Source organism: Micromys minutus (genome assembly GCF_963924665.1).
Source record: "Micromys minutus genome assembly, chromosome: 1".
Classification (NCBI taxonomy): Eukaryota; Metazoa; Chordata; class Mammalia; order Rodentia; family Muridae; genus Micromys; species Micromys minutus.
The window spans coordinates 212930841-213075019 of record NC_137969.1 but is presented as its reverse complement, the minus strand read 5'-3'; positions in this window follow the sequence as shown (position 1 = coordinate 213075019).

Sequence of the window (144179 nt, the reverse complement as noted above, 5' to 3'; positions counted from 1 at the left end):
TTTGAATAAATAATACAATCATAAAACACACATTTCTTATAAGAGGTTAGAAAAAATTTTAATATCTATATTTATAGGCATTTGACATGTTAAATGCAATTACATATAATTAATTTAGAAGAAAATAAATACCAAGCAAAAATATTTGTTCAATTATTAATTAGTACATTTACTCTGTCTAAAGCAGGTATTTTAATTTAAATCTGTAATTATCTAGCTGTGGAAATTGTTGTTTCTTATAAATATATAAGTAAATTAATTAAAATGTTACATCTCATAGTGTATAACAGAAATTAATTTCTCATTCTTTCACACAGCTTAAATTTTTTGTGTAGCTCAATACATTTTTATTAAATATGAATCTTTATATCCAACTTAATTAATGTGCTCTAACCCAATCCCAGGAACCTGACAGTAAGGCAGTACTGATGTAGACCAGTCCTATTTTGTTTAAATGTAATTCCCATCTGCATTCTTGCTTCAGGTTTATTCTGACCCAAAATGTTCCCTGCACTGACCCTCCTAGCCTAAGCCTATACTGCCCTCTGGTCACGTGACTGAGAATTGGATAGGCAGCAGACAGAGCCAGTTTGAACAGCTAATGTGAGAGCATGAAGAATAAATCTTGTAACTATTTAAAATAGCAAAGGACCAGAGGACAAATCTTCTGAACATTTGGGGGTAGAAAGTTGTTTGTATGCTAATTTACATAATTCTACATAGCTTACCTTAAAAATAGAAACAAGTGCCTTAATATTTTGAAGTATGTGAAACCTAAGCTGAAGTTCTCTGTATTTTTAAAGTTCTCTGTGAATTTTTAAACCTGAATATCCACATACAGCCTACATGATCATATCTTGATTTTATTACAAGATGCTCTACAAAAATAGAATACTTCTTTACTTGGGGTGAAACATGCAATAAAGTTATTTATTACTCACATTTTTCTCCCCCTGCAGTCAGGCTGAAAGGTATTGGCTTAGTGACACCCAAGAAAAAGCTACACATCAGCTGTTGGAGCATACGAGATTTGAAGTTGATATTTATCCCTTCTCAATGAAGAATTTAAGCAAGCAAAATTGTGCGTTTATTTACCCAAAGAGGTGTACAGTGTTGCCTTGGTGTTAACTCAAATTGGTTAAGAAATGTCAATATGTAGGATATTCAAAACTCTATGCTGTGGAAAGAATCAATGGATGATATTGTGATCCTGTGAATGCCAACTTCACAATACTGGCACATGCAGATGAGCTCATCATATCAAATGTTCTTATACAATATATGAAAATATATTATATTCATATACATATATACAATATACATATATATCATAAACTTACATACACCCCAACATATGATCATAATCCTGGATAAAACTTAAAATTACAGTCACCACACTAACTAAGAGTAGAATTTGCCCATTTAATAATCATTAATATGGTGAGACTTTTACCCTGTGATTTAACAACAATTTAGCTTCCTAAAATTCATGGATATTTTCATAAATTTGGGATTTTGGGGAGGGTTATAATATATTTCCTTTTCTTTTTTAAATAAGTAAAATTTAATTTTCAATCTACTTAGCTATGATATAAATATTATCAAATGTCCACTTTTATGCAACAGTTCATAAACTTTAATTTTTTTTTCATTTTTAAAATTTGTTTCATAATTTTGTTTACAAGATGTGGAGCTTCTGCATGCCCTGGAATGTGTTTTAGTTGGAGGACAATCTTTCAGAGTTTCTGTTCTTTCTAACTTCTACATGGTAAAAACTACTCAATAGCCATCAACAGGAGGCAGTTAACCTACTAAGCTGTGTCAATAGCTCTAAACATATTTTCTTTGCCACAAGAATATTTAAAATCTATTCTTCAGTTGTACAGGACATAATTCTCTGTTACCAACAGTCACCATAATGTATGCTAGGTCATGCGAACTTATTTCTTGTCTCTTACTGAAACTGTGTGAGTTTTGCGGTTTCAGACGAGCTCAAGTCCAGTCACATAAAGAGATTGATAGGCTCCGATCGAGGTTGCACCATTTCCTCAAAAAGAAACATACCCCTGATATTTCTGGAGAACAGTTATGAACTTAGAACTAGTGGAGCTGTTAATTTGAAAAACATAGTCTTATTACTTGAACTCTAATTTCAGTTGTCAAATGGCATGGAGAGATGAACCGTCTTGGAGATGGTCTCCTGAACACGTTATTTGGTGTACTTACAGTAATAGAAATGTTCACATTTGGAAATATATTCCTAATTACTAGATATTTGGAATATAATTTTTAGTTAAGACGGTTAAAATATATTATCTGATGCAGAATTGGAGATACCTACTGGTGGGTTGCAGACGCCAGAGAATCGAGTGGACCCAAGGAGGATGACTTGAGCTGAAATGCCCAGAGAAGATGTGAGAGAACCTGTAGAGGACACCTTCAGTAGAAAGGCACAGACTCCGGTCGAATGATGGGGCCAGCTACTCATCTCAAAATTTTTAACCCAAAAACGTTCCTGTCCAAAGGAAGAACAGGGACAAAAAATGGAGCAGAGACTGAAGGAAGGGCCATCTAGGACCGCCCCACCTGGGGACCCATCCTGTCAGAAGACACTGAACCAGACACAGTTGCCTTTGTCAAGAGGAACTTTCTGACAGGAACCTGAGGTGTCTGTTCCCTAGGAGATCCAGCCAGCAACTGACCAGTGCAGATATGGATGCTTGGAGCCAACTATCACACTGAGCTCAGGGACCCAGGAGGCAGTCTGCAGAAGGACTGGAGGAGCAGAAAGAAATTTCAACCCCATAGGAAGAACAACATTGGCTGGCTGAACTACCCAATGCTTCCAGGGACTTGACCACCAACCAAGCAGTGTACAGAGAGGGAACCCATGGATCTGTATATAGATGTAGCAGTGGATGGCTTTGTCTGACATGGATAGAAGGAGAGGCCCTTGGTTATGTGGAAGTTTGATACAGCTTCTCAGGAGGATTATGAAGCAGTGGGGTAGGACAGGTGGGGGAGCACCCTCATAAAAGCAAAGGGGAAAGAGAGGAGGGCAGATGTGGGATGTAGGGTTTGTGGAGGAGTAACCTGGAAGTAGGATATTATTTGAGATGTAAACAAATCGAATGATTAATAAAACATATCATTGGTTATTTCAATATAATTTTTTTGTGTGTCATCATTTTATTTTTTAAACTTTTATTCTTCTCTTAATATTATATTCTTCCTGTAGTTTACCATCCCTCCCTTCCTCAAAGTCCCTTCCTCCACCTTCCTTATTTACAAGATCAATTCCTCTTGTTTTCCTTCAAAAATGAATGAAAAATAGCAGACATTCCTGGGATATCCATTGAATATGGTTTAATAAGATGCAATAAGACTGGGCGCAGACTCTCACTTATATCAAATCAGGACTAGGCAGCCCTGTATAAGGAAAAAGGTCTCAACTGAAAGCAAATGACTCTGGGATATCTCATACTCCCATTGCTGGGAATCCCCCAAAACCTCCTAAGCTACACAAGCACATGATGTATGTAGGGAACTTAGCTCCGACCCACACAGGATCCACGTTTGTTGTTTCAGCTCCCGAGAGGTCCTCTGAGCCCTGCTTAGTTGATTATGCTGACTATGTTCCTGTGGTGTACTCAAGTCCTTGGAGTCCTAAATTATTTTCCTTTATTGCTTTTTGGGATTTAGGATTGTAGGTACTTTCTCATGAGAAATGCATGCCCAAAATAATTTGCATTAATTTCTTCATTTTCTATTAGACACTATGTGTAAGCCAATATTCACATTTTGCATTCAAAAGTAATAAAAATTAGTCTAAATTCTACTTAGTAAGGATCTGATACTTCAGCTGGTTTCAGTGAAATTTATTTGTAGATTGAATTTTTTCATAATAGTGATTCATACATTCTGGGTAAGTATTGTGCATTATTTTTGTACTATATAGTATAGAATTCAAATAACCAGTTGACTGCAGAATATGCTGAAAAATAATTTATAGAAACTTTCATTTTAACACTTTATTGATTGTTTGGGAGTTTTACATCATAATCTCTGATCACATTCACTTTTTGGTCCTTCTAAGTTTGCCCTGGCAGAAATTGGTACCAGGGACTTGGGTGTTACTGTGATAGGCCTGAACATACTTATTTTGGGACTTCAGATTTGGAAGGCCATGGCATACTTTAAATTGGGATTAATGGGACATCCTTGTAGGAATCTGGAAGACTTTGCTACTCAGAGTGATGTGAATTGTGTAGACCTGGCCCAGGAGATTTCAATATGTGTTCTAGAGACTGTTTGTGGTATTTTGGTGAAGAATGTGATTGCTTTTTGCCCTTGCCTGAAAAGTCTGCCTGAGGCTAAGGAGAAGAGTCCTAGATTAATTGCATTGACAAAGGAAGTCATGCAATGACTCACAAATGCTCATCATACACTTTGTTCCTTGGTTAAGTCTTATGAAATGTATTTTAAACAAGCATAGCAAGCTGAGAAAAAACAAAATAAGTTAAATACATGGTTCAATTATTAAAGGGGCACTAAGAAGTGAAATGAAGCTGAATCCTGTGTTCAAGTATATTAGATTGAATTATGGGAGTAGTGAATTTGCTAAATTTATGTGCAGGCATGGCAGTAAAAGCCTTTAATCCCAGGAGGTAAAGACAGGGAAATCTCTGAGTTTAAGGCCAGCCTAGGATAGAGTACATTCTAAGTGAAAAAAAAAAAACATAAATCCAGGCTCGGTGGGACACACCATTATTCCCAGTGCTTAGAAGACAGGCATGCAGATCTCTGAATTCACTGTCAGTCTATGGACCAAGTTCCAGGACAGTCAAGCTTATGCAGTGAAGGAGTGTGAAAACAGAAAGCTGGTGATAATGTAATAGAACAGGAGGCCATGTTCCAGCCACAGCAAGCAGCAGAACTTGGAAGCTCTGGCCACATGATTTTGACTTTAGAGTGCATAACAGAAGGGACTACTGGAACAATTGATGCTGGTTAGCTGGAGCTAAAAAATTAGTGGTGATTAAGAAGAGACTAGAATCACTGAGGTGAAATCTTCTTGAAAGTATTTTATGAGAGCATGAAAAGGTGTTCCAGAAATAACCAAGGTTGCATTTCATGCTGCAGTTGTATTTGGCCATGTGTAAGAGTCACCCAAGTGATCCTGGTTTTGAAGGCATGAAGGGGTCATGAAGAGTTGCTGAGGCACTGTGATAGGCCATGAAAGGCCATTTGGTGAAGATGCAGCTTCAATTGCAGTTGACAACCTAGGACTGAAGGGGTCATGCTAAGGCTTTGAGGCTTGGCACCATGAAGAGAGCCTATAAGAGCATATTGATGAAGCCTTGTTTCAGCAGAAGACTACAGTGTATTAGAAATGGCAGTAACATGGGATGATCACTAAGAAGATCAGCAGCAGTGAGGTAGAGCAACCTGAGCTTAGAGTACACAGAAGGCAGATCTGGAGAAGAGAAGGAGCCCAGTTGATCATGTGTGAATCCCAGACCTTGAAACAAGAAATTCTAACACTGAACCTGCCTTGGAGATACTAAGAGTTTTAAAATGTCAGAGGTATAGTTTATCTTCTAGAAATGCTTCTAAGAGGGAGTGAGAGGAACCAGCCTTGAAAAAGAAGTTTGTTTCAGTATACAAAGATTAAAAAGGAGTTGGAGATCTGAAAACTGCTGTGATATCAGACACAGATATGCAAAGTTTCATGTTTTTTTTCCAGCTAGTTCCTGTCTTGATTTGGGGATTGTAGTTAAGTGATTGAATGGATCTCAGAGAGACTTTGAACTTGGAACTTTTAACATTGTTGAGACTACTATAGGCTATGGAGACTTTGGAAGTTGGACTAGATGTACTTTTTTTATTATGCTATGGCTAGATATAGCCCTCACTGACTCATGTGTTTGAACAAGCCTTTGGGGACCAGAAAGAATGGAGTACCATGGTTTTTATATACTTAGCCCAAGGAGTAGGACTATTTGGAGGTGAAGCATTGCTGGAATAGGTGTGTTACTGTGGACATGAGCTTTAAGACCTGCATCCTGGATGTCTGGAAGTCAGTCTTCCTCCAGCAGCGTTCACATGATGGAGAACTCTCGGCAATTCTTTTTCAATGTCTGCCTGGATGCTGCCATATTCCTGCTTTGATGATAATGGACTAAATTTCTAAACCTGTAATCCAGCCCCAAATAAATGTTGTCATTTAAAAGACTTACCTTGGTCATGGTTTCTGCTCACAGTAGTAAAACCCTGAGACAATGTCCCTCTTTCTCTTTCAGCAGACTGTGTTCACAGTCCTTAATATTACTTCAAAGTAGCTTTCTCACTTTTTAAGTCAATGAGAGTATACATCATGGGTTTCCATGTAATTTCTGGTGACAATACTGACCAGTAAGAAGGCTCCAGCTATGGTATGTCCACAGACCCAGGCAAGGTACTTGGAGGCAGCCTGGACCAGGGCCACTACCTTCATTCACCTCTGGTAGAAGTTAAGGACACTCACATTAATATGTATCCCAGCAACATTCAGTCAACAGACTTCAAAATGTGGCTAAAGACTGTACTAAAAATGGTCATGGGGATGTCTTCTGCAGTGCTGCAGCCTCAAGCCATGTTAATGTCCATGGGTTTTGCTGCTGCCAGGAGCCATATTGACCTGAGTGGCCTATGCTGCCACATGAGGCCATGGTGATATCCAGGCTCCCGGCTACCACCAAGGAACATATTTGGCTTTAGGGCTGTACTGTAGGCAGGGTCTGCTAATATCCTTGGCTCATGTAACTAAAGAAACTCAAGCAGATTTTTTTGGCTGTGCTGCTGCCCAAAGTTATAAAAAAAAATCTAAAATTTTCTATCTATGTTTATTCATGAGTAACTGAACACTGTAAATATATGTTGTCTGAATATCCATATTTAAATATGATTATATTTGTACACATGCTTATGCATTAACAATGTTAATATTTGAATTAATGATCACCTCGTGCATATTAAACTAAAAGTGGTGAATTTTATCCTCAAGTTTCTTGCCAGCAACCTCAAAATGATTCTTTTGAAGATTACTAGCTATCGTTTATCCTTTCCTCTTCCTTTCATTCTCACCAGAATTGCTTGCGTATTTTCCTATTTCATCTTTTAAAAAATTAATTAATTAATTTACTTTCCAGTCATTGCCCCTCTTCTGCTCATCTGTCACACAGTTTCTCATCCTATTCCTCCTCCCCATTGCCTCTGAAAGCATGTCCCCCCCTACCGCACCAGCATGGCCTCCCTCTTCTCTTCACGTCTCTCCAGATTAGGTACATTTTCTCTCACTGATGCCAGTCTAGGCAGACTTCTGCTCTGTATGTACCAGGGGTCTGAGACAGTCCTGTAAGTGCTCTGGGTTGGTGTGTCAGTCTCCGGGAGCTCCAGGGGACCCAGGGTAGTTGTGACTGCTACTCGTTCTATGGTATTGTACTCCCGTTCAGTTTCTTCAATATTTCCCCTAATTCAACCATAGGGGTCCCAGACTTCAGTCTAATGGTTGGGTGTAAGCATCTCTATCTGTCTCAGTCATCTGCTGGTAGGGCTTCTCAGAGGACAGCCATGTCAGGCTCCCTTCTGTAAGCACATCATAGCATCAGCACTAGTTTCAGGCCTTGGTGCTCACTGCTTGAGTGGGATCCCATGTTGGGCTGGTCATTTATTTAAATGTTTGCTTATACATGTTTTATTCCATCTCATTTTTCTCAGGAGAACAGTAAGTTACAACACTACAACTTAAAAGAACTTTTATAAGATGGTAAAAAATAGTGTATTAACATAAAGTAGTTGATTTTGGGTAAGTGTAATGAGAGAATATCTGTTCATATAAATTAAATAACACCAGAACATTCCAGACAATCATCAAAGAGGGTTTATATAAACTTATCATTGAGAATTTTAGGGTTGAGCTTAAATAAACAGAAGTTGTACTTACAGGTAGACTGTAGTAGCAACCTTAACTATTGTTGCCCTTCTAATATATATTGAAACTAACTGTGTACTTCTGAAGTCTTCTTGATTGGTAATGGCAGTAAGACTTTGGAAGCAATGCTGTAAAGCTTCCTAGAGTTTGACCAAAATTTTGAAATTTTCATTCCTATAGTATGCCTTTCCATCTTTCTATAGACTTTTGCTTCAAACCATTTTACAGTCTCCTGCTTCTATCTTTCTGTAACTGTGAGCTTTGAAAATATTTCCTTCCCCCACTGAATCCCAGTCAGAACTTCTTTGATATGTCTCAGAGGTGTATATACTTACTTGAAAGAAATTTAAGAAGTTACCCCAGTTTTTCCTGTGTGATTGTACAATTTTGAGTCCTGGACAGAAGCCACTATCTTTTTTTAATTTTTTTCACTTTTATTAACTCCTTCATTTGCAGTTATTTTCTTGACCTCCCTTTTGAATTCTGGGAACAAAAATGAGAACGACTAGCAATACCAGTAAAATCAAAATGATGGTCCAGCACCAAGAACTCTCTGCAAAAAGCACAGCAGTTTTTGAAAATATATTTCTGAACATATACAAACACACTCATACTCACATATATACAGGCTTTAGGCACAAAACTAAAACCTGCGGTAAAATATTATCAGTTTGTTCCAAGATGCTATTTACTATAGTTATCTTCTAAGAAAGGAAACAAGAAAGGAACTCCTTGTATATTCTTTATCCTTTTTAAGTCAGTTCAAAAATGACAAGACCTGTCATCCTTGATCAACTAATCTAGTCAGGAGACATGACACTTTTTTTCTGTTTCACCTATTTTGTCTAATGGGGCTGGCTCCTTTGTTCTCTGACAAACTACCTTTTCTGTCTGCTTCCACTGTCTTAATTACTGCCCTATTGCTGTGAAGAGACAATATAACCAAGAATAATTCTATCAAAAAGCATTTAACTGGGAGCTAGCACACAGTTTTAGTGGGTCATCATTGCAAGTTGCATGACTGAAGAAAGGTAAGCAGGCATGGCATCGGAACATTAGCTTAGAAATTAATATCCTGATTCAAATTCAGAAGATAGAGAGAAATGAGACTAGGCCTGCCAAGGCCTTCTGGAGCCTCAAAGCCTACCTATAGCATCACACCATTTCCAACAAGGCAAAACTTCTAAACCTTCTTTCAAAGTCTATGAAACCGGAACAAAACATGTAAATATTTGTAAGAGACTTTGGAAGACATTGTCATTCAAACCATCACATGCACCAAATATAATGATATTTAAGCTTCTCTTTATCTTCAAAAGAAAAAAATAGAGTAGAATCAAGTCAACAGAAACTTAGGACATGGAAGGCTTAGTCCACTAGAACAGGTGTGTATGGTGGTCAGGATGTGTAAGCCAGAAGTGGGCAAACTTTCTTATTTCTGGAAAGTAACAGAGAGAAATACTGGAAAGTAATTGAGCACCAAAGTTACCTTGATAAAGTTATAAGTATGTCGTATTTTCACTGATAAAACTGTAATGTTTCTCAGGTTATCAGAGAAGTAAATTTGAAATGCAATATATTCTTGTAGCTGTTGATACTAGAAGAATATGGATTAGCTTTCAAGGTGAAAATCATTATAGTTTAGATATCAGCCTTCCTATGTGAATGGCAGAACCATTAATACTCACAGATTCGCAAAGGAAATTATTAATTCTTTTCTTTGCAAAACAGAACAAGGCCCCTAAGGTTAGAAGTGTGTTTTAATGGAACCTCATCAATCTAAGTTTAGGGGTATGTGGACAGTGTCCTGAACTCTAGCATATTGTTTCCCAATCTTGTCTATTGGGATAAATATTCTTAAAGATTGTTATAATCCTTCATTATTTGTGTACTCTCAGGTAAAATTTTTACTTCTTTTCTTAAATTCTAAAGCAATATAAAAAATGTCTTACCAATTAGATAAGCAGTTAAAATAAAAAATTAATGAGGAAACACATGTAACATATTTGAATCTTATAATTTTTATTTTGTTTTTATATGCACATATTTTTAAAGTATATATCACTAAAGGCTAATATAATTATGCATGATTTAGTTACTTTATATAATAGAAACAGGTGGTTTAATTTTTCCTTGTAACAGAAACCTGAGCAAGGCAGTCACAGTAGGAAGTGTATGTACTTAAGCAGATTATGTGATTTAACATAATAATATTTTATGTATAAGTAAAGCAACATATATTTTATGTATATGGAAGTAAAACAAACTGCAGTTTGCTACAGTAATTTGAGTATAAATATGAAATGAAATGTGAATAATTTTATCTATTCATATGCATATATATTTGATCTCTAAATTCAGCAAATATGGCTTATGTTTGACTTTTGGATATGCTATAGAGGGGATATTAATTACACTATATCATGCTCATCCAAGTGGTAAAATAGTTATTCTTAGATTTCCTGTGAACGTTTAAGAACACACCAATACAAAAATTAAAAATACTTAGCTAACTTGGAATCTAGGTCAAAAGAATTTAAATTAAATGTTAAATGTCAGCATAAAAACTAATTTTTTATAATACAATTCAATTATATCTGCTGCCGTCATACTGATCTTTTTAAAGAGAATGTGTAAATTAAACATTACTTCACATTTACTAAATCCTGGTGAAATCATTTCGGCTAAGAAAATAATGAAAGTTAACTTAGAAAGTCAAAACACATAAAGGAACACACAAAATACCATACATAATATAAACATATAATATGCTAATTAACCAACATATGTTGTCATTTTAAATATGTATTTATATTTATCAACACATACCATTTCTCTATATGTAAAGATTGTGTGATGACTCTCCAACACATATATATGCATAATAAAGCGATCAGGGCAATTAGTATATCTACACCTCAGGTATATGTCAGTTTTGATGTTTATTAGAAGTATTTAAGATGTTCTATACTTGTTATTTGAGATAATGACATAGTTTTTATAAACCACATCTATCTTCTTATGGTATAGAGATTAGAAGTTATTGTTTTCAGCTAGACATAGTGGTAGATGTTTATAATCCTGGGACAAAATCTGAGGCAGACAGATCATCAGTTTATGGACAACCAGAATTTTTAGCATATTTTCAACAAAACTAAACAACAAACAAGCTAACAAACAAAAGCAAGAGAACAACAAAAAATGATCTTGCTTTTGTGCAGCTGCAGTCCTCAACTAACTAGCCATCTTCCACTTTTTCATCTTTCCTCAACATCTGTCCCAGGATTCACCAAGCACTGTTCTGTAAGCTATTTCTTTGGTAACAGTTTTAGCTTCTATTAGTATACAGTAATATATTATGGTTTCTGTCCTTGACTCATTCCACTTCATATAATGCCCTCCAGGTTAAATCATGTTACCTCAAGCAACAGTACTTGATTTTTTTTTTTCTGATGAAAGAACATTCTGGTAACATTTCACTTTGTGTGTGTGTGTGTGTGTGTGTGTGTGTGTGTGTGTGTGTGTGTGTGTGTGTGTTCACTTTATTTTATTTATCCACCAATGGATGTCTAGCTTAATGCTATAGATAGCATTTTATAATGGATCATGAGGTAAATATGGGGACTCAGATGTCAATTTAATTTCAATTTTCTTTACATTACTTCATTATATTCAGTATAGACTGTTTTTGTTTTGTTTTGTTTTGTTTTCTTTATTTCTTGGACTTCATATAGTCTGTGTTGTTTCTGGGGCAGTGCGAGCCTCTGGGGTTAGCATCCCATTATCAGTGACTGCATATTATGTCTGTTCTTTTGTGACTGGGTTATCTCACTCAGAATGATATTCTCTAGATGCAGCCATTTTCTTAAGAATTTGGTCAAGTCATTGTTTCTGGTGGCTGAGTAGTATTCCATTGTGTAAATGTACCAAAATTTTTGTATCCATTCATCTACTGAAGGACATCTGGGTTCTTTCAAGCTTATGGCTATTATAAATAGAGCTGCTATGAACATTGTGGTGCATATATCTTTGTTGTGTACTAAGGTGAGTCTGGGATATATGCCCAGAAGTGGAATAGCTGGGTCTTCAGGTAGTATTCTGTCTAATTTTCTGAGGTATCGCCAGACTGATTTCCAGAGTGGTTGTATAATTTGAAAATTATTCTTTCTAACTCTATGAAGAATTGAGTTGGAATTTTGATCGAGATTGCATTGAATTTGTAGATTGGCCTAGGCAAGATGGCCATTTTTACTACATTGTTTCTCCCAATCCATGAGCATGAAAGACCTTTCCATCTTCTGAGGTCTTCTTCAATTTGTTTCCTCAGAAACTTGAATTTCTTGTATTACAAATCGTTTACTTGCTTCCTTCGGGTCACAACATGGTATTTTATATTCTTTTTTACTATTATGAAGTGTGTCAATTCTCTTATTTCTTTCTCAACCTCTTTATCTTTTGAATAATATAAGAAGGTTACTGATTTGTTTGAAATAGTTTTATATCCTGCCACGTGCTGAAAGTGTTTGAAAAGTTGTTGTAGAAGTTCTCTGCTGAAATTTTGGAGCCACTTAAGTATACTATCATATCATCTTCAAATAGTAATATTTTGATTCTTCCTTTCTAATTTGTATACCTTTGATCTCTTTTTTGTCATCTTATTGTTCTGGCTAGAACATTCAGTAATATATTGAGTACATAGAAAGAGAGTGGGTAGCCTTCTCTAGTCCCTAATTTTAGTGGAATTTCTTCAAGTATTTAACCATTTAGTTTGATGTTGGCTACTGGTTTGCTGTATATTGCTTTCACTATGTTTAAGTACGAGCCTTGAATAACTACTTGACCTTTCCAAGACTTTTAATGTCAAGGGGTGTTGATTTTTGTCAAATGTTTTCTCAACATCTGGAGAGATAGTCATGTGATTCTTTTTCTTTGAGTTTGTTTTTATACTAGATGGCATTGATAGATTTCCATATATTGAACCATCCTTGCATCCCTGGGATAAAGCCTACTTGATAATGGTGAATGAAAAGTCTGGTGTAATTCTGATCAGTCTGCCTTTATATGTTACCTGTCTTTTTTTCTATTACTTTTAGTATTCTTTATTTGTTTGAGTATTTGTTGTTTTGGCTGTTATGTATCGGGAAGAATTTCTTTTCTGGTCAAGACTATTTGGGATTCTTTAGGCTTTCTGTGTGCTTGCTTTATGTTCATGTCATATCTTTCTTTAGGTTAGGGAAGTTTTCTTCTAAAGTTTTATTGAAGATATTTACTCAGCCTTTCAGTTGTGAGACTTTGTTCTCTTCTACACCTATTATTCTTAGGTTTGCTCTTCTCATTGTGTCTTGGATTTCCTGGATTTTGGGGTTCAAATCAATTTTATTTTAGCATTTTCTCTATTGTGTCAACAATTTCTATGATATCGTCTATTCCTGAGATTCTTTCCTCCATCACTTGTATTCTCTTGGTGTTGTAACCATCTATGACTCCTGATGTCTTTCTTAGGTTTTCCAACTTCAGGGTTGTCTCCTTTTGTGATTTCTTCATTGTTTCTATTTTTGTTTTCAGTTCCACAACCTGTTTGTATTGCAATATACTTCTCAACCCAATTGTCAATTTGTTGCATTTTCCTCTTCAACCCAAATAAACTCATTCAACAAAAACACAACTCAGTAATTAGGAAATCAAACTGGGGTCTATTTTGGGCAGATTTACCACTACACTCTATTCCCCTCCTAAGAAATCCCTCTCACTTGCCCTGAGAAGTAGTCTTGTTCCTGTTCTGTTTCTCCTCCTTCTCCTCTGATTCCTCCTCTTCTGTTTTCTTTCCTGACTCTTCTCCTTTGGTTTTCTCTCCTTTGACCCACCTCCTCTACCTGTCTAATTATGTATTGCCTTAACATAAATCTACATGTTTGTATGTGCTTCTCTGTAGCTCTTTCCTGTAGTGGTTTTTGAGGGTTTTTTTTTTTTTTTTGTGTGTGTGTGTTTCATTTTTGAGGGCTTCAAGTTCTTTGTGTATGTAATTTTCTAAAAGATTGCCATCATTATCATGAAGTATAATTTTAAGTCTAAATCTTGTTTTTCTGGTGAGTTGGGAAATCTGCTATTTGCAGTGGTGGGAGAACTGTGTTCTGTTGTTGCCAGGTTGTCTTGGTTTCTTATAAAGGTGTGCTTGCCTTTTGCCATCTTGTTATAGTTGATACTAGGTGATCTTGTTGTATCTTACTGGAGTTTGTCTTTCTTCTGTATCTGTGAAACCTTGGTCTCCAGAGGAAGATTGTTCCTGGGTGTTTCTCTATCTGCGTAGGCTTTGAATGACAGTGGCAGTATCCTGTCCTAATACAGCTTGGACGGGTAGGGTCTTGGGCCGGAAGTGTGCACTCCCAGGCAGCATTGCCACCTGTGCTGTGAGAGTTTTGGGTGGCCTCTCCCAGGGTGGACAATAGGGAGTAGACGTTGACTTACCCCTCTGCCTTTAATTGAGAGCTATCTTACAGCTCTTCTGAGCACCAGCAACCTGTGGGCAGGCTACCTGTCCTGATGAAACTGGGTACTGTCAAGTTCTAAAAGGTAACTGGTTACATTATCAGTAGCCTTTAGCATTTGGGAGTATATGGACCTCTGCTAACTAACAACAGTAAATGAGGCTACTTGTTTCTTGCACTCAACATTTTATCACACTGTGTCATTGTCACCCTTTTATAGGGTAGGTCCAGTTTAACTGTTCTTTCATGTATGTTTCATATATGTATGTACATATTTTGGAAAGCATGAAAGTAGTATTAAGTTTTTATACAATCTATTCAAAAATTGTTAATGTTATTTATTTATCCTGACCTGCATTTCATCCCTAGTGCTGCCCTTTGCTCTGAAACCTAATTTAAGCCTTCCTGTTCCATAATTCCTAATTTAACCATTCATAACATTGTGCTTTATCGTCTTTTCTCTTGAAAACTCACCCTCACAGCCCCTTACTGATTTTCTTCCTGTATGGGTATTCTAAATAATATGAACATATCTAAAGATTCAGAGTTAGCGTTTATTAATTAGAGAAAACATACAATGTTTATTCTTTTTGAATCTCAGTCTCCTCACTAAGAACTATTATTTCTAGCTTCATCCATTTACATAAAATTGCAATGTTTTATTTTTAACAGCTGAATAATATTGCATTGTGTAAATATATAATTATAATGTTTGTGTATTTGTTCACCATTTGATGAACATATAAAATATTTCTATGCTTTGGAATTAAAAATAGAACATCAATGGAAATGGACAAGCAGTGTCTTTGAAATAGCTTTGATTATGTGCTTAAGAGTGATGTAACAAGGTCACATTTTCAAGAGCTTCCCCATTTATTTCTTAGTACTGGATCAAAGTGCAAGTCCAGCTGCCCTAAATAAATGTTTCACTTTTATGATATCAATGCAAGCTTTTGTTGTATTTTCCTGCATCAAGGATGGTATAAATAGTTTTAACTTTCATTACCCTAATTTCTAGAGATGCTTAACGAGTTAGAAAACATTTTTCAATAACCTTTTTTTTTTTTTTTTTGCTTTCTATTGGTATTATAAAACACTTTGACCCCCAAAGCTTCAAAGGGTTTAATTTAGCATACAGTTTACAGTTCATCCTGAAGGGAAATTTATAGTAATTCAGACAGAAATCTGGAGGTAGCAACAGAGGCCATGGTGGAGCATAGCATATTGACTAGAATATTAGGTATATACTCACTCATTTCTTATTTCTTCCAACACCACCTACCGAGGCTTACACCACTGTCCAAAGTAGGCCGAGTCTATCTCTGAAATAATCAAATAAATATTTCACCATAATGTTGACTAAACTGATGGAGACATTCTCTTGACTGAGATTTTTGCTTCCCTGACAGCAATAGTTTGTGTCAAGTTGACCAAAACAACAACAACAAAAACAACAACAAAATCCCCCAAAACAAATACAAATGTCAAACACAAAAAGAAAAAAATCAATAATTAATACCCATTTTTATCATCCATTTGTATTTAATCTTTCCAGAACTTCCTGTTTAGTTAGATACATAATTTTAAGTAGACTTTTTCTTATTTTTTAGATGCTTCTTCATTTTAATCACTATGTCTTTTTCACTACAGAAGTACAAAAGACACATTTATTAATTATTGCTCTTGATGAATCTTTTTCATCTTTTGGTATTTCTTTTGTTGCTGAGTTTAAATTAACTCCTTGTTTTTATGTATATCAGATGCAGAGCCTAAGGATGATCTTTATTTGAGATGCGTTATTGGTTTGGAGTTGACTTTATAGTAGGTGAGAAATAAGAATTCAGTATGTTTCATTCTTTTATGTGTAGCTTTACATTTTGACCAGTACCATTTACTGAAGTTGCTGTCATTTCTCCAGTGTGTATTATTCAACCTTTTCTGAAAATATGCAAGAGTATGACTAGGAGATTATATATGAGACCTCAATTTGACTGTAGTGATCAAAGTCAACACTTGTGTGTTAGTACCATGAATTTTTAAATTACTATATCTTTGTAACATAACTTGAAATTTAGGTTGATGATACCACCAAACATTTTTATTTTTTAATTACATTTGATATTTTGTGGTTTGGTCTTTTGTGTTTACATATTAAAAAGATTTTTCTTCTCAATATCTATTAAGGATTTAATTAGAATTTTGATGGGGATTGCACTGAGCTGTCCATTGTTTTAAATAGAATGCCTATTCTTACACTATTGATGCTTACCACTCACAAATATAGAAAGACTTCACTTTCTTAAGTTTCTTAAAATTTGCCATATACAGGACTACTACTTCCTTAGTTGTGTCTATTTCCAAGCTATTTGGGAGAGTTTGTGAAGGATTTTTCCCCTCCTTTCTTTCTCATTATATTTGTCCCTTGTACACCAGAAGTCTACTAACTTTTCATGTTAATTTTGTTCATGTTAATTTTCTAATTATGTTTGTCAGCTGCAGGAAATATTTGGCAGAGTCATCGGGGTCTAATATGTATAGAATAGTATCACATGGAAATCAAAGTACTTTGACCTCTCCCTTCCCTATTTGTATCTCCTTCATCTGTTCTACTTAACTTGCTGTTCCAGCTAAATTTCCCATATATGTTAAAAATAAGAGGAGCAGTGAAAATCTTTGACTTGTCTTGTTTCTGATTTAAGTTAAACTATTTTGATGTTTCCATTCATTTAGGTCATTGGTTTCTTCTCTAGATTTTGCAGTATATTATCTCTATTATGTGGAGATATATCCCTTACATTTCTCAGCTCTCCAGATATTTTAAATTATTATTTACATGCAACAAACACAGTGTACATAAATAGAAGAGTTCATTGAGTGTTGCTCCTGTATATATATATATATATATATATATATATATATATGTCTATACATATATATGAAGACTGGTTCTCTCAGCAGTCATTACTTGCCTGTTGTTCTTCACGTAGGAATTTGTTCTTATGAGATTTTCTACAGATACACTGTTATCTCAACTGGTGCCATCATTGTAACCATCTTGTTGAGATTTTTATGAAAGGAGCTTTAATGTTATATAGAAATGACCCTTTCTCAAAGCCAACATCCTGGTTCTTTGGCCCTTAAAAATTTTAACTTATCCCCTCTTCCACAATATTCCCCATGTCTTCTGTATGCAGTGGTGTTGTAGATGTATCAACGGAGGCTGAGCACCCTATAGGCAGTCGGTCTTTTCATTATTAACAGTTGAGTCTTGCATTTGTTAGTATTGACTTTGTAAAAGAATTTAGAGATGCTCCTTCTATTTATATTTTGTGAAATATTTGGAGAAAATTTGCAGTTATATATATTTTGACAATATGGTAGAATTCTGCTCCAATTTTATCTGGGCATGAGCATTTTATGTAATTGGAAGTTTAAGTACTTTTGTTATTCTTTTAAAGTAAACAGAAAAGTCAAACCAATCTCAGTCATCTCAGACTGACTCTTTCTAGTGATTTTGAATGTTTATACTGTTTATTTTTTGGATGTTTAAGAAGATTCACACTCAAAATCACAGATATTTTTGAAGTTTTGGAATCCTTCCTATAGAATGAAATAAGAAAATTCTATTGTAGTTCTACAGATTTTCCAAATATATAATTAACAAATACATATAAAATCATTTAGTTTTTTTCTTTATTTGTATCTATAGAATTCATTATGTGTTTATGACAAACTGAATTGTCAAATAGGCCCAATTTATACCAATTTCTGCACACATGCCTATATTTCATGAGAAAAATTTGGCTATGAATTTCCCTGACTCTCTTGACAACAGGACTTTAGCTTAGTTTTTGACAGGTACAAGGGAGTCTTGAACTGGTATTGCAAAAGTGTGGATGTCAGAGAAAAACCAGGAGTTTGTTCCCTCTTTACCAATGCCTACTTCTTGAGAATCAAAATCAAGTTGACAAGTTTGTGCTCCTCTTACCCACTGATGACCTTGGAAACCCTCTCCTTATGTTCCTTGTAAATTACATGGTTTGGTCACTCTTCTTACCATTTATTGATAGAGTATTTCTAAGTATCAAATCAAACACAATATTAGAAGCTATTTCCAGTCTCTGGGCTTTTTTAGCAGAATTTGGTATAATCCTTGAGAAACAACCATTAATTAATGTATATTGTAATTGCTTAAGATAAAACAATTATCACAAATCTTTAGAAACTACAACAGATTTAAGAATATGCAAAATAAATACAAAATATATAACAGAGAAAAATAAATTGTTTTAAATGATAGATATTATGGCTTAAAATAATGAAACTGAGTTTTCCAGAAAAAACTCAAAATTTAGTCTCTTCTACTAAATGTTTAGTGTGGCGTGCATACTAAATAACCTAGCACTGTGTTTATTGTGAATGGATTATGCCATTTGACTCATATCTTCTAAATGAAATACCGTTTTAAGTAGTATACAATTTTAAAGCCACCATTTATTCTCTTTTATAACTCTATTATTTACCATTGTTTATGATTTTGACACATTGAATCATTTTTAAATCTGCAAGTGTAATTATGTTATGTCACCATTGAACTCTATAAAATCAAATATTGTGCTATGGCAAAATATTCATTACATGAGTGTGCTTTGTAGGTTTTTTTATTCTTTAACATCCTACCAAACCATCAAACACGAGAAACACTACCTCTTCTATTTTACTTCTACACCCATATATAACATCTGTACTTATAATCCCCAGAACAAAGGAAGATATGCCCAGAAAAACTTGAGAGTTTGATTACATAAAAGAACACGTAATAGATTAAACCTCTCTCTCCTTTTCCCTCTCCCTCTCCCTCTCCCTCTCCCTCTCCCTCTCCCTCTCCCTCTCCCTCTCCCTCTCCCTCTCCCTCTCCCTCTCCCTCTCCCTCTCCCTCTCTCCTCTCTCTCTCTCTCTCTCTCTCTCTCTCTCTCTCTCTCTCTCTCTCTCTCCCTCTCTCCCTCTCTCTCCCTCTCCCTCTCCCTCTGTCTCTCCTTCTCCCTCTCCCTCTTTCTCTCCCTCTCCCTCTCACTCTCACTCTCCCTCTTCCTCTCCCCTTCTTTCCTCCCCTTCCTCTCCCTCCCTCTTTCTCTCTCACTCTGTGTATCTGTACGTCTGTTGTGTGTGTGTGTGTGTGTGTGTGTGTGTGTGTGTGTGTGTGTTGGGTGTCTGTCTTTCTGTCTGGTGGTCTCTCTTGTACAAAAAAAACACACGCTATATTACTTTAGAAGAAATGAAGAAAAGATACTCTAAAAAGAAACTTAAAAGGAATATATCAATACAATCTGTCTATGACTTCTGGCAGGATACATGGCTGTAACTGCAGAAACAAGATATTTAAAATCACCTTTTCTTGTATCCTCTATATAATATTTATGTCACTCTGCAAAGCCTGCAATGAAGCTTACAATTATAGTCAATTGATGCTGATTAAGATGGCAAATCAATTTAATACTTGGACAACTAGTTCTTAACTGAGTGCTGATAGAACAATTGCAAAGCTGCATACACAGCGAAGTTGGCCAGCTGTTTTTTTTTTTAATTACATAAAAGGATCATCTGAAAATGATCCACTGTCCTATAACGTTAACATACCAGTTATATGCACCTTGGACTTATCAAGTGATTATTTCTGGGAAATACTGAACTGTACTGTACTGCAGAAGGATATCCATCAAATAAAATCACTACATTGGACTTGAATTTTGAAATTACTGGCAATCTGCTAGTCCAAGAAAGCTGGAAGATTCCTAAAATTCTAGAGTTAAAGGAAAGAAAAGCTTCATAGATCAAGAAGTAGGATAGAACTGGATCATACTTAATAACAATTTTTTTCTATAATTGGAAGTAAATTTGGATCAGCCTTCTAGCATGCATGAAGATCACTTTAAAATGTTCTTTCTAGAAGTCATATTTTACATACACATCTGATTTTTGATATCCACTTTATTATTACTCTTTATTCTTTTGTGACCCCCAATATTTGATAAAATCAAGAAAACTACTGGCAATGAAAGTTGGGGAAGGTAGACAGGAATTAGGACCCTTATTCACTGTTAATGACAGTTCTAAATTGATAGAACCATTATGAAGTTAGTGTGAAGAATTCTCAAAAGCTAAAAGAAAAACTAGAAAAATTCTATATGGCACTACTTGTTAGCATATACAAAAATGATTTGACATGGAAGTCAGGAATATCCAAGGCTTTCCCCGAAATCCTGACATATGGGAAAACATGTTGTATAGTGTTTTTTATCTAAAACAAAGACAATAAAACAAGATTTTTTAACCAGCCCTTTACAAGTTGTAGCTTGCTATCAGAAACAAAGCATAAGTTTTCCAGCAGAGCTTCCAAGATTAATATTAGGGAGTGGTGCCGTGCTAACACGTTACCAAGTTCCACAGTAGTCATTGTGAGGTATTGGATAACTTGTCCTGTCAGTCAAACTACCATGGTACTCATGCATGATGCATCATTCATTTCATCAATAAATGTTTTAATCTCAATAAAATCAACTTATACAATTTTGGGTATAGAATTACAGAACTGTGAGCTAATATAGCTAAGAAATGAATAGTTTTTCAATTATGTATTATCTTGGTTGGGATTGTTAAAGCAAGTCAATAAATTATATGGCATACATAGTTAAATGTCACTACAACTGTTTGTTCATAGCTAATTAAATATCTATGTGGCTTTATATTAATTCACCTATTCTTTAAAAACGTATTTTGTTTAAGGAATTTGACATAAAAAGCCACCCTACCTCCAAAATGATGAATTATATTACATTTAAGAATAACCAAATAATTCACTGTATATTTCAGGTTACTCCTAAAGTCTATAATTGTTTCCCAATATTTTACATTGACCCTTAAAATTTCATATACTCCCCATTGAAGGCAAATGCACACTCAGGTTTATAACCCGTGGTATTATAACTTTACTAGCAGAGATTTTACACATTCCTTGCTTGGTAACTGCTCCTCATCATTCAGGCCATGGGTCAAATCCTGTACCTTACAATCAAACTTCTCTTCAGACAGCCTTTATCTGATTAGGAAAAGGCTGTCACATCAAATTTCAGTAGATGAAGTCTCCTAAAACTTTTGAGGAGTGATACAAATATTAAGATGACTTGTAAAGAGTACAAATTGAAAATTAGAATACAAGGCCTCATTTAAAATTGTCTTTAGAAAAGAGTCATACATTCATCATAATATATATTATTGAATATTATCATGGATGTAAATTATTTACTTTCCCTGTATATATTAATCTGTTAAGGCAGATTAAATGACAGTCTGGGAAAAAATTCATTTCTATTTCTCTAGAGTCAAGGTGGCTAGGGATTTCTTTTGTTTTATTTGCTGCAACATTATTATAATGTTCATTGACCAAAGAAATATCAGGAATTAAGATGACATTTTTTTCAGACTTTCAAAAGTGACCAGTCACCAATCCTTTGGTTTAACATTTTCACTTGTCAATATTAATTATTAATTAATTCAAGAAATGCTGATTTTCTTTGTGTATAGAGTACTAGTATTTATTAAATAAATATCAAACTCTTTGACTAGGCAATATTAATTATTATTCTAGACTTAATGTTTTGTAAAGGACAAACTGCCAACATAAGAGAGGAGTTCTCTGCTTCCATAAAATATATTCTATGGTAGAAGACAATAAAATTAGAAGAGCCTATATCATCTCTTTATAAGTCTTATGTAAACAGGAATATGAAGACAGTGATTTTCAAATGTTTCATTGAAGGCATCTATGAGAAAAGATTTCTGGTAAGAATATTGCCAAAAGGAAGCAGTTGTGAATAGTCTGATTTGGAAATTACTTATATATGATTATATGCAAAGGATTTGAAAGAAGGAAATGTGATCAGAAAAGATTTAGAGGAGCTTTTAAAAAAAAATTTATCAGACACTGAAGAGAACAAATAGTTCTACATTTATTCTGGAGCACAAGATGTTGGGAGGTCTTTAAATAATTCTGATTATGAACATGATCAAAATCATGACAAATGATAATGATAATATATTTACTACCTTTACTTTTAAAGAAAAAAATCTGTAGAAGCTTTCAATTACTCCCAAAAGCCCATCATCTTGATCTATTATTGGTGTCCTCACAAATTTGTTATAATTCACAAGTCTGTAGGGTTAATCAATTTTACAGTTTTTGTTATAAATCAGTCATTATAATAAACATTATACTAATGTGAGTAATGTTGTCCCCTATCTACCATCACAGGATAATGAACTGTTTATTTTTGACTCTTAGAAGACTTTATTCAGACTATTATAATCATCAATTAATTCTTTATTAATAATAATTAATTATTTCCAAACTTAACTTTTATTTTAATTGGCAATATATATTTGAGGTTCCTCTCCATATTTTGCAACTGGAGTATAAATTGCTTTTATTGTTGAATAATGTTAAATTTCTGGAAGCATTCCATTATTATTATTTATTAACTTATTGAAGGATATCTAGACTGCTTCCAAGTTTGTCAATGTCAATTAAAGGTGTCATAAACAACAGGTGTCTCTTGTGGAATTACATATACACATATTTTGAAACCATTTGTCAAGAACTCAAGAAATAATGTCTTCTTTCCTTCCTTCTTCTCTCCCTTCCTCTCCCTCCCTCCTTCTCTCCCTCCCTTTCTCCTTTTCTCTTCCTCCCTTCCTTCCTTCCTTCCTTCCTTCCTTTCTTCCTTCCTTCCTTCCTTTCATTCTTTCTTCTTGCCACTTTTGAGTTTAGTTCATGAGCAGCTGCTACACTCTACCAAAGTTATATTTCTTTTCACTCACACTAGAAAAGAAAAGGGAGAACATGAAAAGTCATAGATTACATGTCATTCTTCCATTCCCCAGCATTTGGCGGGGTTGGTGTTTGGATTTTTGTTTGTTTCTTTGGAGTTTTTATTCCTGTTTTTATATCATTCAGCACCTAATTGTAGTCACTGATGTTCTTAATATTTAATGACATATTAGGCTGAACACACTTTCATAGCTATAGGGCACTTGTATTTTGTTTCTCATGAAAGTTATATTCAAATATAATGTAAGATTTCCTCTTTTTAATGACTTAGGAAGTTTGGGTCAGTCATTACTATATAGGATAGTGAGTAGTTTATTGAAATACATACTTTGAAATTTGTTTATCCCAGTCAGGGATATACATATTTTCCTATGAATTGTCTTCTGAAGAATGGTGGAAGTTTTAAACATTAATAGAGCATAATCTATCAATGTTTTACTTGCTAGACTGAGATTTTGATTTGTAAACCTGACAGTAATTATCTAGTACAAGCTTCTATTAATTTTCAAAGGATTACATAACTTTATATTTTATATTTAAATGTTCAATCAACGTTGTTTTAGCTGTCAGTCTGTCCTGTCTCTGTACACCATGCTGTTCTGTATTCATGCTTGTGTGTGTGTGTGTGTGTGTGTGTGTGTGTGTGTGTGTGTGTGTGTGTGTAATGTAAGCAATTTGTGTTAATGCCCATCATTTAGGTAAGTATTGAGTTACTCCTTATCTATTTTTGGAAAAAAGGTTATAGGTTGTCAATTAAATTTCTAAATTTCTCCTACTTTGCTTTCTGAATGTTCAGCTCTACATTGGAAAATATTTCTGACAAAATAAAATAAAACAAAATGAAACAAAAACTATAATATCAGAGGTGGACGTAGCAAGTCAACAAGAGGAAAATAGTTCCATGAGCAGACACAAGAGTCAGAGCCACACAGTCAGGAGTCCCATTAAAATAGTTAGTTAATAAATATATGTACAGAGAATTTGGTGTAGACCCATGTACACACTTTGCTTAGTGCTTCAGTCTCTTTGATTCAGAGGACATTGCTCTACTGATCTCTTCTATCTTCTCTGGCTCCTACAATCTTTCTACCTCATCTTCCTTGGGATTCCCTGAGTTCTGATTGGAGGAGTTTTATGAAGATCTCTAATTTAGATTATTTCTAGCTCTTTATCTCTATGTGCATAATGGTAGCTGTGGGTGTATACATGCCTTCTGCTACTGGCAAAAGCCTTTCTGATGATGACCACACAAGGCACTGTTTTTTAAGTATAACAGAATACCATTAGCAATAATTTAATCTATCTAATTAGTGTCTGGTCTGTAGATCTCCGCACTATGTAGTGTCTGGTTCTGTTGGGGGTAGCAAGGTGGCTCAGCAAGTAAAGTTACTTGCTTACCAAGCCTGACCATCAGACAAATCCTATCACAAGGAATTGGAAGTACATGTCCCACTGCTAACCAAGAAGTTACAAACACAGAGGTTTGATGAATTTTGTCTGTCTGTCTCTTTTATTTCTGTTCTTTTCATGTTTTATGTGTGCTTTTGTACTTCCCAGATTAGATTATTTTGATCCTTCTTCCAAGTATGACTAAAGCATATACTATTTGGTCTTCTTATCTTGAGCTTCATATGGTTTGAGTTGTATTGTGGGAATTCTGAGCTTTTGGCTAATGTGCACTTATCAGTGAGTACATATCATATATGTACTTTTGTGCTTGGGTGGTGCTGCTACCTATGAGATCTCACCTAGAGCTGAATGTCAATGGTTCACTTTCAATATCTTTCTCACTGAAAATACTTCAAATGACTTAATTAAGCTCACTGGTTATTTCTTTAATATCCCAGTTTGTCACATGTGAATTCCTCTAATTCTCTATATACAAACACTAGTGCTCGTCAAAGTTTAATAAATTCCAAATGTATCTAAATTATTCTTTAAAGTATGCTAATAAAAAAAATACATGAAATTCAGGGATATTTTATATTTTGTTACATTTGGTTATATTAATTGTATAGATTTTAAAATTCATTTTATCATTTTTAATGCCAAATATTTCTTGTGAAAGTATAGTAGTAGATTGTCAAACTACCTATAAACTAAAATGTGTGCAATTTTTCTTTATTGAAAACAAACTAATAGATGATATGTCACATATATTCTGACAATACATTTTTGCTTAGTGTACATACATTTACTATTCTTTTATCAGTTATAAAACCTGAAAAAAGTCATGGGGGAGTTTTTTTTTTTTTCTTTTTTTTTAAAACGACTTTATTTTACAAAACAAAGATAAATGTACAAATTTTAAACATTTTTTGCTTAAAATTATACATTTTGTCAGTACTGTTTTTTCTGACATTGAAATAATTTTTACCTAAAACCATGTGAATATATTTTTTTAGTCAGTACTTGATTTTTTTCAAGGGCTTGACAGTATGCATTGAAAACCAAATAGTTACAATAAGCATAGAGTACATGCAAAACAAAACGCAACATGGAAATAGTCAAAGTCTTCTTGTTTTGTAAATATATGTAAATTTTTTTGTTTTCTTTATTTCTTGGACTTCATACAGTCTGTGAGTTGTTTCTGGGGGAGTGCAAGCCTCTGGGGTTAGCATCCCACTATCAGTGACTGTATATTATGTCTGTTCTTTTGTGACTGGGTTATCTCACTCAGGATGATATTCTCTAGATGCAGCCATTTTCTTAAGAATTTGGTTAAGTCATTGTTTCTGGTGGCTGAGTAGTATTCCATTGTGTATATGTACCACAATTTTTGTATCCATTCATCTTCTGAAGGACATCTGGGTTCCTTCCAGCTTCTGGCTATTATCAATAGAGCCGCTATGAACATTGTGGTGCATATATCTTTGTTGTGTATTAAAGTGTCTCTGGGGTATATGCCCAGAAGTGGAATAGCTGGGTCTTCAGGTAGTATTATATGCAATTTTCTGAGGTATCGCCAGACTGATATCCAGAGTGGTTGTATTAGCTTGCAACCCCACCAACAGTGGAGAAGTGTTCCTCTTTCTACTCAGCCTCGCCAGCATCTGCTGTCATCTGAGTTTTGGATCTTGGCCAATCTGACTGGTGTGAGGTGGAATCTCAGGGTTGTTTTGATTTGCATTTCCCTGATGGCTAAGGATGTGGAGCACTTCCTCAGGTGTTTCTTGGCCATTCGGTGTTCCTCAACTGAAAACGTTTTGTTTAGCTCTGTACCCCATTTTTTAATAGGGTTATTTGATTCTCTGGTGTCTAGCTTTTTGAGTTCCTTGTACACCTTGGATATTAGGCCTCTATCTGATGTGGTGTTTGTAAAGATCTTTTCCCATTCTGTTGGTTGCCGTTTTGTTTTCTTGACGATGTCTTTAGCCTTACAGAAACTTTACAATCTCATTAAGTCCCATTTGTTAATCTTTGACCTTAGAGCTTGAGCCATTGGTGTTTTGTTCAGGAAATTTTCTCCTGTACCTATGTGTTCTAAGGTTTTCCCTACTTTCTCATCTAATAGTTTCAGTGTATCTCGTTTAATGTGGAGATCTTTGATCCACATACACTTGAGCTTTGTACAAGGAGATAAGAACGGTTGTATTTTCATTCTTTTGCATGCTGAGTGCCAGTTGGACCAGCACCATTTGTTGAATAGGCTGTCCTTTTTTCATTGAATGTTTACTGCTCCTTTGTCAAAAATCAGGTGACCATATACATGAGGGCTCATTTCTGGATCTTCTATTCTATTCCATTGATCCACATGCCTATTTCTGTACCAGTACCATGCAGTTTTCAGCACAATTGCCTTGTAATATAGCTTGAGGTCAGGGATAGTGATTCCAGCAGATGTTTTTTTTTTTTTTTTTTTTTTTTTTTTTTGTTGAGGATGGATTTCGCTATTCTAGGTCTTTTGTTGTTCCATATGAAATTGCACATTGATCTTTCCAATTCCATGAAGAACTGGGTTGGAATTTTGATGGGGATTGCATTGAATCTGTAGATTGCTTTTGGTAGGATGGCCATTTTTAAGATGTTGATTTTTCCAATCCATGAGCATGGGAGATCTTTCCATTTTCTGAGATCCTCCTCAATTTCTTTCTTTAGAGGTTTGATGATCTTGTCATACAGGTCCTTCACTTGCTTAGTTAGAATCACACCAAGGTATTTCATAGTTTTTGTAACGATTGTGAAGGGTACGTTTTCCCTAATTTCTTTCTCCACATGTTTGTCCTTTGAGTACAGGAAGGCTACTGATTTGTTTGAGTTAATTTTGTATCCAGCCACTTTGCTGAACTGTTTATCAGCTGTAGGAGTTCTCTGGTGGATTTTTTGGGGTCACTCAAGTACACTATCATGTCATTGGCAAAGAGTGATGTTTTTATCTCTTCCTTTCCAATTTGTATCCCCTTGATCTCCTTTTGCTGTCTAATTGCTCCAGCCAGGACTTCCAGTACTATGTTGAATAGGTAGGGGGAGAGTGGGCAGCCTTGTCGAGTCCCTGATTTTAGTGGGATTGCTTCAAGTTTCTTGCCATTAAGTTTGATGTTGGCTGTTGGTTTGCTGTATAGTGCTTTTATTATGTTTAAGTATGGGCCTTGGATTCCTGTTCTTTCTATGACTTTTAACATGAAGGGGTGTTAACATAAGGAAATCCATCAATGTAATCCACCATATAAACAAACTCAAAGACCAAAATCACATGGTCATCTCACTAGACACTGAGAAAGCATTCGACAAAATCCAACACCCCATCAGGTTTTTTTTTTTTTTTTTTTTTTTTCAAATTTAGCAAAAGAGCCATGGCATCTCTTAGAATAATTGTATCCTATCTAAAGTAATACAAGAGTCTAAAAATAAAGAAGAAAATGCACCCTTTAACTTGACTCCAGTATGAGAACCTAGAACTTACTAAGTTTTTTGTCTTTCTTTCTCAGTGGTGCTTGGGATTAAACCTCAGGCCTTGTATATGCCAGACAAGCTTCTATCTCTGAAATGCTTCCCCAACACAGGGTATAGGGAAATCTGGCTCCTTGAGATGGAAACAAAAGCTAGGTATATAATTGTTCAAGTGAGTGGAGGAAACATTGCTCCTGCTACAGGAAAATCAGAAGAATAAGTGGTCTTTGAGGTACCATGGTATGCTTGGCCCAGGGAGTCACACTATTAGAAGGAGTGACCTTGTTGGAGGAAGTGTGTCACTCTGGGGCTGAGCTTGGAGACACTTCTCTTAGCTGCCTGAGGATGCTTAGTCTTTTCCTGGCTTCCTTTGGATGAAGATGAAGAACTCTCAGCTTCTGCTGCACCATGCCTGCCTTGATGCTGCCTTGCTCTTAACTTGTTGATAGTGGACTGCACCTCTGAACCTGTAAGCTACCCCCAAATAAATGTTGTTCTTTATAAAACTTGCATTGGTCATTGTGTCTGTTCACAGCAATAACACCCTAACTAAGACATTGGTTACAGAGGACAGGCAGCAGGATCACTTTTAACTATGGCCTTCATGTAACAAAATACCAACCACAAATTTAATATCATTTTTTGGAAGTCATTGCATTGTTCTCTATGGAAGACACAGTTTTATTATACTTAACTGAGCCTATACAAATATTGCTACAAGCAAGGAAACATTATTCCACTAACTATATTATTTATTAAACATCATTGTAAGATCCTAGCAGCAGCAGACATAAAAAACAGACAATTTCAAACACAGACAGACAAGCAGCAGGTTTAGACAACTTAATGATTATTAAATGCTGGACACACATGATGATAAAATTACTACAGTGCCAATAGGAAAATGAATTGCATTTCTCTGTGCAACTGTGAACTATCAGAAGCACTGAACGAGTGACATTTTTAAAGAAAAACAAACCAAACTTTAGAAATATAAAAATAAAAGGTATTACACTAAAATTTTAAATGTCTAATAGAAGTTGGAAAATTCTACACATAAATTGACTGATGAAAATAAATTATTCAGAAAACATTCCGAAAAGAGAAATAAAAAGAGCTCTCTAGAGAAATGATGTGGCAGGAGGAACCTGAATATATGGCATGCTCAACAGGACTTCCAGGAAACGATAAGCAAAGATTTTGTTTGGATTGTTACACTGTCACAGACTCATGACATCCACTGGGTCTCAGGGGACACTAAGAATTTGATACCTAGAAACAAATCATGGGAGTTCAGAAATTTAGGATACCTTCAAAAATCTCTAAGAGTATCTAGAATAAGCAAACAGAAGAGAAAATATACATTTAAAGAGAAAGGGCTGTTTGTCTTCTAAAATATCCAAATGAAAAGGAAATCAGAAGCCTGCACAAGCAGGGTTGCCCCACGGCACCATGCATCTTGCTTAGCTGCACAAACAGGCTTAAGTGGTTTACATTAGCACTGGAACTAATTTATTGATCTTAGAGATAAGATTAGTAGACCTACCCTCCCAGATAGGCGTAGGCATTCTATCACAGAAATGTTACAGACATATTCAGTCAAGATAGGACATTTCTGTAGTAGAGCAGAAGCCGTATGACCAGCATCCTCAAGAAGGCTGTTTGAAGATGCTGAAACTGTAAGAAAAGAGTAATGACAAGGGTAGTGAGTGCTCTGTAATACCAGAAACACAGATTAATGCCAGTATATTCCTGAAGCTGGGGAGAAGCAAAGGCTAATTTCTATACAGTTTCCAAACAAGGATGGATTACTAACCCTTCATTCAAAACACCAAGAAAATAAATGTATATTGTCCACTGCCCAGTTATTGGTATTCTGTTATGGCATTTCTAGGAAACTAAGAATTCAGCTGGAGAGATGTCAAATATCTCTACTTCATCATTTTTGTTTTAATTCAATAGATTTGCTATTAGACCATTAATGACAAAAATAAGAGAAAATCTTGCTAAAGCTTCAACCTATAGAGCGAATATCAATGTAATGGACCTTCAAGAAAGAACAAGATTTAGTTAGTAGCAGCCACATTAATCAGGAGATTATATTTGTATTCCAATTTTCAAAAATCAATAAATGAATTAGAATATATCAAAAAGGTTTGGTATTATTTCCTTTATATATGTAATTTACTTGTTTTTTCACTGTGTTCCTTGAGTCTATATAATATATGCATATTTATATATGCATAAGGTAATCAGAGTAGTGAATTGTCAATTCTTATTATTGAGTTTAATATGTCAATGTATGCTGTATGTGTTGTGGTAAATCTTAAAAGGATGGCTTAACCTTTTATTTTCTCCTGCGGTCTCACTCTGAGGACACCACTCTAGGGTGAGCTGAGCAAGCACATGCAGTCCCCACACCACTTGGTGCTCCAGGCCACCTCTAAGAACTCTGGAGCAGTTCACTGCATCCTCCCCTGCTTCATTCCCAGGTGGATGTGACCGCCCTGACATGTTGTTCTCACACAGTTCCCATTGACATGTTGTTTCCAGGCCTTACACACACACCAACTCCTCTGTGGCAGTCTTTATGTGTTCAGCCAGTACATCCTTTGAACTTAATTAAGTGGCCACACCAAAGAACACCAAAACACACTGATCCAATTGGTAAAATATAATTTGCCCACCTAGATAAATCAAATGATCTTGTACAATTTCATCTCTTATTAAACATTCCTAATAACCTTGTTTATGAAGAGATGTGACAAGAAACATGAATGTCTGCCTCCATCTCCCCAGGAATCTGCTTCTCTCCCTGCTTCCACCATTGCTCCTCGACCTTTCTCTCTCTCTCTCTCTCTCTCTCTCTCTCTCTCTCTCTCTCTCTCTCTCTCATGTCCTGTAACATATCACCTCTACATGTATAAAATCATTTACGGTTGTAATCATGTACTTGAACAACTGAGCCATTTGACATCCATATGCTTTTATACTGTTTTACTTGTCTGTGTATTTAAAAATAAAATACTAAATATTGAATGACAAGCCTGGACCCTGCTCAGCTATCCTCTCTTAAAACGCAATATGGACATTTCTTAAAAAGGAATACCTAATAATTTCATCTAGTCTCCAAGCAGGTATACATGTACACACTATTGTGGGAATATTATAGATACATAAAATGCACATAAATATAAAAAATGAAATCAGGGATCTCTAGGAGAAGTCAAATTGTAGGCAGCTGAATTTAATGTAATTCTCAGATGATAAGTTATTCAAGATTTAAAGAAATTCTAGATAAATACAAAATTGACTCTTGAGCCTACTAAGCTGTTGTAATGGGAAGGCGAAAGCAGCCCAACCACTGAGAAGCAGTTATTGGAAAAACAAAGTTTGGAAAGCATTAGCTAGCATAATCTAATGACAAAAGGAAGTGACATGTGTCTTGTCCAGTTTGTCCTCGCTGAAATACGTGTTTGGTTGAATATGAGAAATGTAATTAAAATAATTCGACAGACATTTACAAATATATCACAATATTTACAATGATATGAGGAAAATTCCTGAAATAGAATGAGCATACAGAAGAATGTACTTATGGAAACACTATCCTTTCTACATAGGGACTTGTGAATTTATGAAATTGAATATCCAAACATACTCTCTGTGTATAAATCTATACTTCATTTTTCTGGAGACTTCATATTTAATTCTAACCATTAGATTTTGTTGGGGTAAAAAAAAATGAATTGCTGATTTGGCTACAGCTTTTGACAAGTCATCATAAGTCATAGTAAATTCATGCTTTATAGAGAATATATAAACATTTTTAATTAGACAACTTTATTTTAAAAGACAGAGATGTGAGGAAGAGCAGAGACCTAGACACACCTGTCTGGCAGGAACTGGGTGAAAATGGATTCTGACTAGCCAGGAGTCAGAGAGATCTCAGTGGAGCACGCAAAAAGTGTGTACCTGCTCGGCTGGATCCAGGGAACCAGGAACCCGGAGGCATTGAACGCTCTGTTCCCAGCCAGCAGCTTCTGGGGTGCACAACAGGCACTCAGAACATGTGCCACAAGGAGAGAGGAGATCAGACACACAAGACTGGCTAGAACTTGGTGAGAACTGATTCCAATAGCGAGGGGGCAGAGGGATCTTAGCAGAGCACTCTGAAAGTATGTGCCTGCCTGGCATGGTCCAGGGTAATCAAAAACACGGTGGCATTGGGCCCTCTGTTCCCAGCCAGCGGCTTTTGGGGTGCACAACAGGCGCTAGGACCATTCACCACCAGGAAAAGCAGAGATCCAAGGACACAGGCCAGGTGCAAGGGAAAGGTGAGAACCAATCACTGACAACAAGATGGCAAGAGGAAAGCAAAAGAACTTACTGAAGGGAAACCAAGACAACCTGGCAAAACTACAACCCAGCTCTCCCATCACAACAAACAGCAGAATACCAAACACTCCAGAAAAAGAAGACTCAGACAGAAAATTCTACCTCAAGATGATGATAGAGATCCTTAAACAAAAACGGAGGAAAAGCATAAAGAATTACAATCTTTTAAAGAAGAAACAAGAAAAACACTCAAAGAACTCAAAGAACTAGAAGAAAACAGAACCAAAAAGATGAAGGAATGGAAGAAGGAATTTAAAACGGAAATGGACACAATAAAGAAAACACTAAAAGAGACAATCCTAGAGGTAGAAATCCTAAAAAGAAATCAGGAGTCACAGATGCAAGCATTTCCAAGAGACTACAAGAGATGGAAGAGGGAATCACAAGGGCAGAAGACAACATTGAAAACATAAACAAAACAGTCAGAGAAGATGCAAAAACCAAAAAGCTCCTAATGTCCAGGAGATCCAGGACACAATGAGAAGACCAAACCTAAGGATAATAGGAATAGAAGAGGGCAAAGAATATCAACTAAGAGGTACAGTAAATATCTTCAACAAAATCCTGGAAGAAAACTTACATAGCCTTTAAAATGAGATGACCAGGAGCATAAAAGAAGCCTATAGAACTCCAAATAGGCTGGACCAGAAAAGAAATTCCTCCCGACACATAATAATCAAAACACCAGGTACCCAAAGCAAAGAAAGAATACTAAAAGCAGTAAGAAAAAAAAGTCATGTAACATATAAAGGCCGACCAATCAGAATCACACCCAATTTCTCAACAGAGACTATGAAAGCTAGAAGAGCCGGGACAGAGATCATGCAGACCCTAGGGAGCACAAGTGCCAGCCCAAGCTGCTATACCCAGCAAAACTATCAATCACCATAGATGGCAAGATGAAGATATTCCAAAACAAAACTAAATTCACACAATATATGACCACACCACACGCTACAACAAATTATAGGTGAAAAACCCAATAGAATGAGGGCAATCACCTCATTGTAAAAAAAAGAAAACTTCTAAGCAAGAAAACCAAAAGAAGAAAGGCACAATCAGGCACGATTCAACTTACAAAAGCAACAATAGTGGGAAACAGCAACCACTATTCTTTGATATCTATTAACATAAATGGACTCAACTTCCCAATAAAAAGATATAAGCTATCAGACTGGATACATAAACAAAACACAGCATTTTGCTGCATACAGGAAACTCATCTCAGAGACAAAGACAGACACTATCTCAGAATAAAAGGTTGGGGAAAAAAAAACTATTAAGGAAATGGCACCAAGAAGCAAGCTGAAATGGCCATTCTAATATCGAATAAAGTGGATCTTCAACCCAAAGTTATCAAAAAAGTTAAGGAAGGACACTTTTTACTCATTAAAGGGGAAATCTGTCAGGAGGAAATCTCAATCTTTAACATATATTTTCCAAATACAGAAGCACAGACATTCATAAAAGAAACTCTACTAAAGCTCAAAAAATACATTTTACCCCACACAACAATAGTGGGAGACTTTAATACACAACTCTCCCAATGGGCAGATCATGGAAACAAAACTGAACAAGGACACTGGAAAACTAGCAGAGACTATGAACTAACAGAATTAATAGATATCTATAGATCATATAATCCTAAAACAAAGGAATATACCTTCTTCTCAGCACCTCAAGGCACCTTCTCGAAATTGACCAAATAATTAAACAAAGAAAGAGCCTCAATCAATACAAAAAGATTGAAATACTCCCATGCATCCTTTAAGATTATCATGGTCTAAGACTGGAGTTTAATAACAACAAAGACAACAAAAAGCACATATACACATGGAAACTAAACAATGCTCGATTAAACGATAGCAAGGTCAAGGAAGAAATAAAGAAAGAAATTAAGGATTTTCTAGAATTCAATGAAAATGAAAACACGACGTTCCCAAATCTATGGGATGCAATGAAAGAAGTACTGAGAGGAAAACTCATAGGTCTGAGTGCTTCCAAAAAGAAACTGGAGAGAGTATACACTGGCAACCTGACAGCACAGTTGAAAGCTCTAGAACAAAGATACACCCAAGAGTAGACAGCAAGAAATAATCAAATTTAGGGCAGAAAAAAACCAAATAGAAACAAAAAGAACCATTGAAAGAATCAAGAACAAAAAGAGCTGGTTCTTTTAGACAATTTACAAAATTGATAAACCATTAACCAGACTAACTAGAGGGCAAAGAGAGAGTATCCAAATTAACAAAATCATAAAGGAAAATGGAGAAATAATGACTGAAACTGAGGAAATTCAAGAAATCATCATATCCTACTACAAAAGCCTATACTCAACAAAGCTGGAAGATCTGGAGGAAATGGATGAATTCCAAGACAGATAAAAGATACCATAGTTAATCCACGACCAGGTAAACCATCTAAATAATCCCATAACACCTAAAGAAATAGAAGCAGTCATCAAAAGCCTCCCAACCAAAAAAAGCCCAGGTCCAGATGGGTTCAGTGCAGAGTATTATCAGATATTTATTGACAACATAAAGCCAATAGTCTCCAAACTATTCCACAAAATAGAATCTTATGGAACACTACCTAACTCATTTTTTGAAGCTACAATAACCCTCGTTCCTAAACCACACAAAGACCCTACAAGGAAAGAGAACTTCAGACCAATCTCACTTAATGAACATTGATGCAAAAATACTCAACAAAATTCTTGCAAAACAAATCCAAGAACACATTGAAAAGATCATTCACCATGATCAAGTAGGCTTCATCCCTGGGATGCAGGGATGCTTTAATATAAGAAAATCCCTCAATGTAATTCACCATATAAACAAACTCAAAGAAAAAAAACCACATGGTTATCTCACTAGATGCTGAGAAAGCATTTGACAAAATCCAACACCACTTCATGTTAAAAGTCTTGGAAAGTACAGGAATCCAAGGCCCATACCTAAACATAATAAAATAAAAACATAATACAGCAAAACAACAGCCAACATCAAACTTAATGGTGGGAAACTTGAAGAAATCCCACTAAAATCAAGGAGTCGACAAGACTGCCCTATCTCAAACAACCTACTCAACATAGTACTAGAAGTCCTGGCTGGAGCAATTAAACAGCAAAGGGAAATCAAAAGGATAAAAATTGGAAAGGAAGAAGTAAAAACATCACTATTTGCAGATGACATGATAGTGTATTTAACCGACCCCACAACTTCAATTAGAGAACTCCTACACCTGATAAACAAGTTCAGCAAAGTTGCTGGATACAAAATTAACTCAAATAAATCAGTACCTTTCTATATTTAAAGGACAAACATATGGAGAAAGAAATAATGGAAAATATACCCTTCACAATAGTCACAAAAACTATAAAATACCTTGGTGTGACTCTAACTAAGTAAGTAAGGACCTGTATGACAAGAAATTCAAACTTCTAAAGAAGGAAATCAAGGAAGTTCTCAGAAAATGGAAAGATCTCCCATTTTCATGTATTGGAAGGATCAACATTTTAAAAATGGCCATCTTACCAAAAGCAATCTACAGATTCAATGCAATCCCCATCAAAATTCCAACCGAGTTCTTCATTGAGTTGCGAAGAGCAATGTACAATTTCTTCTGGAATAGCAATAGACCTAGAATAGTGAAATCCATCCTCAACAACAAGAAAACATCTGCGAAAATCACTGTCCTTACTTCAAGCTATATTATAAGGCAATTGGGCTGAAAACTGCATGATACTGGTACAGAAACAGGCAGATCAGTGGAATAGAATAGAAGATCCAGAAATGAGTCCTCACTTATAAGGACACCTGATTTTTGACAACGTATGTGTAAACATTCAATGGAAAAAGGGCAGCCTATTCAACAAATGGTGTTGGTCCAACCTGTTCTCAGCATGCTGAAGAATGAAAATAGACCCTTTCTTATTTCCTTGTACAAAGCTCAAGTGTAAGTGGGTCAAAGATCTCCACATTAAACCAGGTACACTGAAACTGTTAGATGAGAAAGTAGGGAAAACCTTAGAACTCATAAGCACAGGAGAAAATTTCCAGAACAGAACACCAATAGCTTGAGTTCTAAGGTTAAAGATCAACAAATGGGACTTAATGAGATTACAAATTTTCTGTAAGGCAAAAGACACTGTCAAGAAAACAAAATGGCAGCCAACAGAGTGGGAAAAGATCTTTACCAACCCCACATCAGATAGAGGCCTAATATCCAAGGTATACAAAGAACTCAAAAATCTAGACACCAGAAAATTAAACAACTCTATTAAAAAATGGGGTACAGACTTAAACAAAAACTTCTAATCGAGGAATATCGAATGGCTGAAAACCATCTAAGGAAGTGCTCAATGTCCTTAGCCATCAGGGAAATGCAAATCAAAACAACACTAAGATTCCACCTCACACCAGTCAGATTGGCCTAGATCCAAAACTCCAATGACAACAGATGCTGGCGAGGATGTGGAGAAAGAGGAACACTTCTTCACTGCTGGTAGGGCTGTAAACCGATACAATCACTCTGGAAATTAGTTTTGCGGTTCCTCAAAAGAATACACATTGTACTACCTGAGGACCCAGTTATTCCACTTCTGGGCATTTACCCCAAAGATGCTCCAACATACAACAAATATACATGCACCACAATGTTCATTGCAGCTCTATTTATAATAGCCAGAAGCTGAAAAAACCCAGATGTTCTTCAGTAAATGAGTAGATACAAAATTGTGGTACATTTACACAATGGAGTACTACTCAGATATCAGAAACAATGACTTAACAAAATTCTTAAGAAAATGGATGCATCTAGAGAATATTATCATGAGTGAGATAACCCAGTCACAAAAGAACAGACATAATATTCAGTCAGTGATAATGGGATATTAACCCCAGAAAGCTCTGAACACCCCAGAAACAACTCAGAGACTGTGTGAAGTTCAACAACAAAAAATATACATTTTAATTAAAATAGAACTGTATCACATACCCCTTTCCTCCTTTCAGCCACTCCTAGTCTCTCTTTTATTCCCTCTAATTAATAGCCTCTTTCCCTATATTATTGTTACATACATACATATGTGTATGTATATGTATCCACAAATACTTAATTACAATCTTTAAAAAATGTATTCGCATACTTTTATCCAAAATTGCTGAAAATTTGAACATTTATCTTTGTTTTTTAAAATAAAGTTCAAAAAACAGAGATAAATGTACAGATTTTAAAAGCATTATTTGCATATTTTTTCTTACAACTTTAATAAAAACAGAGATACATATACAGATTATTAAAAGCATATTAGCATAAATATATATGAATATATTTTTGTCAGTAATTGATTTTTTAAAGGTTTGATAGTATGCATTGAAACCTTACTGTTTACAAAGACCATAATATATATGTAAAACAAAACATAACATGGAAATTGTAAAAGTTTCCTTGGTGTCTAAAGATTAAACAAAATGATTTTTAACTACCAAAAATTGCCACAGGGCCATCATCCTAGTTCTCGAGTTATTAATGATTTAAAGTCCAGGTGTACCCCACTCTGAGAGAGTGCTATACACTTATTGTTTTGTTTTGTTTTTTCTAAGAAGGACTGAGGCTTCCACTCTTTCTTTTTTAACCTTCATATGATCTGTGAATTGGCTCTTGGATATTCAAAGCTTTCTGAGGCTAGTGTCCAATTATCAGTGACTGCATATTATGTCTGTTCTTTTGTGACTGAGTTACCTCACTCAGGATGATATTCTCTAGATACATTCATTTTCCTATGAATTTCATATAGTCATTGTTTCTAATAGCCAAGTAGTACTCTATTGTGTTAATATACACTTTGTGTATCCATTCATCGCTTGAAGGACATCTGTGTTCTTTCTAACTTCTGGCTATTATAAATAAGATTGCTATGAACATGGTGGGGCATAGGTCCTTATTGTATGTTGGAGCATCTTTGAGGTATATGCGCAGAAGTTGAATAACTGGTCTTCAGGTAGTAAAATGTCCAATTTTTTTGAGGAACTGCCAGAATGATTTCCAGAGTGGTTGTACCAGCTTACAACCCCACCAACAGTGGAGGAGTGTTCCTCTTTCTCCGTAATTTTGGGGTCAATACTTGATTTTTTATAGGTTTGATCATATGCATTAGAATTAAACTAGTTACAATAAGCTTAAAATCTATGTAAGACAGTACGCAACATAAAAATAGTCAAAGTTTTTTTGGTGTGTAAAGATTAAACAATGATATTTTAATGTAGCGTTTGACAAGCAAACACAGGTAGTAAATAAACTAGGCCATGTGTAGAACATTTTCATATTAACTTCAAAGTTCTAAGTTCTTTTCTTTTAGCTGTTTGGCTTACTGTTAAAGCAAGATAGAAAATCTAATGCTAATATTATTCACATTTCTAACCAAGAAAGTTTAATATTAATTATGGACTCAATAGGTTTTAATAAGTTCCATGCTGGTCTTTTTCTCTAACAATCTGATAGATATGGAGTCAGGAAGCTGAGAAAATTAGTAATTCTGTGTATAGCTTCCAATATTTCACATTGTGTGTTCCTGGATCTGTTCTCAGAGCCTGGCCTGGTCTCTTAAGCACTAGAGTTCCTTTAGATAGTTTCTTTTTTAACCCCTTACTCTCCCTGCTTCAGAGTCCTATACACACTATTCTATGAAGAAAATCCATACTCTGATAGTCATCTGCATGTTCCCCCATATTTTTCCACTTCCCTCAAACCTTCTGTAAAGCCCGAAGTCTTTTCTACCCCTTCATTCAGCTTCCCTTGGCTATAATTTAAGGTTAACTCACTAAAATGCATAGAATTAAAAGACTGTGTTAGGTACAGGGATTGAAGAAAAGATCACTCAGAAGCTTCTGTGGGAGATCCACCTCATATGCAGTTACCAAATCCAAGCACTATAGCTGGTCCTAATAATTACTTACTCGCAGGAACCAGACAAAGATGCTGCCTCAGGGACTAGGCTAGAGACATATAGATACAGGTCACCATGTTTGCAGCTAACCATCAGTCTGAACTTGGGAATCCCAATGAGGTTACCAGAGAAAGGACTTAAGGAGCTGAAATGGGTTGCAACCTCATGGGAAGATCACAACATTATCAACCAACTGCACAACTCCCATGAAGTAAAACACCAACCTCTGTGTGCACTTTGAGAGACCTATTGATCCAGTTGCATATATAGCTGAAGATAGCAGTGTCTGGCCTCAATGTGAGAAGAGGCTTTTGTTCCAAAGAGGACAAGTTGTTCCAATGCAGGGGAATGACAAGGCATGGGGTGGAGAAGCAGACCAGAAGGGAGAGCATTTTTATGAATGCAACTGGAGGGGGAAGGAGGATAGGGGCAGGTCGGGGTTAAGGGACAACAACTCAAATATAAGTACAGAGTTTCTAATAAAAAAATAGAAAAAAAACCTGTGTTAATCTCTCACTTACACCCCCACCCACACACACACCAGTAAACATTTCTCTTTGAATCCGTTCGTAGAATTTCTTATATAATGTCACAATAGTGATTTGAAAGATCATTTATAATAGTGCTTATTTTTGTTTGTGTTTTTTTAGGTGAGGCAGAGGGTAGATGCAAAGAAAGGAGAGATGTGTGAGATTGGGATACATAATGTCACAAAGAATCAATAAATAGTTAAAGAGGTCATAATGATGGTGGAATGAAGTTGAAAAAATGGCACAGAATTTTTAATTTTGGTTAATTCTAACTCTTTGTTTCTGGAGTGATGTATTTTGAAAAATGTTCTAAAATACATTTAAAGTAAATTATGTTTAATAACTTTTAGACAGTAAGAAACATTACAGCATTGATCAAATATAGGTCAGTAAGATTCGGACCTGAGAAGCAATGCCCAACTTATCTAGAAAAATACATGATTTCTCCCTTAAGTACTTAAAATTGTGCTGGGTTTAGGTTATATTACATAACTGTATGCAGGATTTCTTCAACTATTGATGAAACAATTTGAATTTATAATAGTGATTTCTAAACTGAAATGCACAAAAGGCATTTTATAATATAGACCCCCAGGCTCAAACTCAGAAAAATTATTGCCAATTATCAGTAGAAAGGACCAAGACTAAGCATTTTCAGGGCTTTGTGGATTCTGATTCATTTTTGGCATTTTACTATGTCGATCTGTTTATAACTGAAATGTCTTAATGAAATAGAATAAAATGGGGAGTGTAGTCAAGAAATAACACTTAATGTTCCACTACTCCGATGGGGCTCTCTCCTCTTCATCTCTCTGCTGTTAAAGGCCATCAGACCATTTTTTAAATTTTTTTGGAGACTTCCCATCGCTGCTCATTATGATTTTTATGGTTAGTGATTGCAAAAGAACTATTGATCTTTATTTGTTTGAATTATATTAAACTGTATCGGAAGTCCCTTATTCAAACAGTTAAGTATTACATAAGGCTGGAGAGATGGGTTAGAGGCTAAGAATACCTGCTCTTGGTGAGGATCCAGGTTCATTTTCCCCTATCCATATTGGTTGGTACGTAAGAACCTATAAATCTACCTCTAAGCTATCTGACCTCTCTTTTGGCCTTCACCAATATTTGCATATATGCACTACAGAAATAAATGGTTAGGCCTATATAGGTATACATAAAATAATAAAGCAAAATATTTTTAAATGCTTAAAATATTAAAAGAAAAGACTCTTACATGAAATGTGATATATACCATATAGTTATTTAAACACATTATGATTTAAGTATATTTTTAGATATCTGTCAAAGGATATTCTTTAAAAAGAGAACAGTCTACATTTCAATCAGTAAATTAGGCATATAAAAGGCAATATGTGGTTTTGTATTGAAATGTTAAGTAATATATTTTCATTATTTTTATATTAATAGCTGAGGTTTTTGAGTTTTTACTTATTTTTCAAAATAATAAGCTTCATTATGACATTTTAATACATATATCATTATTCTTTACTCATATATGTTCCTTTTTTATTTTTTTCTTTGTTCCTTTCACATGTTCCCCAGATAGCGTCTCCAAATATTTTCTTTCAATCACCATTTCATACATGAGTAGAAATTTCTGGTTTCATAGGGAAGCCAGTGTGTCATGTGATACTTATCTGGAAACTGTCATATGAGAGGATGTTTTGCTGAGAACAGATGCATGATAATATTTTTGGAAGCTGCCTGATGGAAGGTTATACAATATTTTGCTGGAATGGAAGCTTAAGAGGACACAAGATGTTTGGGAAGAGTGTAACCCAACAGACAGTGGATGAGCTCTTGCAGTGATCCATCTGCTGGTCTTCACTGAGCTTCACTGACACTGGTCTTTGCTTGCAGTTCTATTGCACAGGTTTGTATAATATAAAATATTTAAAGAGCACAGTGTGGGACTTCTTTCCTGTTTATACCATTATGTACCTAGATGAAAGACACACAGAGACTTTATATTTACACCACAAAAACTACTTCTATACAGACCCACACCCACTTGCCCTGTTCGATATTTCCTCCCCTTCCTTTGGTCAGTAGGCTATAAGGGAGGTTGTTGCATTTAAGAACATGTATTAAAATAGGGTTTGAAAAATATAAGCCTACTCATAATATATAAATGACACACATGCAAAGACACAGATACACACACAAACACCTACACATACAGAGAGAGAGAGAGAGAGAGAGAGAGAGAGAGAGACAGAGACAGAGACAGAGACAGAGACAGTGAGAGATATATTTCTTACAAAAACTCATAATATATGAACTTGGTGTAATATGCTCTAAGATTCCTGCAAGAAAAATATTTCATTCTCAATATATAGAAATATAATTTAATAAATCTAAAAGACCTGTCAGAAATTAAACATATCTATCTTGAAAAATTGAAGCAGCAGTAGTCTTTAAAAGGAAAAATGCCCACGACTAGAGATTCACTGTTAAGTATTACCAGATCATTAAAGAATATCTAACATAAATGGATCTCAAATATTTAAATATTCACTCACAACTCTGCTAGTTCTCAGTGATGCTCTTCATGGCCTACTCAAATTTGTAGATTCCAGAACTGCTCCATTTATTTATTCTCTTTTGTTTCCATGAAGTACAATTTTGGGATATAATTTTTTTCTGTATTCTCCATCATCTTCATTTCTTTCACTGAACTTTAGTGACAAATAACTTTTCTTTTTTTTTAAATTTCTCTTACTCTGGGAATCAATCTGGAAAATTTTCAGAAAATTGGAAGTAGATATACCTGAAGGCCCAGCTATACTGCTCTTGGGTGTATACAAAAGATGCCCTAACATGCCACAGGGTCACATGCTGCACTATATTCATCGTGGCATTATATGTGATAGCCAGATGCTGGAAACAACCCAGATGTCCCACAACAGAAGAATGGATACGGAAAGTCTGGTTCATTTACATAATGGAATACTACCCAACTATTAAGAATGAGGACATCTCGAGTTTTGCAGGCAAATGGATGGAACTAGAAAATATCATCTTGAGTGAGACAACTCAGACCCAAAGTGACATGCATGGTATGTACTCACTAATAAGTGGATAATAGCAGAAAAAGTACAGAAATCTCAGAATACAATCCACAGAAGTTAAAGTTAACAAGCAGAAGGGCACAAGTGAAGATGCCTCAATCCCACTTGGGAGGGAGAAGAAAGCAATCACAGGACAGGGAGGGAGGGAATGGGCTGGGATTGACAGTGGACAAAGTAGCAAGAGGGGAACATGATCAGATATTGAGTTGGGGGAACAGGACCAAAGCCCTGAGAGCCAGCAGAAAGAATGAAATCAGGCCACCTCCAGAGGTAAGAGGTGGGGAGGACCCTCCAGAATGTATCAGAAACCCAGGAAGTGAGAGACTTTCAGGAATCATTGCTAGGGACCTTAGATGAAATGCCCTACAATAGGGAGGGAGAACTTGTATAATCCACCTAAGTAGAAAGAGGGCATCAAGTGGAGGGTCTGGGTTGTCATCCCATAGTCAAGACTCTGACCCAGAATTGTTCTTTTCTGAGAGAACTTCAGGGACAAAAATAAAGAAGAGCCTGAGAAAAAGGAGGTCCAGCAACATACCCAAATTAGGATCCAGCGTAAGGGAAGGCTCCAAGGCCTGACACTATTACTGATGCTATGGTGTGCTCACAAAAAGGGGCCTATCATGACTGCCCCCGAAAAACCTGACACACAGCTGAAACAGATGCTGATATTTATACCCAACCAGTAGACAGATGACTGGTGAGCTCTGTTGTTTAATTAGGGAAAAGCTGGAGTAAGCTGAGGAAGAGGCTGACCCTATATGAAGACCAGAAGTCTTAACTAACCTAGACCCCTGATATTTCTCAGACACTGAGCCACCAACCAGACAGCATACACCAGCTGATATGAGGGTCCCAACACACATACAAGAGAGAAGTGACTTAGTCAGAGAAGATGCACATAACTCCAAGAGACTGAAGACCCAAGGGGCTGGGGAGGTCTGATAGTGTGGGAGAATGAGGTATGGGATGTAGAACAGTCAGAGGAGAGTGTGAATAGGGAAGGAGATAAAATCTGGAGTGTAAAGAAAAGATTAAATAATGAAATTCTCATATGACACTCTGTTGGAGTGATGTTTCATGATCCATTAGATGTAGTTGAAAATCCCGTTTGCGGTGATCTGGTTTTCCAGCACCTCCTTTATTCTCTACAGTGCTAACGTTTATATTAAGTGCTACATCACGTGACCAGGGACTCCCATTTGATTTGGCTATTGCTGAATCTTCAGTATTTGGTGAAGTGCCTGGAAAAATAATGGACACTTGATGAATGTTTGCTAGATCAATGTTAAATTCAGCAACTGCTCGACACTCTCTTTCTGAACTGTAAAATTTCTGCTTCACTGTTTCCAGTACTCCTATTTTTAAAGACATGCATCATGTATATTACTGCTTTTTGACACATTAATATTCGGTTCCACATTAGTCTCTCCTAACAAATGCTTTTCAGGCTTCAGCTCACTAAAAATAAGTCTTATGCCTCACTGCAATGAGCAATTACCCAAAGAACACTGGTCTAGCTTGCTGTTTTCTTATGGGCTTTTGGCCATCATTAAAAGGGCTTTATTCCATTTATGACTAGGAACACGATTAAATGAACAGATGTCTGCATGGATTTAACTTAATTTTTATTATTTTCAGAATGCATTAGGAATTATAGTACTCATCTTGGAATCATATCCATTTAAGGACTTGAAATACTCTGAGAAGATAAATGCAATCTAACCTGCTATATTAACTATGTAATCCTAGGCATGCTATCCTGAAATATCAGCCCTAACACAATTAATTGTGTTCATGCTGAAGCTTCCTTGGGGGAGATTTTGTCACTGGTGTTAATTTATATATGTATAAAAGAGCCTATGAAACATCCTTGTAGGAGTGTAACATAGAAAGCAGTGGGAACATCTATAACCACAGAAGGCAAAACGGTTGTTTCCCTGGATTCTGGTCTATGCTTTTGCTACCATGTCTATGTGATCACTGATTATAACTATCCAGAAAACAATGGCAAACTAAACCTAATTCTTTTTATTGTGATGTCTTATGCTTTTGTACGCACGATTTGCATACATTTTTTTCTATTCTAGATTATACATATTATCAGATCATAGTTTTCTAGTAGTTCTAAATCTATCTCCCTGTGTGAGTCTCTAGGTGTTACAGCAGATTCCTTTGCTATGTTAATTACTTGATTTTGTAGGAGAAAGTGTAAGCTAGCACTTGTTCTAACTTTAATTTCACTAAAAGCCTTTAATGTCCTAACTCAAAAACTCAATTTGAGTATTAATAAATAGAAAATTTTACCTGCCAAGACTAACCGAATTTATTAAAAGTGTATAAAACTGTCTAGCTTAGAGATTTACATTTCTTTGTTGGTGGATATCTGCCCTTTGTCTATACTGATCTTCCATATTCTTGCAGCTATGCAATTATTCAGAGACAGTTTCTTACCTCAAAGCTTGATCAGAATTAAAATGGATTCTTAAATGCCCATTCGAAAATTTAAGTCATTACATTTGAAAAATTACAACTTTTGTAATAAATTGAAAGCAATAAAAATTAACATGAAGGAGTAATGCTAAAATAAGAAGTAGTTCCCCAAGTTACATATTCTTTGAGTAGTCTTCAAGTAGGATAAACACACTGCTGGCAGTCATCATAAATGCACAATGTATAAGACATACATAAGAGTGTTAGCTATACTCCCAACACATTCTGAACTCAGTAAGAGCAAATAAAGTAGCTTTTTGCTGCACTGCAAAGGTCATTTTCCAAAATGAATAGACAATATAGACACATTTAGAAAATGTCAGTGAAGATAACTCAAATAATTTTAATAATTAAGTAATGAATTTTAAATTAATAGAAGTGTTCATGTTTTTGTAGTAGACATAATGTATACAAATATTCACTTGAGACATAAATTCCTATAGTAAGAACCAATGGGAGTAGGGGACTCCTGATTGATACATGTTATTTCTTGTGCATTCATGTCTGTCTGTCTGTCTGTCTGTCTGTCTCCCAATCCCATGTGTGTGTGTATGTGTGTGTGTGTTTGTGTGTGTGTGTATGTGTACTGCTACTTTTTTATCACTTAGTGGGCAAAAAACATTAAATTATGGGGGAAACCTGTATAATATGTACTGCAAGAAATAGTTATTAAATTTCAGGAAGTAAAGTAAGGTCAATACCAAAGGAGCCCAATTTAGCATTCATATTTTCAATGCACCACACCAAAGGACAACCTATCATCCTGCACAGTGTAGCTCAGGCGTAGGAAAACAAGGTTTTAGCTCCTGTAGCATGAGTAAACGCATTGTGCTACATTTCAACAGAAAATTTAAGGATGCAAATGTGCTTGGTTAATGTGCTCTTCTCTTCCTCTGAGAACTCTGTTTTCTTTAGGAAAGAGCTACTCCATTATTCTAGACTATTTGTAGCAGACAATCACTGTGGGGAAGAGACACACTTATGAGTTTAAAGTTCATGAGAGTTAGCCTACTTTTCATAACAGTGTAACACTATGGCAGGTTGTCAGATTTTAGCATGACTAATATAGTCAATGAAAGATTCACTGATAAACACAGAAACATTTCAAAACATTTTGTCTTCATAATTTTTGATATTTCAAGAAAAACAGTTGATATGATAAATTTACACAACAGGAATAATCCTTTTTCACTTTTCTTAAAATAAATGCAATTACCTATGCTTGTTCTCAAACTATTTAAAAGAAAAATTTCACATTATCCATAATATGTGGCAAGGACAATATTATATTTATAAAATATGTGTGCAATCATAGGTTATGTATTTACCTCAAATTATACAGATAGTTTGTACTGATATAAACCTTTTTTCTGTCTTTCAGAGCCTGTGTGTGGCTCTTTTATGAGGTTCTAAATTGTTCATAGGAAGTCATTTACTAATGTAGGTTTTAGTATTGGGTCTCTTCATCAAGTAAATCAGTCATTCTCTACAGACTAAAGGTCTTTAGGAAATCATATCCACAGATGCTTATATTTCAATGCCCTATGGTCATTAGCAGGCATTTCAAACAAGTTCATATATCTTGCTGCCTCTAAGTTTCAAAATGCTTTATGTTTGCTAAAAGGTCATCTATGGACCTTGTGATCCTATAGTAAGCTTCTCCTTTGGAGTCTTAACTTTATCTTCTGTAAAGTCAGTGCTAGGGAAGCAGAGAATATAAGACATAGGCACTTTCAATGCATTGTTCTAATATTATGCACAAAGCATTACATTTTGAAATATGTTGCACTTAAGAGATTAGAGAGAGAAAGCATAGAATTACCCATGTTCTTTGTGAATTGTATCATTTATGTAGCAAAAATTTTAGTGGAGGCTTTCATATAAAGACTAATTTGCCAACAATGTACTTTTAACAACAGCTTCTAGTTCTTCTTTGGGAAGAGGGGGAGGGGAGGATTTATAAAAACAAGTTTGTTGTGAAAAGCACATTAGGACTGCTCTTGCAAAAAATTGCTATTTCTTCCTAATGTACTTAATCTCTACCTATAATGTATACATATTTGTGTTCCAGTATCGTGCCAAGCCCAGGTGCTCATTACATCTAGAACAGCTCCAGAGAAGCAGCCTACAGATGCTTCAGCCTTCTCTCGCAGATGCAGATGCTTCTACTGGATCTGTTCCTTCTGACCTATCCTTCTGACCCATTACTGTTCCTGTCTGAAAGAACAAAACTGGAGAAGAGATTGAGGGAAAGGAGGTTGAGTGACAGACCCAACTTGGGAACCATCTCAAGGGGAGGCTCCAAGGCCTGACACTATTACTGAATCTGTGGTACCCTTACAGACAAGAGCCTATCACAGCTGTCATCTGAATGGCAAAAAAAAAAAAAAAAAAAAAAAAAAAAAAGCAGCTGACTGAGACAGACTCAGATACTTACACCTAATCGATGGGCTAAAGTCTGGGACCCCTGAGGTTGAGTTAGGGAAAGGCTGGAAGAAGCTGAGGAGAAGCTGGCCCCTTGGTAAGACCAACAATAACTAACTATAAGCCTGAGATCTCTCTGACAGTAAGTAACCAACCAGGTAGCATATGCTAGCATGTCTGAAACCCTGAGTCCTGCTGTGGCCTCAGGTAGAAACTACCTAGCCTGGTTCAGTGATAGAAGTTGGGCCTAATCATAGAGAGATTTGAGGCCCCAGGGAGTGGAGAGACCTGCTGGGGTGTGTGTTGTGGAGTTGGAGACATCCCCTTTGAGACAAAGAGGAGGAAGAATAGGATGAGGAACTATGGGAGGATGAATCAGGAGGTTAACAACAAGACTGTAAAAATAATAATAATAATAATAATAATAATAATAATAATAATAATAATAATAAAATTAGAATTTAAACAAAAACAAAGAAACAAAAATCACAACTGTAGCTTTTTTGTTCTTCATCAGGTTTGTTGAAATCTGATGGGAGACATGATTGTATCTAGTACTGTGTCTCCTGAAAGATTTACTTTGCATTTATTTTTACTGTGATTTTGGTTTTTATTTAGACTATTACCTGATGAAGGATCAAAATATCACATTCCTTGATATATTCATGAACTTCCTATCTTTTATCCACTTTCTCTTGTAGAAACTTTAGTCTATTGTAGCTGCCTTCTATAATTCTCTTAAATATATTTAATGACTTTGTAATCACATTTGTTATTTTAATTGTTGGAAATTTCTATGAGTTGAATATGCTTAACAGTACAAAAATTCCACATTCACTGGGAAAAGGGAGAGTTGGAACCTGTAGCTTTCATTCTAGGTAATATATTCTCAGAACTTCTCTCTGTAGAATTTGAATCATGTTTTTATAAATAAAATATGTGTCTACTGTCTCATTGAGTAAAAACACCTTTGTAGATAAAGATAACATTTTCTCACTGTAGACGTTTATTATATAATGCTAAACTCAATTATTTCAAAGATGAATTACTTTATAATAAAATATTATTATTTAAATATATTAGCAAACTAAGGTTAAAAATCACTAAGATATTTTGTTTCAAGATTTTGTTCTTACATGCCCTACATGTCAAGACTTCTGAAATAGATTTGAACACAGTATACCTAAGGCCAAAGCTCTACAGTATGCTAGCAAAAGCTTTGCCCACAGTCTAAGGAAGAGTTGCTTAGAGCTTGTCTGGGTGTATCTAACTCTTAGATTTATATTTTATCACTGTCCCTTAGGCCTTACTTTAATCTTCAGGTTTAATATGTTACACCAATATTAATTTAGTAGCAATTGACACTTTCTAATATGTAGTTGATCTCCATAATTTTATTTATTTATATTATAATGAAATTCACATGACTAGCTTGTTTATTCCAAACCAATTATACCCTTCAGTCAATAATGTAAGTGCACTGCATTTTAAGGTAAGACATATAAAACAGTTGATTTCTGTGAGTCAAAACATAAGGGGTGGTTCACAGAAAATAGAATGGCATATTTGTCTTAGAAACACAATCTTTAAAACTTATGATAGGTTTAAAAACATATTTATTGTCTTGAGAGAGTGAAATTCTACCTACATAGATAACATTAATGGGAAAGTAACTGATAAAAAAATACACATGAGAGCTGAGGTTAATATTGTATGTCACAGGCTGAAAAAATATGGCAGGGTCATAGTCACATTAATACTGACATTTTCCATCAAAGATTATTTAGTGTTGCTTTTAGTTTTCCTTATTTGCTACCTTTCTTTCTCAGAAATTAGCAAGCAGCTGTACAACCCTGCAGCCAGAGTCAAACAGAAAAGCCGGCAAAATGGCAGAGATTTGGAGCAAGTACAGAAAAAGACCAATTTATATAATTAAAGAGACAGATATGTATTCGTGAAGAAACAGTAAAAAAAATTGTTTTAACGCTAGAAGCTAGATGTGATGGACAGAAATAGTGAATTTTAAAATCTGAAATACCTTTCAACCTATCCTATGATCACAGTCACTGATATGACAGTCTCATCCAAAATCAATTAGACAATGAGAGATGCGAGGAAATGCTTTGAATAAGCATAATTTACAAAGATGGGGGAAACATTCATAAATGAACCTATAAAACTATAAAATAATCATCTAAGCAAATACTTAAAATTCATATATTTTATATGTAATATACAAATCAGAACTTGTACATGTAAAACTGTATTTTCTTTATTAACTGCAGTAGCATATATTTATTATTGTGTAGAGTTTATGAATAGCTCTCTTTAGTGGATGGTTTGTGGGCCCAGCACTCAACTCAGTGGTTTTTGCTTCAAAAAATTCTGAGCTTAATTCAGTCTTCAATTAACAGATATTCAACCAACATTTTACAGAGAAAATTAACTTATGTAATTTAAGAAGGCAAAATAAATAATATGCATTAGAATATATAATTAGGAAGTTGCCAAATTTACATCTATCTATGTGTATGTGTATATGTGTGTGCTTATAGATGGATATCAATTAACAATGAGAACATATCCATAATTTGAGAACTTTTAGATACAATTTTAAAAATCAAACTAGAATCATCCAACCAGCCACGTATTTTCAAATAAATTCATTACATATATATAAAATGAGTCTAGTTAAAGTATAATGAAGCTTGGAAAACTTTCATTGTCTTAGAAACAGAAATTTTAGAAGTAGTATGCTTTTGCGAATTGAATAGGAAATTCTTTAAGTCATAAACTCCACATAACACAGCCAACATCATCATAACACTGTAGTCTGCTCCTCTATTTAGAAGTGTATACCTTAAGTGATATGCATTTAATCTTTAAAACTTCAGTTTCTATAGCATCCTTCTTATATGGATAATTAAAATCAATAGACTATATTCTAGACAATATGTGGACTTTGAATGGAAACTTTGCTTTTCTACTTTACACGTTTGAAAAAAAAAACAAAATATATGAAACTGCATTTTTATGACCCAGAAAGCTCTGAATACCCAAGAAAAAACTTACAGACAATATGAAGCTCAATTAAAAAAAAAAAAAAAAGGGCAAAAAGTGGAAGCCTCAGTCCTTCTTAGAAAATAAAGTATATAGCACCCTGTCAGAGTGAAGTACACCTAGATCTTAAATTATTAATAATTTAATAAGAAAAACTAAGAAGATAGCCTTGTGGCAATTTTTGGTATGTAAAAATCATTATGTTTTATCTTTACACAGCAAGGAAACTTTGACTATTTCCGTGTTACATTTTGTTTTACATATACTTTATGATCTTTGTAAATAGTAAGATTTCAATGCATACTATCAAACCTTTAAAAAATTAACGTACTGACAAAAACATATTCATATAGTTTTATACTAAAATGCTTTTAATAGTCTTTACATGTATCTCTGTTGTTTTTTAAGTAAAGTTTTAAGGAAAAAACAAAAAAAATGTCCCCCACAATGTATAAAATATTCACTAACTTAAAAGTCAACAGCTAATAGACAGAGTGTCCCTCCAGTCTCAGACATTCCTCTGGTACTATACAACATTGTTACTATTCTTTAATATTTGCCTCCCTGGCCTTGCTTTTACTTTTATTCCATGATCATGACGGGCCAAATTTCTGAACTACTGAGCTATCCTGTGTCACATCCCATCTGTGTGACAGCTCCATACTGCTTGTTCATCTGCTCCTTTGTCTTGGGTCATTTCCCATCTAAGACACAACCCACTTAGCACATGGAATTCACCTGAACAGTAATCTTCTTCAATAATGCTTTATATTCAGAAAATCCGGGGAAAATCAATGTGCTGAAGTCAAGAACAACTTCTATTTTCATTCAAAACAGCACTGGCACTATATTGGTGAGCATAGATTGTTTCCAAATAAATTTAGTGAACTCTCTATTCAATCTTATTTACTGCATGAGTATCTTTAATATAGAAGTATAAAAATACACAAGACTCACAAGACTATGAACATTTTGTTTAATTTTCATATGTCATCATTAACTTATATTGCTTTGATGAATCAACAAGGCCCAGGTAACATGCATAAGGGAGCATTCAGTTTGGGGGATCATATTTCAAAGTGCCAGTGTTTATGCTCATCTGGGTGATATGAGGCAGGCTGGAATGGCACTGAAGCAGGAGTTTAGAGCTTACAGCTGATCCACAAGCATGAGAGAGAGAGAGGGGAAGGGAGGAGGGAGAGAAAGTGTTGAGTGGTCAGGGAGGTAGTGAGGACTTGGGAGGAGTTGAAGAAGGAAAAACAAGCAATATAATAAATGTTATTAATAAACATCGTATGAAGAAAGAAAATAAGTCTCACAATTAAAAAGTTTTCACAGTACCATTCTGAATTTATATGACAAATTTTGTGTGTACTTTTACTTCTCTTAACTATTCCCTTCATCCCTCCTTTCTTTCTTTCTTTCTTCCTTCCTTTTTTGGTACTACAGAGGCTTTTCCATGTTAGGCCACTAAGAACCCACTTTTCCACCCAGGTGTGTATTTGTGTGTGTGTGTGTGTGTGTGTGTGTCTGTGTGTCTGTGTGTCTGTGTGTCTGTGTGTGTCTACATGCAGAAGGAAATGATGTAGATTATTCTATGTGCTGCATGTTACAACCTAGCTTAATAGAAGGACACTGTTGCTGTGTCCCTCAGTGGTTAGTGAGTAAATGTTCCATTGAAAAATGAGCTTGACTATTCAATTGAAACAAAATTTAAAAGAAGTCCATTAATATTCTGATGACTGATTCTTGTAAATTCCAAATCTTATTTAGAAAGAGGTTAAAGATAAATGAAAGGACTTTTCTTTTATAAGATTATTTTAATGTCAAAATTGAGTTTTAACATTTTTAAAAGATAGATTTACAGAAATTAAAACAAAATAATATGAAATCCAATGCCAATTCCAAGATGATATTCAAACCCTGTACAAGTATGAGTTCAGGAGAAAATGTTTGAAGTGTGAAATTTAATTTGACAGTGACACATAAAATATAATTTGATTAAGAGAAACTGAGATGAAGTGGCCTATCACATTGCAATTTAAAATAATATTCTATAAAATATTGTGTTTACTTCACTATTTCTCTTCCATAATCTTTATTGTTCATACAGCGCTCAACAGAAAAAAAAATTTCTGTATATTGGCCTCTGAGTATGATGACTGGGTACATGGGCAATTATCTGTTATGATTTAATGAGAAAAGGCAAACAAACTAAGCAAGACATTTAAAATATTGGCTTGTATTTGTTTTGAGGTTTGTTAAAATTAATACTTTAATAATAAAAATTTACATTTTATATTATATTTATAATAATATTGCATACTATATTTATTACACAGTAAACTATTGGTATAAAAAGAATTCCTGAGGACTATTTTAGCCTAGTCATTATATAAATAAATAGGTATTTATGACATTTCCAAGCATCCAATTTTAGTTAACTGAAAAACAGATAAATAATCTTCTTTGCTCTTAAAGAAACATCCTAGGATATTATTATGTAAAATAAAAAGTTACCTTCACTTAACTCATGTTATATGATTAGAAGTATGTATAAACTTCTATTACAGAAATTAAATTTTAATATCCATATTTTTCTAGAGTGAAATAAATTTATTTTTATATTTATTTGTAAACAAAAATTAATAAGCCAGTAAGTGGTTTGTTGTTATTGTTTATATTTTGTATTGAATATTCTATTTATTTACATTTTAAATGTTATCCCCTTTCCCAGTATATTCTCCAGAGAGCCCCTATCCCTTCTCCCTTCTTCTATGAAGGTTCCCCCACATGTACCCACCCACTCCCACCTCACCTCCCTGGCTTTTCACTACACTGGGGCATCCATCCTTCACAGGGCCAAGGGGCTATCCTCCTATTGATGTCAGACAATGCCATCCAATGCTACATATGTGGTTAGAGTCATGGGTCCCACCATGTGTACATTTTGGTTGGTGGTTTAGTCTCCAGGAGTTCTGGGGGCTCTAGTTTGTTGATATTGTTTTTCTTCCTATGGGGTTGCAAACCACTTCAGCTCCTCCAGTCCTTTCTCTATGTCCTCCATTGGGGTTCCCAAATTCAGCCTGAGGGCTGGCTGCAAGCATCTGTTTATGTATTGGTCAGACTCTAGCAGAGCCTCTCAGGAGACAGCTATATGGGCTCCTGTCAGCGTGCCCTTTTTGGCATCTAAAATATTGTCTGGGTTTGGGGTCTGCATATGGGATGGGGATCCCCAGGTGGGGAAGATTCTTGATAGCCTTTACTTCAGTCTCTGCTCCACTCTTTGTCCCCATACTTCCTTTAGATAGAAGCAATTCTGGGTTAAAAATTTTGGAGATGAATAGTTGGCCCCATCACGCAATGCGTGGCCTTGCCTAACTTCTGGATATGGTCTCTACACGTTCTCCCTCCCCTTTATTGGTTATTTCAGCTAACATCATTCCCGTTGAATCCTGGGAGCCTCTTGCTTTTCTGGTATATGGGACTTGCTAGTGGCTACACCTAGTTCCTTATCTCCCACTACTATACCACTCTGTTTAATTTCCTGAACTTTTGTATACCAACCCTGTCTCCCCTCATACCTGATCCTGCCCCCTCTTTCCCCCTCCTGTATTCCTCCCAAGTTCTTCCCAGCTTCTACCTCCCATGAGTATTTTGCTCCCCATTTTTAATGTTATAATACATACATACATATATATATATATATATATATATATATATATATATTAGAATTTTTATTTTATTGAATATTTTCTGCAATCACATTTCAAATGTTATCCCCTTTTCCCTGCCTTCATACCCCTCCTTCTACATCAGTGCATTGGCATTCCCTTACACTGGGAAAACATGCCCTCACTGGACCAAAGGCCTCTTCTTCCATTGATGCCAGACAATGCTATCCTCTGCTACATATGTAACTGGAGTCATGGGTCTCTCCATGTGTACTCAGTGGTTGGTGTTTTAGTTCCTGGGAGCTCTGGGGGGTTTGTTTCACCTTCTAAGAACTGAAGGATCCACTTTGGTCTTCCTTCTTCTTGAGCTTCATATGGCCTATCATTTGTATCTTTGCTATTCTGAGATTTTGGATAGTGTCCACTTATCAGTGAATACATACCATGTGAGTTCTTTTGTGACTGGGTTACCTCACTCAGGGCGATATTTTCTAGTTCCATCCACTTGCCTGTGAATTTCATGAAGTAATTTTATTTTTATATTAACAAAGATTAGAAATTTTATATAAAGAATATGCTTGTTAGGGCCAATTTTCAATTTTTTCTGAATTAAATCTTATAAAATTTTACATGTATGATTATAAAAATGATATTATAATATATTTACTATAGTTAACTGGAGGGTCACATGTGTGTGATATGACCTAATATCTACATCCACTAGAGCTGTCCTTTTGCATTTAAAATTTACACACATATAATTTGATATTTCTCCCAAAATATGTGTGTTCCTTCCCTGAAGAAGACAGTTTGACACTTGTGTCTAGGAGATGTTGAGAAGAAAGGAGATTCTCCTATTCTGGTTTATCTATCTCGGAAGTTAAAGTGTAGCTTGTAGTCAAATGCTTGCTGCGTGGAGAGCTGTCACTCCACATAAAACAACTGTACTCATCTCACTCCAGGTCCGCTAGATTTTATGATCTTGTTTATTGAAAATGGCAATATAAATTTCTGAGTCTGCAGCAGTGGCCCCTTTGTCCTTAACATTGTGTTTTATCCAGCGGTGTGTCCTACAGAGCTCTGCTATGGCATATTGTAGTGAACGCCACTTCATGAGGCTATTCTGTGGCTTCGCTCCTTCCCCTAAGTCGTAAAACTTCTGGCTGTGTATCTGGCTTCTGTAGCCACCATAGAAGTCTGTATTGATTTTATTCTGCACAGTTAGTTAAGAGATGATACACCGAGAATGTTGGTCTGTGGATCCTTGAAAATGATTACTCTCCCATATGAATTCTCCCAAAGAACTGCCTTTTCAGCATCTTGAAGTCTCAAAAACAAAAAGAAAAGAAGGAATAAGGTAAGGAAAGGAGCGAGGAAGGTAGAAAAAAAAAAAAAAAAAAAACTGTCCGAGGTCTCTCGTACACAATGTTTTAATACAGCCCACTAATTTTAAAGGACGGGATTCTGCAAACAATCTCAGTAAACAGGAAACGCATTCCCCTTTGCAGGAAAGAATGACTAATGAATAACTTCAGCATTTTGATATGGTGCAGAGAGCTTCAGCCACAGCTGTACTGCGAAGAACAAGACAGCTATCTGGAGGATTCTTCCCACCGAAGTCATATTAAAGCCACTCCCCCTGATGCACAGGTCTGAAGAAAGGATCCTTTGGGTTAAACAGTGCTTTAATCTGTTGACAGCATTTTAATTTTCTCCTTCTGAAGAATCTTTAAATGAGACCCTGCGGAGAAGGAAAGCAGGTCAAGAGCAAATGAAAAGTGAACGTTCTGCTTTTTCAGATCCAGGATAAATCTGTTAATTATTCCAGCCCAGAAAAATGTAGGCAAATTTTAATTCAGTAACTGCTGAAAGCCTGCTATCAAATAAATTGATTAGCAGTGCTCATAATCAAGAGCTCGAGATTAGTAGTTAATTTGTGGAATCAATTAATAGAAGAATCTATCAAATATATTTGCCTCCAAAGAATGGCAAAGCCAATGCTTTGGGCTCTTGAAGATAAGAAGGCTTTTACACCAGGATATGTAGTGATTTCTGGGGATATAGTGGTTATGAGAATTGTTTTTGTATTTCTCATTTTAAGAAAAGTATTATTAAGTACATGGATTTAATGTTTTCCTATTGAGTCATAAGTGTAAAATATATACAGTAACTTATCTAATAGAAAACTTTGTGCAGTGATAAAGTATCCTATAAGACACATTTCCGTAGGTATTTATAAAAATTTACTTAAAGTTATATTAAACTAATAAAAATAACAAGTAACCTAGAACTCAATTATTTGTAATAAATGTTCAAATTAAAAATATTTCTCAAATTAATAATATTATATTTGCTTGTCTTTAATATGGTATTTAATAAATTTTTAAATAATTTATAGGAATTAAAAAATAAATTACATTACAAAAGAAACACTTTTAAACATACTTATTGAAGCATATTTAAAGAAGTTCCTCATTATAGTATATTTTGTATGTATTATTATTTACTACAAGAATGTCGAGGCTTATATTATAAGTTGGTCATTTTCTCACACCAAATAATCTTATAAAATCATTTTAAACTGTAATGTTTGATGATACACTAAAAACAATTACTCATTACCTGTTTCGTGAGGAAACTATTCCCAAATAAATTATAATTTCACCTTTGCTTTAAAACTTGAAAATGAATGTTTACTTAATAAGCCTTTTTTCCCAAAACTATAAGACATACTGCATTAGCATATTGCCTATTATTCAAAAATATTTGCAAATTTGAACTCATGAATGCTGAGGAAACTACTATAGTTTTTATACCAATTCATCGTGTTAAACAACACAAAAATAACCAGTTAGGCAAAGTGTTCCAAATGATAAATCAAAAAGGGAATGGCATGTAGAGATATACTATATAAGTTGCAATATGAGCATAGCCCATGTTTAAGAAGCTAGAGAAACAATGCTAAACACATTGGAGATGGAAGGAATTACAACCTAAATCTAACATTTAGTTGCAATGTATAGTTAAGAGTATAATGACAACAGTCATTAGGCTTTGGACAGTGGTCAGATATTAAATGCCAAAAATTAATGAAGTGAAACACACATTTAAAAAGCTCTGTCCAAAATAAAGTGCTAAGAAAACAGAATGTGGAAGTGAATAAATGGCCATGCTCTGTGAGCAGATGGCAGGCAGGCTAGTGAACAACATCCTTGAAAGAGAGGAAGGAAGTAAGCGGAGTGCACATGTCTCATGAACACTGTGTTTGAGCCTTCGAAAGTGATGGATCAAACCAAATGTACAATTAATAGTGAGAAGTATTTCATGCTCAAAATGTAAATTTAAGCATTTTAATTTTGAAATTCAACTGCAGCAGTACCAAAGGAGACAATCATAGCACTAAGGTCTAGAATCACTGTTAGAAAAGAAGCAAAAACTAAATCAGTGTTCTTTTTTATTTATTATCATGGCTGTTATTATTGATGTTCACATTCAAGTGTTGTATCAGAGAGCACCCTAGAAATCTTTTCCAGGCATCAAAAGTGATAATTATACCTCCCATTCAAACTTTATAGTGTTTTACTGAGCAAAAGAAGGACTGTTCCGTTGGATTCTTTCTTTTTTTTTTTAAACAACTTTATTTTACAAAACAAAGATAAATGTACAGATTTTAAACATTTTTTGCTTAAAACTATACATTTTTTGTCAGTACTTTTTTTCAGATTTTAACATAATTTTTATATATAACTATATGAATATATTTTTTAGTCAGTACTTGATTTTTTTCAAGGTTTGGTTGTATGCCTTGAAAACTTAATAGTTACAATGAGCTAAAGTACATGTAAAACAAAATGTAACATGGAAATAGTTAAAGTTTTCTTGTTTGTAAATATTTTTTTTTGTTTTGTTTTGTTTTCTTTATTTCTTGGACTTCATACAGTCTGTGAGTTGTTTCTGGGGGAGTGCAAGCCTCTAGGGTTAGCATCCCACTATCAGTGACTGCATATTATGTCTGTTCTTTTGTGACTGGGTTATCTTACTCAGGATGATATTCTCTAGATGCAGCCATTTTCTTAAGAATTTGGTTAAGTCATTGTTTCTGGTGGCTGAGTGGTATTCCATTGTGTATATGTACCACAATTTTTGTATCCATTCATCTTCTGAAGGACATCTGGGTTCCTTCCAGCTTCTGGCTATTATAAATAGAGCCGCTATGAACATTGTGGTGCATATATCTTTGTTGTGTATTAAAGTGTCCCTGGGGTATATGCCCAGAAGTGGAATAGCTGGGTCTTCAGGTAGTACTATACCCAATTTTCTGAGGTATCACCAGACAGATTTCCAGAGTGGTTGTATTAGCTTGCAACCCAACCAACAGTGGAGAAGTGTTCCTCTTTCTCCGCAGCCTCGCCAGCATCTGCTGTCATCTGAGTTTTGGACCTTGGCCAATCTGACTGGTGTGAGGTGGAATCTCAGGGTTGTTTTGATTTGCATTTCCCTGATGGCTAAGGATGTGGAGCACTTCCTCAGAAGTTTCTCGGCCATTCGGTGTTCCTCAACTGAAAACGTATTGTTTAGTCTATACCCCATTTTTTAATAGGGTTATTTGATTCTCTGGTGTCTAGCTTTTTGAGTTCCTTGAAAACAAAGATAAGTGTACAGATTTTAAATATTTTTTGCTTAAAATTATACATTTTTGTCAGTACTGTTTTTTCAGATATTAAAATAATTTTTACATAAAACTATGTGAATATATATTTCTAGTCAGTACTTGATTTTTTCAAGGGCTTGACAGTATGCATTGAAACCTAATAGTTACAATGAGCATAAAATACCTGCAAAACAAAACGCAACATGGAAATTGGCAAAGTCTTCTTGTTTTGTAAATATATATTTTTTTGTTTTCTTTGTTTCCTGGACTTCACACAGTCTGTGAGTTGTTTCTGGGGAAGTGCAAGCCTCTGGGGTTAGCATCCCAATATCAGTGACTGCATATTATGTCTATTCTTTCCTGACTGGGTTATATCACTCATGATGATATTCTCTAGATGCAGCCATTTTCTTAAGAATTTGGTTATGTCATTGTTTCTAGTGGCTGAGTAGTATTCCATTGTGTAAATGTACCACAAGTTTTGCATCCATTCATCTTCTGAAGGACATCTGGGTTTTTTCCAGCTTCTGGCTATTATAAAAAGAGCCGCTATGAACATTGTGGTACATATATCTTTGTTGTATATTAAAGTGTCTCTGGGGTATATGCCCAGAAGTGGAATAGCTGGGTCTTCAGGTACTACTATATCCAATTTTCTGAGGTATCACCAGACTGATTTACAGAGTGGTTGTATTAGGTTGCAAACCCAACAAGAGTGGAGAAGTGTTCCTCTTTTTCCGCAGCCTCTCCAGCATCTGCTGTCATCTGAGTTTGGGATCTTGGCCAATCTGACTGGTGTGAGGTGGAATCTCAGTGTTGTTTTGTTATGTATTTCCCTGATGGCTAAGGATGTGGAGCACTTCCTCAGATGTTTCTCGGACATTCAGTGTTCCTCAACTGAGAACGTTTTGTTTATCTCTGTACCCCATTTTTTAATAGGGTTATTTGATTCACTGGTGTCTAGCTTTTTGAGTTCCTTGTATACCTTGGATATTAGGCCTCTATCTGATGTGTTGGTAAAGATCTTTCTCCATTCTGTTGGTTGCCGTTTTGTTTTCTTGACGATGTCCTTAGCCTTAGAGAAACCTTGCAATCTCATTAAGTCCCATTTGTTAATCTTTGACCTTAGAGCTTGAGCCATTGGTGTTTTGTTCAGGAAATTTTCTCCTGTGCCTATGTGTTCTAAGGTTTTCCCTGCTTTCTCATCTAATAGTTTCAGTGTATCTGGTTTAATGTGGAGATCTTTGATCCACTTACACTTGAGCTTTGTACAAGGAGATAAGAAAGTGTCTATTTTCATTCTTTTGCATGCTGACTGCCAGTTGGACCAGCACCATTTGTTGAATAGGCTGTCCTTTTTCCATTGAATGTTTACTGCTCCTTTGTAAAAAATCAGGTGACCATATACATGAGGGCTCATTTCTGGATCTTCTATTCTATTACATTGATCCACATGCCTATTTCTGTACCAGTACCATGCAGTTTTCAGCACAATTGCCTTGTAATATAGCTTGAGGTCAGGGATAGTGATTCCCGCAGATGTTTTTTTGTTGTTGAGGATGTATTTAGCTATTCTAGGTCTTTTGTTATTCCATATGAAATTGCATATTGACCTTTCCAATTCCATGAAGAACTGGGTTGGAATTTTGATGGGGATTGCATTAAATCTGTAGATTGCTTTTGGTAGGATGGCCATTTTTAAGATGTTGATCTTTCCAATCCATGAGCATGGGAGATCTTTCCATTTTCTGAGATCCTCCTCAATTTCATTCATTAGAGGTTTCAAGTTCTTGTCGTACAGGTCCTTCACTTGCTTAGTTAGAGTCACACCAAGGTATTTCATAGTTTTGTGACGATTGTGAAGGGTACCTTTTCTCTAAATTTTTTCTCCACATGTTTGTCCTTTGAGTATAGGAAGGCTACTGATTTGTTTGAGTTAATTTTGTATCCAGCCACTTTGCTGAACTTGTTTATCAGCTGTAGGAGTTCTCTGGTGGAATTTTTGGGGTCACTCGAGTACACTATCTTGTCATCGGCAAAGAGTGATGTTTTTATCTCTTCCTTTCCGATTTGTATCCCCTTGATCTCCTTTTGCTGTCTAATTGCTCCAGCCAGGACTTCCAGTACTATGTTGAATAGGTAGGGGGAGAGTGGGCAACCTTGTTGAGTCCCTGATTTTAGTGGGATTGCTTCAAGTTTCTTGCCATTAAGTTTGATGTTTGCTGTTGGTTTGCTGTATATTGCTTTTATTATGTTTAGGTACGGACCTTGGATTTCTGTTCTTTCCAGGACTTTTAACATGAAGGGGTGTTGGATTTTGTCAAATGCTTTCTCAGCATCTAGTGAGATGACCATGTGATTTTGATCTTTGAGTTTATTTATATGTTGGATTACATTGATGGATTTCCTTATATTAAACCATCCCTGCCTCCCAGGGATGAAGCCTTGGTCATGATGAATGATCGTTTTAATATGTTCTTGGATTCGTTTTGCAAGGATTTTGTTGAGTATTTTTGCAGTAATGTTCATAAATGAGATTTGTCTGAAGGTTTCTTTCCTTGTAGGGTCTTTGTGTGGTTTAGATACGAGGGTTATTGTAGCCTCCAAAAATGAGTTAGGTAGTATTCCGTCTGATTCTATCTTTTGGAATAGTTTGTAGAGTATTGGTGTTATATCCCCAATAAATGTCTGATAAAATTCTGCACTGAACCCTTCTGGACCTGGGCTTTTTTTGGTTGGGAGACTTTTGATAACTTATTCTATTTCTTTAGGTGTTATAGGGTTATTTAGATTGTTTACTTGGTCCTGGTTTAACTTTGGGATATTGTATCTATCTAGGAATTCATCCATTTCCTCCTAATTTTCCAATTTTGTGGAGTATAAGTTTTTGTAGTAGGATCTGATGATTTCTTGAATTTCTCAGTTTCTGTTGTTATGTTTCCACTTTCCTTTCTGATGTTGTTAATTTGTATACTCTCTCTTTGCCCTCTAGTAAGTCTTGTAGGGGTTTATCAATCTTGTTGATTTTCTAAAAGAACCAACTCTTGGTTTTGTTGATTTTTTCAATGGTTCTTTTTGATTCTATTTGGTCTATTTCTGCCCTAATTTTGATTATTTCTTGCAGTCTACTCTTTTTGGGTATATGTGCTTCCTTCTGTTCTAGGGCTTTTAGCTGTGCTGTCAGGTTGCTGATGTAAGGTCTTTCCAGTTTCTTTTTGGAAGCACTTAGGGCTATGAGTTTTCCTCTCAGTACTGCTTTCATTGCATCCCATAGATTTGGGTATGTTGTGTTTTCGTTTTCGTTGAATTCTATAAAATCCTTAATTCCTTTTTTTATTTTTTCTTTGACCCGGCTATCTTTTAACAGAGCATTGTTTAGTTTCCATGTGTATGTGGGCTTTTTGTTGTCTTTGTTGTTGTTAAAGACCAGCCGTAGACCATGGTGATCTGAGAGGATGCATGGGAGTATTTCAATCTTCTTATATCGATTGAGGCTCGCTCTGTGTCCAATTATGTGGTCATTTTTTGAGAAGGTTCCATGGGGTGGTGAGAAGGAGGTGTATTCTTTTACTTTAGGATAATATGTTCTGTATATATCTATTAATTCTAGTTGGTTCAAAGTCTCTGCTAGTTTTGCAGTGTCCTTGTTCAGTTTCTGTTTCCATGATCTGTCCATTGGTGAGAATGGGGTATTAAAGTCTCCCACTATTATTGTGTGGGGTGAAATGTATTTTTTGAGCTTTAGTAGGATTTCTTTTATGAATATGGGTGCTTTTTTATTTGGAGCATATATGTTAAGGATTGAGAGTTTCTCCTGACCGATATCCCCGGTAATGAGTAAAAAGTGTCCTTCCTTATCTTTTTTTGATAACTTTTGGTTGGAAATTTAGTTTATTCGATATTAAAATAGCCATTCCAGCTTGCTTCTTGGAGCTGTTTGCTTGAAAGTTTTTTTCCCACACTTTAACTCTGAAATAGTGTCTGTCTTTGTCTCTGAGATGAGTTTCCTGTTTGCAGCAAAAGGCTGGATTTTGTTTATGTATCCAGTCTGATAGCCTATGTCTCTTTATTGGGGAGTTTAGTCCATTTATGTTAATAGATACCAAGGAATAGTTGTTTCTGTTTCCTGCCATTATTGCTTTTTTGGGTTGAGTTGTGTCTGTGTCTTTCTCTTCTTTTAGTTTTCTTGTTTAAGAGTTTTCTTGTTTTTACTAGGCTGTATATTCCTTCATTGTATTGGGTTTTCCTCCTATAATTCATTGTAGTGCTGAGTTTGAGGTCAGATATTGTGTAAATTTTGATTTGTCTTGAAATATCTTCATCTCTCCATCGATGGTGATTGATAGTTTTGTTGGGTATAGCAGCTTGGGCTGGCACTTGTATTCTCTTAGGGTGTGCTCTTCTAGCTTTCATAGTCTCTGTTGAGAAATCGGGTGTGAGTCTGATTGTCCTTCCTTTATATGTTACCTGACCTTTTTTCCTTACTGTTTTTAGTATTCTTTCTTTGCTTTTGGCACTTAATGTTTTTACTATTATGTGTCGGGAGGTATTTCTTTTCTGGTCCAACCTATTTGGAGTTCTGAAGACTTCTTTTATGCTCGTGGTCATCTCATTCTTGAGGGTGGGGAAGTTTTCTTCTACGATTTTGTTCAAGATATTTACTGTGCCTCTTAGTTGATACTCTTCTCCCTCTTCTATTCCTATTATCCTTAGGTTCGGTCTTCTCATTGTGTCCTGGATTTCCTGGACATTTTGGGTTAGGAGCTTTTTGTTTTTTGCATCTTCTCTGGCTGTTTTGTCTATGTTTACAATGTTGTCTTCTGCCCCCAAGATTCTCTCTTCCATCTCTTGTAATCTATTGGAAATGCTTGATTCTGTGATTCCTGATTTCTTCTTTAGGTGTTCTACCTCTAGGGTTATCTCTTTTTGTGTTTTCTTTATTGTGTCAATTTCCGTTTTAAATTCCCTCTTAGATTCCTTTGTCTCTTTGGTTCTGTTTTCCTCTAGTTCTTTGAGTTCTTTGAGTGTTTTTCTTGTATCTTCTTAAAAAGCTTCTGAATCTTTTTGCTTTTCTTTCCATTCTTGTTTAAGTATCTCTATCAGCCTCTTGAGGTATGATTTCAGGTCTGTGTCTTCCTTTTCTGGAGTGTTTGGAATTCTGATGTTTGTTGTTAATGGGAGAGCTGGGTTCTGGTGTTGCCAGGTTGTCTTGGTTTCCTTGGGATATACTCTTTCGCTTTCCTCTTGCCGTTTTGTTGTCAGTGATATGTTCTTGCTTTTCCCTTGTATCTGGTCTGTGTCCCTGGATCTCCACTGGTACAAGTGGAAGATTGGTCGAGCCCTGTTCTATGCCTCAGAGTCGCTGGGTGGGAACGGAAGTTCCAAAGTTCTATTCCTGGTTGCTGGATCAGTCAGGGCGGGGCAGGGCAAGGCAGGGGGTGCACTTTCCGTGTGCACTCCGCAGAGATCTTTCTGCTCCCTGGCAGCTCAGGTCTCCCACCCACCAGTTGCTTAGCCTCTAGGAGCCGCCGTTCCGGGTGGCAGATGGGCCAGGCCTAAATCAGTGTTCTTAATCCACAGCTTGCAGTAAACCAAGGTCAAAATATCAAATTAAATACAATTATAGAATCAATGTGTACCTAAACAAACGGTGAAAAGAAAAAGTTGTCCCATGTTAGGGAATAGATCTTTGCTATCCCTATAGATTCTGCAGGTATCAAGAGACAGGGGGAAGGGGAACATATTTCGCCCTGTAAAGTTTATGAGAACCTTAGTTCAGATTCCCATAACCATTACAAAATGTTGGCCCTAGTGGTGTTTATCTGAATGTCAGTGATGGGCAGGGCAGAGATAATTGGCTTCTGGATCTACTGGCCAACTAGGCTAAATACGGCAAGAGATTTAGTGAAAAACTGCATCTCAAAAAAGTAAAAAAAAAAAAAAAAAATATGAGTGAAGAGCAATAAATGATAACTTTCAACAAATGACCTCTGGTATCCACAGGTATATGCACATATACAGATGCACACATTCATGGACACATCTTCACATACAAACATACATGTATATGTATGCCACATATACACAATAATAGCATAAACATAAAAAATCAATATTTGGCCATGCCATGCATTGTGGGCAGGGAGAAGGTACTCATTGTCTGACAGAGGCAGCCACTAAGCCATGTGTGTATGTGGTACAGAGGTGGAAGGATAAAAAGAACCAAAATGATATGAGCACTGTGAAAATCTGTGAAGCTGGAGAGGCAAGAATGGAGAGAAATAACCTGTTATGAGTACCTCCCTTGTCACTTGAGGACATGCTGCCACTTTCTGGTTCCATGGCTATGTAGCAGTCTGTGCCATATTACCACTAAAGGTCATGCTGCCTTTCCTGGTCTAGACTGCCACCTGTGACCATGTTCATATCCAAAGGCTATGAAATAATTGTCATGACACTTAATGGCTGCAGCATTTGGGAGATCTTGCCCTGTACCACACCAAGAAAGCACAGTAGAGTTGGCCTTGGTAGTAAGAACATGGGTGAACTGAACCTGAGGGTATGGTTAGAAGAGAACTGGTACCACCACTGTCTGCTGTGAGGTAGCATGTGCCCTCTCTATCTATCCCCTCAGGATCTATGGCAGGCAGGGGACAGGGCCCAGTGTTTAACAGAGCTAGAGTTCTGGACCTGCTCCCTGATGGCTGCAGCATCTGGAAGGGAAGAGTCTCGCATCTCAGCTGGGCTGTACATCTAGTCCTGATAACATGGGTGTGAGCGAGCCAGCTGTGAGGGTCGGAGAGCAGGAGAGCTGCCCTTGCTCCTTGACAGCTCCTACATTTGGGTGAACAAGGTGGAGCAGTGCTGGAGAGCTTGCCCTTGTAGGTGCTGGAGGGCTTGTGGGCTGACCAACCCAACTACCTCCCAGGCTCATATCAAGGGTTTTGAATTGGTCCATCCCAACCTCTGTGTCATCTCTGAACTGCTGGAGTGCACCAAAGGGTCAATCTTCCACATCTAAAGATGCAGGATGTCTATGATACAGGGTACCAGCAGGACATCTGAGAAAATTTCTGGTGAGGATTCAGTATTGAAAGTGTAGCAGAAGCCAGAGGCCTTGAACCAGGCAAACAACTCATCTCAATGAACATTTGCAAGTAAAGAGGTTTGAACAACAGGTACACTGTGAGGCATACTATGTCACAGCGCAGCGTCCATGACATTTTTAAAAATGTATTGTTTAATTTTTAATTATTTTTGGTCTTTTTAATTTTCTTTTTCTCTTATTTTGCAAGGGTGAAGAGCGGATATGGAGGGACAGGAAGATGAGTGGGATTGGGGCACATGATGTGAAACTCACAAAGTATTAAAAGTTTTGAAAATCAGTATTTTTGCACACTTAGTTGAAACAAAAATAAATAAATAAATGTAATGATAAAAACAAGATGTTCCAGAATTACATGCCCTAATGAAGATGTGGTTGTATTAATATTCCATACTCAAAAATAAAATAAAGGAAAAAACATCTATGTGAAGATTTTAACCAGTAGCAGGCAAGTTGTTTGACCATTGCAAATACCTCCCACTTAGGGCTGACTATTCCTGAGGTTCAACTATATCCCACACTATTCTCTTCAGTTTTACAATACACTTAAGCATTAAACACTCACATGTAGTCCAGTTTCTTCCTCCAGGCTTAACATGCACGTAGAGCAGAGGTGGTGATCAGAAGACCTTGCTTGATTCACAGTGAGAGGAATGAAATAAGCAGGCAAGACAGCGGTGGACCGGTCTGCACTGATGGAAATTGCCTGATGCACTTGGCTCAGTGCATTGATGCTGACATACAAGGAGGTAGGAGGTTCACTGGGACTTTTCAGTAATGAGGTCATTATAAGTATTTGTGGGGAAATCTCAGCAGTGTATTTGTATTTGTGTCCCTGATGTTCCTCCTATAAGTTATACCAATTAACGTGAAGGTGCCTCCAACTCAGCCAGCATGGAGTCTTTTCTTTGGACTGTTGGTTTTCTACTTTTCCAGTGTAAATCGTTTCACTTAAATGCTACAAGAAAAAACATGTGAAAATTGGCCCTGTTTCTGTATAGATGTATTTCATGTTGAAATAGAGGTCTGGATCATAATTTCAAAAGACATGGTGAAACAATTAAACAAAGGTTGAGATTCTGGAAAAATAAATGACAATTTCCAATGTCTAAAATTGTAAAACATAAAGAGTCTGAGAAGAATATTTTGGAAAAAATTAATTATATAATTTATCCACATTTTATATGTTTATTGGAAAAACATACAAACAGGTCACAAACTTTTGTGGGTTCTGAGGTGGTGCTTCAGCGATGTTCACTGAGCCTGAATTTCTGGTGTTCAGAGTGGCATTAGAGTTTTAGGAGTAAAATAAGAAGAATAAGGAATGGAACAAAAATGGAAAAAAAAAGAGATAAAGAATAAGGAGGAGAGCAGGAAGTGAAGGAGAAGGAAGAGGAGGATTGTGACAATGATAGATTCGAAGATGGAAGTATTGTCCACTTCAGGCAAAATATTCTAGCATCAGCCCCATACAGTGTCTCTGAAAGAGAAAAACCTCAAGCCGACCAGACACAGGATCTCTCTACACTTAGGGGTTTCCAAGACAAATGATGATCTTTTCACTTTAAGCAATGTGTTTTGGCTTATAAATAGCTTATACTACAGTGCATACATGAACTAAGCTAAAGTCACAGAGACATTAGAACAGGAATGATCTTTGTGAGACCACTTTTGTTGTGTGTTTTATACCTTGTTTATAAAAACTTGGAGACTCCAAATATATTTACAAATACCTAGGCCATATAGAGAGACATATCCTCCAACTAGCTCATAATTTAATAACTCGCTTATTCTAACCTAACTTCTGCCACATGGATGGTTACGTCTGCTCAGGTCCCATATATCCACCATCCTGTGGTTTCCCAGGGTGGATCCTCCCAGTGTTTCTCTCTACCCAAGCATCCTTTCTTCCTACTAGTACTACCACCTTCTATTTCCTGGATTAGCTATAGGCCAATCAGCTTTATTTGACAGGTGAAGCTTCCATACAGACCGAGGATATTCCTTCTCTAGACCACAGCCAAAATGTCTTGGACCACACATGCAAGGAGCTTTGAGTTACTGACCTGTTGTGCCATTCTAGCTGCCTTTTTCTCTTAGTTCATAAAGAACCTTGGTTTTTCTAGCAGGTACTATAATCAGAAAATAACACAAGTAGTTTTATGTTTCAGTTACTTGTAGCAAACACCCCAAATTAAATATATCTTTCTAATTCAGGATACAACATCAATATCAAAGATTTTAAAATATGGTAATTCATACATATTGTTAAAATGTGTGATTTACAGTACTAAGTTATAAGAGTTTAAAATATATCTTTTTATTATCCATCCTTATGTTTGGTGTGGGGGATGTGGTCACATAAGTGAAGTCACAAAAGATGGAGAGAGTTAAATCAACTGGAACTGGACTTGCATACAGTTTTGTAAGTCTCCTGAGGTGGGTTGTAGGAACTGGGTTTAGCCCTTGGGAAGATAAGTAAGTGATTTTAACCTCTGAGCTCTCTCTCTCTCTCTCTCTCTCTCTCTCTCTCTCTCTCTCTCTCTCTCTCTCTCTCTCCTCTCTCTCTCTGTCTCTCTCTCTGTCTCTCTGTCTCTGTCTCTGTCTCTGTCTCTCTCTCTCTGTCTCTCTCTGTCTCTCTCTCTCTCTATCTCTCTCTCTCTCTCTCTCTCTCTCTCTCTCTCTCTCTCTCTCTCTCTCTCTTTCTCTCTCTCTCTCTAAACTCTTTAGTCCCCAAACTCGCTGGAGGCCAACTCTCACACTTAGTGTCCCTCTTCTTTACATTCTCTCTGCTCACACCAGGCAATACTGGAAACATCCTCATAGACTCAGCTGTGCTAGGGCAGGATTCTAGGTGTTGCTCCCACATTCTACAAAAGAAAAGCAACACTGAAAGAAACGATCATAGCTTCATATCTCACCATGGACTAAACTGTGAATGCATCACATCTGTACAACTGCACTCTTCTGTTTGGCTCTAACCTGTCTTCTCAAGATGATTTTAGAAAAGAAAAACACACAGAGCTTGTCGGATTCCTATGGAGAGCCTACTGCCTCAGCACCAGCTGTTCTACCGGCTCATACCTAACAGTGCTATTGAAAAGAAACAGTTTCCATAGGCATACAGATATTACTTACAAACAAGTCCTGATGGATGTTTTCAGAGAAAAAGGAAAATACTTAAGCCTGTGGTTTGAATCTTGGTTAGTATCTGACAGTTATTCTATCTCTTGTGGCTTGGTTCCAAAAACATAGAAAGCAGTTTAAATTTCAGATTTTGCTTCCAGTGGATGCTACACATACACATTATTCAAGGTATTTTAAATAATTTTTGCTAGAAAATGATGATTAATTTTTCCTTCATATCCATAATGTTTAAGAAGCATTAAAGTTCATGTTGGTAGAAGTATAAAGACACCTGGTACTTTCATAGATCTCTTGTCTGCATAGTCAAGGTACCATGTGCCCTATGAAAATTTTCTCTTATTAAAGATAAAAGTTTATGTGAAATACATTACAAAATGTAAATTTATGTGTTTTTTGTTTTTGTTTTGTTTTGTTTTTTCCTGTAAACACTTTTTTTCCAGTTCTTACGTCCAAGTACAAACACATACGAGTTGATTCTTCTCCTTTTTCTATTGATACTAAAACTGTATTGAATATATATATATATATATATATATATATATATATATATATATATATATATATATTTCATGTATATGAGTGACTTTCCACTTCTACAATGGAGTATCCTAAATAATGTGGTTGGTAATGTGAGGAATATATTTCTATACACAGCAATTGTCCTATTTTTTTCCCTTGGAAATTAGCTTGTAGCTAACATATTTGAACATCATCTATGCTAGTGGCTAATAAAGAAGCTGATACCACACTTTCAATTACCAAGGTGTTTAAAGGACAAATGGATAAGATGGAAATTTATGAATCATCCATGTGAATCAGTTAGAATGATAACTGTGTTCATTTAAAGCAATGTCCATGTAGAAAGAGGTGGCATTTACATTTCTTATTTTATGTGCATAGATGCCAGTCAGATGCCCAAAACTGTAGGTTCAAAGTGAAAATTCTATTCACATACTATCTATAAATTCTTAGAAGTCATTTTAGAGATCTTACGTTTTCACTAATATTTACCAACCAAAACGATAAATAAATATCACATAATAATTTTGCTGTTAGAATGCTTTGTTACTTGTGACAATAATGACATTATCTCTGGCTTGAAATGCCATATAAGTTGCTTTCAGTCATAGAAAGTCGGTATGAGCAAGAACTTTAGCTGCAGGAATTGATCTATAATGGAAGGAAGGGAACACCTGAAAAATTTGGCTTTTCTGAAAACAGCTTTCTTTTCTCCAGTACTATGAAGAGGGAGCTTCCAACTGATGCATTGTGAGCTTCTGTTGCAGAAATCAACAGTATAATGGACGAATGTTTGGTCTTCTCTTTATTTCACATTCTTACAAGCACAATAGTATAGTTGGATTTCATTTAGCCCATGAGAGCTAGTTTCAAAACCAAGAGGTGAGACCACAGTTTCCTCAGCATTCTCAGCATTGCTCCACAAGCTGCTTGCTTGGAGCTCTGTTGCTTGGCAGAGGGCTCTGGTGAAAACTTGCAAGACTGTCAGCCGCAATGCATAATAGGAAAAGCCAGTATGGTGGTTCACCAAATTAACAAGAACAGCTATCTTCTCTGACAGATTGCTCTGTTTAATTATAGCTGTTGGGGATTGAGTCAGCTGCTTGAGCAACAGGAAAAAATCTGAGGGTCATTAAGATGGTCTATTAATTTTCTGTCATGAGGCGCTGCATAGCTGTGATCTGCACATGCAGTGTGGCTGAGCCTATTCCAAAACATTGGCCTTTAACTCTCATTTGATAATTGAAAAAAATCCCCATGGAATCTTGAGAGGATAAGAAGATAGTGACAATTGAATCAGAACTCATAATAATTAGTATTCAGCAGATACAATTTTTATTCCCAAAATAAACTCAAAAATACTTTTAAAGAAGGAAAGGGGATAATAAATAATATGTTCATTGCTTCAACAGGAGAAATAATAAGCACATTTCATTTAATGTGTAGGTTCATGTTCAGTCTTTGCAGTAACACTTGCTCCAACATACAATAAAGACACATGCTCCACCATGTTCGTGGTAGCCTTATTTATAATAATCAGAGCTAGAAAGGACCCAGATGCCTTTCACTAGATGAATGGATACAGAAATTGTGATATATTTACACAATGGAGTACTTCCCAGCTATTAGAAACAACAACTTTACAAAATTCCCAGGAAAATGGATCTATCTAGAGAATATCAAGCCAGTCACAAAAGAACAGACATAATATGCAGTCACCAATAGTTGGATACTAACCCCAAAAGGCTCTGAACACCCAACAAACAACTCACAGATCATATGAAGCTCCAAAAAAAAATGGAAAAAAAGAAAAAGAAAAAGAAAGACCAAAAAGTGGACTCCTCAGTCCATCTTAAAAAAGAAATAAGTGTATAGCACCCACTCAGAGTAGAGTACACCTAGACCTTAAATCATTAATAACTCGAGACCTAAGAAGATAGCCCTGTGGCAATTTTTGGTATTTAAAAATCATTATGTTTAATCTTTACACACCAAGAAAACTTTGACTATTTCCATGTTATGTTTTGTTTTACATGTACTTTATGCTCATTGTAACTAGTAAAATTTCAATGCATATTATCGTACTGACAAAAATATATTCATATAGTTTTATGCCAAAAAATTTAAAAAAATAAAAAACACATGTTTTCAAAAAGAAAATTCTATGCTATGTGACTTTCAAAAGACCAAATTATTTTCTTAGTTGTAATTAATTCATTGTTTAAACAATAACCTTTGTGTATATAATGGCCAATGCTTCTATTTCACACCAGGGAAACATTGGACCTGGCGCCAGAATTGTAATCATACTAATGCAAAACCATATGAGGCTCTTAAAGATAACTGAGGGTTCTAAATAGAAAACTTGTGAATAAAACTGACTGCTATACAATCAAGAGAACCTAAGTTTAAATTCTCAGCACCTCTGTATAAAAGGGGGTGAATGCATGGACTACATGTGTACCAGTGGTCTCAGTGTTGCTAGTAGAGACAGGAAGATAATATGAGCTTGCTTGTCATCTAGCCGGGAGCTTGAGGTTCAGTGAGAGCCTTTGTGTCAGAAAAGGACAATGGAATATGATCAAGAAGTTTGCCTGGACCTCTACATGAACACTTAACAGCCATGTCTTGACTTACAGACATGGATAAATACTGTGCATACATGCATGCATACATATATACACACATATACATACATACAAACACATACACATATATACATACATATACTAGCTGACAAAATGATTCAGACTCTTAGAATGAAAGCTTTAGTTTAAGCAATGCTCATCTCTTTTATAAAAATTTACTCTTAGCAATGTTAAAGCTTTTAAAACACACACATATATGTATATATATATATATATATATATATATATATATATATATATATATATATATATCATTATAACTCATGAAGATTAATTGATCTCATATTTTACCATTTTAAGGAAGATTCCTACACCTCTTTAACAACTTATTCTACTTTATTATTTATACTTCAAATACCTGATTTTGGTTCCATAGGAAAGAACACTTGATGCTTAACCAATGGGATTTGAAATTGACTACCTACCTTCCATGAATAATCAAGGTGTGGCTACTAGAGTATGTGGACCCCATACTGTGCTGGCAGTGTGGATAGAGTACCCACTGGGACTACCGATCAAAGAAATAGCCAGTTCTGCATTGAATGAGAGAGTCCCCATTTGAAATAGCTTGCTCAGGGACTGATAACAGTCTTTGATTTACACATTATTTATTCACAGAATCACAGCCTTCTCCCTTTCTCTACATAGCTCTTTCTGCTTCCTCTTCTCCTCAGAGAAGGACAGGGCCCCATGAGTACCCATCTGTACTGGCACATCTTCATAACATGACTAAGCACATCTTTTCCCACTGAGTCCAGACCAGGAAACCCAGCTATGGGGAAGGAATATGAATGCTCACACCAGAGTCAGAGAAAGCCCTTTCTCCAGTTGTTAGGTGACTGAGAAGAACTACCTGCACACTTGCTACATATGTATGAGAGGCCTAGATCAGCCCATGAATGCACTTTTATTAGAGGTTTAGTCTCTGTTTACTCTCAATTGGAGCCTCCATGGTCTCAGGTTAGTTTACCCTGTAGGTCTTCTTGTGGTGTCTTTGAACATTAAGCCCCCTTCATTCCTACCCCTAATTCTTTCACAAGACTCCACCTATTGAGATCCACCTATTGTTTGGTTGTGGGTCTCTCCATCTGTAGGGTCCCTTCAAGAGCTAATTCTCTTTTGGTCTGTAGACATCCCCTTCTTTAAGTGTCTGTACTAAAAATATAGATACATTATAAGCACATGTGATAGTTAAATATCAAGCATTAATGCTTTGGTAAAATGATCTATTCCTCAAATTAAAGCTCCAAAAATTTTTAAAGTAAGTTTTAGAGATAAAATGCAAACTGCAAGTTTGAATTAATAAATACTCATACTTAGCACAAGTTGTTTTTTTTGCCTAAGTAACTGATATTCTCTGCAACTTGACATCAATATAGTAAACAATATAAGCAAATTGCTACAAATAAATAATTCACAGAACTATGGTAAGAGAACATAACTTTTAAGTTTTCTTCCAGTTGTTCATTTTCTTCCTAGGTATAACTCAAACTTCTTTTTTCTAAGAATATAATGAAGCTAATTTATACTTTTTTAAAATATGATTTACTTAAGACTAGGAAAATGTAAATGAGTGTAAAAGAATTAGATCTGGATGCATGAGGATGTTGATTCAAATTTCCAACTCTCACATAAATAAATATGTGGGCATGACCAAAAACAGCATGCATCTTCTTCTAGTGTCTACTTATACAGATTTCTACCATATATATATAATATATTTAATTATAAATATATAATTATATTTATATATTATAACTACGATTTAAAGATTTTAAGAAACCTATTTATTTTTTCCTTTAATTTATTATGACAATTTTTTTGATGTAATGATCCGGCAGGTACTGCAACACCAAAGTAATTCATGAAATAGAAGGAGCAAGCCCTATTACATCTCCTAACTCCAAAAATCAATTTATTTAGGTTCCTCAAATAAAAGAAATATCAAATTAAACAGAAAATATGATATCACTTTTGATTTTAGCTAAAAGTCCATGATTATTATTATTAATACATATAATGGCATGCAAACTATATTTTTATAGACTAATTACATGGTTTAAAATATATATAAAGTGAGGAAACTTTTGTTTGTTTTGACATACATGGTGCATCTTTATTTAATTTTAAATTAGATATTCCCTGTTTTTACATTTCAGATGATATCCTTTTCCCCTCCGTTCCTCCTACCCTCCCACTGCCTCAATTAAGGTGCTCCCTCTCCCAACCTCTCTCTCTCACCTCAGAGGAAACTGCATAACTGAAAGCCAATTAGTCTAAAATAACCTCACTGCCATTTGGACTTTAAAATACTGTCATCAACCACAGTGTGCTCATCAAGTGAAAAATAGTCAAGCGAAAGGCAATGGTGGTCATAATGCGAACTAGCACAGCCATGGCTATGCTCCTATCTAGATTTAGCCATAGTATTTGGGCATATCCAATTTCTCTTGTACCTACACTGCTGTGCGAAGGACTAGACAATTCCAAGTTTTGTTGAACAATGCATTTAGCATAGATTATGTAACTGAATAATTTTAAGAAAATAATGGCATGAATGCACGCAAGCTTCTACACATAGAAGGAGTTTATTGTACAGAAAATATAGGATATACTTTTTATGAGAACACTTCATATGTGTGCTAGCAGGTCTTAGGTTAAACACGTTATAAACAACTGTAGGGATTTATGCAAATACAGGAACATCAGAGTATCAATCTATGTGGAGCAAGAAGGAAGCCCAATTGAGCATATGTAGCCAGTGTTGATTTAAACCTTAAGAGTCTTGACATCAGGAAGTTTAGTTTACACAAAATTAAATACAACAGAATTTGGAGAAAAACTGTCTTGATAATAATTAACTCTTTGAGCACAATAATCTGAAGATTTTATAAAGTACATGCAACATCTTTGAAAAAGATTGTTTCTATAGATTAACAAGTCAATATATGTGACATCTCAGTAATCTGTGGAAGAATGCTGTGAGATCTCAGTAACACAGGGTGCACAAAGGTAACAAAGCTATTAAGCATATTCATCCCCATCCTTCTGTTCTGAACCAGGTTATACATCTCGCCTTTTGAAGAGACAATCCTGTGTGTGTAATATTTTTCCCCAGTATTTTCTGTGAAAACAAAAAAATAATGTTCCCCTTTCTTCTTCCTTTTTTCTTTACTGTTTAAAAAGAAAATTGTGTCTGTAATGGAGGTCAGTGTTTAATGCATTGCCTTTGTGGCTAGTCTAATCAATATACACAAGCATAAGAAAATTTAAATGATAGCTAAGAGGACTAAAGAAAGAGGATGCCATGTTAACTCTGATAGCCATTCAAAGGTCACCTGAGAGATTTATTTTTCATTCTTTCTTTATAAATAACTTAGTTACCTTCAATAGACTGAGAAACATCTGACACAACAAACCAACACGCTCCAGAAAACTGTTGACAACCAAGATTATATCTGTGAAATGAATAATCTATAGTAGATCTATTTTGAAAAAGATGTGCTCCTCAATTTACACATTGCTTAATCAATTTCTACTAAGAGTTTGCTACTAGTAATTAGAAATATTAGTAATTTCACTAACAATAAGGCTATCTTTGAAGTCTCTCTTTTTATTTCGGTAATCAATTTTAGGATTGGCAATAGAAAGGTTATTGTGGCAGCAATCATTAAAAACCCAACAAATGCAAAAAAAAAATTGTCATCACAGTGAGAGTGTATATGTGTGTGTGTGTATATGTGAAGGGGGGCTAAAAACCCCTTAATTATACTGCACAACTGCTAAATTTTACAGAAAATAATGGGTGTAATACAGCCTATCTCACATAAACATTTATAACTTGCAGCAAGAGCAGTATAAGTTGCATTTTCACACACACAAAATCTATCCCAAAGGCAACTGTTAACCAGAGTGAAGGGTATGGTTAAAGATGGATTTGCTATAAAAAACATAAACAATACAATAAAAATGACAGAAATATTAATGAAAGCCCTGTGGATTTTATCTTTTCCCCTATTATTTGTGAATAATTCATATGAATAACTCCTATGCTATATAATTTTTGTTTTAAGAGCCTAGGAATAGACAGGTCTCTGATTCACAAAGGTTGCTTTCGGTGACTGGCATGTGTCAAATGAAGCTGGAGGTTGCTTTCTAAACCATTGGCAAAAGATATCACAGAGGTCAGCAGACTACTAACCACATCTATTCCCAGACTTCTGTGTTGAAAATAGGTTATATTTATCTCTTTATTTGAAGAGACAACTCTCTGTACTTAACTTTCCTGGTTTCTTTAATGTTATCTGTTAACACAAGGACTTCTGTGCCTCCGACATGCAACCTTTCAAGGTACAAAAGCCTAAACAAAGAAAAGACAATGAAGCATAGAGAAAGAAGCAAAGAAGGAAGAAAAAAAAAGAAAGATGGGAGAATGGAAGGAAGGAAAGTATAAGGGAAGGAAGGAAATTAAGACAAAAGGAAGGGAGAGGAGAAAGAGAAGAATGAAAAAAGGAAAGAAAGAAGGTATGTAAAGTGAAGTTCTCATAAAAATTAAGGCATGTCATTAATAGAATTCCAGTAGGGAATTAAGAAAATCAAGCATAAGTTTCAGGGTGTTGTAGACATGTCTTTGGAACAGAAATATAGGCTCTGTTTGGCATGCTGTGTTCTTGTTCACTGTTCTCATCTCAGTTAGGGTGCAAGCTTTATGCCTTGTACCCTTGATAAAGCTGACAGACAGGTATGTAATTTTGCTCATAAAAAATGCACTGAAAACATATAATCCCAATAGTGTTAGACTTAGATGATATAGTACTAGAAAAAAATCAATTACACACCATTGATAAAATAGGGTTAGAAGTCCCCCGCAAAAAATATTCTATGTCCTTAAAGAAAGAAATCATCTGGGGAAAGCAACAGGAGATTTTTGGTGTTATTAGTTATTTCCTAAACATAGCACTTTATAAAATAAGGCAAGAGAACATTGGAAACTGAATAGGTGGTCATATTAAAAAATGCTCACTGTTTAAGCTTGAGAGTATTGAACAACCAATAGATTTTTTTATATAAAATAACCTAAGAAAAAATCAGTAGTAGTCCCATTTGCAGTGATTCTGATTTAGAAGTACTTGAGAAAGAAGAAAATCAGCTTTCATGAGTTGTCTTCTTACATCTACATGTGGGACACTGCATAACTACATAAAACCCATGTTACACACATATATGTTAAAAATTTTTTTAAAAGTTTAATGTAAACTTGAAAACAGACAATAATAATTTATTCTGTATGCTGAACACCTGACACCATCATCTCTTACTTACTTACATGTACAAGTAAAGTTCTATCAAACATCTCTCTAGGAGAATCGGATATCAGTATTGTATAAGTAGTCCACAGATATCAATCCTTCATACAAAGTACCCAAGATAAAACTTTATACACTTTTCACTAAAAATAAATTTACTATGTAAAGCTTCTTAAATATGCCCACCTACCTCTTGTCTTGTTCTCACCTTGAGCCCTTCAGAGATACCATCTTCCTTGATTAATCACCTTTATGTTTATCCTCTGAGGTATTCACATCTCTCTTGTTTCTGCTACTCACAATAGAAATCCTCGCATTCTTGTGGAAAATAAGATATGTTTACTTGTGGAGTACACCATATTAAAGCTCACCTGACTCTTTTTTATCCCTAAATGGACAAAATTTTCTTCTGAATTTGTTTGTTGATATTGTTTTTATCATTCATGTTGTCAGCTACTGTTGTGAAGTAAATTTACACTGCACCTACATTCTTTACAGAGTTTACAGTGATTTTGTTTGGGAATTTTACTGTTGTCATGGTCTTAGGTATTTGTCTGTGTTGTTAGGTTTATTGAAGAGTTTTAATGATAATCACTTTTAGGATGTCTACATTTATTTGTATACAGTTTTCATAATATTAGCCAACTATTATTTAATTAAAACAGTAATTAGACAATATGTCTTTCAGGAAACAAAGAAATCTTAACTTGGCATAGGATGAAATAGGTATATTGGAAATTTCGCTTAAAGATAAGACTAAAAATAGAAGCTATAGCTCTTTCTTTATTAAACTGAATGATGGTAAACAAAAGGGAGGAAGGATTTATGGTTCATTTTAAATTACTGCTAAATGTTTTTCATAGTACAGCCACTTATAATCACTATAAATACATGGATTAATATTTTCAAGGTATCATGGATCAGAACTAAAATAAAGACATATAGATGTCAAGAACTGTGTTATTTAAGAAGCAAAATATGTCATTACTCACACTGTCCATCACAATTTTACAGATAATGGAACTACAGAACAAACAATATGGGTTATTTACAGACAGCTACACATCAGTTACTATTGAAATTTAGATTCTCCTCTATGATTTCATTCTACTGTACCTTTGTATTACTTTAAAACAAGCAGAAAAAATAAAAGAGTGGAAGACCCAATCTGTAATTGACTGAAACCAGGTATTACAGTTTTTGTTGTTCCAAGGTTTTTGGCACAGAATTCTATAGGTCCCAAGTGCCAGTGATAATCTGGTATAAAAGGGATGAGAGGGGGCATGGAAGGTACATTAAAAAAATGGAGAATTGTTCCTGATTTCGCTTTTAAAAACCTTGTTATTTTTCCTCCTTAAAAAGATTTTCTCACTTCTGATGAGGCATGAAAATAAAACATGGAATTTTAAGAAAAACTCATCTCTAAGTTTTCATCTCATATGCTTTTGTGTAGCATATGGTTCGATGAATAACTGGGTCATTGTGTTGTTTTGTGTAGATTGGTATCCATGTGCCTCTCAGCTCCATATTTTCTATCAATGCTATGCTTAAGCTTTGTTGGCTTCACACAGTCTGCATGAGTCTCTTGTTACCCTCCAGTTTTTCTGTAAGATTTTCCCTTCCTCCCTTTCTAGCTTTTCTACAATATCAAAGAACCCTATAAATCTTTTTCCATGTTACATCACTAGCTCCAAAGATTACCTTTCCCAGTGATGGGGGACTTTGTGGGATCAATGTCTTTGAGACACAGCTGGAATGATATACCTATGGCTCCAGAGACTGTGACAACCGAAAAAAGGTTTACATAAGACACAATCCCAACACTAAGAAGGGAATTGGCACACAAAGTCTTATATCTCTGATCAGGTAGCTGTGCCAGGATGCATGTCTGCCTTGCCACTAGGGTACAGAGCTCAGTTTGTAAAGACAGTTCCCAGTTGGTGTTTTCCAGATGGGAAACAATGGAATCTGGGGTGATTGCTGAAGTTATCAGTCTCCTGTGTACCCACGTGCTGCTGGCACAAGGCTGGGGGTTATGAATGGGGTCCATGGATGGTAATTGCCTCAAGGTGTCCACATGCCAGTCAGAAAAGGGAGGGCAAAGCCCAGTTTGATTTTGAGTAAGTGCTAAAGGTACAGAAGGGCTGAAAGAACAAAGGCCTTCTTCTGGAAGACTTAAGTGCAGCTCTTTACTATAAATCCCACCACACACACACACACACACACACACACACACACACACACACACACACACACACACACACACACACATACACACACATACCACCACCACCACCACCCTGTGCCATGCAGCAATCCTCAATGAGGACACCAACTCTGCTCATCCACAAGAATCAGACTGTCTTGTTCACACACTCTGGACTCAAAAAACCACTAAACTGTTTCTTCACTTATTCTATTGAGGGTCATCAGAATTGTTTACATTTTCTGTCTATTACAGCAATTATGGGCAATTTTGAGCATGTGACCTTATTGTATGATAGACAATCTTTTGAAGGTATTCCTAGGCATGGTAGAGCTGGGTCTTGAGGTACAAATATTCTGAATTTTCTGGGAAACTGCCAAGTTGATTTCTAAAGAGGTTGTGATGGTTTATGCTTGGCTCAAGGAGTGGCACTATTAGGAGGTGTGGCTTTGTTGGATGAAGTGTGTCACTGTGGGAGTGAGCTTTGTTTGAGTGAGCTTCCTCCTAGATGTCTGAGAATGCCAGACTTCTGTTTGCCTTCTGAACAAGATTTAGAAATCTCAGTGATTCCAGTGCCATGCCCAAGTGGACAGTGCCATGCTTCACACCTTGGTCATAGTGAACTGAACCTCTGAACCTGCAGGCTTGCCCCAGTTGAATGTTCTTATAAGGGTTGCCTTGATCATGGTGTCTCTTCACAGCAACAGAAATGTTAACTAAGACAGAAATAGCTGTGTTGGGCCTGATCATGTTTTTATTTAAAGGAATGTGGATTTGGGGTTTTGCATTTGGAAGGTAGTGGAATACATTAAGGTAGACTTAATTTTGGGCCATTCTAGTAGGAATATAGAAGACATTTGTAGTGACCATGATTTGAATGTTGGATACTGTTCTCATGATGATTTGATAAAGAATGCTGATGTTTTTAACCAATGTCTCGGGAGTCTGTGTGAGACTGCAGTAAAGAGATTTTGGTTAATTGCATCGACAAAGGAAGTCTAAGAAAAGCCTTTGTATAGACTTTGTCCTCTGCTTTACACACGTGAAGAGTGTTTTGATTGAGGGTAGCAAGAATAGAGTAAAAAAATATTGAATATATATTTTAAGTAATAAAAGCTCACCAGTGAGTACAACAGAGCTAAATTCTGTGTTTAAGATTAACAGATTAAGGGAATGGTGAATTTGGGACAAGATACCCACTCATCTAAGCTTATTATTTATGTGTTTTCCATTGTACCATAATAGTTATATCATATTAGAAATTATTATTTTCTGGCTACTGTTTTCATTTTGAATTTTGATATGTAATGAACTACAATCTAGAAATGGATAACACAGGATTTTGATTGGAATCTTGATGAATAATGGCCAGGAGAAGTTTAGGTCCAGGCATAGTAGTGCACACTTTTAATTCCAGGAGAGAGGGGTAAGCAGACTGTTTTTTTTTTTTTTTTTTTTTTTTTTTTAGTTCAAGGCCAGCCTTGTTCAGAGCAAGTTCCAGGTAAAGAAAAGCTTAAGTCTAGATGTGGTAGTTTATACCTTTAATCCCAGAATTCATGAAACAGGGCAATAAATATCTGAGTTTATGGTCAGTCTATGGAGCAAGTTTCATGGCAGCCAAGCTTGAGCAGAGAAGGAGTTAGAAAACAGAAAGCTAGTGATGATATAATAGAGCATGTGGGTATGGTCCAGCTCCAGTAAGAATCAGAATTCAGCAGCTTCAGCCATGTGGCTCTGGCTTTAGAGTAAATAGGAGAAAAAAACTACTGGGACAATTGATGTTGATTAGCTAGAACTAAATATTAGAAGTGACTAAGAAGAGACCAACATCATGGAGATAAAATCTTCTGGGAAGTCTTTTCTGAGACAAAAAATATCAGTTCCAAAGATAATCACAAATGTGTCTCTTACGATATCTGTACTTGGTAATGTGTCAGAGTCAACCAGGTAGTACTGGTTTTAAAGGCATAAAGAGATTATTGTGATCTTCAGAGGCTTGGCACTGTGAGACACCAGAATCATTTGTCTTTCTGACCTCTAAGTTGCCTCTTCTTTTGGCTGTCCTCAGTCAAACCGAAGGGAGCAGGAGGCTTGGCTGTGGCTGAGAATGTTTTGGTTGATAGGACACGCCAATCCACATCCACCTTCAGCATTCAGAAATGCAACACATCTCAGTGAAAGGAGCAGCTAGGGTAGATATTGCTGGTACCACAAAAACACTAGAGAAAGGAGGAGAGTTGCTCCCTGTGGAGACTCTTCCCAGCGCCTTAGGTAACTGTAAACTCGCTGAAGGTGAAATTACAGTTGTAGTTGAAGGCCCAAGACTACAGGAGCCACACAAAGAAACTGATGCTTTCATATAAAGAAAGCCTATGAAAGGCTATTGGTGAAGCCTAGGTGCAGTGGAATACTCCAGTGTTTTGGAGATGTCAGTACCATGGCATGATCATCAAGAACAGTAGCAGAAATGGAGTAGAGTCAATCAGAGCACAGAGTGCAACAGAGAACAGAGCTGGAGAAGTCATCCAAGCCCTTTGTAGAAACCCAGAAGATCACATGTGAATTTTAGACATTGGAATAAGAATTTGTAAAGTTGAAGTTGCCTTGGATAACCCAAATTGTTAGAGATGTCAGAGCCATGAGATACATGCCAAGGAAAGCGGATAATAGGGAATGGGAACAACCCAAGAGAACTGATGAATGTCAGATCTGCCAACAGCAGTTCACAAGGCTGAAAGGAATTGGAGATCTGAATAACACTTTGACATCAGACATACAGACATGGAGTTTGGAGTTTGCCCCGCTGATATTGGTTTTGCTTTAGTTCAGTATTTCCATGCTAGCGTATTTTGGAATAGTAATGTATGTTCTGTGATATTAGAGTTATGTGCTCTGTTTTGTGACAATTATGTGATTGGATACATCTCAGGAGAGATTTTGAACTTTGATATTTTCACATTGCCAAGACTGTTATAGACTCTGGTATTTTCAAAGATAGATTAAATATATTTTGAATTATGCTATGGCTAAGTATGGCCTTTATAGACTCATGTGTTTGAACAAGGATATTCAGGGCAGGGAGCAGAATGTGGATACAAAGAATCCCAACAAACCCAAAAGACAAAAACCAAACAAACATAATTCTACCTCTAAAAACAACAACAACAAAAAAACAAAAACAACAATCAATAGCTTAATATTTTTTAACATCAATGAACTCAATTCCAAAATAAAAAGACAGACTATCAGATTGAATACACAACCAGGAGCCACCATTTTTCTGCATGCAGAAACTCATCTCAGCAACAAAGACAGTGACTACCTCAGAGTAAAATGCTGGAGGAAAAGAAAAAAACTTTCCAAGCAAATAGTCTGAAGAAAAAAGTTGAAGTAGCCATTCTAATATCAAATAAAATAAATTTTCAACCAAAGTTATCAAAAAGGATGAGGCAGAGCACATTTTTTCATTAAAGCAATAATCTATCAAGATTAAATCTCAATCCTGAACATCTATGCTCCAAATACAAGGGCACCTACATTCATAAAAGAAACTCCTCTAAAGCACAAAGCATATATGGCATCACACACAATAATAGTGGGAAATTTCAACACCCCACTCTCAACAAGCAACAGATTATGGAAGTAGAAACTGATCAGGGACACAGTGAAACTAACAGAAGTTATGAACCAAATAGTTTTAACAAACATCTATACAACATTTTATAGAAAAACAAAAGAATATACCTTCTTCTCAGCACCTCACAGTACCTTCTCCAAAACTGAACATATAATCAGTCACAAAACAGGCCTCAACAGATTCAAAAAGATCAAAATAATCCCATGACCCTATCAAATCACCAAGGACAAAGGCTGGTTTTCAATAACAACAAAAACAACAAAAAGCCCACATAACGTGGAAGCTGAACAATGCTCTACTCAATGATAACTTGGTCAAGGATGAAATAAAGAAAGAAATGAAAGTCTTTTTAGAATTTGATGAAAATGAAGACAAAACATACCCAAACTTATGGGATTCAAGTAAAGTAGTGCTAAAAAGAAAACATAGCTCTGAGCATCTCCAAAAAGAAACTGCAAAGAGCATACACTAGCAACTTGGCAGCACACCTGAAATCTCTAAAACACAAAGGAGGAGATACACCTAAAAGAAGAAGAAAGAAAGAAATAATCAAAATTAAAGGTGCATCCAATCAAATAGAAACAAAAAGAACTATACAAACAATCAACAAAACCAGGAACTGGTTCTTTGAAAAAAATCAACAGGATTGATAAACCCACAGACAGACAATCTAGAGGGCACAGAGAAAGCATCCAAATTAATAAAATCAGAAATTAAATGGAAGTCATAATAACAGAAACTAAAGAAATTCAAGAAGTCATCACATCCTACTACAAAAGCATATCCTCAACAAAACTTAAAAAATCTAGAGAAAATAGACAATTTTGTAGATGCATACAAAGTTAAAACTTAAATCAGGATCAGATAAACAATCTAAAACTTCTGACAATTCCTAGAGAAATAGAAGCAGCCATCAAATGCCTCCGAACCAAATAAAATACACACACACACACACACACACACACAAGCAACATCCCAGGACCTAATTGATTTAAGGCAGAATACTGCCAGATCTTCATAGCAGACCTAATACCAATACTTTCCAAAATATTCCACAAAATAGAGACAGAAGGAACACTAACCAACTCATTCTTTGAAGCTACAATTATGCTCATACTTAAGCACATCAAGACCTTATGTAGAAAGAAAAATTAAGACCAATTTTTATCATGAACATCAATACAGAATACTCAAAAGAGTTCTTGCTAACTGAATTCAGGAAGATATGAAAACAATAATTCAGGAGGATGAAGTAGGCTTCATTCCAGGAATGTCTGGATGGTTCAATAATTCACTATATAAACAAACTTAAAGGAGAAAAACTACACGATCATCTCTTTAGATGCTGAGAAAGCATGTGTCAAAATTCAAGATTCATACATAAGCATACTAAAGCAATATAGAGCAAACTAATAGCCAACATCAAACAAAATGGTGAGCAACTAAAAGCAATCCCACTAAAATAAAGGACTGACAAGGCAGCCAACTCTCTGCCTACCTACTCAATATAGTACTGGAAGTCCTGGCCAGATAAATTAGACAGCAAAAGGAAATCAAAACGATACAAACAAAAAGGAAGAAGTCAAAATATCACTATTTGCAGATGATATGATAGTATACTAAAGTGGCCCCAAAAATTCCACCAGAGAACTCCTACAGCTTATAACAGCATCAAAGTGGCTGAATATAAAATTAACTCAAACAAATCAGTAGTCTTCCTCTATTTAATGGATAAATATGCAGAGAAAGAAATTAGAGAAATGTCACCCTTCAAAATAGTCACAAAAAATATTAAATGCCTTGGTGTGATCCTAACCAAGCAAGTGAAAAATATGTATAAGAATTTCAATTCTTGAGGGCTCAGCCCATCTTCCACCTGGACCAGCAGAGTCCCAGAGATAAAGGCCTGGTGAGTAATGGAACAGAGTAGCCAGGGGGCAGAGAGATCTCTGTTGAGCATGCACAGAAAGCACACCCCTGCCCTGCCTGATCCAGGGACAAGGAACCCAGCATTATGACCTCTCCCATGCATCCTACCAGATCACCATGAGCTAAGGCTGGAGTTTAATAACAACAAAAACAACAATAAGCCCATATACATATGGAAACTAAACGATGCTGTATTAAATAACAGGGTCAAAAAAGAAAAAAGAAAAGAAACTAAGGATTTTCTAGAATTCAATGAAAATGAAAACATGACATACCCAAACCTATGGGATACAATGAAAGCAGTACTGAGAGGAAAACTTATAGCTCAGAGCTCTTCCAAAAAGAAACTGGAGAGAGCATACATCAGCAACTTGACAGCACAGCTAAAAGCTCTAGAACAAAAGGAAGCAGAAACACTCAAGAGGAGTAGACAGCAAGAAATAATCAAACTTAGTGCAGAAATAGACCAAATAGAAACAAAAAGAATCATTGAAGGAATCAACAAAACCAAGAGCTGGTTCTTTGAAAAAAATGAACAAGATAGATAAGCCCTTAGCCAGACTAACTAGAGGGCAAAGAGAGAGTATACAAATTAACAAAATCAGAAAGGAAAGTAGAGAAATAACAACTGAAAATGAGGAAATTCAAGGAATCATTAGATCCTACTACAAAGCCTATACGCCACAAATTTGGAAAATATGGAGGAAATGGATGAATTACTAGACAGGTAAAAGATCCTAAAGTTAAACTAGGACAAGGTAAACCATCTAAATAATCCCATAACACCTAAAGAAATAGAAGAAGTCATCAAAAGACTTTGAACCAGAAAAAGCCCAGGTCCAGATGGGTTCAGTGCAGAGTTTTATCAGACATTTATTGCCAACATATTACCAATACTTTCCAAACTATTCCACGAGATAGAATCAGATGGAATACTGCATACCTCATATTTTGAGGTGACAATAAACATCTTTCCAAAACCACACATACACCCTACAAGGTAAAAGAATTTCAGAACAATGTCACTTTTGAAAAGTGATGCAAAAATACTCAACAAAATCCTTGAAAACAGAATCCAAGAACACATCAAAATGATCATTCACCATCACCAAGTTGGCTTCATCCCTGGGATGCAGGGATGGTTTAATATACAGAAATCCATCAATGTAATCCACCATATAAACAAACTCAAAGAAAAAAACCACATGGTCATATCACTAGATGCTGAGAAAGCATTTGACAAAATTCAACACCCCTTCATGTTAAAAGTCTTGGAAAGTACAGGAATACAAGGTCAATATATAAACATAATAAAAACAATATACAGCAAACCAACAGCCAACATCAAACTTAATGGTGCGAAACTTGAAGCAATCTCACTAAAATCAGGGACTCGACAAGGCTGCCCACTCTCCCCCTACCTATTCAACATAGTACCGGATGTCCTGGCTGGAGCAATTAGACAGCAAAAGTAAATCAAAGGGATACAAATCAGAAAGGAAGAAATAAAAACATCTCTTTCTGCAGATGACATGTAGTGTACTTAAGTGACCCCACAAATTCCACTAGAGAACTCGTACAGCTGATAAACAAGTTCAGCAAAGTGGCTGGATATAAAATTAACTCAAACAAACCAGTAGCCCTCCTATTTTCAAAGGACAAACATATGGAGGATGAAATTAGGGAAAAGGTACCCTTCAAAATAGTTACAAAAACTATGAAATACCATGCTGTGACTCTAACTAAGCAAGTGAAGGACCTGTATGACAAGGACTTCAAACCTCTAAAGAATGAAATCGAGGAAGATCTCAGAAAATGGAAAGATCTCCCATGCTCATGGATTGGAAGGATCAACATTTTAAAAATGGCCATCTTACTAAAAGCAATGTACAGATTCATTGCAATCCTTATCAAAATTCTAACCCAATTCTTCCTTTAGTGGGAAATGTCAATGTGCAATTTCATCTGGAATAACAAAAGACCTAGAATAGAGAAATCCATCCTCAGCAAAAAGAAAACATCTGTGGGAGTCTTTATCCCTGACCCAAGCTATATTACAAGGCAATTGTGCTAAAAACTGCATGGTACTGGTACAGAAATAGGCACTTGGGTAAATGGAATAGAATAGAAGATCCAGAAATGAGCCCTCACATATATGGTCACCTGATTTTTGACAAAGGAGCTGTAAACATTCAATGGAAAAAGGACAGCCTATTCAACAATTGGTGTTGGTCCAACTTGCACTCAGCATGCAGAAGAATGAAAATAGACCCTTTCTTATCTCCTTGTCAAAGCTCAAGTGTAAGTGGAACAAAGATCTCCACATTAAACCAGATACACTAAAACTATTCAATGAGAAAGTAGGGAAAACCTTAGAACACATAGGCAGAGGAGAAAATTTCCTGAACAAAACACCAATGGCTTGTGCTCAAAGGTCAAAGATTAACAAATGGGAGTTAATGAAATTGCAAAGTTTTTGTAAGGCTAAAAACATTGTCAAGAAAACAAAACGGCAGACAACAGAATGGGAAAAGATCTTTACCAACTCCTCATCAGATAGAGGCCTAATATCCAAGGTATACTAAGAACGCAAAAATCTAGACACCAGAAAATCAAACAATCCTATTAAAAATGGGGTACAGAGCTAAACAAAACGTTTTCAATTGAGAAATATCGAATGGCTGAGAAACATCTAAAGAAGTGCTCAACATCCTTAGCCATCAGGGAAATGCAAATCAAAACAACACTGAGATTCCACCTCACACCAGTCAGATTGCCAAGATCCATAACTCAAATGACAGTAGATGCTGGCAAGGTTGTGGAGAAAGAGGAACACTTCTCCACTGTTTGTGAGGTTGTAAACTGATACAACCACTCTGGAAATCAGTCTGGCGATTCCTCTGAAAATTGGGCATAGTACTACCTGAAGATTCAGCTATTCCACTTCTGAGCATATACCCCAGAGACACTCCAATATACAACAAAGATGCATGCACCACAATGTTCATAACAGCTCTATTTATAATAGCTACAAGCTGGAAAACACCCAGATGTCCTTCAGTAGATGAATAGATACAAAAATTGTGGGTACATTTACGCAATGGAGAACTACTCAGCTATTATAAACAATGACTTAACCATATTCTTAAGAAAATGGTTGCATCTGGAGAGTATCATCCTGAATGAGATAACCCAGTCACAAAATAACAGACATAATATGTAGTCACTGATACTGGGATGCTAATCCCAGAGGGCTCGGACTGCTTCAGAAACAACTCACAGACTGTGTGAAGTCCATAAAATATATATATATATATATATATATATATATATATATATATATATATATATATATGGTCAATCCTTACACCCCAAGAAAACGTTGACTAATTCCAGGTTACATCTTGTTTTACATGTACTTTTTTTCTCATTGTAACTAGTAAGACCTTAATGCAGAGTATCAAACCTTAAAAAAAAAAAAAAAAAAAAAAGCCAAGCACTGACAAAAATGTATTCGTATACATTTATGCAAAAATGCTTAAAATTTGTTCTTTTATCTTTTTCTAAAAAAATAAAGTTAAAAAAAGTGTAAAAACATAAAGATAAAAAAAAATAAAGAATTTCAATTCTTTAATTAAGTAAGTTATAGAAGATCACAGAAGATGCAAAGATCTTCCATGCTCATTGCTTGGGAGGATCAACATAGGAAAAATGGCCACATTGCCAAAAGCAATCTACAGATTCAATACAATCCTCATCAAAATTCCATCTCAATTCTTAATCAAGTTAGAAAGAGCAATTTGTAAATTCATTTGGAATAATAAAAGACACAGGATAGCAAAAATTATTCTCAATAATAAAATAACTTCCAGGGGAATCACCATTCCTGATGTCAATCTGTATTACAGATCACTCATGATAAAAAAATGCATTGTATTAGTACAGAGTTGTCCAGGAATATCAATGGAATAGAATTGAAGACCCAGAAATACATTTACACACCTAAGCTCATTTGATTTTGACATGGGACCTAAAAACTTTCAATGGAGAATGAAAGACCACTTCAAGAAATGGTGCTGGTTAAACTGCCAATCACTCTGGAGAAGAATGAAAATCAACCCATTCTTAACTACTTGTACAAAGCTCAATTATAATTGAATCAAAGATCTTCACATAAAACCACATACACTGAAACTAATAAAAGATAAATTGGGGAAGATCTTAAAACACATAAGCACAAGGGAAATTATCCTGAACAGAACACCAGTGGCTTATGCTCTAAGATCAAGAAATTATAAATAGGACCTCATGAAATTGTGATGTTTTTGTAAGGCTATGAACACTGTCAAGAAGACAAAATGGCAGCCACCAGATTGCAAAAGGATATTTACCAATCCAACATCTGATAGAGGGTTAATATCCAATATATACAAAGATCTCAAGAACATAGACTCCAATGAATCAACCAATAGTATTAAATAATGGGGTACAGAGCTAAACTAAGAATTCTCAATTGAGGAATATCGAATAGCCGAGAAGCACCTAAAGAAATGCTCAACATCCCTAGTCATCAGGGAAATTTAATTGAAAGTAACCCTGAGATTCCACCTCACACCAGTTAGAATGTCTAAGATCAAAACCTCATATGGCAGCCAATGCTGGCAAGGATGTGTAAAAGAGGAACACTCCTCCACTGTTGGTGAGGTTATAAGCTTGTACAACCACTCTGGAAATCAGTTTGGCAGTTCCTTAGAAAATTGGATATAGTACTACCTGAAGATTCAGCTATTCCACTTCTCTGCATATACCCAGAGATGCTCCAACATATAACAAGGACACATACTCCATCATGTTTATAGCAGCCTCATTTATAATAGCCAGAAGCTGGAAAGAACCCTGATGTCCTTCAACAGAGGAGTGGATATAGAACATGTGGTATATTTACAAAATGGAGTATTACTCAGCTGTTAAAAACAGTGACTTTATGTAATTCCTAGGCAAATGGATGGAACTAGATACAATCATCATGTGTGAGGTAACCTAAGCACAAAAGAAAATGCATAATATGCACTAACTGATAAGTGAATACTAGCCTTAGAAAGCTCTGAATACCCAAGAAACAATTCACAGACATTATGAAGCTCAAAAAGAGAGAAGGGCTGCCTCAGACCTTCTTAGATGGGAAAACAAACAATCACAGGAGGAAATCCAAGGTCAAATATAGGAACAGGAATTGAAGAAAAGATCATTCAGAGACTGCCTCACCTGGCTATCCACTCCATATGCAGCCACCAAACCCAAGCACTATTCCTGATGTTAAAAAGTATTTACTGCCAGGAACCAAATAAAGATGCCTTCCCAGGGGCTCTGCCAGAGTCAAGCACATACAGCTAAGCATGTTTGGAGCTAACCATCAGACTGATCACAGAGACCCCAATGAAAGTGCTAAAGAAATGATAGAAGCAAGTGGAATGGGTTGCAACCTCATGGGAAGAACAACATTATCAACCAACCAAATCCTCCAAAACTTCCATGGAATAAAAAACCACCCACTGAGCACACATTGAGAGGCCTATTGATCCAGTTGCACATGTAGCCCACAATAGCAGTGCCTGGCATCAGTGTGAGAAGAGGCTTTTGGTCCAGGAAGGGCATGTTTTCCCAGTGTAGGGGAATGCCCAGGCAATAGGGTGAAGAGAGTAAGTAGGAGTGAGTGCACCATCTGGAAGACAGGTGAAGTGGGAGGGGCTGTAGAAGCCCTGTGGAGGAAAGAAAAAACATTTTAAATGTAAATACAGAGTGTATCTAATAAAAAAGGAAAACAAAACATATCCACTGATACTAATAAAAGAGTATGTGGGGAAGAGCTTAGAACACATAGGTACAGGGAAAATTTTCCTAAACAAAACACAAATGGCTTAGACTCTATAATCAAGAATTTCCAACTGGGACCTCATGAAATTGCAAAGCTTCTGTAAGGCAAAGGAAACTGTCAATAAGACAAAAGGGCGACCCACAAACTGGGGAAAAAAACCTTTTCCAGTCCTACATCTGATAGAGGGCTAAGTAGTTACACTTCAGAGAATCAAATAATGGTATTAAAAATGGTACAGATCGAAACAAAGATTTCTTAACTATGAAATACTGAATAACTGAGAAGCACCTAAAGAAATGCTCAACATCCCTAGTCATCAGGGAAATGGAATTCAAAACAACCCTGAGATTCCTTCTCATACCAGTCAGAATGCCTAAGATTAAAATCACAGGTTACAATAGATGCTGCAAAGATGTGGAGAAAGAGGGACATTCCTTCGCTGGTGGCATTGCAAGCTGGTACAAGCACCCTGAAAATTATTCTGGTGATTTCTCAGAATATTAGACATAGTCCTAGTTGTGATCCCAGCTATACCTCTTTTTGATATCTACCCAAATATTTCTCCAACATATAACAGGGACATATGCTTTACCATATTCATAGCAGTCTTATTTATAATAGCCAGATGCTGGAAAGTACACACACATATCCTTCAAGAGAGGAATGAATGCAGAAATTGTGGTACATTTTTACAGTGGAGTACTACACCGCTATTAGTAACAATGACTTCATGAAATTCCCTAGACAAATAAATGGAACTAGAAGCTATCATCTTGAGTGATGTAACTGCATCACAGAAGAAACCACATTGCATGCACTCACTGATAAGCAGATACTAGCCCCAAAACCCAGAATACTTATGAAACAATTTACACACCTTATGAGGCAAAAAAGAAGGAAGGCCAAAATGTGGATGCTTCAGTCCTTCTTTGAAAAAAAAACAACAAAACACTCAAGGGAGAAAATACAGGGACAAATAGAGGAGCAGGGGTTGAAGAAAAGATAATTCAGAGACTGCCTCACCTGGGGATCCTCGCTATATGCAGCCACTAAACCCAAGCACTATTGTTGATGCCAAGAAGTTCTTAATGGCAGGTGACAGATACGGATGCCTCCTCAGAAGCTCTGCCAGAGTCATACTGATACAGATATGGATGCTAGCAGTTAACCTTTGGACTGAACCCGGGGCATTCAATGAAGAAACTAGAGAAAGCATGAAAGCAGCTGAAATTTTTTGCAACCCCATGGGAAAGACAGGTTTACCAATCAACCAAACCATCCAAAGCTCCCAGGGACTACAACACCAAATACTGAGTACACATGGAGAGACCCATGGCTCCTGTTGCATATGGAACAGAGGATAGCATTGTCTGGCATCAACTGGAGAAGAGTCCTTTGGTTTAGTTAAGGCTTGTTTTCTCAGTGTGGATGAATGCCAAGATGCTGAGATGGAGAGGGTAGATGGGAGAGGGAGCAACTTCATGAAAGTTAATGTAGAGGGAATGGGAGTGTGGGCAAAGGGGACAGCATTTAAAATATAAATACAAAGAATATCCAATGAAAAAAGAAAAACAATCAAATTGTACCGATTTAAAAAAAAAAAAAAAAAAAAAAAAAAAAAAAAAAAAAAGCTTAACCATGAATTCATAGAGACTGGCCCAGTTCCTGATTAAGGACACAGAAATGATTATATTTATTGGGTTCCTAGGCCTTATGGGTAGAATTTTACCCAACTGGGTCATGATTTACTAACCCATGTACTCTATTGTATGTTTTGTCATGTGACTCATTGATTTTCTCTCCTTCTTAGTCCCAGGCTGCTTCTTCATTGTATCTCCCAAGAAAATTCTATCTTCTTCTTACTCCTTTTCCATGTTTTTTTTCCTTTCCTGAAGTCCCATATTCTATATCCTGCCTTCTTTGCAGGCCATCAGATTTTTTTTTAATTGCACAACATTATTTAAAAAAAAACAAAGATAAATGTGCAGATTTTAAGCATTTTTGCATATAAGTATACAAATACATCTTTGTCAGTACTTGATTTTTTAAAGGTTTGATAGTATGCATGAAAATGTTACTAGTTACGATAAGCATAAAGTACATGTAAAACAAGATGTAAATTACTGATAATTGGATATTAACCCCAGAAAACTCTGAACATCCCAGAAACAACTCACAGACTATATGAAGTTCAAGAAAAAACAAAGGCCAAAAAAAAAAAAGAAAGAAAAAATGAAAAACCATTATGCTTAATCTTTACACACCAAGAAACTTTGACTATTTCCAGGTTACATCTTGTTTTACAGGCCATCAGATTTTTAAGAAATCCATCAGCATGTGAAAGAGGAGGTGTTTACAACCAAGAAGATAGGTCAAGCTTAACATTACCCAAGTCAGGCCTGTCATCAGATCTTTACCCGTTCACAAAGCATTTCTATAGCCCAGAGACAAATCTTTACACAGTGCAAAAACTATTGCTCCAACATATATCATTAAGAGTTATGTTATTAGTACCTTTCCTTAGACCAATAGTATTCATTTTTACCTAAGGTCTCTGGGTTATTGAGTCTCTGGTTCCTTGTCACAAAAGCTATTTTGAGTATGGGTTCTTTATTTTAATTCACGTATTCATTGGTCACTCCCACAAGTTTTGTGCCAGCATTTTATTAGCATATGTGGCAGGCATGACAGACTGTAGATCAAATTTTTTGGTGGGATTTATGGCTGAGTTGACATTTTGTTTCTCTTGTGTTCTCTTACAGAGTACTTTCTTATCCAAAACATTTTCTGATAAAGATGAGTAAGGCCCAACTGTAATAAATAACCTGATGCTAGAGATGATGACCTCCAAAAAACTGTTGTGACAATTTTTAACTAAGATTGGGAATTAAATATAGTGACTTGAGAAGCTTATCAGAGTAATAAACTTTCTCCCATCTGTTTTAACTTCAATATTGATTGTCTAAAGCATGTTTTGTATTTTCCACTAAATATTTTACTGAGATAAACATTATGACATAATAGTTTAAAAGTGAGATTTTTATTAAATTAAATTCAAAATTCAATTTTTTATTATTCTGGATGCTTCTATTCCTGTGAAAATTAGCTAATATTTACCTAAGGTTGTAGCACAGATTTATATCAAAATGTTCATTTATTTTTCACCATATGTATGGGATAGCCATATGTCCATATTTCTAATGACTATCCTGAAGTAAAAATCAACTTGGATGATTTTCAAGGCCAGACCATAATGGCTGCTTATTTCTTCCTCTTTCAGTGCTTTACCTGAATATTGTGTGGAAGACTAAGTTAACTGTCAGGCATATGCATGCTCTAGCAAGAACGTGGCTTTGAAATCCATGCTTTCAACAAGAGTCAGAGCTAAAGTCTTTGAGTCAACAATATCACCAATAACGTTATACATCAGTGTAGGTATTTCAAATGTGAACTCTTACATGGATTCAAATCAACTCTTGGAATCCTGAAATTGGTAATCTTATTGTTTCACACCATTAAGTTGGAGTGAAGAAAAATTTTGAAATTTTACCACGAAAAATTTTTAATTATTTTTAATTCAAAATTTTACTTTTACTTTTATGTTAACTCATTATTTTATTTACATCTGAAATTCTGAGTCCTCGCCATGCCCCCCTGAAGAGTTCTTCCCTCATGCTCCTTGCCATTTGCCTCTAGGATGGGAGACACTGTCCTGTGGCATCAACCTGTATAGGATTATGCACATCCTCTTGCACTGAATACCCCTTCTGATATTTTTGTGCTGGAATCCTCAAAGTAGCCATTCAATGCTTTTTGGTTAGTGGATCAGTTTCTGAAAGCTCGGGGGTCCGGGTTAGTTGGCATTGTTGGACTTCTTATGAAGTTGTGATTCCCCTCAATTTCTTCACTCCTTCCTCTAACACTTCCATAGGGGACCCTGACCATAGTTTAGTGCTTAGCTGTGAGTATGTGCTTATGTCTCAATCAGCTGCTAGTATGGTCTCAGAGTACAGCCATGTTAGGCTCCTGTCTGCACATACAATATAGCATCAAGAATAGTGTCAGGGATTGGTGCCCATCCATGGATTAGATCCCAAGTTGCACCGGAGTCTCTGGCTGGCCATTCCCTCAGTCTCTTCTCCATTTTTTTCACTGCATATTTTTTAGGTAGGAGTGGTATAGCTGAGTCTTCAGGTAGAACAATTTCCAGTTTTCTGAGGAACTGACAGGTTGGTTTCCAAAGTGGTTGTACCAGCTTGCAATCCCAGCAAGAAAAAAAAAATCAATAGTACTCTTTCTCCATATCTTCACCAGCATCTGGTCATGCCTATGTTTTTGAGCTTAGCCACTCTGTTTGGTATAAGGTGAAATCTCAGGGTCATGTTGATTTGCATTTCCATGATAAATAAAGAAATTGATTAAATTTTTTCTAATAATATGGTAGTGATTTCTTTCTTTGAAATTCAACTTTTTGCTATTTTGCTTTAGTATCAAAAATTTATAACTTTATATCACCTCTGTATATCTGTGACAGTATATCTTATTTTAAATTTGAGAGGATTCCAAAAGTATAAGGACATATCTGGACATGAGATAATATACCAAACTAAATAAATAACTGTGACATATTACAAACTCATGTGATAATAAACAAACAACAACCAGGAAAAAGTAAAGAAAACCCAGTATTCTAAGTAACATTAATCTGAAAAGGTAATTGAAATGTCCAAAGATTTAAAGAAACAAGATATTAAAGCCAGCAAATCTATTTAATTTAATCACAATGCAAAGCATAGTCTTAAAATGTTGTAAATCTAGATATTGCTAATATAATAAAACAAATAAAAGATTTTCAACTTAATTTATTGTCTTTCTTTTACATGTTCAACATTCTCTTCAAAGTAACATAGTCCAAGAAGTAGGAAGTAGGGAACTCCATGCCTTGTTAGTCATTGCTATCTGTGGGAGAGGCTGACCAAAATGCCCAGTTACGTTGGCAAAGTTAATGTTCTTTTCCTTATTAACCTCTTTGATTGTGATAGAATTATTGATGCTATTTTTCAACAATCTTAAATTTTTATGTCCATGTTGTTTCAGAAATATAGATAGTTGATATTTTCTTATGGAATAAGCCATACATTGATGAGAACTTCTATTATTGATACTAGACATACTCCTTTCTTTCCTTTTGCAAGTCCTATTCTTGCATTTCCCTTTGGTTTCTCTACAAACACACACACACACACACACACACAAACACACACACCCCACACACCACATACATATATATACACAATTTGTTTCTAAGCATTGAGTCTTGAATCTTGTAAACTCGGTCATTGTCCAAGCTCTTCTTTAATTTAGTCAATTAGATAAATTTTCTAGTGTGGTATTGACAATTATGTTTGTCCTGTTCCTGAATTTTAGAGAAGACATGGATATTTCCACTAAGAATTAACATAGCTTACTTTGTCTCTTCCTGCTCCTTCCTCTTAACCTTCATTTATTTTATCTCATAGAAAATGTTTAAATATTTGAACATATTTACTGATAATTTTGTGTCTAACACAATGAAGATCTTATACATATGGGCCTGTTCCACCTTGAGTGGAACTTGAGCATAAGACCTCAAAGCACACTAATACAAACAGTGATACACTTGCTCCAAAAATGTCACACCCATTCCAACAAAAACATGCCTCTTAATAGTGTCACTCACTGCATACTAGGCATTCAAACACATGAATCTATTGAGCCAAACCTATTCAAACCACCACAGTCATCAAGTTTATACATTTTGTAGATAGAAAAAAAATTAATCTGAAGTTTAATTTCATTAAAAGGGAGGCTAGTGTTAGTAAGATGACCCAGCAGTTAAAAGCTCTTGGTGCCAAGCATTACAACAGGACAATCCCAGGGATTGTCTAGGTGGAAGGAGAGAACAAAATCCTGTAAGTTTTCCTCTCAAGTCCACATGTTGTCATCCACAGGTCTCTACTCTTGAACTGCTACTCATGGTTTCGTTCTGACTCCCACACATATATGCTGGCATGCATGCACACATATACACACATTTGTACATATATTTGTGCACACACTTAATTAAAATGTTAATATAAATTGAGGAGTTTGTAGATGCCTGTAGTTCTTAACTAAATTTTATTAATTACCTTCTTTCAAGGAGTTTGTTGAACTCATAAACGAGATGTTAAGTATTAATTTTTCCTATTGCATCATTGTCTTTAACACATACAAATACCTCCTCAATCATTCTTCTAATGAGAACTTCAGTCTGTTTTACCACTCACTTTTATTGACGTTTCATTGATTTGTAATGAACTTTATAAACAAGAAGAGTCTAGATGTACTGAAACCCAAGGTTCTCTTTTAATTAATTACTTCTTTTATGTCTAAAATTACAATTTCTGAAAATTGACCAGATGTCTCCCAAAGCAATAGTATTACTTTTACATTCCTACTTGCAACAACTGAGGAGAGACAACATTTTACATCTCTGCCAGAACATTGTCAGTGATCTGGAAATTGGTCATTCTAACAGGTACATAATGATACCTCATTGCTTTAAATTGCATTTTTCTGATAACATATGCTGTGAAGTTGTGGCCGTCCTTATGTTTCTATACCATCTGTGCAGTTTTTTTGTTGATGCATCTGTTCAGGTTGTTAGTTTATTACTTTAATTGGGTTATTTTCTCCTGATAAATTAAAAAAAAACTTTTATATTGTTGAAAATTATCATTTATCCAATGTGTTTTTGTAAATATTTTTATAACAATATTATTCTTAAAGTTTACTTATCAGAACCATATTGTTTATGACATCATTATTTATTTTAATCACAGATTCACAGAATCACTTCTTTTTATGTAAAATAATTTATATGAATTTACGTTTATCACAATATTTTCATGGACTAAAAAGCTGATAATTCTTGTTTTGGTTATAACATTCTTACATGGACCTTGATTATGAAATATAACTTTCTTCAATTAATATTCTAATGGCAACTTGATAAAATGATAGCAATTTTTGGTTTCTATAAAAATATTCACATAAATGAATTCTGATGGGTTGAATAAGAATGGCCCCAATAGGCTCTCATATTTTAATGGTAGGTTTCCACTTAGTATAACTGTTCAGGAAGCATGAGGCAGTCTGACCTTGTTGGAGGAAGTATGTTGCTGTGGGTAGGCTTTGATGTTTCACAACTCCACCATTCTCAGTTTTCCCTGCCTATTTCAGATAAGAAATCATTTCAGCTGCTGCCCTAGCATCATGTCTGTGCCTCTGCTGTCATGCTTCCTGCAATGAAGGTCATATTCATTCTCTGAAACTGCATGGCTAATATACTTTTTCTGCTGTAAGTTTCTTTGGTCATGGTGCCTCATCACATCAATAGAAAAGAAAATGAGAAAAGAATCTATATTATTTTCTTATTATAATATATATTATGTATTAAAACCATATGAAACAGAGTAATATAAAAATGATGAGTCCTTTTAATGACATAATTAGTGACTAAACATTCAAGATTTAAGGTTAATGCTCTATGCAAACTCTGACAAAATTCAGGGACACTAGAGGATCTTAAAAGTCTATGTATTCAGTTTTACTGAATATTTTGTGAATTCACATTGCCCTTTAAATTCTTATACATCAGAATTTAACTGTTTTGAAGTTTCACTCACTCTGTTTAAATTTAATCATGATTATAATAAGAAAAAAGTCAAGTTGTAGGATATAGAAACAACTTAGGTTGGAAGGAGAGTGAAGAGGCAATATTACATTAAAAGAAAGAGAAGTTTTAGAACTGGATTTTCTGAACAAACTAATTATTTTTGACCACATAATCTATTATTCTAACACAGAATTACAGTTGCTAAAAGTGTGCCTATTTATGTCTATCTAAATTTTAAAGTGTATGTGAATATGAATATAAAGAAAAAGATTTTTTTTTTACTTTATTGGGACTGGATTGCAGCCCTTCTTAAGAATTCGACAGAATAAACAGAAAGAATGAACTTTTTGAGACTGAATATTGCTACTTTATTATGTTATTTTCATACTTCTTTAGAATTAGAATTTAATATAAAATTTGAAACTAATAAAATTTTAACTTAAATATGGGATTAAAATGTATGTAAAAGCATATGTATATGTATGCTTAAGCATAAAACATATGTAAAATTAATACCTGGGTGCTTGGCTTCTGAAATGAACTATGCCTCACATCTCATGTTTGAATCTGTGAATTCAAGAGAAATCCTATCTTTTACAAATAGTTCTCAAAAGTCTATCACTTCAAAACTCTATAAGTGTGGCTATATCATCAATGAGTTCTAATTTGTGCATTCCTACTTCTTACATATGTCATTAGTAGTATTTGTGCTAGTAAAACTAATTACATTGCATTGATTCTCATATTCTTCAGTCTCTTCCTAATCTCTGTAATTCTCTTTTGCTCTCTCCCCCCTTTTACTTCTCTCTCACTCCCTTCTCTCTCTCTCTCTCTCTCTCTCTCTGTCTCTCTTTGTGTGTGTGTGTGTGTGTGTGTGTTAATATATAAGTCTGATGGAGACAGAGGTAGAAAGAAAGAGACAGATATTATTATAGAGTTGTCACTCTTAGAAGCAAACAATTCTCCTATAGTTGAATCATGTATATTTCCATAAAGGGAAACAAAACTCACAGCAGAAGAACGTGGTATATAAGAATGTTAATCCAGTAACATGGCTGCTCTGGCAAGGGCAGAAGTCTAAAGACTTCTAGGTATATATGATTCAGAGGGAATGAAGACACACCCTGGATTAGAGTATGATCTGTCTGGAATACAGATATGCCCTTAATATACACTTTTAATTTCTGTTGATTAAGGTAGGCTTAGTTTGTAGAAGGAAGCAGTCATGTTTGAAAGTAAGTTCTAACTGAGGAGCAAACAAAGTGACAGATCAGAGAAGGATTGGCCAAAATGAGGGAGAGATAGGAAATAACCAGCTCATAAGAGAACAGCTCAGGGAGGAGAGACTACATAAGACCAGAGAGAGGGAGCATGTGTATGTCTATGGAAGTTTTACTGGTAGAGTTTGATATTGACAGGTGGCAGAAAGAAAAGCTAAACATAGATGAAGACAATACAGAATAAGCCAGAGAACGAGAAAAAACCAAAAGATATGTTGTCAAAGTTAGTATGAGACTAAGCAAAACAATTAAGTTAGAAGCCACATGAAACCACATTCAACTAGATTGAGGAAATCAGAATCCAAATGTTACTTCTGAAACTCTGTGTTTGTTGTTTAATAATTCTTACATAATCTTGTAACTATATTTAATATTTCTCAATTTACTATTTACTCTTCAGCACAATAATAGTGTTATTTCTATTTCACCCATCATTTTACTAGGAGTAGCAATTTATATCTACCCACATTAAAGTTTTCTTATATACAATGAAAGATTGAAGTTCATAAATTTTCAATGACATTTATGGAAGTCATACAAAATTTTAAAATTTAAGATTTTGGAAAAGAGTTAGCTTTCTTCAATTCAATATTTTCAGTATGTATATCTGCCTGGTTCTATTTTTTACACATAATGTTTAAACTACATGTAAAATAAAATAATATTAACAAGAATTGGTGTTTGTAATTAATTAATATTTGCTGGACATGACAATGGACACTTGAAGTTTTTGTGAGCTAGGAAGGAATGAGTAAGACCTGTTCAAGAGAAAACATCCAAACTCCCAACAAGGATTAGGGAAGGACTCACAAATTCTCCATTCTGAACAGTTGTAAGGAATTACTGGCTTCTCCTGAAGAGTCACTTTTCTTCAAAAGTGAAGCCCCTCAGAATTTTCCAGTGCTTCAGTAGCTGATTCCAGACCCCACACATCCGGGCAGTGGACTTAGTGTGTTTTAAACTCGGAGAGAGAAGGAAAAAGAGTAGAGTGGTAAAGTGGGCATTGAGGTCGAGGTCGAATTGGAAGCGAAGAAATGTGGTATAGATCAAATCCACACACACTATAGATATTTATGAATATTAAAATAAAATATCCTCTAACATTTAAAAAAAATCAATAGAAATATTCCAATTTTATCCTTCAAGGTAAGTAAGTACTAACAAAGAACAATTTATGAAAAAACATACAAACTGAATGCATATTTGGTCTAGAATTCTGTTTACTTTTAAAATCCTCACTTCATTTTTTGAAAAAGTAATTAATGGCATTGTATTATATTAAACTGTAAAACATGAGAGAAAATGGTTTATTGATGCCTTCAGCAGACAGAGATATGTTACTTTCATAACTTGAGTGTTAAGCAAGTCTTGAGCCATGCCTTATGGTGGACCAGATCTTTCATCAACAATGGAGGTGAAGTAGGTTAATATTATTTTCTAAAATTATTCAGAGTTCTTTTTCACCCAGTGACACACTGGCAATAATTAGTCAGTGAATTCTGAATTTCCTTTTATTAGCAATAGTTGAGAATTCACTTCCAATTTGTTCATAAGATAAGTGTTATTGTCCATAAGCTATGCTTCTGGCCTGCTCTTTTAAAGTTACCTTAAAATACATTCATAGGAATATTCTATTTCCTATTTTTTTAGCCATCTGTTTATTAAAGTTGAATTAAAGCTGTAAATGTACTTATATAAAATTTAAATGTAAGTCAATGCTGAATCTTAACTAATAAACAAACTTCATAAGATATTTGATTAACATTTATAAAAATAAATTTCTCCATATATCTAAAAATAAGTTGATCATACATAAATTTATACTACATTTTATTTTTTATTAAGTAATTTTCAGATCTCCTCTGTAGTGGTCTCTACATTTTTTTTCTCAAAGTGCACAGAGAAAATTACTGAAGTTATTTACTCTGGTATCGATTTCAGATCATTAAACATGAAAAATTTAATTCATTTTCTACATGTTTAGGGTTAAAAAAATAAAGTGGAAAAACAATTACTTGAACATTAGTATATGGCATATGAATATTCATCATGCATTTAAGGCCTGTTAATATGATTTTCTTCTTGGAATTGATATCTTCAATGGATCTTCAGAGTCTATTAGGATTATAGCACAAAGAGTTTTGATATTGTAACAGTAACCTGCAAATAAAAGCACATTGGAATTAGAGTTTCAGCAAGAACAGAAACAGAATCAGAATTATTTCATTTTTTATTGGACATTCTCTGTATTTACATTTCAGATGTTATCCACTTTTCCCCAATCTCATCACCCCTCCCCCTCCCATTGCCTCCATGAAGGCACTGCTACCCCAGTGCCTTGGCATTCCCCTATACTGGAAAAATGAGCCTTACTGGACTATAGCTCTCTTTTATGCCTGATGCCAGAGAATACTATCTCTGCTGCAAATACACCTGGAGCCATGGGTCTCTCCATGCAAACTTATTGGTTGGTGATTTAGTCCCTGGGAGCTGTGGGGCATTTGGTTAGTCAATAATTTTGTTCTTCCTGTGGGGTTGCAGAACCTTTCAGTTCCTTCAGTTCTTTCTCTAGCTACTTCACTGGGGACCCTGGGTTCATCCCAACAGTTAGCTGCAAGCGTCCTCCACTGTATCAGTATGGCTCTGGCAGAAGCTCTGAAAATGCAGCAATATCAGATTCTTGCCAGTACGCACTACTGAGCATCAACATTAGGGCTTGGATTTAGTGGCTGCATATGGGATGGATTTCAAGGTGAAGCATCCACTTTCTGGCCTTTTCTCTTTGAGTTTCATAATTTCTGTGAAATTTTTCATGGATATTCTGAGCTTTTTGAGCTAGATTCTGCTTATCAGTAAGTACATACTAAAAATGTTCTTTTGTGACTGGGTTATCTCACTCAGGATTATAGCTTCAAGTTCCATCCATTAACCTAGGAATTAGATGAAGTCATTTTTTTTGATAGCCGAATAGTACTTTATTATATACTATTGTGTAATAGTACCACAAATTCTGTATTCACTCCTTTGTTCAAGGACATCTGGGTTCTTTTCATCTATTGGCAATGATCTTTATAAATAAGGCTGCATCATTATAAATAATGGCCATATTTGTGCATTTGTCCTTGTTAGGTGTTAGAGCTTCTTTTAGGTATGTGCCTAAGAGTGGTATAGATGGGTCCTTAATTAGAACTATGTCCAGTTTTCTGAGGAACTGCCAGACTGATCACCAGAATGGTTGTACCAGTTTACAGTCCCACCAAAAGTAGAGCAGCATTCCTTTTACTCCACATGTGAAGAGTAGAAAGTTGTCAAAGGACACTGATTCCTTGCCCTAGGGCCCTCTCCTCTGCAGGTAATCGCTCCTGGAACTTTCTTGAGATTCAAGTTCCCAGAATAACCACAGAAGGTCCCGATGACCTCTGTGGAATGTTTCAACGCCTTAGGTGTGACCCACGTGTATGATTCATGTGACACATGGTTTAACTGATAAAAAATGTATGATTCTTCCCCTTTGAATTTCCTCATTGTCCCCTTTGAATTTCCTCATTCTCCCCTGTCCTCCCTCTCTTTTGTGGTTTTTGCCTTTATAAGCCCATTACAAGTTCAGGCCAGGGTCGAACTCCTCTACCTCTGTGTGGTGTATGAGTCTCGACCCCAGCATGCTGGCCTGAGATCGTGTTCTGTTTCACTTTCAATAAAATTCCTCATGCGATTGCAGCAAGTCTGGTCTCGGTGCCTCACTGAGTGCGCGCCTCTCCTGAGATTTGAGTGAGGGTCTCCCTTCAGGGGTCTTTCACATCAACTCCAGCATCCGATGTCATCTGGGTTTTCGAACTTAGCCATTCTGAGTGGTGTCAAGTGCAATCTCAGGGTTGTTTGGATTTGCATATCTGTAATGACTAGAGATGTTGAACATTTCTTTAGGTGCTTCTCAGCCATTTGATATTCCTCAGTTGAGAATTCTTTGCTTGCCTCTGTACCCCATTTTAATAAGATTATTTGATTCTCTAGAGTCTAGCTTCCTGAGTTATTTTCATATATTGGATAATAGTCTTCTATCAGATGTAGGATTGGTAAAGATCTTTTCCCAATCTGTTGGCTGCCATTTTGTCTTCTTGACAGTGTCCTTAGCCTTAAAGAAGTTTTGCAGTGTCATTAGGTCCCATTTGTTGATTCTTGATCTTAGAACACATGCCATCGTTGTTCTGTTTAGAAAAATCTCCCCTGAGCCTATGTGTTCTTAGCTCTTTCTCATTTTCTTTTCTAATAGTTTCAGTGTACCTGGTTTTATGTGGAGGTCTTTGATCCATTTGAACTTGAGATTTGTACAAAGAGATAGGAAAAGATCAATTTGGATTCTTCTGCACACTGATTGCCAGTTGAACCAACACCATTTGTTGAAGAGGCTGTCCTTTTTCCATTGGATGTTTTTAGTTTATTTTTCAAAGTCCAAGTGACCATAGGTGTGTGGGTTCATTTCTAGGTCTTCAATTCTGTTCCACTACTCTATCTGCCTATCCAGTTTGACATTTTGCAAATAATTTCCATAATATATTTTTTAATTCTTTGTAATTTAAATTATTAGATTTTTTGGGGAAAGGGTTAAGTTGAATATAGCATACTTCAGTGTCAAATTTAAATGATTCTTGTCTAATTGACATTTTTCTTAACAGGTTTTCAATGATTTAATGGTTGCTATAGTTGTCTAATTCCAAAAGTAGAAGTTAGTCATATTTTAAAGTAAATCTGGAGCATTTGAAACTCATAGGAAGTGAGGTTTGTGTAATAATTTTTGTCTTTGATATAAAATAACCTACAAAACAAACATTTTATTTTTATTCTTCTTAACATGTTAAATTCAATTCTGCACCTTCATAATAATTTTTAGTGCACAAACCTTTCAGGTAATGTGCAGTAATAACAAAATGTGTGATAACTAAAATAATGACAAACCTAAGCATAGAAGCAGATTGTGCTGGGGAATAATTAACATGGCATATGTCATATGAATTCAGGAAAATACATATATTTACAAAAACATATTTTCTCACAATTTTAGAAGCCATGGCAATATTTATAGGAAAACTTCAATATTTTTCAGACAGTTACCATACAAAATTGTCAGCAAATAATAATTTGTTATAGCTCAGGGTGCTTGGAAGAGAATATAAATAGATATTTTTATTGTTTGAATATTATTTGCACATGAATGTATAAAATGGTATTTAAAAGAAACTTGTTAAGCCTTACAGTTAGAATGTACATGGTTACCTTTTGCTGTTTTACTTGATTGAAATGTACATGTCAAGAGGAGAAGATACATACATAGATAGATAGATAGATGAAAGAAAGAAGGGAAAGATAGATGGATGGATGCATGCATGGGTGGATGGATAGTTGGTGAATAGATGGATGAGTCAGCTTATCAACTTTGCCAAAAAAGATACCTCAAAACTTGACAAATCACACTTTGGATATGTTTGTAATGTTTATCTGTGGACACTTAACACTTGGGTCAATAACCTTTGTGGGAGAAATGTGGCCTTGAATGCACATATTCACTTTTATCACTAGAACTATGTGGAAACAAAAGACAGAGTCAGGAGCTTACTCATGTTCCTTAGTTCAGTACTTACATAAGTATATTATTTGTTGCTGCTCCAGTGTGCAAACAACAAACTATATATTTCTAGTCATTCACACATAACTTCTCCCAGTATATTTTCACAAAATCCTAACCTTCTGTTTCAGACTTTTTATTCTTCCCCAGTCTTTCTTCTTCTGGAGATTCCTGTTTCTTTGCTGGAGAAGTTACTAGTCTCTTGGATTCACTATCCTCCAAAAGTCATTTTGAAGACTTCCAGGTTCTGATTATGTAACTCTGTCTACTGAACTGGGAATAATTATAAATGTAGGCTGCTCTGCAGTAAACTCTTGACTAAGACAAATAGATGGTAAAATGGTGAGGGTTAAATATGTATAGGTAACAGCTAAACTGACGGTCAGAAAAGGGGGTTGAGAGGGAGGGCAGATAGAGAGGGAAGAGAGGGAGAGAAATGAAGAAATGGACAGAGAGAGAGAGAGAGAGAGAGAGAGAGAGAGAGAGAGAGAGAGAGAGAGAATTTGTTTTTTTCCACTCAATTGTATTAGTAATATTCATATGTGAGACAGATGGTGAGTGTATTGAGAAAATAATAAATTAAATTATGAAAATTTCTCAAATCTGGAGAAAGCCATGTATAGCTTGCTATATGAAGTCTTAAAGAACACCAAATGGACAGAAGACAAAATATAACCTATAACATAGGTCAAGAATCTAAAACACAGGAAAGGAAGAGTACAGAAAGTACTAAGAGTGAAGGCTGAAATCACTAATAAATGAAAATTCATCATTATAATACATGCCTATTCAAAGGAAACATTTAAAGACATGATCCAGAAAAGAGATTACAAAGTCTAAAAACTACAAACATCAATCCATACCATTTTGTTCAACAAAATTATCTACTGAACTTGAAGAAAAAGTATCTTTCCATGATATAAGTTGACTAAAGGGATTTATTATCATTAAAGATAAAGACAATAAAGATGATACTGAAGAGTAAAAGGTTGTCAAAGGACACTGATTCCTTGCCCTAGGGATTTCCTCTGCAGGAAATCGCTCCCAGGAAATCCCACTTTCTTGAGATTTGAGTTCCTAAAATAACTGCAGAAGGTCTGGACGACCTCTGTGGAATGTTTCAACGCCCTAGATGTGCCCCGGGTGCACTGATAAAAAATGTATGATTCTTCCCCTTTGAATTTCCTCATTGACCGCTTTGAATTTCCTCATTCCCCCTGTCCTCCCCCTCCTTTGTGATTTTTGCCTTTATAAGCCTGTTACAAGTTCAGGCCAGGGTCGAACTCCTCTACCCCTGCGTGGTGTATGAGTCTCGACCCCAGCATGCTGGCCTGAGATCTCACTCTGTTTCACTTTCAATAAACTTCCTCGTGCGATTGCAGCAAGTCTGGTCTCGGTGCCTCACTGGGTGCGCGCCTCTCCTGAGATTTGAGTGAGGGTCTCCCTTTGGAGGTCTTTCAATACAGCACATGAATAGCCAACCCCAACACAATAAACTAAAGAGGTCTGATAGAACATCACAAAATAAACAAAAGTGTGAATTCATATAAATTTTTGAATATCAACGCTGAATACTAATACTCTTAATTATATAATAGAAGCACAATCAGACTAAAAGACTAGATTAAAATAATAGAACACATCCTTTGTTGTCTCCAAGAAATGTCGTTTAACTACAAAGATAGATATCATCTTAGTGTAGAAAGATGGAAAAATGTTATCCAAGCAAATGGATACAGAAACAAGCTGGCAGCACTATTTAAATGTTAGAGAAAATAGATTTTAAACCAAAATTAGAAAAGCTGAAGAAGGCAATTTCCTACTAATCAACAAAACATCTATTAAGAGGGTCTTTCAATTCTAAATATACATATATGTTTTAGTTTGGGTTTCTGTTGATGTGATAAAACACCATAAAAAAATTCAGATTGGGAAGCAACAGGTTTATTCTGTCTTATAGCTTATGGTGTATTATCAAAGCAAGTCATGGAACACACCCAAAGAAGAACCTAGAGACTGTAACTTAGAACTCAGAGGAGTACTGATAACTGGCTTATCTTTCAGGGCTTGCTCAGTCTGTTTTCTAATAGTATCCATGATCACTATCCACAAAGAACCTTGCAGCTTCTAAATCAACTGTCAATCAAGAAAATGCATCACAGGCTTGCCCACAGGCATATTAAGTAGGATTATCTTCTCATTTGTGTACTCCCTCTTCACAAGAGACACTTGTTTGTGTTAAGTTGATAAAAAACTAAGATACATATAACAGATACAGATGGACCCATCTCATAAAACAAAGTGATGCATGTTACTATCTACATGATGACATCAGATGACCTTAAAACCTGTGGAGAGCCGTTTTGGCACCCCTGAACATTTGATGGCGGAGTATTATTAATTTTATCCCAGGACATTTTGGGGCTAGCCAAGGCAGGAATCTAGTCTCTGTGCTATGCTCTGTAAGGGCTATTATCCAGCATATCTGCATCTGTAGCCCTAGGGCAGGTTCTAAGAATGAGTCTTTAAGGAAGTACATTTACATCTGTAGCTTTTAAGAATAAGAATAAGGAAGTACATCTACATCTGAAGTTCGGGGCAGTGTCTTTTAAAATGTAGTATAGGGACCTACATTCCTATTTGATGCTCCAGTCAGTATACTTAGAAATGCATGGTGGAATGTAGGCATAGTAGGATCCATTTTTGTCTCTGACCTTTTCACCTGACCTCCAAGATTGTTAACGCTTTTGATCCCTGGCTCTGAATAATTATTACCATTTTTGCATGTAATTAAAATGGTTTAAAAAGAGAGGACAAATTAAAAAAATGCTTCACTTCAGCCACAAGGTTTTAAACTCAATGCTGGCCGAAGTCATATTGCAGCTTTAACTAACTTGTCATTTCTTTCAATCCTCGCTCCTGTTCCGGCGGACCTGTTGAGAGTCAGGAAGAAAAAGATAAAAAGAGAAAACATGGAGTTAAATTGCATCACAAATCAAATGGCCCTAATGAAAATCCACAGATTTTTGTTATTTGAATAATAACGAATATGCACTGTTCTCAGCAGTCCATACAACTTTCTCCTAAATTGATCACAGATGGGAACACAAAACCAGCCTCAAACTATATAGGAAAGCTGGAATAACTACATACATTTTGTCAGAGCTATAGAAATAAAGTTAGGTATGTCTGAACTGTAGGAATAAAATACAGGAAAGGAAACTACAGAAATGACACAAACTCATGGAATCACTGAAGAAATGCAGTAAATATAATGTGTGTGTGTGTGTGTGTGTGTGTGTGTGTGTGTGTGTGTGTACGCGCACGCATATGGGTAATATCATGTTCTGGCTTATAGTGGCTTTAAAATGAACATATATGTGGTATGTTTAATAAATACACAAAATACACAAGAAAATGTTAAAATTTTAATATATTGCATAGAACAAAAAGGTTAATAACAGAATATTTTAGCAATTATACAACAAAAACATTAAAGGTAATTCTTTCAGTTTCACCAATGATTTTTATTTAGTGAGTTTTTGATACTTCAAATAGAAGCTACCATTGATGAACAGAAAACCCTTATTAGTTTTTAGACTACCTTATATCTATCCTCACCACAGAAAAACAGTATATTTCAGCACATCAGACAACTACACTAAAGTCTTGGAATATTAACAATGTTATATTTGGTGGCAAATTATTCACTGCTGTAGTTCTAAACACAGAATTTTCCAATTATTTAAAAATTTGTCAACTATGAAAATTTTGAGAAATAATACAAGTAATGGCATTTCATATTTTACTTAGACTTTGTAATTATTAACATATATGCATTCAATATATTCTTGACTAATTCTCTCCATACACCCACACCCATATGCCATATATCCATTCTGACAGAACTTTCACCACCTCAATGACATTCCAGCATTTGATATTTATGTATATTTCATAAGAAATTTGATTCCTTCCCACTTGAATATAATATATAATTCATATATTCAATTTAATATTGATCCAACAATACCTAATATACAAAAAATATCAAACTTCTCTGGTTCTGTTAAATACATCCTTTTGTTTCTGCTTTGTATACACGATTGAATCAATATTCATATGTGACATTTGGTTTTATTGCCTTGTATTTAAATTTTTATTTCAAAAGTTCATTTAATTATTTTGACATCTAATGTGAAGATCATTTTAATATTTGAAAGTAGTCCACTTTCATTAATTTTAGAACACTTATAAATTTATTCAATGTATTTTCTCTTTTTTATTTTCTTAGTTCATTATCTTTAATCTATTTTTAGAGTCCAGTCATTATCCACCTCCTGCTCTGCCCTTAAACGTTCCTCATCCCACTCCTCTTCCCCTGTCTCCAAGAGGATGTCCCTACACACATACCATCAAGCCTCCTCATTACATGGGCCCTCAAGTCTCTCAATGGTTAGAGACATCTTTTCTCATTGAGGCCAACACAGATAGTCCTCCACTGTTTATGTCAGGCGCCTTGGACCAGTTAGTGTATGCTTCATGGTTGGTGGTTCAATGTCTGAGAGATCTTGGGGATCCAAGTTTATTGAAACTGTTGGTCTTCCTACTGGGCCACCCTCCTTCCTCTTAGGCCTCTTGGAAGGCAGCCATGGGAGGCTCCTATCTATAAGTACCTCAGTAGCAGTGTCAGGCCTTGGAACCTCCCTTTGAGCTGGATCCCAATTTGAACCTGTCACTGAACCTCCTTTCCCCCAGTCTTCTCTATTTTTAATCCTGCAGGTTTTTTAGACATCTCAGTCAGATTTTTGACTATGGGATGGCAACCCTATCCCCATACTTTCTCCTTGAGATGGACTCAACTAGTTTCTACTTCCCATTTTGGGTCATCTCATCTAAGGTCCATCATATTGAGTCTTGAAATTTTCTCACCTACCAGGTCTCTGCTATATTCTAGAGGGTCTCCCTACTCCTAGCACCTGAGGTTGTATATTTCTATTCATTCCTATAGCTCTTGGGGCTTCACTCCTGCCCCCTCCCAATACTTGATCATGTTCCATAATTTTCAATAATTAGCTTCTTGTTAAATCTTGAGAAAAGGCACACTGAGGGCAATGTCTTGGATTAAGTATTTATGTTCTTTTACACCAGGGGAGACACAAGCACACAGTAACAACTTCCCTGTATTTCTGGCAATAAAGTAGGTCACTTAGTTGAGATAGAGTCTATAAAAATCATTATGGCTGTTTTTGCTTTTGCAAACACTAACTCAGAGTAGCACCTAAATAATATACCACAGGCTTTAAATCACTTTCTGGTTATTTTTCCCACCTCTACTCTCCAGCACCCCAAAAATTTACCTTCTAGTACATGTCTGTCTCAGGTTTTGATTTTCAGAAAACTTAAAAATGAGGTAAAACAAAATTTCTCCTGAAGGAGACACTAAGATTTAATTGGGATAACTATCATTTCTTAGTTTTGTGGCCATAATAAATATTGTCTTGCATATGGTATTTAGAATGTTTCATTTCCATTGAAAAGAGTGAAGAAGCTAAATGTAATGACAATGCTGGTTTAGGCTTTGAAATAATGAGAAGAAAATGGCGGATAACTGTTCTCATGGGATCGTTGTAGAGTACATTTTCTTAATAATATCAGTTATGAATGCCCTAATATAGCAACAGATGTGGAGGCTGCACCCTATAGCCACAGTGCTCACAGTAGCACCTGGTCTATCACTAGCTTGGTTAGAGTTTAGCAACTGGGTATGGTAGCATATTAGAGGCAAAACAGGTGTGATTGCTATCACAGATGGGATATTAGAAATTAGAAAGTAGGGAGCAATTCTAACACATGATAGGATACAGACAGGTAACCAGAAATTGATGCCTTTCTATACAAGGAAAACATCTCAGAACAAATGAGGAATAATTTTATCTATTTATTGTACAAGTATAGACCAGCTATGAGTCAAAATTTATCTAAACAATTAGTATCATATCCATATCGAAAAGTAACTATGTAATACCACCATAGCTAAGTATTCTTCCTTTTTTTTTTACTTTTTTCTTTTATTGGTTATTTCATTTATTTATATTTCAAATGTTACCCTCATTTTTCAGTTAAACCGTCTATTCCCCCCCATCTACCCTGCTATTATGAGGGTACTCCTACTCACCCCCTCCTACCTCAGTACCTTAGCATTCCCCTATGCTGACTCAGAAAGCCTCCACAATACCACAGGACTTTCCTACCATTGATGCCAGATAAGGCCATCCTCTACTACATGTGTATTTGGAGCCATAGATCCCTCCATGTGCACTCATTGGTTGGTGGTTTAGTCTTTGGGAGCTCTGTGTTGTGTTGTTCTTCCTATGGGACTGCTAACCCCTTCAGCTCCTTCAGTCCTTCCCCTAATTCGTCCACTGGGGTCCTTAGCACTTAGTCTGATGGTTGGCTGCATGTATCTGCATCTGCATTTGTATTTGTCAGGCTCTGGCACAGCCTCTCAGGGACAGCTATACTAGGCTCCTGTTAACAAACCCCTATAGGCATCTAAAATAGCATCTGTGTTTGATGTCTGCACATGGGAAGTACCCCCAGGTAGGGCAGTCTCTAGATGGCCTTTCTTTTAGTTTCTGCTCTATTCTTTGCCCCTAAATTTTCTTTTGACAGGGGCATTTCAGGTTTAACATTTTGAGATGGGTGGGTACGTCCATTGCTCAACCTAGGAATGTGCCTATCCATTGGATATAGTTTCAAGACAAGTTCTCTCTCTAGTTTGTAGGGTATTTCAGCCTTCATTCCTGTTGGTTCCTGGGAACCTCTTGGTTCCCTGGTATCTTGGACTTTCAAGTGCTATCTTCTCCTTCTCATCCCCCACTGCTACAAACTTCCATTAAATTTTCTGACCCTCTGTACTTCTCCTCTGTCTCCTTCCATAACTGATAGTGCCTCCATTTTTTCTTCCACTCCGCTCTTCCTCTAAGAGTCCTCTCTTCCTCTACCTCCTGTGATTATTTATTTCCCCATCTGAGTAGGACTGAATCACCCACAGTCTGAACTTCCTTCTACTTGGATTTCATATGGTCTGTGAGATAAAACCTGTGTATTCCAAGGGTTTTTGTTTGTATGTTTGTTTGTTTTTTGTTTTGTTTTGTTTGGCTAATAATTCTTCCAACTCTTACACAAAGTTATCTACCTCTACTTATGAAGTTAGTGCATATCATGAAGATGGATAAATGCTTAGATATTTTATCTTTTATGGGTTTTATAATTTACATCTTAAATGTTATTCTCTTTTCCCAGTATCCTTCCCAGAAACCCCTTATTTTACACTCCCTTACCCTGCTTTTATGAAAGTATTCACCCACCCACTCCCTCCTGCCTTCCCACCCTGGCATTCCCCTAAATTGGGGCATTTAGTCTTCACAGGATGAAAGGTCTCTCTTCTCAATGATGCTTCAAAAGGACATCCTTTTCAAGGTCAATATATCATTGAATCACTTAATTGAAATAAAGTAAATAACAAAATACATTCATCAAAATCTATTGTATAAAACCCATTAAATAGGCTCGCAGACCAGAAACACGGGCTCTTTTCCACCTAGACAAGCAAAGAACATGGGACATAGGCCTGGTGAGGTTGAGTCATGAGTACCCAGAGCACAGAGAGTGCTTGGCAGGACTTGAGGAAAAGTTTAATTTCCAGCCCACAGTAAGGGCCAGGACTCTGTCAGAGGGAAACAGGGTCTGCCCAGAAAGGCAGTACTCAAAGATAAGCTCCACAGCCACTTTTGCACCTGGACCAGAGGTGAGCCTGACACATAGGTCCAGGGAGAGCATACCAGGGAGTTCTCAGAGAGCAGAGAGAACTCTGCTCCCTACAAAATGGTCCTTTTTGGCCTAGAGAAAGAGCCAGATCCCCATTATTAGTACTCAAGCCATGAAGGCAGAGGGCCCAGGTCTCAGAACAGCCTCACAAGAGTTCCCACACCTGAGCTCACAAAGAGAGGGCTGAGTCACTGTCACAATGAGAAGCAGTTTTCTTCCTCAGCCTACCTGCCCTCAGATCCACAGGAGAAACAGGCACCAGTCACTGACAATAAGAGCAGATATAATCACAGATAACAAGATGGCAAGAGGAAAGCAAAAGAACTTAAGCAATGGAAACCAAAACAACCCGGCAATATTAGGACCCAGCTCACCTACCACAGTAAGTAGTAGATTGCCAAAAACTCTAGAAAAACAAGACTAAGACTTGAAATCATACTCCACAATGATGGTGGAGATCTTGGAGAAGCACATGAATAACTCCTTTAAACAATTACAGGAGAACACACATAAACAAATAGATGCCCTTAAAGAGGAAACACAAAGATCACTCAAAGAACTACAGGAAAACACAACTAAACAGGCAAAGGAATTGAAAATGGAAAAAGAAAAAATAAAGAAAACACAAAAAGAGACAACCTTGGGAATAAAAAACCAAAAAAAAAAAAAAAAAAAAAAAAAAGAAAGAAAGAAAGAAAAAAAAAATCAGGAGTCAGAGATGCAAGCATCACCAAAAGACTACAAGAGATGGAGGAGAGAATCTAAGCGGCTGAAGACAACATAGAAAACATAGACAAAACAGTCAGAGAAGATGCAAAAACCTAAAGCTCCTAAACGAAAATGTCCAGGAGATCCAGGACACAATGAGAAGACCAAACCTAAGGATAATAGAAATAGAAGAGGGCAAAGAATATCAACTAAAAGGCACAGTAAATATCTTCAACAAAATCATAGAAGAAAACTTTCCTACCCTGAAGAATGATGTGACCATGAGCATAAAAGAAGTCTACAGAGCTCCAAAGATATTAGACAGGAAAAGAAATTCTTCCTGACACATAATAGTCAAAACAATAAGTGTTCAAAACAAACAAATAATACTAAAATCAGTAAAGGAAAAGAGACATGTAACATATTAAGGCAGACAAATCAGAATTTCAACTGACTTCCCAACAGAGACTATGAAAACTAGAAAATCCTGGACAGATGTCATCCAGACTCTAAGAGAACACAAATGTAAGCCCAGGTTACTATATACAGCAAAACTCTCAATTACTATAGATGGAGAGACTAAGATATTCCAGGACAAAACCAAATTTACACAATATCTGAAAACAAATCCAGCACTACAAAGAATAATAAATGGAAACCCCAACACAAAGAGGAAAACTACACCCTAAGAAAATCAAGAAAATAACTAACAAGAAGACCAAAAACAAGAAAGAAACGCAGACATAATTCTATCTCTAACAGCAAAAATAGTAGGAAACATCCACCACTATTTCTTAATATCTGTTAACATAAATGGACTCAATTCCCCTAATAAAGGGAAATATATTATCAGACTGGATACATAAACAGAATCCAGCATTTTGCTGCATACAGGAAATTCATCTCAGAGACAAAGATAGACACACCCTCAGAGTAAAAGGCTGGGAAAAGACCTTCCAAGCTGGAGTAGCCATTCTAATATTGAGTAAAATAGATTTTAACCAAAAGTTATCAAAAAAGGGGGGGAAGGGCATTTTTACTAATTACAGGAAAATTTTATCAGAATGAATTCTCATCTTAAACATATATGCTTCAAATATGAGAGTACCCATATTCATAAAAGAAACCCGACTAAAGCTCAAAGCATACATAGCACTTCACATAATAAGAGTGGGAAACTTCAACACCTGACTCTCATCAATAGATAGATCTTGGAAGCAAAACTGAATCAAAGATGCAGTGAAACTAGCAGAGGTTATGAAAAATTGGAATTAATAGATATCTACAGAATATTTTATCATAAAGCAAAAGAATATTCCTTCTTCTCAGAACCTCACAACACCATTTCCATAATTGGCCATGTAGTCAGTAACAAAACAAGCCACAATAGGTATAAGAAGATTGAAATACTACCATGCATTCTATCAGATCACCATGGACTAAGATTAATCTTTAATAACAACAAAGACAGCAAAAAGTTCACATACACATGGAAGCTGAACAATGCTCTACTCAATGATAGCATGGTCAAAGAAGAAATAAAGAAAGAAATTAAGGATTTTCTAGAATTTATTAAAAATGAAAGCTCAACATACCCAAACCTATGGAATGCAATGAAAGCAATACTAAGAGAAAAACTCGTAGCTCTGAGTGCCTCCAAAAAGAAACTAGAGAAAGCATACACTAGCAACTTGACAACACAGCTGGAAGCTCTAGAACAAAAAAAGCAGATACACCCAAGAAAAACAGATGGAAGGAAATAATAAAACTCAGAGCAGAAATCAAAAAAGTAGAAACAGCCAGACTAACTAGAAGGCACAGGAAGAGTATCAAAATTAAGAAAATCAGAAATGAAAGAAAAAAAATGAAACAATAAAAACCAAATAAGTTGAAGAAATCATCAGGTCCTATTACAAAAGCCTATACTCTACAAAAGTGGAAAATCTGAAAAAAAAAAATGTATAAATTTCTTGACATATACAAGATACCAAAGGTATATCAGAAATACTTAAACCATCTAAACAATCCCATCAAAAGCCACCCAAACAAAAAAAGCCCAGGAGCAGATGGGTTCAGTGAAGAATTCTATCAGACATTTATTGACAATCTAATATCAATACTCTTCAAACTATTCCACAAAATAGAGTCACATGGAACACTACTCAACTTATTCTTCAAAGCTACAATAACTCTCATTTCTAAACCACAAAGATGCTTGAAATTTGTACATTTGTCTTTGTTTTTATTAAATAAAGTTCTTCAATAAAATAAAAGAAAGGGGCTGGAGAGATGTCTCAGTGGGTAAGAGCACCTACTGTTCTTCCAGAGGACCTGAGTTCTGTTCCCAGTACATGTGGCAGCAGCTCATTTTTGCTCCAGGGGCTGTAATACCCTCTTTTTGCCTTCTTGAGAACCTGTACACACAGAGAAGTACTCACCCTGATACATACACAGAAATATTTTAAAACATCTAAAAATGTAGGATATTTGATCACACTGTGAACCGAGAAATTGTGTTGTGTACTGAACAAAACTTTGCTGGTATGTGGTTTGGCCCTAGAACTCACCTTTATCCCCAAGCAAGAAAGGTAAAGTTTGGTTCTCTGTGGAGGGAGAAATTCTAATATATATTTTAATATATAATATATATATTTTGTACTGGAGTCGAACCCTGAACTTGTGCATACTATATGGTACATAAGCTTCCTACCACAGAGCTACATCCCAGCTCCAGAAAAGAAAAAGAAAAAGAAAAAGAAAAGGAAATTGTAGTGTATTTACACTATGGAGTACTATTCAGCTATTAAAAACAATGACTTTATGAAATTTCTAGGAAAATAGATTCAGCTTGAGAATATCATCCTGAGTGAGGTAACCCAGTCAAAAAAAGAACAAACATCATATGCAGTGACTGATAATTGGATACTAGCCACAGAAAGCTCTGAGTTCACAAGAAACAATTCATAGACCATATGAAGTTCAAAAAATAAAGAACAAAAAGTGGAAGCCTCAGTCCTTCTCAGAAAAAAAAATTAAATGTACCACACCTTCTCAGAGTGAATTACACCTAGACCTTAAATCATTAATAACTTAAGAGCTAAGAAGATAGCCATGCAGCAATTTTTTGTATTTGAAAATCATTATGTTTAATCTTTGCACACCAACAAACTTTTACTATATCTATGTTATGTTTTATTTTACATGTACTTTATGCTCATTGAACTAGTAATATTTCCATGCACACTATCAAATCTTAAAAAATCAAGTACTGACAAAAATATATTCATATTTTTATATGTTAAAATGCTTATAAAAATTTGTATATGTACCCCTGTTTTGAAAATAAGGTTGTAAGAAAAAAATTGTGATAAAAATTCCAATAAATGTATATTTAAATCACTGATTTATTGAAGCATCTTCCATAGAGAAATCACATAAACAGATGTTGAAGTTAATCTAGCTAATTTTTTTTGCTTTTGTTTTCTTTTATTTTATCGGTTATTTTCTTTATTTTCATTTTAAATGTCATTCCTTTCTGTTTGTTTTTTCCTCCTGCTTCCACGAGAATGCTCACTCACCAACCCACCCACTTTCTTCTGCCTCCCTGTCTAAGCTTTCTTCTACACTGGGACATCCAGCCTTCACAGTAACAAGGTCCTCTGCTACCATTGATTCACACAAGGTCATCATCTGCTACATATGCAACTTGAGCCATTGGTTACTCCATGTGTACTCTGTTTTGGTGGTGTAGTCCTTGGTAGTTTTGGGGGTGGGGGTTCTGGTTGTTTGATATTGTTGTTTTTCCTATAGGATTGCAAAGCACTTCAACTCCTTCAGTCCTTTCTCTAAGTCTTCCATTGGAGACTCCATGATCAGTCCAATGGTTGACTGAAAGCATCCACCTCTGTATTTGTCAGGCTGTGCCAAAACCTTTCAGGAGACAGCTATATCAGGCTCCTGTCAACAAGCACTTTAAGGCATCTGAAATTATGCCTGTTTTTTGTGTCTGTATATGGGATGGATTCCCAGGTGGGGCAGAAAAGCCTTCCTATCAGCCTCTGTTACATATTTTCTATCTCTGTTTCCTCCCATGAGTATTTTGTTTCTCCTTCTAAGAAGGACTGGAGCATCAACAGTTTGGTCTTCCTTCTATTTGCTATCATTTTTATTGGATATTCTCTGTATTTACATTTCAGATGTCATCTTCCTTCTTCTCCCTCTCCCAACCCTATTCCTGCTCCCCTTGCTTCTATGAAGATGTTCCCACTCCTAACCACCCATTTCTACTTCAGTGCCTTGGCATTCCTCTATACTGGGAAACAAGCCTTCACTAGACCAGAGGCTTAAGCCATTCTACTCTATATTAGCACCTGTCAACAAGCACTTCTTGGCATCAGCAATAGTGACTGGGTTTGGTGGCTGTATCTCCAGGTTAAGCAGTATCTGGATGATGGTTTCTTCCATCCCTACCTCACTATTTGTTTTTGTATTTCCTCCCATGAGTACTTTCTTCTCCCTTATAAGAAAGACTGAAGCATCTACATTTTTGTCTTCCATCTTTTTAAACTTCATAAGGTCTGTGAATTTTTTCTTGGGTGTTCTGAGCTTATGTGCTAATATCTACTAATTAGTAAGTATACATCATGTGTGGTGTTTTGTGATTGCATTACCTCAGTCAGGATGATACTTCCTACTTCCATTCATTTGCCTATGAATTTCATGAAATCATTGTTATTAGTAGCTAAGCAGTACTTTCTTATGTAAATGTACCACATTTTTCTGTATCCATTCTTTTATTGAAGGACATCTGGGTTCTTTCCAGATTTTGGCTATTATATATAAGGCTGCTATGAACATAGTGGAGCATGTGTCCTTGTTATATATTGGAGCATCTTTTGGCAAAATGCTCAGGAGTGTTATAGTTGGGACCTCAGGCAGCACTATGTCAAATTTTATGAGGAGCCACCAGACTTATTTCCAGAGTAACTGGACCTCCTTGAAATCCCACCAGCAATGGAGGAGTGTTCTTTCTCTACATCCTTGCTCACAACTGCTGTCACCTGAATTTTTGATCTTACCTATTCTGACTAGTGTGAAGTAGAATCTCAAGGTTGTTTTGAATTGCATCTCCCTGATGGCTAGGGATGTTGAACAGATTTGCATTTACCTGATGACTAGGGATGTTGAGCACATTTTAGGTGCTTCTAAGCCATTTGATATTACTCAGTTAAGAATTCTTTGTTTAGCTTTGTTCCCCATTTTTAGTAGGACTATTTGTTTTTCTGGAGTCTAAATTCTGGGGTTTTTTATTATATATTTAATATTGGCCCTTTATCTGATGTAGGGTTGGAAGAGATATTTTTCCAATCTGTAGGTTTCCATTTTTTTCCAATTGATAGTGTCCTTTGCCTTATAGAAACTTATGAGGCAAGTAGAAACAATTTGTCTGTTGTTTATTTTCAAACAAACCAATTGTGTTTTATTCAAAAAAAAATTTCTGTGTCCATGAGTTGGGGGCTCTTCCCAACTTTCTCTTCTACTAGTTTCAGTGTACCTGGTTTTATGAATCCACCTCATTTTAAAGCCCTGAACATATAAAACAAATACTAGTGAACCACTTTTTCTTTGCATTTTATAGAAGCTATACTACCTTTGGTATGCCATTGACAAGATTAGAGTTATATTTAAAATTAAGAACAAAAAATGTTGACTCCTAAAATATTAGGTTAACTTTTTCTTTATAATTCTTCAAAGACAGTTATAATAGATTATAGTGGAAAAGCATGGCATTAACTTCATAACTTAACTACTCCATTAGTAAATGATACACTAAACCTTTTATGTTTCATTTGATGGAACACACTCTGCAGTGCATCACATTATCTAGCCCATGCAACTACCCTAGAGTTTATATAAATCACTTGATGCCAAGAGTTAGACTTCATTTATGAAGGATTTTAGAAGAAGAAAAAGACCAACTTATTTGATGTATACTGTCTAGGGAAGACACAGCAGAAATCCCACAAAAATGAGAGAATATTAAGTATAACTATACTTAGTGAAGTGATGTTTGTTGTCCTGATTAAAAGTAGTTTTATATTATACACATCCTAGCCATTAAACAGTGCACATGAAAGCTCTAGAAAAAGATAGAAATCATACCTATAAAGGATTGAAAGCAAGAAATAGTCAAATTCAAGGAATAATTTAATAGAATAAACCAATCAAATAGACACAACAAGAGAAAGAATTAATAAAACAATGATTTGGTTCTCTGAAAATATCAATAAAATTGACAGACAAATAGAAAAATTAATTGAAGGTAATTGAAGGTAAGAGAGAGAAGATCAAAAATAACATAATTAAAGTAGAAATAGGGGCCATAACAGACAGAGAGGAACTCTGGATAATCACAAAGGCATACTTTAAATAACTATTATCCACAAAATTAGAACATTTTAAAGAATGAAGAATTTTTCTGATAAATGCCACCTATAAATAAACATAAGGAATTTAAACAGATCTATGATCTCTAATGAAATAGAAGCAATAAATAAGCTTTCAAATCAAAACAAGCTCAGACCCAGATGGTTTTGAGCCAATATCCTATCATATTTTCAAAGAACAATTAACCTTAATTTTGCTAAATAATACTAAAATTAAAGAGACAAAACTTTGTTCCATTAATTTTAGGAAGGAACTGTTATTATCCTGCCTAACCCATATAAAGACTCAAAAGGGACTGGACTTTAACAACAACAAAGAAAACAAAAAGCCCACAGACACATGAAACTAAACAACGCTCTGTTAAACGATAGCAGGGTCAAAGAAGAAATAAGGAAATAAATTAAGAATTTTCTAGAATTCAACGAAAACGAAAACACAACATACCCAAACCTATGGGATGCAATGAAAGCAGTACTGAGAGGAAAACTCATAGCCCTAAGTGCTTCCAAAAAGAAACTGGAGAGAGCTTATATCAGCAACCTGACAGCACAGCTAAAAGCCCTAGAACAAAAGGAAGCAGATATACCCAAAAAGAGTAGACGGCAAGAAATAATCAAAATTAGGGCAGAAATAGACCAAATAGAAACAAAAAGAACCATTGAAAAAAATCAACAAAACCAAGAGTTGGTTCTTTGAGAAAATCAACTAGATTGATAAACCCCTAGCCAGACTAACTAGAGTACAAAGAGAGAGTATACAAATTAACAAAATCAGAAAGGAAAGTAGCGACATAACAACTGAAACTGAGGAAATTCAAGAAATCATCAGATCCTACTACAAAAAATTACACTCCAAAAAATTGGAAAATCTGGAGGAAATGAATGAATTCCTAGACAGATACAAGATCCTAAAGTTAAACCAGGACCAAGTAAACCATCTAAATAATCCTATAACACCTAAAGAAATAGAAAAAGTCATCAAAAGCCTCCCACCAAAAAAAGCCCAGGTCCAGACAGATTCAATGCAGAATTTTATGAGACATTTATTGCAGATATAACACCAATACTCTCCAAATTATTCCAAAAGATTGAATCAGATGAAATACTACCTAACTCATATTTTGAGGCTCCAATAAACCTTGTTCCTAAACCACACAAAGACCCTACAAGAAAAGATAACTTCAGACCAATCTCACTTATGAACACTGATGCAAAAATACACAGCAAAATCCTTGCAAACCGAATCCAAGAACACATCAAAATGATCATTCATCATGACCAAGTAGGCTTCATCCCTGGGATGCAGGGATAATTTAATATAAGGAAATCCATCAATGTAATCCACCATAAAAACAAACTCAAAGAACAAAATCACATGGTCATATCACTAGATGCTGAGAAAGCATTTGACAAAATTCAACACCCCTTCATGTTGAAAGTCCTGGAAAGAGGAGGAATCCAAGGTCCATACTTAAATATAATAAAAGCAATATACAGCAAACAAACAGCCAACATCAAACTTAATGGTGGAAAACTTGAAGCAATCCCACTAAAATCAGGGACTCAACAAGGCTGCCCACCCTCCCCCTACCTATTCAACATAGTACTGGAAGTCCTGGCTGAAGCAATTAGACAGCAAAAGGATATCAAGGGGATACAAATCGGAAAGGAAGAGATAAAAACATCACTCTTGCCGATGACATGATAGTGTACTTAAGTGAACCCAAAAATTCCACCAGAGAACTCCTACAACTGATAAACAAGTTCAGCAAAGTGGTTGGATATAAAATTAACTCAAACAAATCAGTAGCCTTCCTATACTCAAAGGACAAACATGTGGAGAAAGAAATTAGGGAAAAGGTACCCTTCATAATCGTCACAAAAACTATGAAATAACTTGGTGTGACTCTAACTAAGCAAGTGAAGGACCTGTAGGAAAAGAACTTCAAACCTCTAAAGAAGGAAATTGAGGAAGATCTCAGAAAATGGAAAGATCTCCCATGCTCATGGATGGGAAAGATCAACATTTTAAAAATGGCCATCCTAACAAAAGCAATCTACACATTCAATGCAATCCCCATCAAAATTCCAACACAGTTCTTAATGGAATTGGAAAGATCAATGTGCAATTTCATATGGAATAACAAAAGACCTAGAATAGGGAAATCCATCCTCAACAACAAGAAAACATCTGCAGGAATCACCATCCCTGACCTCAAGCTATATTACAAGGCAATTGTGCTGAAAACTGCAAGGTACTGGTATAGAAATAGGCATGTGGATCAATGGAATAGAATAGAAGATCCAGAAATGAGCCCTCATGTATATGGTCACCTGATTTTTGACAAAGGATCCGTAAACATTCAATGGAAAAAGGACAGCCTATTCAACAAATCGTGCTGGTCCACATTAAACCAGATACACTGAAACTATTAGATGAGAAAGTAGGGAAAACCTTAGAATATATAGGCACAGGAGAAAATTTTCTGAACAAAACACCAATGGCTCAAGCTCTAAGGTCAAAGATTAACAAATGGGACTTAATGAGATTGAAAAGTTTCTGTAAGGCTAAGGACATTGTCAAGGAAACAAAATGGATGCCAACAGAATGGGAAAATATCTTTACCAACTTCACATCAGATAGAGGCCTAATATCCAAGGTATACAAAGAACTCAAAAAGCTAGACACCAGAGAATCAAATAACCCTATTAAAAAATGGGCTACAGAGCTAAACAAAACATTCTCAGTTGAGGAATATCGAATGGCTGAGAAATATCTGAGGAAGTGCTCGACATCCTTAGCCATCAGGGAAATGCAAATCAAAACAACCCTGAGATTCCACCTCACACCAGTCAGATTGGCCAAGATCCAAAGCTCAGATGACAACAGTTGCTGGCGAGGTTGCAGAGAAAGAGGAACACTTCTCCACTGTTGGTGGGGTTGCAAACTAATACAACTACTCTGGAAATCAGTTTGGCGGTACCTCAGAAAATTATACATAGTACTACCTGAAGACCCAGCTATTTCACTTCTGGGTATATACCCCAGAGACACTTTAGTACCCAACAGAGATATATGCACTCAATGTTCATAACAGCTCTATTTATAATAGCCAGAAGCTGGAAAGAACCCAGATGTTCTTCAGAAGATGAATGGATACAAAATTTGTGGTACATTTACTCAATGGAATACTACTCAGCCACCAGAAACAATGACTTAACCAAATTCTTAAGAAAATGGCTGCATCTAGAGAATATCACCCTGAGTGAGATAACCCTGTCACAAAAGAATAGACATAATATGCAGTCACTGATAGTGGGATGCTACTTTCAGAGGCTCGCACTGCCCCAGAAACAACTCACAGCCTGTATAAAGTCCAAGAAAGAAAGATAAGAAAACAAAACTATACAAAAAAATAGTCATGCTCAATCTTTACCCACCAAGGACACACAGACAAATTCCGGTTTGTACCCTGTATTACATGTACTCTCTGCTCATTGTAAAAAAAATTTTTTTTTACACACCAAGAAAACTTTGACTATTTCCTGGTTACATCCTGTTTTACATGTACTTTATGCTCATTGTTACTGGTGGGATCTTTATCACACTATCAAACCTTTAAAAAAAAAAAAGGACTGACAAAAATGTATTGTATAATTTTATGCAAAAATGCTTAAAATCTGTACATTTATCTTTGTTTTTTAAAATAAAGTTGTTTAAAGAAGACTCAAAAGGAAAGAGAATTAAAGACTAATATCTCTTAGGAATTAAATGCACAAATATAAAACCAAAATCAAGAATATATATATATGATTATATACCATGATCAAGTCAGCTTAATCCCAAAGAAAGTGTGATTGTGCAACAACTTAAATCAATAAATGTAGTCCATCATGTAAACTGACTGAAATACAAATATATATATTATTTGATGGAATAAAGAGCCTTTAACAAGACCCACACCTCTTCTTGATAAATGTCCTTAAAATATTAGAGACAGAAGAGATACAAGTACAAATATAATATTCCACTAAATATAGCCAATTTATAGAAGGCCCATAGCAAACTCCAACTTTAATAGAAATCAAAATCATTCACAAAAATTTAGGAAAAAGACAGAAGCCTGATTTTTACATTTTCTCCATACCTATCAGATTTCTGCCAATGGAGCTCAGGGAACTCCAAGGAAGAAGAGGCGGAAAAACTGTAGCAACTACAGGAGATGGAAGGTTTCAGGAGAACAAGGACCTAATATCAACAAACAAGAAACATATGAACTCACAAATACTGAAGCAACAAGCACAGGGTGCATAGCTCTACACAAGACCCTCTGAATATATGTTCTAGCTTTTAGCTTAGTATATTTATGGGATTTCTTACTGTAGCAGCCTACTTGGAACTCATTTCTTTCTGGTACACTGCCAAATTTGTTATGATATAGTTTGTATTATGGTATTATATGTTATGGTAGACTTGGTAGTTATCTCTTACAAGCTTGTTCTTTTCTAATGAGAGACAGAAAGGGAGTATGCACCTGGAGGGGAGGAGAGATGGGAAGGAACCAGAAAAATTAGAGGGAGCAGAAAACTGTAATCAATATATTGTATGAGAAAAGAATCAATTTCTAATAAAGAGAAAAAACCAAACACATCAATAAAATGTCTTCAACAACCCATCAATAAAAATAAAATATAGTTTTAATCATAAGGAGATAAAAACATTATAAATATATAATAATTTTAAACTAATCTGAAAATAATGTGACATCATGAAAACTGGATGTAAAAAAAATCTAATAAATAACATCATTGGGTAAAATATAACCTAATTTCAGCATCCATTGGAACCATACAGTATAAATAAGAATGTCCCCTAGTATTGAGCCTTCTGTTCGGCAAACAGCCTTCATTCATTAAAAAGAAAAGTACATCTCCCTGCAAGGGAAAGTTGATGCTATTCACAAAGGAATCCCAAACCACATTAGCCACCATTTTACATGCAACCTTGTTATAGAGAAGTCCATTTGTATTAAAAGCCTGACTAAATTATGTGAGACACTCAAAGAAGTTTGGTACACATCCAGAATCAAGATAATCTTCTGAGTCCCAAACAGAAAAAAGTAATCAACTGCCAATGAGAAACATCTGTGCTCTCTGGCAGTATAATCCCCAGCATACTGAAAATGGGCACAACAACAAACCCTCATCTGTTAGGTGTGCTAATCCAGGAAATACATGCAAAGTCCTTTGCCACTTCAAATAACGCTAGCAGAGCATGTGTTCGGGTAAGTTCCTCTTCTCACAAAGCAACACAGGCTCCTGAGAGCCCAGCTTTCTTTTTCTGCAAGGATGTGTGTTGTATTCCCTTTTTGAAATGACAATGGGATATTTTGGCTTGCTTAGAAAGTCTTTATAAGAATTTTTCATTGGAGATTCAATAATTTCTGACAATTTAAATCTTAAGTTATAGCATTAATTGTAAGTAGTAGCTGTACTGCAAAAATACGTTGTTAAACACAGAACGTGTTCAACTTACTAAGTACTTTGTTGGTGCTTTTTTTGATTCCTTTGGTTTCCTTGATTTGTAGGGTTTTTTCTTTCTTTCTTTCTTTCTTTCTTTTTTGATAAATGAGGTCCTTTTATTTCCTTTCTTCAATTTTGGTGATATAAAATTGGAGGGACTTTAAATATTTAGAGTATAAAATAGTCTATTAATTTATATACATTATAAAATGGCCACCTAAACTTACTGAGGTAACTCAGACCCTGACTCCCTACCCTATGGTAGCAATTTTATATCAACTGCCTCATAGCTTCCAAGTATTTATTATAGTATTGCTAATTGTAATCAACAAGTTATACATTGGATTTCTTATTATTGCAGCAAACAGCATACTTTGATCAAAGTTTTATAATTTATACCTATCCAGACCTCTCTACCATTGTAAATCATGATTTTGCTTATGTTCTTATGAATTTTAGATTTCACATAGAACTGGCATTATGTTGCATTCAAACCAAACATTTTTTGTTTGCTTCCTTTCAGTAGGAAAAGAAAATGTGTTTTGAGTTCATTCTTGTTGCTACTAAATACAAAGTCTTATTTTATATCATAGAGGTGTTTCATCATCTCTTTGGTTGAACTGTATTTTACCTACAAATGAATTTGTAAACATTTAGGTTTTTCTAATATCTTGGCTATTATAAAAATAATGAATAGGGAGAACAGTAAAGTGACAACAAGGATGTCTAAACAAGTTAGACTATGCATTTCCAAAAAAACCTATAATGCAATTTAGTTGGTATGTAAACGTTCATAAATAGTTTACATTTTCTCATATAGATTGGCAATGCCTTATTAAAGAGACAAGTGTGATTTAATAAAAATTGCAACCTCAAGAATCAGAAGCCTAGTAAATAGCAACTATGGGTAACCAGACAGAAAAAGGAAAGGTAAAACTCACTGAGGTAACCCAGACCAAGTATGTCAGTCACATAATCTCATATGAAACTCCATTTTCCCTGGAGTAACTGTACTAAACTGAAAACTAAAAAGAACCATTGTAGGAAGGGGACTGTTGTGATAATAGAAGATGAATAGAAAAACACAAATGATTTACTCAGTGAAATGGTACATCTAATTATGGGGGAGATGTAGATCTATACAGAAAAGGAAGGAGAGTAAAATATCAGCAAGAATGTCTGAAAAAGTCATAAGGAATCATACTATTGACTATTTGTCTTGAAATAACTATAATATATGTTAGTTGGTATATTAAAATACATGTGCAATTTAAATGAAAATTTACCATCTAAGCTGACAAGGCTGCCCCTAAGAATTAACAAAACTCCAGTCATCAATCTTTAGAAGCCTTTTTTAAAGTTGTTGGTTAGGGCTGTCCAAGAGACTCCCAAATCATAAGCTGTGGTTTTGACCTGGGTGGCCGTTCAGATGTGAACATGAAAATCCTTACTGCCGAAGAAAACATGCAGTTTAGACATAGTGTCCAGAGACACTGAGCTGTACCTGAACTGAACAGCCACTCCCTGAGGACTTTCATAGTCCCAGAAAGCATCATACAGTTTTCCAAGGAGAAAAACAGTCTACATTCCTATTTAACTATGACACATGAAGCACAACAGTGACCCGATGAAAAGTGAAGTCTAAGGTTGCTTTAGTGGCATGGATACTTTGCTGTAATAAACAGATCAAAGATCTGAGTGGAATTAAGATCTGCTAAAAAGAGAAATAATGGCTAGTCCTGAAAACCTAGCAAACTCCCCAAAGCTAGTAAATAACCATTCTACTAAACTAGCATCCTTCCTAGATAAATTTAAATCTTTTGTCCCGACAACCACAGATAAATATAGTCTTCATCCCTCATCAAGTAAAACAGAAATAATAGAAATAATTGTTACTAAACCTCACCACTAATCAAATAAACAAACAAACAAAAAACATGCTTCCAAAGCTCTGGCTCATCTGATACAGCTTTTTATTTTTTCAAATTTTTCTTTTATTACATAGGTTATGATTTTATACTTCAAATGTTATCCCCCTTTTCCTGGTTCCTCACTCTCCCATGCCCCCTCTTGATGCTTCTATGAGGATGGTCACATCCACCCACTCCTACCTCAACCTCCTGGCAGTGCACTACACTGGGGAAACCAGCCTTCACAGGACCAAGGGCTTCTTCTCCTGTGGATGCCAAACAATGCCAAACCATTCTACATATGTGGCTGGAGCAATGGGTCCCTTCATATGTACTTGTTTGGTAGTTTAGTCCCTGGGAGCTCTAGGGACTAGAAGTGGAGATGTTAAAGAGGGGTGAGAAGATGACTGACTCAGCATGAACTTAGATATATGCAGCCATGAGCTGGGAAGCTTTTATAACTTTGTGGCAAGTGATTGGTCTGCTGAGCCTCCAGCTGTAGGAGCCCCCTATTTATTGATCTGCTATGCAGACCTTTATACTCTAGTTGCAGTGGTTTATGTCACTCAATTCCTTTATATCCATTTCTTATCTTTCCTCATAAATTGCTTTTCTAGGATGAAAATAGAAGCCCTTCTAAAAAGCATAGTCAATTGCTTCATGTTTGTTTATTCCAAAATATATAATGGAGATTTTTTCTTCAATATATCTAAAGGCCAAAGTTATGAAACTGTTAAATTACTAGTTAAAAGAAAAACACCTTTGAAAAAGAGAAAGAAATGCAATTAAGATCTCAGAATTAATGTAGTGAGAGAATGTGTGTTTGGCATTTCAAAGGCATTCGGTCCAATCCTCGGTACTGTCATATAAATATCTGAATAAATATATATATTGTCAGTGACATATTGTCTTAAGATGATGAAGTCTTGATATATCAAGCTAACATGAGGCCTGTATGAAGTGGATTTTCTTTAAGATTCTTAAATTCTGAAATAATTTAATATATTTGTAAAGATTGTAAGATAAAAATGTGCTTCAAAGATTTGAAAAATATTATGCTCTCCCTAGCATTACAGGGGGGCAGGGGGGCAGGATTATAGGCCATTTTCAAGTTGGATGTCAAGAGAGAAGATAAATATCATAAAGAGACAAATGTAGCATAGCTAATGAGGTGACAGAGATGAACACAATGACATAAAGTGTTGTCTTATCTGTAAAATATAGCTAATTATAGTGTTTGTGGAATAGCATTTTGTTAAAGTTATACAAGGTAATACTCTGTAACTCAAGGTTTTAATACAGTGCAAACCCATGCAGCTAAGTTAAATACATATCTAGTAACATTATTCAACATCTGCTAATACATTCAGTATATGTAGTATATATGTATACTACTTGAATATTATATCATTTTATATTTATGTACAATTATATGAAGTAATTCTTCAGGCATGTTTATGATGAAAACCCAGTTTAATAAAATTAAATATCACATAATGACATTTCTGGAATCATTTGGCTTCAGTTTGAAGATGGCAGGAATGTTTACTAGGAGAATTGAAGTCAGAGCAGACTTTAAGCAACAAAAGAATAAGGTAAATTTTAAGGTTTAATGAAAAGAAATTCTATAAAATAGTAGTTTTATGACAAGAAAATGGGCGTAATCTTAAAATAATTAGATATGACATCAAAAGATGGAGATGAAAAATGTTATTAGTAAGATAAAAATGCAAGTTGTAGAAAGTGCAATGTTTTATGCATTAAAGAAAGTATAAAGGTTAATTGAGAGCAATAATGGGAGAGGACTATTAATGAGGATGTAGAGGTGCTATGAATATGTTCATTGCTGAGAAGCTTGAAAGGAGTTGAGTCAAATGCCTGCATTTTTAGAAGTTCACATCAAGATCTCTCTTTGAATAAGAAGTTAGAAATATTTTATAAACATATAAAATATGTGTTTTGTAACTAAGTTAAGAACTTAAAAACCTGTACTTAATAATTAAAATAGAAAACGACATTTTTAGCAGGCTACTATTTGGTTTGAAGACACCCCTGCACACACACAAATTTACCAAGATTAAATGAGATATCCACATTCCTACAAAATATTTAGTCAGGCGTATACAATTTTAATTTGATAAGAATATCAATAACACTAGGCAGTAAGTTCACAAAGCAGAAGCAAAGACTGTGAAGTTTGTTTCTTCTTTGGTGTTAGAGTAAAAGATTAAGCACGGTAGTTAAATATAAAAGTCAGTGGTGTATTTTACCAGATCAAAATTCACAGAACTTATTTTCTAATAATATATTAAACTTCATTGCTTTGAAATTGTTACATTTAATCTTTTGGGAATAACCAAAAGCCACATTACAGAAATGATGTACTCCAATACAAAAATCTTTACCTTATTGATTCATCTACCTAAAATGCAGCTTTACTTCTATGTGGTCTTCCATTACTTAGTTTTTCAAACACAGATGGAATATCTATATATTCCTGTAGTTTTATAAGCTGTGTAGCTGAAATAAAAGCTGTCAGAAGTAAATTAGCTCATTTAATCTTCTATTATCTATTTTTTAAAATTCTGCATGAAACAATTGATGGAAAATTCTTTTGACACAATCTAAACTCATGGTTTTACATTACTAACATGGGCTAACCTAAAAATAATGTAATTAAATGATAGAGCAACAAATTTGATAGCAAAGATACTGTTATATTATTTTTAAACAAAGTGTAAGTTTATGTAAAAAACAAGTTTATGTAAAAAACAATCCAATTTTAACTGCCTTAATTGCCACTTTGATTTGTAAGCAAATAATTTTAAGCATCTTTAAAGGTGGATGCATTTTATTTATTAGAATAATATAGATAATAAAGAATTTTGTATTTAGATATATCAGACTTTATCTCAGATTATTCTAAATAATTTGTAAATTGTTTTAAAATACCAATGTGCCCTAAATAATATCTTGGGTTCACCATTAAACTGTTATTTCTTTTCTTTTTTAATTTTCTAATTACATTTTATTTTAACAAACACATTCCTTTGTTTTTCCTATTATTTTTCATTAGATATACTCTCTATTTCTATTGTAGCTGTTATCCCCTTTCCAATGCCCCCTCCCACTTCTATTACCTGCACAAATGTGCTCCCTCTCCCAACATCCTTCTCCCACCTCAGCACATTAGTGTTTCCCAACATTGGGAAAACTAGCCTTTGCTGGACCAAATCCACTCCTCTCATTGATGCCAGAGAATGATATCTTAGGCTGCATATGCACCTGGAGCCATGGTTCTCGACATAAGAACTCATTGCGTGATGTTTTAGTCCCTGAGAGCTGTGGTGGATTTGGTTAGTTAATAATTTTGTTATTCCGATGAAGTTGCAGTTCTTTTTAGCTCCTTCAATTCTTTCTCTAGCTCCTTCATTGAGGTTACTGTGTTCAGTCAGATTGTTCCCTGCAAGCATCCTCCTTTGTATCAGTATGGCTTGGGCAGAACCTCTTAGGAGGCATCCATATCAGATTACTGCCAGTAAGCACTATTTGGCATCAGCAATAGTGCTTGGGTTTAGCGACTTCACATGTGATGGATCCCCAGGAGAGGCAGTCACTACATGATCTTCTCTCCAATCCCTGCTCCTCTGTTTGTCTCAATATTTCCTCTTATGAGTGTTTTGTTCTCCCTTCTAAGGACTGACACATCCACCTTCTGGCCCTTCTTCCCTTGGAGAGTCATAATTTCTCTGAATTTTTTCTTAGGTATTCCAAGCTTGTTGGGCTACTATCCACTTATAAGTGAGTATATACCATGAGGGCTTTTTGTTTTGTTTTGTTTTGTTTTTGGGGTTTTTTGTTTTTGTTTTTTGATTAGGTTATTTACCTCTCTCCAGATGATAGCTTTAAGTTCCATCCATTTGCCTATAAATATCATGAATTATTGTTTTTAATAGCTAAGTGGTATTCCATTGTCCACAATTTCTGTATTTATTCCTCTACTGAAGGACATCTGAGTTCTTTTCAGGTTCTGACTATCAAATAAAAGGCTTCTATGAATACGGTGGAACATGTGTCCTTGTTAAATGTTAGAGCTCCTTTTGGGTACATGCCCAAGATTGGTATAGCTAAGTCCTCAGGTAGAACTATGTCCAATTTTCTGAGGAATCAACAGATTGATTTCCAGAGTGGTTATACCAGCTGACAACCCCAATAACAATGGAAGAGTATTCCTCTTTATCTACATCCTAACCAGCATATGCTGTCACTGGAGTTTCTGATCTTAGCCTTTTTGGCAGGTTTGAGTGGAATCTCAAGGTTTTTTGTTTGTTTGTTTGTTTGTTTGCTTACTTGCTTTGTTTTCTTTCAATTTGCATTTCCCTAACGACTAGGGATGTAGAGCAGTTCTTTAGATGGTTTTCAGCTATTTGATATTCTTCACTTGAAAATTCTTTGTTTAGCTCTGTACATATTTTTAATAGGATTATTTGATTCTCTAGAGTCTAACTTCTTTGTAGAGTTCTTTGTATATATTGGATACTAGCACTCTATCAGATGTAGGATTGGTAAAGATCTCTTCACAGTCTGTTGATTGCCAGTTTGTGTTTTGACAGGGTCCATTGCCTTACAGAGGCCTTGCAATTTCATGAAGTTCCATATGTTGATTTTTAATCTTAGAGCACAAACCATTGGTGTTGTGTTCAGGAAATTTTCCCCTGTGCTTATGTATTCTCAGCTCTTCCCCACTTTCAGTTCTATTAGTTTCAGTGTACCTGGTCTTATGTGGAAGTCTTTGATCCACTTTCACTTGAGCATTGTACAAGGAGATAAGAAAGTATAGATATGCATTCTTCTGCATGCTGACAGCCAGTTAAAGCGGTACCAATAGTTGAAGAGACTGTCCTTTTTCCATTGAATGTCTTTAGCTCCTTTGTCAAATATCAGTTACCATAGGTGTGTGGATTCATTTCTGGGTCTTCAATTCTCTTCCATTTATCTACCTGCCTGTCTCTATACAAATACTATGCAGTTTTCTTTTCTTTTTTTTTTCTTTTACCACAATTGATCTGTAATTCAGCTCAAGTGTTGAGTTAATGATTCCCCTGGAATTTGTTTTATGTTCATATTGGTTTTTCCTCTCCTGTGTTTTTTATTATTCCAAATGAATTTGCAAATTATTCTTTCTAACTCTATGAAGAATTGAGTTGGTATTTTGATGGGGATTGCATTGAACCTGTATATTGCTTAAGGCAAGATGACCATTTTTACTGTGGTAGTCCTTCCAATCCATGAGCACGGGGCATATTTTGCCGTCTGAGGTCTTCATTAATTTTTTTCTTCAGAAACTTGAAGTTCTTGTGATACAGATCCTTCACTTACTTGGTTAGGTCACATCAAGTTATCATAGATCCTTTGTGGGTAAGTTGTGGCTTCGGTTTTGTTAAATTCTATAAAGTATGTGGTTTTTTTATTTCTTCCTTTACCAAGCTATCTTTGAGTCAAGCATTGTTTAGCTTCCATATTTATGTGTGCTTTTTGTTGTATTTGTTTTTAATTGAAGACCAGCCTTAGGCCATGGTGATCTGATAGGATGCATGGGAGTATTTTTATATTCTTGTATAGTTGAGGCCTGTTTTATGACCGAATAACTGGTCAGTTTTGTAGAAGGTGCAATAGGTGCTGAGAAGAAGGTATATTCTTTTGTTTTAAGATAAAATATTCTGTAGATGGCTGTTAAATCCATTTGTTTCGTAACTTCTGTTAGATTTACTGTTTCTCTGTTCAGTATCTGCTTTCATGATCTGCCCATTGAGAGTGAGGTGTTGAGGTCTCCCACTATTACTGTATTTGGTGCAATATATGCTTTGACCTTTAGTAGAGTTTCTTTTATAGATGTGGTTTCTCTTGTGTTTGGAGCATAGATGTTCAGGATTAAGAGATCATCTTGATAGATTTTACCTTTGATGGGTAAAACATTTTCTTATCTTTTTTTATGTCTTTTGGTTGAAATTTATTTTACTCACTATTAAGATGGCTACTCCAGCTTGTTTCTTGGGACCATTTGCTTGGAAAGTTTTTTTTGCCAACCCTTTCCTCGGAGGAAGTGTTATCTTTGTTACTTAAATGTGTTTTCTGAATGCAGGAAATGGCTGGCTCCTGTTTATCTCTCCATTCTAATAGTCTTTTTTATTTTTTATTTTTTGTTTTAAATTGTGGGATTTAGTCCATTGATGTTAAAAGGTATTAAGGTGTAATGATTGTTGTTTCTTGTTATTTTTGGTTTTAGAGGTAAAATTATGTTTCTGTGCCTTTCTTTTTTTTTTTTTTTTTTTTTTTGGTTTTGTTGCAAGAGGATTATTTTCCTGCCTTTCTATGGTGTGGTTTTCCACCTTGTGTTAGAGTTTTTTATCTATTATCCTGTGTAGGGATTGATTTGTGGACAAATATTGTGTAAATTTGGTCTTCTCCTGGAATATCTTGGTTTCTTTATCTAGAGTAACTAAGGGTTTTGGTTGATATAGTAACCTGGGTTGCCTCTGTGTTCTCTGTGTTGTCTCTGTATGTCTGTTCTGGTTCTTCTAGCATGCATAGATTTGTTGAGATGTCTAGTGTAATTTTGGTCAGTCTGCCTTTTTATGTTACTTGTCCCTTTTTCCTTACTGCTTTTAGTATATTTCCTTTGTTTTGAACATTTGGTCCTTTGACTATTATGTGTCTGGAGGAATTTATTTTCTGGTCCAATCTATTTGGAATTATGTAGTCTTCTTGTATGTACATGGTTAACTCTTTCTTAGAGTTAGGGAAGTTTTCATTGATAATTTTGTTGAAGATACTTCCTGAGTATTTCAGTCTTCACTCTTTTATGTACCTGTTACCTTAGGTTTGGTCTTCTCTTTGTGGCCTGGATTTCGTGGATGTTTTGGGTTAGAAGCTTTTTGATTTTTTCATTTTCATACTCAAGTATTTTTTTTTTACAGAAAAAGATATGAAAATAATTTTGTATCCTGTTTCCCTGAATACTAATATATTTAATGTTCTAATAAACTTCTTTCTGTACTCTCTGAAGATGACTCATGAAAATATATCATATTTCTATGACCATGTTGTCTGTATGTTCTGAAGTTAAATGACTTAATCTGAAAGTCTTAAGGAACCAATAAAAGTATATTTTTAAAGTTTGTTTCTTTTTGCATATTTGTATTATTGTTGAAATAATTGTCTAATTTGTGTATATATTTAAGTTAATTTAAGTGTACTTTTGGAAGCTTTGTAGATGTTAAAAAGCATAACTCAAACAGATTTAATTATGTATTAGCATATTCAAAGCAAAAATATGTTTCCTTTTAATAAAGTAACTTTTTAACTTTAAAGAAAGTATTCCTATTATTTGAAACAATGAAAATGTAACCATAAGTTCTTTGTTTCATTAAAACTAGTCAGCACAGGAAAATAAGCAATATGCAGTAATAACTATATTGATATGACATGTATGTTGAGACCATAGTCAAGGTGGGTTTTACATCTTCATTTAAACTTTTCTTTTAGACACTTGCAGTATTGTGTTTCTATAGTGATGCTAAATCTAGTCTACCTGTTGATAAGAGTAGCCATCCGAATACTAAGTTGATCTCAGAAGCACAGGGCAAAATGTAGAAGAAAACGGCAACCATGAATGCTGGAGAACAATATGGGTACTAAGTTACAGTCAGAGCAAGATATTCTAGTGTGTTCTTGAAAGTGTGATTACTACAAACAACAATGCTGACTATATACATAACAGATAGACAGAAATCATTCTAAAAATTTTCAAGAAAAAGGCATATAAGTATTTTAAGACATATGTTTATTTAACATGATTTAGTCATCAAACATACATCTCATAAGTCAAAATATTCTGCTAGCTAGTCAATTAATTTAATACTTTTATGTTTTATGGCTTATGTGTATCTTAAAATGAATTTAAGTAAATATAATATAAGACTATTGCTATGGAAACTTTTGGGGGGAGGGTTCATTTGTTTGTTTGTTTGTTTTAATTTAAATACCAAGCTAACATCCATAACATACTTGCAGAGGATTTGGTACAAACCTATGTGGCCCCATGCTAGTCAGTTTAGCCTTGATAAACCCTTTTGATCCCTACTTAGTTAATTCAGTGGACTATCTTATCTGGGTGCCTTGTCCTTTCCACTGTCTCCTATAATCTGTCCTCCTGCTCTTCTGTAAGGTTCCATGAGTTCTGAGGAGGAGGGACATGATAAAGACCTCCAATGTAGACTCTCAGCATAATGTCTGGCTGTGAATCTCTGGCTCCCATCTGGTGCCAAAAAAGTTTCTCTGATGATACCTTTGTTGCTTGTGGTTTCTGCTTATTATAAACACAGTTGAATAAGTGTCCTTGTAGCATGATAGAGTAAGTCTTTGAAGAAAAAAATTGAAGAAGATAACAATTGAAGATACTAAAAGACAGAAAGATCTCCCATGATCATGAATCAGTAGGGGATTAAAATAAAAAAATGACAATTCTACTAAAATCAATGTATAAATTCCATGTACTCCCTATCAAAAGCTCTGTAAATCTCTTTTACAGACCCTGAAATGATAATTTTTCAACTTCACTTAGAAAAACATAAAACCCAGGACAGATAAAACAATTCTGAGTAATAAAAACTTCTGGACATATCTAGGAAGATATAGTAATGAAAACTGCATAGTATTGGCCAAAAAAAAAAAGACACATGTTGAAAAATGGAATTGAATTGAAGATCCAGATGCAAATTGACACACCTATCAAACCTTATTTTTATAAGAAGGCCAGAAATTCACACTGAAAAAAAATACAGTATCTTCAACAAATGATACTGGTGAAACTTGTTGTATGTAGAAGAATAAAAAAATGTATTGTTACCCTGTACAAAACTCAAGTTCAAGTGGATCAAAGATATAGCCAGACTTTTGGCTACTTTATACATTCATAATTTCTAACCTCCCTTCCACCCCAGTCCAGCCCTATCCTTTCAACCCCACAACAATAAATATGAGAGAAACAAGTTAGAAAGGAAAGTGATCATTGTCATCATTACACTATTTGCTGATTTACAGCATTGATTTCCTTGTGGCAAGTTTAATCACAGTCATCAGAATATCCAATTTCTATTACAAATGGAAACCAACAGCATCCAGCCAGCAACCAGCAAATATTAGCAGCATAAAACAGCAGCAGGAGGAATAGGAAGAAGAAATTAAGCAGCTGCTGCACCTCTCTCAAGGCTTTGTCATTTTATACCCTCTCGAGTACCCAGACTTCCAAATATTGTACACTTGTAGAAACTATCTGCAGCTGGAAAAATAACATCACTGCTAGAACACCTGGAAAATCATAGTCTGCTGCTGTGGATAACGTGAAGCAGCCCCACATCTGGGATTTAAACAAACTGGGATTAAAACAAATACATATTCCCATAAAATTCTCACTACTTTTTCTTTTCCCTTATGAGTATTTAGTTATTCTGTGTTTAGGAGGAAGTTATAAATATGGACATTTGTCATGAACTAAAAGTTTTTGGGTCGGTGGCTAAGGTTTCCTGAAGACCTCTCTTGCTAAATTCTGACTTTTATAAGGTTTTTTTTTGAGGGGGTGGTATAGATATCATTTCATTTTTCATGGGAACAAAATTAAGCCTGATACCCCAATGCAAAACTTTTTCAGGCTTTCATTCTGATATTAATATATCCTTAAACTATACAGTCTGATTTAATTACACGGGATTTTTTATATAGCCAAGCATCTCTCAACTGCTGTTGTTCTTCTCTCAATAACATCCACCTCTGTATTTGTCAGACTCTGGAAGAGCTTCTTGGCAAACAGCTACATCGGGCTCCTGTCAGCAAGGCCTTCTTGACATCTACAACAGTATCTGGGCTTGCTTTCTATGACACATGCTCCACTATGTTTATAACAGCGTTATTTATAATAGACAGAAGCTGGAAAGAACCCAGATGTCCTTCAACAGAAAAATGGGTACAGAAAATGTGGTACAATTACACAATGGAGTACTACTCAGCTATTGAAAACAAAGACTTCATGAAATTCTTAGGTAAACTGATGAAATTAGAAAATATCATCCTGAGTAAGGTAACCCAATCACAAAAAGAACACACATTATATTCACTCACTGATAAGTGGATATTAGCCAAAAAGCTCAGAATAGCCAAGATACAGTTCACAGACAACATGAAACTCAAGAAAGAAAGAACACTAAAGTGTGAATACTTCAGTCCTTCCTAGAAGAGAAAGCAAAACACTCATGGGATGAAATGGAGAAGAGACTAATTAGAACTTTCTATGATGGCTTTTCTTACAGAATTATTTGGTATGCCTGTAATGTGCCTTACATTACAATATGCAAAGTATTGATTCATCTTACTGGAGACCTATGTGGAGGAAGTGTCAGTCTAAATTTGGATAGGTATCCCTATAATAGCCATTACTTCCAGTAAATGTGTAATTTCAGAATCAGCCTTTTGAGAACTTTAATTTACAAATTCTGGAAAATGAAACGCATCCATTTGTCAAATTTCATTTCTTTTGGTACCCGCTAGTGTTATTTTTGGTGAATAACAAATTTTGGTCCTATAAAAAAATACATAAGTATGTTTTGTTCTGCTTTGTTTTTATAATTTCCTTGGCTTGTTGCCAAGTGATGGGAATGTTTTTTTTCTCTTTAAACCCTTATTGTTAACACGGTATTCTTCATTTCTTTGTGTCAATGGATCTGGAAAGCCTATATTAAACCAAATATGCGTGTATAACATAGATAGTTTCTATTTCTGATGGTCTGTTAAGTTATATAAATAACAAGGTTAATTCTGAACTATCCTGAATAAATTCAGCAGTTTCAATAGGGAAAATGATTCTTTATGCATATTGAGTAATTATATTAAGAGATCCAGAAAAATCTAATAACACCATAAGAATTGCATACAATTCTGCATTTTAACCAAAGTATATGGGCTTTGAATTTCTTTCCTTAATTTTGTCTGACTTAGAGGCTCCCATTCACAAATTCTTTGCATCAGCATAAGTTGTAGTTGCTTCAGGAATTTGTTTTACCTTTACAATATGTAGGAGACTCCAATTAGCTTTCTTTTTGTTTCTTTTTTATTGTTTCTTTCTTTATTATTTTTCCCATATTTCTTTTACACACCAGATTTTATCCCCCTTTCGATCTACTCTTTGATTGTTCCCTATTCAACACTTCCTTCCTACCCTCCTGTCTCCTTGAGAACACTCCCACCTCCCTATCCCCCCACTCCACCAGACCTCCCTACTCCCTGGGGCCTCAAGTCTAGGTATTTCTTCTCTCAATGGGTCCAGACCAGGTAGTCCTCTTCTGTATATGTGTCAGGGGTCTCCTATCAGCTGGTGTATACTATATGGTTAGTTCCAGGTTAATTGAGACTGCTGGTACTTCTACAGGATGGCCCTTCTCCTCAGCTTCTTCTAACATTTCCATAATTCCATCACAGGGGTCCCCAGCTTCTGTCTATTAGTTGGGTACAATTATCTGCATCTGACTCAGATGTTTGTTCATCATCTCAAAGGACAGCTATGCTAGGCTCCTGTCTGTAAGCACATCAAAGCATCAGTAATAGTGTCAGGCCTTGGAGCCTTCCTTTGAGCTGGATCCCAATTTGGGCCTGCCCTTGGACCTCTTTTCCTTCTGACTCTTCTCCATTTTGTCCCTAAAGTCCTATAATCTTTTAAAAGGTATTTATTTTTTCCACATTAGCGGTAGATCAATTTTAACAAAACTTTGATCCTTAAAGCAACACTTAATAATATGAATGCTAATGAGTGATATTCTTGAAGGATTCAGTTGTCTTGGGGAAAATAAATAGTTCATTGAATAAATGAGGTATGTAACATTGGAACATGGAGAGTTGGTAAGGAATAGTAATTTGATTGATTTATTAGAACTTAAGTTTTGGTTTAATTGCTTAATTCATTAAGTCTGCAACAGTGTGTTCCTGTAGCAAACAGTCATAATGACACTGTCTACACTAACTGAAACACTTTTGGGATGTGCTACAGTTTCAACTCCTAATTTAATAGGACATGCCCATGTTTCCATGCTAGTTGCCTGCTTGAGCCCTGGCCAATCTCACGATAATTCTTTTAAAAGTAAGATGTGTTACCACTGTGCTCTCTTTTGCCAGAGGAATCAACATCTTTTCCTTCATGGCTATAGTACCTGTGTCAGGTATGGAGTGTTTTGGAAAATCGCAGATTATGCATGGACTGGTAACTCCAAGAAAAGTGAATATTTAAAAAATTAATATTCTGTTGTTCTGTAGTTTTAAAAGTTACGTAAAAATTAGTGATTCTTCCTTGGTTTTCTAGTACAGCAAAAGCTAGAAGTCTCACAAATCTTTCAAAAGAGGAAAAAAATGGCATACATTGTAAGAAGGTTGACTGTAGATACTTCTACCAGAAGTAATATCATATCTTAATTTTCAATAAAATGAACATTAAAGTTTCAGGAAATCAAGACAATTTTATTATAAAAGGTCTTAATAAAGGTACCCTTTTCTCTGCATTGCATCAATTTTAGAATAAGTCTTGTCTGGCAAAGTGGAAGAAGAAGCACCTAGCCCTGAAGAAAATTGATGTTTCAGGGCCAGGGTTTTCGAGATTGGGGGTACTCCATTCTCTCAGAGGAAAAGGGGAGGGGAAGGGAAAGAGACTATGGGAGGTTAGGACCAGGAGCTTAGCAGGAATGTAAAGGGAACAAGTAAATGTAAATGTAATAACATTTTTAAAATGCGCCTTTTCATCACATTAAGATGTTTTGATTATTAACATATGAGTAACAATACAGTAGCTTTTATAGCTAGTTTTTGCTGATTATTGTTATGTTAGTAAGGGTAACTATTGATCTGATGAAACATAATGACCAAAGAATTATGAAAAAAATGTTTATTTTGCCTACTCACAACAGTTTATCATAACAGGAAGTCAGAAGAGAAACTAAAGCTCATCAGTAACGTGGAAACAGGAGCTAATTCAGAAGCAATGGAGGAATGCTACATATTGGCTTGCTCCCTATGGCTCTCACAACCTGCTTATATAACCTTGGGACACATGATCTTAGATAATCCCACCACAGTGAGCTGAGTCCTCCCATGTCAATTACTAATTTTAAAATGACTTACAAGCTTTCCTTCAGCCTGATCTTATGAAGGCATATTCTCAACTGAAGCTCCCTCCCCTCCAAAGACTCTAGTTTATGTCAAGTTGACATAAGCTAGCTAGTACAGTTACATTTATATAACATTCCATTTATTTCCTCAAAACATAATTTGACAGGTTAATATTTATTAAAATTATACAAAAGATTAGCAAAAGTATACATAAATCTGTCATCTAGTGTCCTAACACTGTGAATTTCCATTCTAATCTCACACACACATTTTGTTCCTTCATCCCTCTCTTCTTTCCAGTACATATTTCTTGCTTGTCACCATTTTGGTACCATCCATCTCTTACCATTCGTGTCCTGTAAATGTCAGAAAAGATTAGTAGATGCTGTGGCAGTAAGATACTCAAAATAAGAAACTCACAACATTATAAAGATTGTACCATGATATGCCATTGCTTTTACATGAGATGGTTGGTGATTTCCTGCACAGAATCACTCCGAACTCAAAGTCTAGAAGAAATGCAGGTGATTTAAATTTGATTATTAAGTATGGTGATTCCTTATTTTTCATGATGAATAAACAAATATGGAGAATCACTTATAGGTGTCTTAGAACTTTGCATTTGACAAAAGCCAACAACCTTCATGGTAAAATTCTTTAAAAGAACAGGAATCCAAGGCCTATACATAATAAAAGCAATATACAGCAAACCAACAGCCAACATCAAACTTAATCGTGGGAACCTTGAAGCTATCCCACTAAAGTCAGGGACTTGACAACCCACTCTCCCCCTACCTATTCAACATAGTACTGGAAGTCCTGGCCGGAGAAATTAGATAAAAAAGGAAATCAAAGGGATGCAAATAGGAAAGGAAGAACATCACTATTTGCAGATGAAATGATAGTGTACTTAAGCAATCCCACAAATTGCCATCAGAGAACTCCTACAGCTGATAAACAAGTTCAGCAAAGTGGCTGAATATAAAATTAACTCAAACAAATCAGTAGCCATCCTATATTCAAAGGGCAAACATGTGGAGAAAGAAATTAGGGAAAAGGTACCCTTCACAATTGTCACATAAACTATGACCTACTTTGGTGTAACTCTAACTAAGCAAGTGAAGAACCTGTATGACAAAAACTTCAAACGTCTAAAGAAAAGAATCGAGGAAGATCTCAGAAAATGGAAAGATCTCCCATGATCATGGATTGGAACGATCAACATTCTAAAAATGGCCAACTAACCAAAAGCAATATACGGATTCAATGCAATCCCCATCAAAATTCCAACCCAGTTCTTCATTGAGTTGGAAAGAGCAATGTGCAATTTCATCTGGAATAACAAAAGACCTAGAATAGCGAAATTCATCCTCAACAACAAGAAAACATCTGCAGGAATCACTCTCCCTGACCTCAAGCAATATTACAAGGAAATTGTGCTAAAAACTGCATGGTACTGGTACAGAAATAGGCACGTGGATGAATGGAATAGAATAGAAGAAACAGAAATGAGCCCTACCATATATGGTCACTTTATTTTTGACAAAGGATCTGTACACATTCAATGGAAAAAGGACAGCCTCTTCAACAAATGGTATTGGTCCAACTGGCACTCAGCATGCAGAAGAATGAAAATAGACCCTTTCTTATCTCCTTGTACAAAGCTCAAGTGTAAGTGGATCAAAGATATCCTCATTAAACCAGGTACACTGAAACTATTAGATGAGAAAATAGGGAAAACCTTAGAACTCATAGGCATAGGAGAAAATTTCCTGAACAGAACACCAATGGCTCAAGTTCTAAGGTCAAAGATTAACAAATGGGACTTAATGAGATTGCAAAGTGTCTGTAAGTCTAAAGACACTGTCAAGGAAACAAAACGGCAGCCAAAAGAGTATGAAAAGATCTTTACTAACCCCTCAGCAGATAGAGGCCTAATATCCAAGGTATACAAAGAACTCAAAAAGCTAGACACCAGAGAATCAAACAACCCTATTTAAAAATGGGGTACAGACTTAAACAAAAAGTTCTCAATTGAGGAATATCAAATGGCTGAGAAACATTTAAGGAAGTGCTCAAC